This window comes from Barbus barbus (assembly GCF_936440315.1).
Source record: "Barbus barbus genome assembly, chromosome: 6".
In the NCBI taxonomy this organism is placed as follows: Eukaryota; Metazoa; Chordata; class Actinopteri; order Cypriniformes; family Cyprinidae; genus Barbus; species Barbus barbus.
The window spans coordinates 40,450,215-40,575,305 of NC_136734.1; the positions used below are offsets into that span (position 1 = coordinate 40,450,215).

Below are 125,091 nucleotides of genomic sequence, written 5' to 3' on the forward strand. Positions count from 1 at the left end.
TGCACTCTGTTACTTAACTACTTCTGCTTGAGTAAGGATCATTATGAAAATAATATTATCCACAGAAGAGGTGCAGATTTTGCAATTAAAATAAATGTATAAATAGACTGCAGCAACTGACATTTTGTCAGAATCTCCAGTAAATTACATGCTATTTTGTTTAGTTGTCTGTTCAGAATTGTGGGAGAATTGTGATCCCTATTTGAAACAAACAAAAAATCATGATTCTCAATCATTTAAGAAGTTAGAAATATAATAACTTTTTTTGTCTAATTGACAGGTTTTATTATTGATTATTATTGCTTATTTATTATTACCACTTGCTTTTAATTGGCTGAGAAATCAAATACACTGCTGGACAATAACCAATAATTTAATATTTTTCCAGAGTTTTCCTAATGAGTTTTATGATTTGTTTAGCCTAATATATAACTTTTTGTTTTTATTTTTGTTTTTTTTTTATCACAAAATAAGGCAGAAGTTATATTTTATTGCCTAGTACTGTATCTATTGCCAAGTGTAATAAATGCTATCGATTAGCACTGCATTATTCAGAATCAGATGCTTTTTTTATTGGCAGCGGCTATTTGCACTAAGTGTAAATAGCGATAGATTCTATTTACACTGTTAAAATAGCAAGATGTTCTGCTATTTATACTGCTTATTGCAAATAGTGGCAATGATCTGCACCTCAGTATTGTAGTACATTATAAAACAGTACGCAATAATAACGTACTGAGTGTAAATGATGCCACCTTATTGGGACAATAAAGCCCTCCCTACACCTACCCTAACCCTATCCGATACTTTATTTTCAACTTTTTGATTATTTCCTTCATTTTTATTGAAAATAAATGCCTTTCTGATGCGATATGAGATTTGAAAAGGGGAAAAAAATGTTTGGCAAAATGCGGGCGCGAACTCGGGTCGATCGCGTCAAAAAGCATGCGCCTTACCATCTACGCCACAGAAACTGATGTTGAAACTGAAACTGTTTTTATTCTTGACTAACTCAATCACACGTTAGTTGGCGGAGTTAGTGTAAATAGCCTTTGCCAACAAGATGGGCTATTTGCACTTAGTGTAAATAGACACTCCGTTTTTGATTACCTGTAGATGACTTGGAAAAACACACACAAACCATAATGTCGCAATCATGCGTTTACTGTCTTCACGTTTCTTTTTATTCAGTGAGGCCGTTTCAGGGATATCCGGCTTCGAGTATAAATGAAACATACACTGCATGAGTGTGTTTACGTCTCATTCCTGACCGCATAACTGTCTTTACTGGATGTTTTTAGAGAATATTTGCGCATATTCACATGCGATTGGATTAGTTACTCATATGCTGGACTGTCGTGATTTGGCTAATGCAGGACACTACTGAATGGTGCGCATCAGAGGGGATTTAGAAGTGGGTATACGGAATGCCGACTGATAAAGAAGTGGGTATACGCCGTATACCTGCGTATACCCTCCACTACACCACTGAGTCAATGTGATTGTCCCACTTCAGGTCCTGAGAGATGGTGGTTCCCAGGAATCTGAATGACTCCACTGCAGTCACAGTGCTGTTCATGATGGTGAGTGGGGGGAGAGCAGGGGGGTTCCTCCTGAAGTCCACTATCATCTCCACAGTTTTGAGCGTGTTCAGCTCCAGGTTGTTAAGACTGCACCAGACAGCCAGCTGCTCAACTTCCTGTCTGTAAGCAGACTCGTCGCCGTCCTTGATGAGGCCTATGACTGTAGTGTCGTCCGCAAACTTCAGAAGCTTGACAGAGGGGTCCTTTGATGTGCAGTCATTCGTGTAGAGAGAGAAGAGCAGTGGGGAGAGAACACAACCCTGAGGGGCGCCAGTGCTGATGGTGAGAGTCCTGGATGTGAATTTGCCCAGCCTCACTAGCTACTGCCTGTCTGTCAGGAAGCTGGTGATCCACTGACAGATGGAGGAGGGCACAGAGAGCTGTCTCAGTTTGTCTGAGAGAAGGTCAGGTATGATGGTATTGAAGGCCGAGCTGAAGTCCACAAATAAGATCCTTCCATAATTCCCAGGTTTGTCGAGGTGTTGCAGGATGTAATGCAGTCCCATATTGACAGCGTCATCCACAGACCTGTTTGCTCTGTAGGCAAACTGAAGAGGATCCAGCAAGGGTCTAGTGATGTCCTTCAGGTAGGCCAGGACCAGTCTCTCAAGTGACTTCATGACCACAGACGTGAGTGCGACAGGTCTGTAGTCATTAAGTCCAGTGATTTTGGGCTTTTTGGGGACGGGAATGATGGTGGAGCGTTTGAAGCAGCGGGGAACTTTACACAGCTCCAGAGATCTGTTGAAGATTTGTGTAAAGATGGGGGCCAATTGGTCGGCACAGACTTTTAGACAGGCAGGTGAAATACCGTCTGGTCCTGAAGCGTTCCTAGATTTCTGTTTTCTGAAGATCCGGTTAACATCCTCTACACAGACTTTAAACGCAGGTAGAATGGTGGGGGAGGGAGTAAAGGGGGTTGCAGGGGGGGGACGGTGAATGTGTGAAGTGCAGATCAGAGCGGGTGCTGGGTGTCAGTCTGGCCTTTTCAAATCGAGTCTGTACTGCCGAGAACCGCTGGCTGAAGCCCTCAACAGGCCAGCCTGGGAGATGGGAGGTCAAGAAAGCACACTTTGTCAACGTCTCTCATCTCGACCAGGTTGAGCCAGAGTTGTTCTTCCCGAGGGACCACGCCGTGACTTAAGTAGCCTGTAAGGCAAAGTCTCCACCTGGGGAATGTCCATGTACCCCCTCCTGCCCCGCCATCGAGGGTAGTGAGAATGGAGGAAGGAGACGAGCAGCTTCTGGCTGTGAAAGGGGCCGTCCACGACTTCATTTCCTTATGCACCTCTGGGAAGAAAGGAACCAGGGCAGAATGCGGTTTTGAGCCACGTTCCATGCTGTGAACCAATTGTCCAGCCGTGAGCGCTCAGAACTGGGTGGTGTATTCACCTCCAGCCCGATGCTCACTGGTGCCCGGGCAAGCATGGCTGTCAGCTCTGGGTCCGATTTGGCAGTGGTGACAACACCCGAGGGGGGCAGCACCGCCAAATCTTCATCCTCAGAGGATGATAGCCCATCCCCTGATGCTGTCATCGACACCTGATCCTCAGGATGAAATGCTGGGACCACCGAGAGACAGCCCAGCAAAATCACCCGGCAGCCACACAGGACAAGAGCTACCGAGAGGAGTGAGAGGTCCATGGGGACTGGCCTGGCAGAGAAGCTCTCCCTGTAACCCTCAGATCTCCCAGAGCACTAGTCGGCAGTCCTCTGCTGGTGGCAGCGAAACCAGGACAGGCAGTGACAGAGGAATCTGCTCCTTTCCCTTTAAAAAAGGAGAGAGGCGATCGCAGCGTTGCTGTGGTCATATGCTCACAGTAGAAGCATAAACCATCTACGAATGCAGCTTCAGCATGCTGAATGCCCAGACACTGAAGACAACGATCGTGGCCATCGACAGAGGATGAAAAATGCCCGCAACCAAGAGGACACGGATGGAATGCAATCTTTAAAAAGACGCGAACAGTCCGCTATTAGCACCGCACCGCCAACCAGAACAGCTCTCCGACACAGCAGATGAATGCCTTTGTGGAGTATATCAGCTTTCATTCAACCACTCGGCTCCGAAACAGAAATTTGACCCTGGACCACAAAAAACAGTCTTAAGTCGCTGGGGTATATTTGTAGCAATAGCCAAAAAAAACATTGTACGGGTCAAAATTATAAATTTTTCTTTAAGGCCAAAAATCATTAGGATATTAAGCAAAGATCATGTTCCATGAAGATATTTAGAGAATTTCCTACCGTAAATATATATAAAAAAAAATATTTTTGATTAGTAATATGGATTGCTAAGAACTTAATTTGGAAACTTTAAAGGCGATTTTCTCAGTATTTTGGCCCCTCAGATTCCAAATAGTTGTATCTCGGCCAAATATTGTCCTATCCTAAATTTATTCAGTTTTCAGATGATGTAGAAATCTCAATTTTGAAAGATTGACACTTATGATTGGTTTTGTGTGAATGAGTGGATGCACACTGTCACCTTATATACCCGTATGAATGGGGAGTGGCTCAGTATAAAAATTCCACTAGTCAATTTTCATTGGCATTTTCTCTTAAACTCAGAGATGAATGAACGAATGAATGAATGATGCATTTATATAGCGCTTTGTGTATTGCTGTACACCCAAAGCGCTTTACAATCATGTGGGGGGGTCTCTCCTCAACCACCACCAGTGTGCAGCATCCACTTGGATGATGCGACGGCAGCCACAGGACAACGGCGCCAGTGCGCTCACCACACACCAGCTACAGGTGCAGAGGAGAGAGAGTGATAGAGCCAATCAAGTGTATAGGGATTATTAGGAGGCCATGATAGACAAGGGCCAGTAGAGGGAATTTGGCCAGGACACCGGGGTTACACCCCTAGTCTTTACGAGAAGTGCCATGGGATTTTTAATGACCACAGAGAGTAAGGACCTCGGTTTAACGTCTCATCCGAAAGACGGTGCTTTTTGACAGTATAGTGTCCCCCCCCTGCTGGCCTCACTAACACCTCTTCCAACAGCAACCCAGTTTTCACCGGAGGTCTCCCATCCAGGTACTGACCAGGCTCAACCCTGCTTAGCTTCAGTGGGCAACCGGTCTTGGGCTGCAGGGTGATATGGCTGTGGCAATAAAATGCCACAGCCATATCAGATGACTGATATGGCTGTGACCCAGTCATCTGATATCAGATGACTGGGTCTCTTAAATAAACACAATGTCACAACGTAACTCGTAGTGACCGACAGAAAAGGAACAAGGGTTACGTATGTAACCGAGATGTTTCAGTTTTATATGGTAATAAGCATGGTACGTTTTCACAATGATGCCTTTAAACAATTTAAAATGTGTATGAAAATACAAGAATGCACTCCAAAAACTAATTTGGATTGAGTTTGCCTTTAATTTTACCAGAAACAATACAGTAAAATGACACCAAAATTAATACAGAAATAGTCAGCATTACTGTGAACAGGAATCAATTCAAAAGGATGAGCAAATCAATAAAGAAAATATTTTTATGAGTGTTTGAAAATGGGAAATGGTCCAAACTCTAGAATGCACTTTGATTTCTAGAAGTGAATTTGCTTTTAATTTTTTCCAAAACTGTAGAGTTAAATGACTTGAAAATGAATACAGTAATAGTCAGGGTCCCTTTGAAGAGGAATCAATTGAAAGAACGAGCAAACCTAAAAAGGAAATTATTTTTATGATTTTTTGAAAATGGGTAATGGTGCAACTGCTAGAATGTACTTCGATTTTTGGAGTGATTTTGCCATTAATGTTCTCCAAAACTGTATGGTAAAATTACTGGAAAATTAATACAGAAACAGTTATGATGAACAGGAATCAATTGAAAGAATGAGCAAACCTATAAAGGAAAGATTTTTTATGAGTGTTTGGAAATGGGAGATGATGTAAGTGTCAGCATGCCCTTTAAACTTGGGGTGAATTTGCCATTACATTTCTCCAAAACTATACAGTAAAATGAATACAATAATTGTCAGGGTCTCTCTGAATATATATCAATTGCAACAATGAGCTAACCTATAAAGGGACACTTTTTATGAGTGTTGGAAAATGGGATGCAGTGCAAGTCATTTTGTTGTTTTGGGTGATTTTGCTTTTAATTTTCTCCAAAACTATACAGTAAAATGACTTGAAAATGAACACAGTGATAGACAGGGTCACTGTGAATATATATCCATTGGCACAATGAGCTAACCTATAAAGGGACATTTTTTATGAGTGTTTGAATATACAGAAATAATCCAATTTCAACAATGGAGTTTGATGTTTGGGGTGAGTTAGCCTTTAGTTTTCTCCAAAACTGTACAGTAGAAAATGAATACAGCGGGTCACTCAGAATACATATCAATTGAAACAATGAGCTAACCTATAAAAGGATTTTTTTTATGAGTGTTTGAATACATGGAAATAAACTAAGTGCAAGAATGTTTGGGGTGATGTTGCCTGTAATTTTCTCTGAAACTATACAGTAAATTGGCTTGAAAATGAATACATATATATTGGTAGTCAGGATCAAATATTATGAGCTTTTTATGAGTGTTTGAAAATGAGACAAATACACACACACACACACACACATTAAAATAAAAAAAATAACATTTATTAACATTAATATGATAATTAATGTACAATAAAAACTATTTGCAAACATTACAATCAAAAGTGTAAAGGAAACGCCGGTGTGACAGCCTCTTTACATCGCTCTCAGCACCCGTACCGTAAGTGTACGATTAGACGCGCATATAAAAAGTGCGGCTGGCTTGACCGTGTTTTTCAACATGCGGCTGGCTTGACCGCAGTGACGTCAGCGATGCTCCTGAACAAGAGTGAACATAACTGGTCTATGAAAGAGCTATTTAAGAAATAATGAGAAACATAGTTATAACTTAAGCTTACCTCTTATGTGATTGACGTTCGACCCCTCCGCCAAAATGTCCTCTGATCAGCCGTTCACTTTCAAATGGTGTCTCTAAATTAAACCGCATAATTGAACCAATTCTCTTAAAATAAATAGGTAACCTTTTCATTAATTTTATTAGCTTATTTCGCTCAAATTAAGCCTCAAAATGGCACACATTTACTTAAATAAAAGAGGAAAATGTATCTCGTACTTACGGTGGCCGAGAGTGCTCAACGCGCTGCAACTTCAGAAAACACATGCAAATAGAAAAAAAACACCAGTAAATCAAGAAAACATCATTTTGACAGCACATGTGCTGCAAATCCTCACAACACATGCAAATTGAGAAACGCTGCAAATCCTCACAACACACACAGACAGCATGGTAACATTAGTTCAATGTTGAGTTTTGATCCAAACCATCATTTTGGTTGACATCAAAATTTCAATGTTTAAAGTGTGTTGGATCAGCATTGAAATTTTGATGAAAGGGAACAGCACACATGGGTGAAGACAGTGACAATTGAACTAACAGTGAGTCTTAGTTTATGAGCACAAGATCTTGCAGGCATGTATCTGTGCAAAACACTACTGGGTGTTTCCCAATCAGTGGGGCGTTTCAGTTCATGATGGGCACTTTCAATGGTGTTACCTCATTTGCTCTAATACACTGGGGGTTTGGTTTAGGGGTGGGCCCTCATGATTTTAGCAAGTCTTTTGAAAAATGGTTGAAAAACACCAATTGTAGTTTGAAAATTGGCACTAATTGGTATACGCCCATTTTGGTTTTGCATGTGGGCTTCTCAGTGGTTAATTGATGCTTCCTTATTGAGAGAAAACACAAGGTGCGTCCTATATGGAAGTCTTGACATGCATGACCTCTCTGAGTTTCAAACAATGGTGCATATAATTAATTTCTGTTTTTAGCATGCTTTTTACTTGCATTTTATTTATTGTTACTAAATCTACTAACATACATTAATTTTCAAAGTAAGTAAAAAGTGTTTAAATAAATTGCACAGATAGAATGGGGACATTGATACAATGTGGTGTTTTCATCCAAAACATGTTGAATCATCATTGATATTTTGATGAAAGGCAAGAGCCAAAATGGAAGTGGGTGATGCAAAATTATCTACAGCCTTGATTGATAAAATTCTACAATATTTAGCTGATCTCTAGGATCCCATGAGCATGAATATTAAAGTTGACATAGCCTATGTTTCTGTTACTCTGCAATTACTTCAAGGCATTCAGTAGGAGGGGTTAAGGCTGATGAGGATGGATAATTAAAGAAATAAGAAGCACACCCTTAATTATGCTGACATTGATCATACATTGAGTTGTAGTCCACAGCATAACTGCTTGTCACAAGATTGGATTGTATCCCATCTCCTGCTAGCAGATTTATTAGGTAAACATTCACATTCCTGAAAGAGTATCAAACGTAACAGTTCTAAAAGGTACAACTCAAAATCAAAGATGTTTTCATGTGATATTCAAAGAGATGAATTGTTTAGCATTACACAGCAAATGTCAGAGTGTTAAAATCCCAGAGTTTTGATGACCAGAGTATAATTTATACACTTTGGAGTAAACTAGGCTTAGAGTACACTTGTCAGGTTTCACCAGAAACTCTCTCAAGTGTTAGTGCATTGGTTCAGTGTTGATGTGGAGCTGTTGTAGTGTAAATAGTGGGATGATGAACTCTTTGAGAGTCAATCTGTTGCTGTCCCGTCCGCACATGAGTTTAGGTTTCGATACGTCATCAGATCGACTACGCATTGTCATTGGTTGAATCATGACGCAGCCTCGTGGACACCAGTTTCCAACTGACATTCGAAGACGTCGTCGACATTTTGATTCTGCGGGGCCGTAAGTTAGGTAAGAAATCACCAAGTGAATCATGCCGAATATTCCTGGTTGTCTTCTTGTTTTAATTCTCATAACTAAAACACTAAAAACGCTAATGTAGAAGTTAGAAGAGGTGTGACGTTTTGTAATTTAGTTTAACTAGCTAACTTACTATACCAATGGTAGCTAAAGTAATTGTGAATGTTAAATCTGGTAAAAATATTTTTAGTGGTAACGTTACCGTTGATCGTTGACCATTAAATGAAATTTAAAAATGAAAATGCAGCAATCATTTGTTAACGTTAGCTGCCGCTCCCAATCTCGCGCCTTGTGCAGGCTAAATTGACTAAGGTTAGCTAGCCTTGAAAGCTAACTTTACAGATTCCCGTCTGAAATGATTGAGTCTGACTTTATTTGCACTACATTTGGTATTGTGCATGTTCAATAAACCAATTGTATTTTTATGTTGTAGTAATATGTGAGGAAAACTACAGCAATGCTTTTCAAAGTGCAGTAAGTTACCAAGGAAAGAAGTACATCAAACTCAATGGAGCATCATATCCAGCATTTCTCAGGGAGGGTAAGTTAATGTTAATAGCATTCTTCTCTTCGTTCTCTTTATAATTGAAGTTAAGATCAGAGGTCGTGTTAACCGAATATTTTCCGTCATTGACTTTTTTTTTTTTTTTGCAGTGACGGAAAAATCTGAAGGCCGAATCAGGGTTCCTGATTCGAAACAGAGGTTGATGAAGAGGTCTTCAGCGACATCTTGGAGGAAAAAGCAGACATCCTGTGGACCATTGTTAATGTTCTTTCAGTTTCTGGTAAATGGTTGTACAATTACAATGTACATTGCAGGGTAACAATACCAATGTGTTAACATTGTAATTTATTTGCTATCACAAAACCAAAACAGTAGCTTCTCACCAATGCCCGATTTGTGCTTTCTCTGTTAAAGGACTACTTTGCTTATTTCCAACCTTATCTCTTATCTGTCAGTGTTCACATAAGGATGTGAAAAAATACTTTTGAGTTAAAATGGTTTAGCCGGTAAGACTGTTGAGCCGAGTACTTCTCAAAAAAACAGTCAGTCTTGCCATCTAGTAGTTAATGTATCATGGCCTAAACTGCTTAAAGTCTGGCCACATTAACTACCAAAACTCATGTAATTTATAGATGGCAAAGAAAACAGTTTCCTGGAAGCAGTCTCACCATGCCTTTTTTTAACCTTTCCTCACTTAAACCTGTGGAAACATTGACTGAAATATTTTTTTTTTAATTATTATCTTTTTGCCCTTTTCAGACTCGCCCATCCAGTCCCCGTGCACAGACACCTTGTCACTATCATCACCCTCATCAGACAGTGATGCTTCTCTGATGTCCCCAAAAAGACAGCGCATTGATGACGCCTTTGTGATGTCCCCAAAAAGTCTACATACTGATGACAGTTCTTCACAAGCCAAAGAGGTGGTTTTTTCAGAACATTTTTCTTTATGTTGTAAACATTACATTTACCTGTTACTGTTACCATAACATTTTTCCCTGTTGTCAAGCTTGTCAAAAGAATTCTGGAACAAAAGCCTGGAGGGGAGAAAATCCTTGCAAAATATGCAATGACAGGAGAGATGAAGGACCGAGCACGCCGTGATCTCGTCAGCATTGTTGTTGCTGAAATGTTTGAAAAGTATGGGTAAGTAAAATGCTTTATGGTGCATGATTTGGTAAAGTGTATTCATAGTATTCAATTGCTGATTTGGTTGTTGTAATCAAATAGGTGATTATCATTAAATGACAACCATGGCCAATGAGCTGTGGCCTTGCGCAGATCATAGGTTTTCCGGTGTGTTGGTTTTAATACACAACATTTATTCCACAGACGTGCTCCCCCTATGGATAAAAGAGCACAGTATGCATTGGGGATAGTAACACTGTTCCCCTCTCTAAAAGATCCCTACTCCAAAAAAGGCTATGTGAGTACATATTTAAAAGTAAGATTAATCTTAATAAACAAATAAATAATTATGTGGTGCATTTTAGAAGTCTAACACTTCTTTTCCAAAGATCTCTATTGATTCATGCTGAAACTATTTTTTTATACATTTCCATCTTTGTTGATACTGTCTTTAGGAACACTTTTTTGACATAGACAGCAATGAGGGCTACATTGCCTGGAAGATTAAAAACACACAGCGAGAACTCAGCAATGGCGGTACCAATGGGGGTAGGAGAAGGAGCTCTCACACTACAGGCAGCAGCGGACCAAACTTAGAGAGAGAAGTGACTAAAGCGCAGCAGTTGGAGGGAGACCAGTGTCGTGAGGCCATATCTCTACTGAAACACAGCACAGACAACGAACAGATCTTCATGAAAATGAGAGAAACCTTCCAGCACAGGCAAAAGTTGATCCATGATCCTGAGCAATGCAGCACAGTGCTTACTGTGTTCCCAAGGTTTCTTGACACAAAAGGCCTGGTAAGTTTTTTTGTTTTTTTTTTGTAAGCACATTTATATGTTTTTGCAATGTCAAGAACAGCTGTTCAAAGCTGATAATGGTCACCTACCACTATACCACCATCATCAAATACACATATGCTTGCTTCCTCCCCTTTAGGTGGCGCAAGACTTTGACCTGTTGTTTGGAGCTGAGACTTCATCAAAACTCCTTGAGAAATGGGATTTCCTGAAGGCCAAAGTAATAGAGCAAGCCAAGGACATCAGCAAGACACCCCTGCTTGACCATCTCATCCAGTCTGCAGAGGAGAACACTGATGAGGATGACGAGGTCCCAGGTAAATAATTTACATGAATCTGGTGTGTATCTTTCAAATGTCGACTTGCTTAATTTATTTACCATGACAAATAGTTGTGTAGACAAATAATATATTTTTTAGGGCTGCAACAACAAATCGATAATCAAAAACAAGTCCGTACATCAATCAAACGGCGGTCGGAATGGAAGCGCAATAACCCTTGACTGAAGCCCATGTAGATTAATTTACTACCGTTTTCATAGGCTTCAATTGGCACAGTGTTTGAAGGAGAGCATTGTGCAGAATAAAATTTCCTTGATAAATTGGCCTTTTAATCCAACCAATTGATTAATAATTGACAGGTTAATCGATTATCAAAAAAATTGTTAGTTGCATAACTAGTATTGTTATTGAAAGAGTTTTGAGTTTTAATATTAATGTAGTATCAAAGGTTTTGGTCAGGTGTACATCATGCTTAAAGCAGGTGCTTCTGCCTTCTCAGGTTGGGATAGTGACATGGCCTCACTGCTACTGCTGGTCTACCTACTGCCACCGGGTGGTGGTGATGGCGCAGTGGATAAGACACATGCCTTTGGTGTGAGAGACCCGGGTTCGAATCCACTGTGAGACACCAATGTGTCCCTGAGCAAGACACTTAACCCCTAGTTGCTCCAGAGGCGTGCGACCTCTGACATATATAGCAATTGTAAGTCGCTTTGGATAAAAGCGTCAGCTAAATGAATAAATGTAAATGTAAATGCCACCTCCTCCAAGTGGAAAGAAGGGAGCTGTAAAGATCAGTACCCGGGAAGCTGTGGACCATGTAGTCAAATTTCATAAGGTCAGTGTGTCCTAATCTCCAATGGCAATAGCCATTGTCAAAAGGCAATTGTGTAACCCCCCCAGATTATTGATCTGTTTCTTTTCAATGCCACCTCCACAGAATTTTAAGTCTGATCATTTATGTTTTGCCTCCTTGAAGTGCATAGCGAATAGAGAGTGGGGTTCACCTCTTTTGATTGCAGTCTTGTGCTCGTTCTATCAGAGTGTGACTTTAGGAAGTCACAGACAGGTTTCTATCAGAGTGTGACTTGTCCATCAAAATGTGATGTTCAGTGTAGATTAATTTCAGTTTATTGTTATTTTACAGTCATGTCGCAGCCTTCAGGAGCACTCTGGTCCAAACCAGAGGAGGCAGCCCTACATCCTGGCAGTTGGGACGACAAGAAAGCACATCCACGAGTTCTACATTGCATTGGATGGTGATCTCCTTCCCTGCAAGGGCAAGTCTTCCCTGTCAGCCTTTGATGAACTTTTCAAAGCACATTATGTTTTCGGCATCTCCTATGACCAGGCCTTAAATGGCATGTACACATTTGTGCAGACCACCATCTACAACATTGTAGGTCATTCTCACGAAACTCCCAGAGTCAAGGACCTAAGAGCTAAGCTCCTCAACTAAAGAGTTATGATGTTCAGATGCTTTGTTTGCAAGTCTAGTTTTGTTACCGTTCAAATGTTGATCCGTCATCTCAAAGTTTTCCATGCCTTTTATCCTGGTAAGAAGTTTCAGTTGATGTGTGACCAGACTGGATGCCACCAGAGATTTTGGACTTTTTCAGGCTTTAGTAAACATCTCCATAACAAACATAGCGCTAAAAGTCTAGATCAATTTGAGAACGAACCCGTCATAGTTGAGACCGAAGCCGTCATAGTTGATGTATCTGATGAACCCGTAGTTAATTTAGTTCCAGAGCAACCAGAGAATTCTCAAAGCTGTAATGAGACCAGGCAACATACCCAAGAAATGTGTGCATCCCTTATTGCAAATCTCCAAGGCTGTGGTGTGGCTACTAATGTCATAACGACTGTTGTTGAAAATATGGAGGAACTTGTAGAGCAATTGCATTCAAATGTTAAAGATGATGTTGTAAAATTACTCTCTAAAGATGAGGAGATCAGAACAAAGTTTGACGATTATTTTGACAACCTTGAAAATCCACTTAGCAAACTGAACACTGAGGCAAAAAGGAAAAAACATTTCAGTGAGAAATGGGGTATTGTAGAACCTGTTGAGGTAGCCCTAGGAGTGAGGTATGACGCTAGAAGGAATCGAACTACTGGCACATATGATCAAGTTCCCATAACAGACAAATTTCTTTATATTCCTCTATTGCAAACTTTGAAGTTCATATTCACCAACCAAGAGATCTGTGATCATTTTGTGCAGCCTTGTGAGAAAACTGGGTTTTACAAAGACTTCTGTGATGGTAACTATTTTAGAGATCACCCCCTCTTCTCTGAAAAACCAAACTCTCTCCAAATACAGATATTCTACGATGATTTTGAAATGGCAAATCCACTCGGATCCAAGCATGGTATCCATAAGGTTGGAAGTATATACTTTGTTTTACGAAACCTATCTCCAAAGATAAACTCCGCTCTTATGAATATTCATCTTTTAGCCCTTTTTCATACTGAGGATGTGAAGAAGTATGGATTTGATTTAATCTTACAGCCCCTCGTACGTGATCTGAAAGTCCTTGAGTGTACTGGAATTGAAGTTCCTTTCTCTGATGAACCAGTTTACGGAACAATTGCACAAGTAACTGGAGACAATTTGGGATTGCACACATTACTCGGGTATGTTGAATCATTCAGTGCAAACTATTTTTGTCGTTTTTGTCTAGTGGACAAACAGACCTCACAAACGGTTTTCAGGGATGATGATCCAAGAATAACATTGCGTAATAAAGCACTACATGATCAGCATTGCAATGACCTCATGGTAGATCCTACACTGCCATCCACATTTGGAGTTAAGCGACAATGTTTATTCAATGATCTACAGTACTTTCATGTTTCTGAAAATTATGCTGTAGACATTATGCATGACATATTGGAAGGAGTGGGGCAATTTGAGCTGAAGTTGCTGTTTGCTTACCTCTCAGACAACAAAATCATATCCAAGACAGATGTTTGTAACCGAATATACTCATACAATTATGGCTTTGTTGAACAAAAAAATCGTCCAACCAGAATAAACTTGGAGCAGACTGGAAACGGAATTGGTCTCAATGCCATTCAAACTTTTTGCTTAATCCGGAATATGCCCTTGATATTTGGAGATGTTTTACGAGAAGGAAATGCCCACTATAGACTCTTGTTGCTTCTGTTGCAAATTATGAACATTATATTTTCTCCAGTTGTTACTGATGGAATGACAGTATGTCTGAAGCATCTCATTGTTGACCATCACCAACTTTTCAAAGAGCTTTACCCACATCGCAGAATGATCCCTAAACATCACTTCATGATTCATTACCCCAGAGTAATTCGAAAAATAGGTCCAATTCTACATGTTTGGTCAATGAGATTTGAAGCCAAACATAGGTTTTTCAAGAACACAATCAAAAATTTCAAAAATATAACAAAGTCATTGGCCCAAAAACATCAGATGGCTATAGCATACCATTGGGAATCAATGCCATTTAAAAGTATTGACTGTGGGCCAGTAAAAACTGTTCAGCTCATTGACTTGCCACATGGTGAGATGATTGCAGAAGAACTGCAGGTTGACTTAGACTGTGAAGTTGATCTGACTTCTTGGATCACTTGTTTTGGAACTGAGTATCGTCCAGGCCTTTTAGTTTGCACGGACAAAGAGGACAATTTGCCTGTATTTAGTCAGATAAAAGGCATCATTGCATTTAATCGAGAATGTTTTCTTGTAACAGAGGACTTTCAGACACTTTGTTTTGCAGAGCATTTTCATTCCTTTCATGTGACACAGGGAAGTGATCATAATGTTTCCATGCTTAAAGTTGATAAATTCCACTTCTTTAAGCCGTTTGATCTGCAAACTACTTATGGTTTTGATAGAGATTATCAGTATGTTGTTCCTGTACATGTGTTTGTATGAGTTTGTGGTTTTTGAACATACATGAACTGTTAAATAAAACAGACATAAAAAGCACTGACTTGGAGTATTTTTCATTCACTGATGGTGCTAGGTTTACACTGCAGGTGTTGGAAACTATTGAAACATTGTAAATAAAAAAGTACCAGCTTTAGAGTACATTTGTACTCTTCAGGTGTTAAATAATGAGCTCTGCAAAGGTTCTAGGTTTACACTGCAGGTGTTCAAAAGCACTGAAACGGTGTCAAAAAGTGCTAGTTATAAGAGTTCATTTTAACTCTCCAGGTGTTCAAATGTAACTATTTTGAGAGTATATATTTTACACTTTTTACAGTGTTCACTGAACACCGAACTCTTGGACCTATATATACACTGAAACCAGTGTTCAGTGTACTCCTATAGAGTACATTGAACACTCTGATTTTTGCTGTGTGTGGTTTGGTGTTTGATAGAAAATATTGAGAAGATTTCACTAATAAAACCAAGAGATTACGGTGGCCGAGAGAGCTCAACGCGCTGCAACTTCAGAAAACACATGCAAATAGACAACACCAGCAAATCAAGAAAACATCATCATTTTGACAACACATGCGCTGCAAATGCTCACAACACATGCAAATTAAGAAACGCTGCAAATGCTCACAACACAACGCGGGGAAGTCGTGGCCTAATGGTTAGAGAGTCGGACTCGTAATCCAAAGGTTGTGGGGTTGAGTCTCGGGCCGGCAGGGATTGTAGGTGGGGGGAGTGAATGTCCAGCGCTCTCTCCACCCTCAATACCACGACTGAGGTGCCCTTGAGCAAGGCACCGAACCCCCAACTGCTCCCCGGGCGCTGCAGCATAAATGCCCACTGCTCCGGGTGTGTGTTCACGGTGTGTGTGTGTGTGTGTGCATTTGTTCACTACTCACTGCTGTGTGTGTGCACTTGGATGGGTTAAACGCAGAGCACCAATTTCGAGTATGGGTCACCATACTTGACAATACGTCACGACTTTACTTTACTTTACATGCAAATTAAGAAACGCTGCAAATCCTCACAAAAACGTGCTGCATGGACCACAATGGAAATGTTTCAAGGGGACCCAAAAAAAGTGACGGACCAGCTGGGATTTGCTTATTGTGCAGTGGCTATTGGTTGAGTTGTTGATGAACTGAAAGGTGAGTGTTTTTTTGTTGTTGTTGTTTAGTTTAACATCCTGATTGCATGATTTCTTTGTCTTTTGGATATCATTAGATTAATAATGACAAATTACACGATTAACGTTATTATGTAAGATGTCTAACTTATCCTCAACTAAATATAATTTCAAGGTTAATGAAAATAAATCTGCAATGCATTAATTGTTAAAACCTGGGGGCTGTTCCATAAACCAAGATTAGAGTATAAGCCAGGCTTTTAACAAAGGCTCTGGCAGGGGCATCACACACAAAAGAGCTTACTTCTACCAATATGTTTTGACCATTGTAAACAATACCACCCATAAGAACATCAGCTAAATCATCAATAAATGCCTTTAAGAACTCAAATATGCACTTGGGCTTTTTCATACCACAGTAAAGGCCAACGAGGAAGGGATGTTTAGTATAGTCACAGTTGACAATGGCAAGAATTGGCCAGAACTGAAGTGTACAGCTTTTGAAAAGTGGAAGGCCATCTAAATTGAACTGTACTTTAACTATTTTCAATTGTTCAGGCAGAATTAAGCTTTTCAAACACGACAATATCCCCTTTGCCGAGCCAAAATGATAATACTCCCCACCTTCCATCTTTGTGGTAGATACATGGGTTTGGGTCTTAAGAATTGTCCTGGCATCTGTGGGCAATTCTGGATGAAACATTCTCAAAATACTTAAGTGCACTGAGTGCAGCAAGTGAGACTGAGAAGGTTGAGGCCCAATATCGCAAACTCCTTAAAAGAAACTCACTCGTTGGAGCTTCTGACTCAGTATCAGAGTCAACGTCTGATAAGTTGACTGTGTCATTATTAACATTGTGTATATTGGTTGGATGCCACAGAACCTCATCAGACACCCCACCAGGGAACTCATCTGTGACTGAGTCATTACAATCTGAACCAGCTGAGTCTATAACAACTTTAGGGTTTTCAACATAATCTTTTACTGCTTCAACATTATTTTCTTCTGACACAGAATTCTGTGCACTGGTTTCATTGAATTATTGTAGTATTTCTGACTCTGTGGACTTAATCATTGATTTCAATTTACGCCTCTTTGACCACCGTGAAGTCATTATTGCTGCAAGTGGTGCAATGGTTCAATTTGATAAAATCTGGCTCACTATGTCAGACTGCCTCTTTTCTTTTGGATTCTCTAAAAAAGTAAAATAAGTTCTCATACATACATAAAGTCACATAAAAATATATTGAAAATATAACATTTACTTTTAACTATTTATGAATACAGACAGTTAGAACATGATTTTAGTATCACTGATTTAAAATAATCTAAAATCTATTACTGTTTCAATATATTTTACATTTAGTGCTATGAACATTTGCAAATGGAAGAGCTATAATACACAAGACTTCAGTATGTTGATAGTTTGTAAATTATATGGCACCTAATTTACCAATGACCTACTTATTGTAGCAAGTGAAATGTTTGTTCTGAATTTAGCTGGTGGGAACAGCTATAAAGCTGTTTCATTAAAGCTGCAGATTTAATTTCATTAATGAAATATTCCCATTATTTTTAATTATCACGTTATTTTTTTAATGAAAATTACAAGACCCATGATTCATGTTTTACAGTAAAACCACAGCAGGGAGTCCTGAACTCCTCTTTAATTCTACTCAAGAGGTGGAAATGGCCGAAGTTCACAGAACAGCATCCTTTAATGATGTGGGATATAAACTCATTCCTTCAACAGAATCTCTGCGTGGAGATCATCACCTGTCATTCAACACACACTGTGTATGGAAGCCCGTTTCCACCAATGAATAAAAAATAAAACAAGGTACTTTTTTTCTCAGAATTGGAGTTTATATTTCAGAACTCTGATTTTCTCGCACCATTAAACCACTCTCCGTGTAAGGTTTTGCAGTGCTTTGTTCAATTAGCTATATATGAACTATATATGAACTATATATGTTGTGTCAGAATATGATTTTTGAACAAACATAAAAATGACTCATTCTTCATTTCTGTGTTTTGTGCTCGTGTTGGACAGTACGCACACACACACACACACACACACACACACATTCTTCAGATAAGCCTTTATTTTGAAATCCACTCAAATCCAAGGCGAACAGAGAACAGAGAGAGAGATCAAAAGCGCAGCATGATCAGACAGCAGTAATGAACTAAAGTCTAGTAAAGTAAACTGCTTTGAAATGGCCTGCAATCATTCACTGACACACGAATTTAACAGACAAACAGCTTCATAAAATATTCTTAAGCTCCTTCTGCTGAGACATGGGATTCAGTAGCGTGAGGAAGCATTGTGCATGGCATCTACAGGACTGAAGCTGTACTATAGAGCAATGCATAATCCAGAAGAAAAACAAGTCAGTGTAGAGAAGAAGCTGGGGACGGCTCAGGACAGAAACTGGCTTTGCATAAAGCAGCAGAATCATCACAGAACCTCGTTCTCCTCATTACTCCACTCTCACAAGTTTGCTATGAATGGGAATTTACTGCAAGAGCTGTTTTGAATCACTTTTATTTTTTTCTCCGAGGTCAAAAGGTCTCGTGTGGGGTGAAAAGGTTTAGAGCAATGCTATCTTCGGGAAATACACTGTACTTCTTGTTTTTAATTATTTCCCCAACTAAACTAAGAGAAACTTTAAAGAACAATACAGGGACTTAACACAGTCTTATCCCAGGTGAAAAAAGTGCAGTAAAATACACTATTTCAGTACACTTAGTCCATTCCATAATGTACTTAAAGTGCTATTTTTGTACTTAATATAATAAAGATGATTCTTTAGAACGTCTTAAGTTGATTTTAAGATCATCTAAGTGTACTCAACTGTGCTATTTTGGGACACCATGAATATTGACTAAAATGTGCTTTTATCATACTATCTCTGTTAAAAAGAATTAATTAAAAAAGAGAGTGTAACCACTTGTAGTAGAATTGAAACTATCTTTCATACACATTTTTCATTTTTTTGTTATTATTATTATTTAATTATTTTACTAAAATAAAAGGGATCATATAAAAATGCATGTTATTGTTTATTTACTGACCTGAATAAGAAAAGATGTTTACACAGTCCACAAGAGAAAATAGTTGAATTTATAAAAATGACCTTGTTCAATAGTTTACATCCCCTTGATTCTGAATACTATGTTGTTACCTGAACGATCCAACGCTGTGTTTTTGTTTAGTGATAGTTGTTCATGAGTCCTTGTTTGTCCTGAACAGTTAAACTGTCTGCTGTTCTTCAGAAAAATCCTTCAACTCCCACAAATTCTTTGGTTTTCCAGGATTTTTGTGTATTTTAACCCTTTCCGACAATGATTTTGAGGACAACTCAATCTTTCCACACTGAGGGCAACTGAGGGACTCATATGCAGCTATTACAGAAGATTCAAACGCTCTCTGATGCTCCAGAAGAAAAAACATGCATTAATAGAAAACTTTTCAACAGAATGGAGATGTGCTCATTACTTATATTGCCTTAATATCATATTTTTTTCATTTAGTACTGCCCTTCAGAAGCTACAGAAGATACTTGAATGTTTCCAAGAAGACAAATTAAGTTAAATTTACCCTGATCTTCAAATTCAAGAAGTTTTCACCCCCCGGCTCTTAATGCATGGTTTTTCCTTCTGAAGCATCAGTGAGCGTTTGAACCTTCTGTAATGCTGAACCACACTGTGCTGGATAGAGTGGACAATCAACTACAAACAACTGAAACAAAAGACTACATTTTGAGCTTTAAACAACTGAGCTGCTGCGGCACTGAATCCTGTGAGCAAGTGCCCTTTCACACGAAACGCTTCAGATGTTTTCCTATTTCCCATTTTCAGGGTTAAAAGCATTTTTAATGTCTACAGATGCCTTCATTGATTTATTACAAATGTGTGTAGCCTCATGGCCATCATAAGTCCTGCTCATGGCCATCAGTAAGACAGTCATCTGAACTGTAGCTGCGTGTTTTAACCTGCTGGAACTGAACTGAATCATTAAACTAACATTAAAGCAACTCCTGCTGAATAATCTCACTGCGGTTTCCAGTAGAGCTGCTTAGTCTCTAAACTGAACTAGTTCCATCATTCAATAATGACACTATAGTCTGCATTCGAGCAGAATTAGGCTTTGAAGTTTGCTGATTATGTCACTTCTCTGTTCACAGGGGAAGAGAACAAGGAATAAGTAATAATTACTTTAACCCATCATTCCTGTATTTACCCTTTGATTTTTGTCAAGCTTAAGACTTCTGCTCTGCTATATAACCCAGATTGCTTCACTTTTTAAAAATTAGGTTACACAAGTTTTCTCCTAAACATGCACCTTTAACCCGCAGGAAAATGTTGTTTTAGTTTAGTTTAGTTATTCACACTTAATACCTTTTATTTACTCTTTGATTTTTTTGTCAATCTTCAAACTAGTGTGTGTTCAAACTGGAATGAAAGCAAATGTTTTGGCGGGGGCTTTGGAATTTCAACCGTAATTAAACTTTTTACAACATTTTACGAAATGTAAATATTTTGTCTCACACAGTGCGATGAAATGAGAAAGATGAGTGTCTGGACGTATGATTACTGAACCGTCCGTATCAGACCGAGAGGGCTGTTTCTGGGGATGCCACTCATTTACAATCTTAAGAGGTTTTACTCAAACTTTTAGAATCACACAGGGTATCTCTACAAGATGATGAAACAACAATATAACCTTTGTTTTAACAAATAAGTTTTGAGATCTTTCAAACCTAAAACCATGATGCTCTAAAGCAAGGATTAGAAGCGGTCAAATGATCCTCTGATGAACGCAAGGCGGTTACAGAGACTCTCTTCACGAGTTACAGCTAAATTAGACTAAAAATTAGTCGTCATAAGGTTGTTTGCAACAAAAGTAATTCCTACAAATGTCTCACATAATCTTTACAACATTAGACTTTCTTTCTCACTTTAAAAATTGTATTATTAACCGTAGCATTTTTTCACAGTATAACGTTTTATTAATATAAAAACAGCTGGTCTATGTAGGTTTATTTGACTAAGATTTGATCAAATAACTGATAACTGCAAATATTCCATAAGTCCATCTTATCACACCACAACCTGATGTGTCTGTCGCTTTGTGATGACAAATATCTTCCTGATACAGATGTGTTAAGATGTTAAGTATCTGTAAAAATAGTTTAAAAAGTCATCTTTTTTGCTTTCATGTAGGATTTGTGTCACGTTTTTGTGTAACAGAGTCCTGAAACAAATGAAAATAGAATATGTGAAAGGCTTTTCTCTTGAAGATATTTGTAATGACATAAAAGCTTTATTTTGATTAAAACAATTGAGTGTATGCATTTCTCTTGAATATGTAAACAGTAACCAGTGAGTGCATGAACCAATATAAATACATAACCTCATAGATTCAGCGTGATTCTATCATATTAATCAATAATACAAAAATTGAATTAATATAGACAATACTGACTTTCTCTTCAAAACACAAACTTAAGATTTTTTTTTTTTTTAAAACGTGTTGAACAACCGGTTTTGGGAAAATATTATTACTGCTTATAGTTTATGATGAAAGAAGAACGTGCAACCAAATCCTAGAGCTATTTCATGAAATAAGCTGTGAAAGGTGAGCAGGTGCACTGGAGCAGAGTGTTGTTGTCGTAACATGTATTTCTGCGCTGCGTCCTCGCTGATGTGAACCACAAGATTCCTTGCGTCATTTACAGAGGGACACATTTCTGTTGTACCTTACTCACTGAAACATAAGCACTTCCACATTTTTTAAAACTTGCTGCATCATGCTTACATTTTTTCCAGCATGTCAATATCAAGTCACCATCCCTCCCGATCTCCGAAGTCTCCTAACCTCAACACTTACCTGCATCTCTGCCATAAACGGTCAAATAAACCCGTTCTCAGTACTACTCTCTGTCCGAGTCCTACTGCCCTAACAGTACATCTGTGCAACTTATTTCTAATAGTTTTTTCAAATAATAATTCGGTTTCTTTTACTCTCTCTTTTCACCAAAGAATTCCCACAAAAACATGTCAGTGCTTCTTGAGCATATTAAAATCATTTCTGAAGGATCATGTGACACTGAAGTAATGGCTGGCTTCAGAAATCTAATTATATTAAATTTTTTATTTTAAATTGTAATAATATTCCACAGTTCTACTGTTTATTTTATTTTTGATCAAATAAATGCAGCCTTGATAAAAGAAAACAAACATCGTACCAACCACAAATCTTCTAAAAACAACGCAAATGTGTACGTTTTTGTGAATATATTTGGTTATATATCGGTGGCTCCTGAAGATCTTGTATTTAATCTTTCTGCAGATAAAGATGTTTATCGCATGTTTTGAAGAGTGTTTCACTGTTTTAGTCTTTATAGGCAAAACTGAACCAAAAAAAAAGTGTGTGTTCTAAAGAAAAAAGTCAGATTAAATAGCGCAAGATTTTCTTGTTTGGTTCAAATATCCCTTCAAATCATCAGCTTACTGGACTTAATATCCTGTGACCGTATGCAAGAGTTCTCCCAGAAACAATCCAGACTTTCCACTCCTTAAACCCTCTACTTGTTTTGACCAGCCTGGGAAAAATGCATCCCTCCCACGTTTGATAATAACCTCAAAAACTGTTTTCCAATCAACATTTTGAAATTTAATAATGAAGATGTAGATGAAATCATATTACTCAATGGGAAATGATCTAAAAACAAAGCTCAGGACACGCACAAAAGATTCAGAAAATGTTTGTTTACATCGAAATACTTTTTAATGTGCTCAGAACTCTCCACTTTCAACGGAACAAAATTACATTGCTGACTCAAATATGGTAAAGATTGAGTCCGATCCATAAATTATAACTGAAGTATATATAAACATAGAAAGTTAAGTCTTTTGCAGTATGGGTTCCTTCAGATTTTTGCAGCACATTTAAACAAAACCATCATCTACATTCAGCAGCGATGCATAGCAGTGAAGGTATGAAGCAATTAGGTAACATCTAACCAGCTTAATGAGAGCGGAAATTCTGGCTGAAATCTATTGAGAAATAGTGAATGCAGAATGAAAAGGATTAAAGCAATTCAATGCTTCCAGGTGGGACATGAAGGTCTGAGCGTGATAAGCATGATCATGTATCCTCCTCCTCTGGATAAACAAGTGTAACGTGAACGCGGTCTGTCATCGCTTCGTTCTCACGGTACACATACACAGGAGAGCTCTGACCTTTGACCTCTTCCTGACGCTCACCTGCAAGCTCACAGAGAGAGGTCACGCAGGGCTCGTGTTCCTGCAGAGCTGTGGGATAACACACAGCGCTTCTCTCGATCCGCACCGAGCGGCGCACCGGGGTAAAGAAACGGATTTCATGACCATCCACTTGTCCTGGTTCTGCTCCTCGCTGACTCCTCTTCCCTCTAAAACATCAGAGAACATTATCAGACATCACAGCAAAAACAACTGCCACTGATACATGTTCAGTTCAAATTCAGGTAATTTGCCACTGAGATGACTGGGGGAAAAAAAAATGTGACCTGAATGCACATTAATTATTAGTCCAAATTTTTTCGGACATGCAAAAAAAAATTGGACAAAAATTTGACTGTGTGCTAGGACCTTAAGACTTTTGAAAGAAGTCTCTTGCACAGTAAAAAAACAACAACCCCAAAACAAACAATAATTGTTAAATAATGTTACAATTGAAAAGAAATGTCTTCTTCAGAAATCATTCTAAATTGCTGATGGTGCTCAATTATCACCAGTTATTATTGGTGCTCGGTTATTAATGATCAATGCTGAAAACAGATTTTGTTGCTTAATATTTTTGTGGAAACATCTTGATGCACATCTTTTGTCCAGAACAGAGCAATTTTGTTTTTACTGTTCCAATACTTTTAGAGGGCACTGTGCAGTATATATTTGTATTCATATAATTTAGATTTTTTATATACATACACAATATATATATAAACAATATTTTTCTTAAATATATACATGCATGTGCGTATTTATATAAACACATTACACACACATGTATTATGTAAACAAAATAGGAGGCTGAAATTTAATACAATTTTCTTCAATGTTTAATGACCGTCAATCATGTTTATGTACAAAAGGGCCCCTTTTAGCTGTTATGCATGTGTGCACATGATCAGGACAGTACCACCACATGGAAAACCCCTGATTTGCGTATTTAAACATCTCAGAAAACCTGTAATACTAAAAATGTTTCGCAATTCTTAATGTAATCACTCAACAGGGATAGCAAATCCATTTTTACCCTCTACACCTGTGCTGTCTTGTCTTAAATGCAAGTTTGTGATCTTGTATAAATTTCTTAGAATGAGCATAAGAACATAGGTATTAGAAACTAAAAAAATCTGTTTTTTCAAGAGGCACTGGAGCGCATGAAGAGGTAAAATCCTACATTATGCTACTCGTTCCAAAGAACGTGTGTCTGCATGCACACGGGATCAAGGTGACTGAAGTTAAAAGTTGGATTGTGTAAGTGTTAGGGCTGTCAAAATGGCAGAAAAACTACATTCGAAATTTGTACTTAAATATTATCCATATTCAAATTACATTCAAATTTAAAAGGCATCATTTCAGTCAGGGGGGGGATAAAAACTTTTGTCTTCTCTCCTGAGGCCACAAGAGGAAAATATTACTAATGCACGGTCATTCAAACCAATAAAATAACAACTATCTGTGAAAAAAAAGTGCATGTTTAAAATAATGTTTATAAAGAATATATAATTAATTAAATTGCTTAATTAGAAACAAAACCGCATCATGCATGTATGTATAGTTTCTATTTAAAAACATGAGATGCAGAAAAACTGCCATAAAGTCTTGAGACGTGTTTTTAAAAGTTGAACTTGCATTCATTTTCTATGCTTTCTAAACATGCGGCTCTCTTGAGCGAGACGTGAGTGTAACGCTGATAGATGTTTCTATAGAAAATGTGATAAATGTGTGTTCTGTGTGAACGGCTTGGTCTCAGTTTTGACGTAAACATCATCTTCTCCGCATTGATGTTCAGCCCTAGTAAGTGTGCAGGTGTCATACCCCGGGGTCGCTGTGATTCTGTACTTGACGACTGACGAGTCTCCCCTCGCTCCAGATATGAGGGCTCTGATGGGTTTTGGGGTGCACATGATGCCATCGTCATCCTCTTCATCACACTCTCCAGTCTCTTCCGCTTCAGACTCTTTTGGCGTCAGAGACAAACCTGAATGATTTAAAACATTGTGAGATTTGCTTTTATTATTATTGTTAATAATAACTTGATTATTTTGTGTTTTTAAAAGACATCACTTATGCTCAGCAATGCTGCATTTAATAAAAAAAAAAAAAAGTAATATTAGGAAACAATTTTTTTAAACTACATTTTAAAATGAAATTTATTCCTGTGATGGAATTCTAATATTCTGATTTAATGCTCAATCTCCTTATCACTGTTTAAAACAGACAAGATATTTGTGAAAATTGACTTTTTTGTCCCAGGATTATTTGATGAATAGAAAGGTCCAAATTACAGCATTTGAAATATTTTGTAGCATTATATATACATATACAGTGGTGTGAAAAAGTGTTGGCCCCCTTCCTGATTTTAATTTTTTTTGCATATTTGTCTCACTTTAATGTTTCACAATGTCCACAGAGTACTTTCCCAAAAGTCTTGGGGATCATCAAGATATTTTCTGGCAAAACTGAGACGAGCCTTTGTGTTCTTTTTGCTCAGCAGCGGTTTTCGTCTTTGAACTCTGCCATGCAGGCCATTTTCAAGTCAAGTCAAGTCTGCTTTATTGTCAATTCTTCCACATGTACGGCACATACATACAGAGAATTGAAATTGTGTTACTCTCAGACCCTTGGTGCATACAGTTAACATTAAACACTGACAGTAGACGTTCAAATACAGATAAATACAGTTTAAACATATGTACATACAAACTATACAGATATACAATGAGGACATTTGTAGAAAAATAAAGAAAGAGATATATAAAGTGGCATAAGGCACATGACAGAATAGATAGAGTGCAAACCAGTTAAATAAAACAAAACTGTGCAGATATATGTGTAGTGCAAGAAGAGCTTATCAGTCTGTTAAAGTGACAAGAGAACAGTCTTTTTAATCAGACTATCCGAGGAGGTAGTTTGCAGTCAATGCTGCACAAGTGACAGGTGCTGGTCACAGTTTGTAAGTAGGTGGGGGTGGCTGGTCCTGGGGGTGTGGGGAGCCGTGGGGGGGGGGGGGGGGGGGGGGTCTCATAGTGTCAGAGTTCAGTGTTGTATGGGGTAAAAGAGGGGAGGGGGGGGCAAGGACGGGAGGGAGTTCAGCTTCCTGACAGCCTGATGTATGAAGCTGTCCTTCAGTCTGCTGGTCCTCACCTGGAGACTCCGCAGTCTCCTCCCTGATGGCAGCAGACTGAAGAAGCTGTGTGTCGGGTGGGTGGGATCGCCTGCAATGCGGAGGGCTTTGCGGGTGAGACGGGTGCTGTAAATGTCCTGGAGGGAGGGGAGAGAGACACCAATGATCTTCTCAGCTGCTCTCACTATGCGTTGAAGTGACATGCGGCAGGATGCGTTGCAAGCGCCATACCACACAGTGATGCAGCTGGTCAGGATGCTCTCGATGGTGCCTCTAGAAGGTGCACATGATGGGAGCCGGGGCTCTGGCTCTTCTGAGTTTGCGGAGGAAGTAGAGACGCTGCTGTGCTTTCTTGGCCAGTGCTACAGTGTTGTTAGTCCAGGAGAGGTCCTCTGTGATGTGCACACCCAGGAACTTGGTGCTGCTCACTCTCTCCACAGTCGCACCGTTGATGGTCAGAGGGGCATGCTGAGTGTGTACTGTCCTGAAGTCAGCAACAATCTCCTTCGTCTTCTTCACATTCAGAGAGAGATTGTTGTCACTGCACCACCCGGCCAGGCGGCTCACCTCGCTCCTGTAGTTTGTCTCATCTCTGTTGCTGATGAGACCCACCACAGTGGTGTCATCCGCAAACTTAATGAAAAGGTTGGAGTTGTGTGACGGTGTGCAGTCATGGGTCAGCAGCGTGAAGAGGAGGGGGCTCAGCACACATCCTTGGGGGGCCCCAGTGTTCAGTGTGATGGTGCTGGATGTGTTACTGCCGACCCGTACTGCTTGAGGTCTCCCGGTCAGGAAGTCCAACAGCCAGTTGCACAGAGAGGTATTGAGCCCCAGCTGGGCCAGTTTGTGAGTGAGCTGTTGAGGGATGATTGTGTTGAATGCTGAACTGAAGTCTATGAACAGCATCCAGACATATGAGTCTTTTTTCTCTAGATGTGTGAGGGCTGGGTGGAGGGCAGTGGCGATGGCATCATCGGTTGAGCGGTTGGACGTATATGCAAACCGGAAGGGGTCCAGGGAGGGGGGGGAGGACAGACTTGATGTGGTGCAAGACTAGCCGTTCAAAGCACTTCATGAGAATAGGAGTGAGTGCTATTGGACGGTAGTCATTGAAGCAGGATGGAGAGGACTTCTTCGGGACTGGAATGATGGTGGTAGCTTTGAAGCATGTGGGGACAACAGCCTGATTTAGTGAGATGTTGAAAATGTCTGTGAAGACCTCAGTGAGTTCCACTGCACAGTCTCTCAGTACACGCCCAGGAATGTTGTCAGGACCCGGAGCTTTGCGTGCATTGATCCTGCTGAGGGATCTCCTCACACTGTCCGGGGACAGCGCCATCACCTGGTCGCCGGGAGGAGGTGGAGTCTTCTGTGCAGTGGTGCTGTTTTGTGCCTCAAAGCGAGCAAAAAAGGCATTCAGCTCGTTCAACAGGGGGATGGTGCTGTCACAGGTCTGTGGTGGGGGCTTGTATTCCGTAATGGTCTGTATTCCCTGCCACAGGCTCCGATTGTCTCTGCTGTCGCTGAAACGATGGGCTATCCTCCTGGAGTACTGTCTCTTGGCCTCTCTGATGCCGCGGGATAGGTTGGCCCTAGCTGTCTTCAGACCCTCCTCATCTCCAGCTCTAAAGGCAGCGTTCCGAGCCTTCAGAAGTCTGTAGACCTCCCGTCATCCACGGCTTCTGGTTGGCCCTGACAGTGATAGACTTTGTGACCGTTACATCATCAATGCACGTGGTGATGTAGGCAGTGACAGTCTCTGAGTACTCTTGGAGGTCTGTAGTGTTGTTTGTTTTAGGTGGCAGCCTGTTTAAACATATTCCAGTCAGTGGTCTCAAAACCGTCTTGAAGTGCCTCTGACGACCCTTCCGGCCACACTTGTATCAGTTTGTGTATTGGTTTGATGACTTTGACGAGCGGTCTGTATGCAGGCATTAGCATGACAGTGATGTGGTCTGAGGCTCCGAGGTGGGGGAGGGGGAGGGCCTTGTAAGCTCCTCTCTGGGTGGTGTAATCAAAGTCCAGAGTATTTTTTCCCCTTGTTGGAAAGTCTGTGTTGATGTATTTTTGGGAACACACTCTTTAAGTCTGCATGGTTGAAATCCCCAACCAAGATAAGAAAAGCATCTGGGTGGGCTGTCTGCTGCTCACTGGTGTGCTGGTACAGATCATTTAGCGCCTCACTCCTGATGTTGTTGTTGGAGCTGGGAGGGATGTATACAGCAACGAGCAGTATAGCTGTATATTCCCTCGGTAGATAGAACGGCCGGCACTTAATAATCATAAACTCCACCAGGGGTGAGCAGTGTTTGCAGACCACAACAGCGTCGCGACACCATGCATCATTGATGTAAACACAAAGCCCGCCGCCGCGGATCTTACCTCCCTCGACGAGAGCTCTGTCAGCTCGATAGCATGTTAGCTGGTCGAGCTGTATGGCGCAGTGCGGTACGCTGTTGTTAAGCCATGTTTCCGTAAACACAAAAACACAACAGTCTCTTACAGTCCTCTGAGTGGAGCGGAGTAGTCGGATGTAGTCCAGTTTATTGTCCAAAGAGCGTACGTTTGCAAGTACGATGGTGGGGATAGCTGGCTTGTGTGGGTGGGCCGCTAGCCTAGCTCAGATACCTCCGCGCTTACCCCTCTTCTGCTTCCTCTCACGCCGCTGTGGGCGAGATGCAGTAGCAGGGGTCAGTGATGGAGTAGGCCTTTGGAGCAGTCCGAGGCATGTGGGTTTGGATTTTGTTCATTAAAAAAAACCTTCATTTAAAAACTGCATGTTGTGTTTACTTGTGTTATCTTTGATTAATATTTAAATTAGTTTGATGCTCTGAAACATTAAAGTGTGACAAACATGCAGAAAAAAATAAAAAATCAGGAAGGGGGCCAACACTTTCACACCACTGTATCTTTATTGTCACTTGATTAATGTAATGCATTCTTTAATAAATATATTTCATCCTCTAATACTTTTGAATGGCAGCACATCAAAACAAAATTAAGCAGTAAAAATACAAAACAATTTTGAGCAGTAAATCAGTATATTATTATGATTTCTGAAGATCATGTGACACTGAAGACTGGAGTAATGATGCTGAAAATACAGCTTTGATCATAGAAATAAATGACAGTTTAACACATATTCACATAGAAAACAGTTCTTTTTTATTGTAGTAATGTTTAATTAAACACTGTATTTTTTATCAAAAATATATAAAAAAAAAATATTTATTTTAAACTTTTGACCAGGAGTGTAATTTAAAACCACTGCCATACTAGTTTGTTAAAAGTCATTGCTAAAAAAAAATGTAGTGTATGCCATAAGGAAAATATTAAATACCTTTACCTTGAATCTGTCTCCTTTTAAGGATCTCAAAAACCACAGATCGTAGCTCATCCACTGGCTGTTAATAAACATATCGCAATGAGTGAAAACAAACTCGTTACTCAAAAACATTTGGATTTCTTTTTGCACACACACTAGAGCACATCATCTCTGTTACTGAAAGCTTTTGCCTAAGAGGAATTGGCTTGCATGTGATTAATCACGATTAATTGTTTAACAGCACTAATGAATATCAAAAATATTAAAATATTTTCAAAGTATATATTTTATGTGTGTGTATTTATATAAACATAATAAACATACACATACATTAGGTAAACAAAAAAATTAGTTTTGGATGCGATTCATTGTTTGACAGCACTTTGTAAAACAATAAAAACATAACATTTACTCTTAATTTATTATTTTTTCATCAAACATGGTAATATTTAATATAATTATTAATAATAATAATAAAAAACAAAGTCAAATAACATCTCTTCTGAGGCTTCTCAGATTTCCAGACTAAAGCGATGCAAGTAAGGAAATAACATCAAGGGAAGATAAAGAGAAGCTGACCTCTCTCACAACACGGATGGCCTCCTGAAACATGGGCAGCACCTCCAGGTTTCCCTCTCTTTCCATTAGTCTGGCCTGGCAGATCCAGTATTTAGCAAACTTCTGTGCCATTGGCACCCGAGACAGCACATCTCTGACCCGCTCCACCGGGAAACCCTGTCCACAGCATCAGATCAGTGACGAAAGCATCATCCAACATAAAACATTCAATTTGTGCTTTACAGCTCAAGAAAAGCTTAAAAGGATAGTTCACCCAAAAATTAACATTCTCATCATTTATTCAAACCTGTATGCATTTATGTTTTCTGCTGAACACAACAGAATTTGAAGATTTTTCGAAGAATGTGGGTAACCAGTTTTTGGTCCCCACTTTGTTTTCTCCATACCATGCACCATTTGGTTACCCAGATTCTATCATAACCCCAGAGTGGTGGAAAAGGCTTGTAAACATCATGGTCGATTAATGCCAGAAAATGGCAAACACCTGAGTTCGGCTCAACAAAAAACATTGCGATTAGGGATAAGGAAACAATCCAGACAAATGCTGAATGTTAGTTTGAGAACACTTTATCTGGAAGAATTACACCTTGCCTAAGAATGTAGAGAAGTGATTATTCCCATGGGAGGAGTAGATGTTGCATACACACATACGTGATTTATACTGAAATTGAGAACCAAGTAATTTCTAGTGCAGACCATGTTTATTGACTCAAAGGGCTTTAAAATTGGAAATATGTCAACATGCTCCAACCTTCTGCGGTCATGATCCCTAATCAATCCAATGAACAAATGTGACCCTGGAGCACAAAACCAGTCTTAAGTGTAAATTTTTCAAAATTGAGATTTATGCATCATCTGAAAGCTGAATAAATCATCTTTCCATTGATGTATGGTTTGTTATGATAGGACAATATTTGGCTGAGATACAACTATTAGAAAATCTGGAATCTGAGGGAGCAAAAAAATCTAAATATTGAGAAAATCTCCTTTAAAGTTGTTCAAATGAAGTTCTTAGCAATGCATATTACTAATCAGAAATGAAGTTTTGATATATTTATGGTAGGGAATTTACTAAATATCTTCATGGAACATGATCTTAATATCCTAATGATTTTTGTCATAAAAGAGAAATGTATAATTTTGATCCATACAATGTATTGTTGGCTATTGCTACAAATATACCTGTGTTACTCATGACTGCTTCTGTGCTGCAGGGTCAGATATGTGTTTTAATAAAGTAAATATATACTGAGATTAGGATTATTACTGCATTGAACGTGTTTTATGAATGCCTAATTATGCTCTAATAAGGTATTTATTTACAAAAACACACTGTATTACACCATTTAAAAATATATATTTTATCATTATTTTATGTGTATGTTACCATGTTTTAAAATTAATAACAAAAGTCATAAAGGTTAAATTATAAAGGCTGATGTTAATCATTGCTCTTCATTGACCAATTAAAGTTCTTAATTTGCTTTTGATTGCCTTCTCTATGGCCTTTTGTTTTTTAAAGTATTAACCAACATCTGTCTTCAATCGCCCCACTACTCAAAAGCACATTCACATATGACCACACACATACAAGAAAAACTCAAGTTATTCACTAACTTACACAATGTCTTGACCAGGGAAATGACTGATAATATGTGTCCAAAAGCAAAAAAGTGAGACATGTGGTCTGAAGATATTTGATTATTATCAGCTGTGTGCAGCGTGATTTCACTCCGGTTCAAGCAGAAACTCATCTTTCCATGGAAGAATCTGCTTTATTGCATTGTCTCTGGTTACGCGCATTCATTTAATTACGCATTTTAAAAAAATAACAAAACTCGTACAATAATAATAATTATACCTGCTGTAATAATTTAATGCAGTCATCCAGCGATCGCTCCACAGCAAAGACAATGTCATGAACCTCATCTTCATTCTCCATTGAAGTCCAGTATGGCTGAGGAAAAGCAGAAACCGTCTTCCTCCTCACCAGTCGGACCGGCATGGGGGGACGTTTATATGTGATGCCCCTCGACTCCCGCCACTCCTGGAGCTTACACCTGCACACACAGCACTTCAGCTACGCTTTGACCCATACACGAAAAATAAATGATACTTACACTATTGCCAAAAGTATTGGCACCCCCTTCTAATGAACATGTTTGACTACTTCAGTAATTTCTATGAGTACAAATCTTAATGTTTAAGCATATAATGAGATTCTAGGGAATTGTGTGCTTCTAATTTTATAGCAACAGTTTGGACAGAACCCTTTTCTATTCTAACATGACAGTGTCTCTGTGTATAAGACACGGTTCAAAAAGACATGATTGAAGAACTTGACTGGTCTGCAGAAACCTCTGGTGTGTCTTGAGCCAAAAACTCATCACCAAACACCAGTGACTTTTACATACGCTATATGGACAAAAGTATTGGGACACCAACTTCATTAGAACAGAAAAAGGCACTAACACAACTGATGGAGACAAAGATGGAAACATAATTCATGTATTTAAAAATTGTATTTCCATCCCTGTTGCCACAGTTTTGTTATTCCCCCTTTCCAGAGATAGAAATACAATTTTTAAATACATGAATTCTGTTTCCAAATTAAAAAAAAAAAAAAATCCTAATTGATTTATTTGCCACCTCAAAATACCTGAATCTGGTAAGATCTGGATATGGAAACAAAATCAGAGAAACACTGCTTTAAAGGGACGGTTCACCCAAAAATGATCATTAGCCCATGATTTACTCACCCTCAAGCCATCCTAGATGTATATAACTTTCTTCTTTCAGACAAATTCAATCAGTTATATTAAAAATGGACTGGCTCTTTAAAGTTTTATAATGGCAGTGAATGGTTGTTGAGATTTTGAAGCCCAATAAAGTGCATCCATCCATCATAAAAAGTGGGGTTAATAAAAGCCTTTTTATGATGGATGGAACTTTGAAAAGCCAGGACATTTTTAATATAACTCTGACTGTATTCGTCTGAAAGAAGAAAGTCATCTAGGATGTCTTCAGGGTGAATAAATCAATGAGTAAGTTTCATTTTTGGATGAACTATTCCTTTAAAGAACTTTTAAAACAAGATGTTTCCAAAGCCTCAAAATGTTAGCCCAGAGTCTCCTTAAGGCTCTTGAGGTTCACTCTCCTGCACAGCTCAGTTTCAACTCAAAACAAACACATCCGAACAAGCCAATCAAGGTCTTCGGGAATACTAGAGAGTTGTAGAGCTGGGAAACCCTGCTTCAGACAGCTGTATACTCACAGTCTCTCCTCCTGAGCTGCAGTGGGCTTCTTCACTCCATCCACCGGAGCGGTCCGGACTCCTTGAGTGCTGGGACAGAGTCTGGATTTCGGAGTCTCTAACTGAACCGCAGGTTTGGCCTGGCTGGAGATCTTAGCAGGCCGGTGAAGCTCTGGAGGTGCAGTGGTCTTCTGCGGCAGAACACAGCTCCTGGAGCTTCGACCGGACGGTTTGGTAGAAGCAGCGGTGTTAGTTAGTTTAACAGCAGCAGGCTGTTTCTTTTTGATGATTGCTTCTCTATTGGCAGGTTTAGAGAGAGCTGAAGAGACGCTCGCTCCTGTCGCTCTGATGGTGACAGAGCTATTTGATTTAGATTTAGTGGCATCAACGGAGAAAGTATCTTTTCTCCGGCTCACATCGGATCTGTTCGTCGATGGGTTTGGTTTGCAGCTGTGCACAGCACTCGGACTTCTGGGTTTTTGCATGGGTTTCACTTGGGTTTTAGAAACACTGTTTCTCTGTATTTTTGTCTCGGTTGTCTTCATTGGTCTTCGACTCGTCAGATTGGCAGCTGAGGTTGATTTAATGCTTGTTTCGGTTAATTTCTTCACCAAAGGCCTTGTTGGCTGAATGTCCGTCTTGGTGCGGCTCTGATCTGTGCTGATACTGCATCTAGACTGTGAAGTGTTACGGATGGAAACAAGACTTGATTTTCTTAATATTTGAGTCGTATTTGCAGCATGGGAAGCTGGCTGAGCTTTGGGTTGGACACTTTGAGTCCTCTTGAATGGCGCAGCTGTTTTCTCAGCATTGTGGGGTTTCCTTGGATTTTGAAGAGAAGCTGTTTTGTTGCTCTGTGTCCTCAGAACATGAAGACCCTCCCGGCAAGCGTTACGGGAATTACTGGACGGCTGTGTTTGGGCTTTGGTCAGTGAACTGATGCCAAGTCCTTTTTTTGAGGATGTGTTTTTATCAACCTCTGCCAATGTCTTCAGTCTCATCACTTCTTTTATATTTGTGCCATTGATGCCACAATTCTCCTTTCCATCAGCTTTCTGAGAGAAACAAAGAGACATCTGTTTAACAGACTTGCAGACTCTCATCACACATTTTAAGAAATGTATCTAACTTACAGTTTTGGAATTCTGGTTATCTTCAGCATGTTTCTTTGTAACAGGCTTCTCCTTGAGATATGGTCTTTGAGTAAAAAAACAAAATGAAACAGTCGATTCAGAACAAACACACTATGGCAGTTCTGAATGCGGAAAATATGTATTTTTTTATTTTAAATTAAACAATTGTTACAGACAGAAAGACCCTTCAAGACTGCCTACTTTGGATTAGGTGCTTTCAGTCTTCCTTTTGCTGCGAGGTATTCTGCCAGTTTCAGTTTGCGTAGCTCTGTAAATCAAAGAGAAAAACACAGATGTGTGTTTATGGAGTAATCCACTATTTTTGTAGAGGAGAGTCAAAATGACAAGCTTCACCTGAGATTTGGAGCCAAATTACAGGGGTGTAAAAATAACTTTAGAAAGACGGCAGCATCGTTATTTTATTTTTATGCACAGACTGGTATGTCTATTTGTTAAATCTGTTGACTTTAGTAATATTTGTTTCATTATATGATAACAGTGACAGTTCAAAAATGGCAAAAAGCACTTGTTGTGTTAAGTTTGCATGCCTGTAACTCCAGAAGTATTAAAGATATCTTAACATCCCTTTAGATTCTGTGTCTTAACAAACTTTCCTTCTGGTATGTTCATTTTAAAGGCCCTCGATGGGTCAGTTCCAGAGATATGGAGATATTAATGCGGCTGCATCAGGAATTGGTCAAAAACCCAATGTGGGTCACTTTGCATTCAGCTGATGCTTTTTTATTTTAAAGAGGAATATCTGAAGAACAAATAACATTGAAACTGGAAATGCATCTCATTTGTTTCTATCAGCTAAATTAAATCAAACAGCTGTCTGTAAATGCCATAAATGATCTAAAGTCTGCACGCCTGAAGCATTCAAGATATCGTCCTCTCCTTCTAGATTCTTATTCTTAATAATTTAATAGAATTTTCATTTTTAAGGCCCCATATAGTTTATTTGCATAGATATGGGAATTTCACAGCAGCTCTACATTTAAATTGTTGGGATATAATGAAACTAAGATTATTAAAGTCAACATATTTTACTAATAGATGTACCAGTCTAAAAATAAAATAATGCTGCTATCTTATTTTACATTTTCAGGTGAAACTGGTCATTTTAACCCCCTTTACTCAGTAAATATACATCCATGACATTTAATATTTTGGATTTCATCACCATATATGTTTATGTTATATCAAATATATATTTTTTATACATTAGCATAACAATGTAAAGGAACTACTGGACATTATTTGCGGATTTGTGATGTTTATGACACTATTGTAGGTTTATAAATCTGATGGAAACATGATCATATATCACCATAAACTACATATGATCCCTTTATGAAGCAAAAACATAACATAACGTTACAGACGCGCGATAAACTCATCATTGCAGTGTTTTGAACAACAACCCACTGGTTTCCAAATTATTGTTAAATTATTTTCCAAAACAAAATCGTAACGCAGTTTATTGACTGTAACGTTATAAAAATAACCCATAAACAGCTCTGTTACCTATCTTAGATAGCGTTACGTCTTCATCCGTCGCTGTTTCCATCGCTTTATCCGAGCACTCACATCAAATATTTAATCGAAATAAATAAAGCGATTGTTTATAACTTCGTACACGAGACTGTTAGCACACACTCTGTAGCTAATGCTAACCCAGCAACTGACGCTTGAATTTTGCGGGGACACGCCCATCTCAATTCCCATTGGTTGGTTCAAATCTTTGAACCTCGACTATTGGTTGGTCAGGTTTGATGTTTCATATGATTGGATAATTCGTAATTTCGGTATTTGGCTTGATGTATTAGAGGCGGTTATATTATTGCAAAACAAAACAAAACAATGGAATAAAGACAAAACAAAAGATATGCAGAATGCTAGTTCTATAAGACAATCTGTGACATTAACCATTTCAACTCCCTTATTTATTTATTTTATTTTTTTAAAGGTCAGATATTCATGTCAGTATTATGAAGATTACAATACAACAGAATTAAATAGACACATTATGAATTTAATGAAATGTTATTATTATTTTAATAACATTAGGGGAGAAATTAGCATTGTAATTTTGGGGTCTCATCATATATATTTTTTTAAATAATTGTATTATTTTCTAACTGATCTGTTAAGCAGATAAAGGAAGTGGCAGCAGAGAAGACACCGGAAGTGCATTTTATGCTGTGAGTGACAGCTAAATAATTAATTCGAATGATGCAGATATTCCTGTCATGATCTCCAGCGCTGCATCATATAATCTGGACTGGGCTTGCTTGTTTGTTTTTAATATAAAAAGTTCTGTTTTTGGTAAATGTACAGTAGAGGATTATATGAAGAAGTTCTACACTCTTCAGCAATAACACAAGTTTTGTGAATTTACTTGTAATGCATCACCCCCAACACTGCTGACCACAGACAAGTGGCTCTTAAAACTGATTGATGCCAATTAACAATAATCCCCTTCAGAATCATTTTATTACAACAAAGTATAAGAAGTATCAGTATAAACACCAGAGATGCAAACAGGAGAGGACGGTCGGCATGCTCCACACGCAATGCCTTTCTTTCACAGATATCTGCTTTACACGCTCATTTGGTTGCTTTAAAGTATTTAAAATATATATATTTTTATTACCTTATATTTCCAAAACGGTCATTTTTCACAAACACACACAAATTAACATCTTGTTGCAGCATTTTACAAAAATCAAGATTGAATATACAGGTACATCTCTAAAAATTTCTATTTAAAAAAAGGTCAATATTTTTTGTCACTCATGTCAGAAAGTGAAACCCATATATTATATAGATTCATTACACAGAGTGAAATACTTCAAGCCTTTATTTCTTGAAATTTTAATGATTATGGCTTACAGATAATTAAAACCCAAAACTCAGTGTCTCAGATAATTAGAATATTACATAAGATCAATAAAAAAGGATATTTTAAACAGAAACGTTAGGCTTCTGGAAAGTATGTTCATTCACTCAATACTTGGTAGAGGCTCCCTTTGCATGAATTACTGCCTCAATGCGGCGTGGCATGGAGGTGATCAGCCTGTGGCACTGCTCAGGTGGTATGGAAGCCCAGGTTGCTTTGATAGCGGCCTTCAGGTCATCTGCATTGTTGGGTCTGGTGTCTCTCATCTTCCTCTTGACAAGAGATTCTCTATGGGGTTCAGGTCAGACGAGTTTGCTGGCCAATCAAGCACAGTAACACCATGGTCACTGAACCAGCTTTTGGTACCTTTGGCAGTGTGGGCAGGTGCCAAGTCCTGCTGGAAAATGAAATCAGAATCTCCATAAAGCTTGTCAGCAGAAGGAAGCATGAAGTGCTCTAAAATCTCCTGGTAGATGGCTGCGTTGACTGTGGACTTCAGAAAACACAGTGGACCAACACCAGCAGAAGACATGCAGCCCAAATCATCTCTGACTGTGGAAACTTCACACTGGACTTCAAGCAACATGGATTCTGTGCCTCTCCACTCTTCCTCCAGACTCTGGGACCTTGATTTCCAAATGAAATGCAAAATTTACTTTCATCTGAAAAGAGGACTTTGGAGCACTGAGCAACAGTCCAGTTCTTTTTCTCCACAGCCCAGGTAAGATGCTTCTGATGTTGTCTCTGGTTCAGAAGTGGCTTGGTAGCTCTTTTCCTGAAGACGTCTGAGCGTGGAGACTCTTGATGCACTGACTCCAGCTTCAGTCCACTCCTTCTGAAGCTCTCACAAGTGTTTGAATCAGCTTTGCTTGACAGTATTCTCAAGCTTGCGGTCATCCCTGTTGCTTGTGCACCTTTTCCTACCCAAATTCTTCCTTCCAGTCAACTTTGCATTTAATATGCTTTGATACAGCACTCTGTGAACAGCACAGCTTTCAGTAATGACCCTCTGTGACTTACCCTCTTTGTGGAGGACGTCAATGATTGTCTTCTGGATCATTGCCAAGTCAGCAGTCTTCTCCATTATTGTGGTTTCAAAGAACAAGAGATACCCTGAATTTATACTGTAGGGATGGTCATTAATTGAAATTAAAATGTAAATATTCTAATATTTTGAGATACTGATTTTTGACTTTCATGAGCTGTAAGCTCTAATCAAAATTAAAACAAAAAAAACTTTTGAGATGTTTTACATTACATGTTATGAATCTAAAATATATGAAAGTTTCACTTTTTGAAATAAGTTACAATAAAAAATGAACTTTTTCATGATATTCAAATTTGAGATGTACCTACAGTATATGTGTCCCTGCAGCACAGAAGCAGTCATGAGTAACACAGGTATATCTGGAGCAATAGCCAACAATACATTGTATGGATCACAATTATACATTTCTCTTTTATGACAAAAATCATTAGGATATTAAGATCATGTTCCATGAAGATATTTAGTGAATTTCCTACCGTAAATATATCAAAACTTCATTTTTGATTAGTAATATGCATTGCTAAGAACTTCATTTGAACAACTTTAAAGGAGATTTTCTCAATATTTAGATTTTTTTGCTCCCTCAGATTCCAGATTTTCAGATAGTTGTGTATCAGACAAATATTGTCCTCTCATAACAAACCATACATCAATGGAAAGATCATTTACCCCCCCCCCCCCCTTCAGCGTTCCCACATCTCAGACCTCAAATACAGAAAATATTAGCCTTTTAGACATTGTTTTTGAAGTAAAGAATACACTATAGAAACCTTTACAAAACAACCAGGGGCCAGCTGCATAAACTTAGCCACGGTGTAAAGACTGTTTAACCAAACAGTTTCCAAGGAATAATCAGTCTTACTTTTCCAATACAAATAAGACCAATCTACCTTTTCATAACTGAATTCATGACCAGTTATAAATTACCTGGAAATGTTTATTTCATAATAAAAATTCTGCCCATTTGCACAAAAAGAAACATTCAATTTAGATTTATCTGTGAAGCAACTTTCACAATGAATGTAACTGCAAAGAAACGATGTTGAAATTATAGTCATGCAAGTGCAATGCCGTCAGCAGACCTGGATCTAATGTCAACCCAGTTAAAAAGTAAAGTAAAGTCGTGACGTATTGTCAAGTATGGTGACCCATACTCGAAATTGGTGCTCTGCGTTTAACCCATCCAAGTGCACACACACAGCAGTGAGTAGTGAACAAATGCACACACACACACACACACACACCGTGAACACACACCCGGAGCAGTGGGCATTTATGCTGCAGCGCCCGGGGAGCAGTTGGGGGTTCGGTGTCTTGCTCAAGGGCACCTCAGTCGTGGTATTGAGGGTGGAGAGAGCGCTGGACATTCACTCCCCCCACCTACAATCCCTGCCGGCCCGAGACTCAAACCCACAACCTTTGGATTACAAGTCCGACTCTCTAACCATTAGGCCACGACTTCCCCTTTTAGAGTGGAAGTCTATGAGTTGAGTTGAGTAGGCACTCCCCAGTTTAGAGTGCTCTGGATTTTCTTTAGAATAGCAAACCACTCTCTTTCACCATTTTTAGTCCATCTGCAAACATGCTCGTTCTGATATTGCAAAACCCATCACAGACAATGAACACAATATGGAACATATTACACTGATTAAATAAATAATTTAATAGTCAAACTCAGAAAGGAGACTTCTCCCAAAGCACAAAATAACCTGGAAAAATACAGTACAAAAAGAATGCAAGTTGTTACACCTAAAAAAAACTCTGCGGTTCCCATTAAAGAAAAAAAAGTTTAAATTCACAATGTATATTTTTATGATTCATTTCAGAAGGACAGGACATAATTAGGTGAACAGTTTGAACAAACGGAGTGTCTCCAGCTGTCAGAACTAGAAATACACGGTGCAGTTCTTGCTCCTCTTTTCATCGAGATGCTACAGAATAAACCGTTCATTTGACAAAGCAATGTGTCTACTAGACACTTTTCACTTGGATTGTTCTTATCAGTTTCAAACATATTTGGTATGAAAGCAAAAGATGTGCACAGAGGAAAAAAAGGAAAAGAAACCAAACAAGTCACTTCCTGAATTTTCCTAGTTTTAGGCCTCTACGATTTGTAGTCTGTACCATGTCCACCATGCTTAGAAAACACGCAGTCACAAAAAGAAATCAAATCATTTAAACATACCACCTCAATTTTACGCTAAATAAATAAATTCAATTCTTTTGGTTAGATTACCTCTGGTCCATCGGGAGCGAGGGATACAGTTCAAGAGCTGGAATCACAAATATTCTGTGCAGAAAAGTGACTCTGTTAACAGTTGTACTACAACGACAAGCGCTTGTTCTCTTTGGAGTAAAAAAGTCAATGCATTCATTTCAAAAGGACACAAACACAAAATCACAACAGTGCCACAGAATTATCTGATGGAGAAACGACAAGCGGATGCCATGTCCATCTTAGGTGCATTTGACGACAGCATGCTTCGCTTTTTTTGATCGCTTGGGTTCACGTAAATCAACGGGAATCACTGAACATGCAGTGTGTGTGAAGCTCAGCGGGTCTCTGTCTCCCTGAGATGTGCTTGGGCAAATCCGACTCGTACACACACACACACACACACACACACACACACACACACGTGCATGCATTTCTCTTACACACACACCCACACGTGCTTGGCTCTCTCTCTCACACACACACACGTACTTGCATGTCTCTCTCTCTCTCTCTCTCTCTCTCTCTCACACACACACACACACGTGCATGCATGTCTCTCTCTCTCTCTCTTACACACACCCACACGTGCTTGCCTCTCTCTTTCACACACGTACTTGCATGCTTCTCACACACGTGCATGCATGTCTCTCTCTCTCTCTCTTACACACACACACACACGTGCATGCATGTCTCTCTCTCACACATACACACACCCACACGTGCTTGCCTCTCTCTTTCACACACGTACTTGCATGCTTCTCACACACGTGCATGCATGTCTCTCTCTCTCTCTCTCTCTCACACACACACACACGTGCATGCATGTCTCTATCATAAACTCATTCTAAACTTCACACACACACTTTGGTACAATGATGAATTAACTATGGACTGACATAAAATAAAAAGGCATCTGCAGCTTCCCTCGTTAACTCTTCAGATAAACCTCAGAAAAAAGACTAAATAAACATCTTCATCTCTAGAACGGTCTCTATTCGCAGTCTATAAAGCGCCCTGGACAGTCCGTCTGACATAGGGGTCCAGATATGCTTTGGCGTTTTTGTTTTTTCGTCTTGCACAATGCGTTACACAACATCTTAATCTACTGCTGTCCATACACCCACACTATTATACTGTTGGCAATAAAAGGGCTCTGATTAAATGTTCTGGGAAAAGTGCTCTATGTCCAGCAGGATTGTGGGATACTGGTGAATCTCGAGTGTGCACCGTCGTTATGTGTGCGGTGTTTGGCTGTTCTGTTCGATGAGGAGCGAGGTCGTCTCGTCCGCCAGCGGGACCATGTTTTCTGAAGACGGATGCAGAGCAGATGTTGTGTTGTTGTCCACGAGGCAGTGTCCACTGTCCGGAGACTGCGGGGAACTGTCCAGCCGAGACGCCACCAGACCGTTCTGATACTGAGAGCGTGTGATCTGAGGAAGAGAGACGGAAACAGCAGTCGTGTGAGACTCCATAGTTTTAGATGGATGAAGGAATAAACCTTAAATGTGACCCTGGAGCACAAAACCAGTCATAAGGGTCAATTTTTCAAAATTTAGATTAATACATCATCTGAAATCTGAATAAATAATCTTTCCATTGATGTATGGTTTGTTATGATGGGACAATATTTGTCTGAGATACAACTATTTGAAAATCTGGAATCTGAGGGAGCAAAAAAATCTAAATATTGAGAAAATCATCTTTAAAGTTGTTCAAATGAAGTTCTTATCAATGCATATTACTAATCAAAAATGAAGTTTTGATATATTTACGGTAGGAAATTTACAAAATATCTTCATGGAACATGATCTTAATATCCTAATGATTTTTGGTATTAAAAAAAATTATATAAATAATTTTGACCCAATAATGCCAAAAATCACTGCAGAGCATCCATTGCTGAGACACTGATGCAGTGACTCATTTCTACAAACCTGATGAAGAAACAAACTCTTCCTAATCTGGGATGGCCTGAGAGTAAGCAAGCAAATTTCAATTTATGGGTGAAATAATCCATTATTGTAACATGCGAAATGTTTACAAGACTTAGTGCCCTACAAATAATGCTTCAATGCATCAACAGACAACAACACAGACTAAAGCATCTCAGTTCATTAAAACAAAAATCAATTAAAAACAAGAAATCAACCTGCTGTAGCTCATTCACATTGACACTCACACTAAATGCATCAAGCAGAGAAGTGCTAATTAATTCAGCTTCACCGTTTCTGCCCTCTAAATCCCAAAATTAATTTTCGTCCTAATATTTTGGGAGCATATCTTCACCTTCACGAACTGCAGGTCGGCCAGAGCTCGGACGTTGAAGTCAGGTGTGTACTGCGGCGGAGCGGCGCTGCTGAGCTGTGTGTTGCTGCCGCTGATGGACTGAGGCTCTGGGTGATCCGTGTTGCTCAGAGACACCGAGCGGTTCAGTCCGCCGATGTGAGACGGAGAGCGGAACTCTGAAACACAGTGTTATGGGAGAGTACATGATCATACAGTGCTTTCAGGAGCTAAACACAGGCCGGTCATACTTCCAGCAAAGATGCATTATTACTGAGAGGTCATGTGACACTGGAGTAATGATGCTGAGAATACAGCCCAGCCATCAGAGGAATACATTACATTACATTATTTTAAAATATATTCAAAATGGTTATTTTAAATCTACAATCTTTCACAAAATTACTGTTTTACTGCATTTTTGATCAAATAAATACCTTGGTGCGCATAAAACCATTAAAAATCTTACGAACCAAAACTTTTGAATGGTACTGTAGAAATGAGTAAAACTGAAATAAAAACAAATAAAACTGAATTTGAGAAAATTAAATGCATTTCATAGGGCCTTTTTAAAAAATTCCTGTTAAACTGTGTAACTTTCAATTAATTAGAGATGCTTTTTGATAAATAAAATTTAATCTAACCATTAAAACAGAGTCTAGAAAAAAATTTAGTTTGGGAAATAAATAAAACTAATATAGAACTCTGCAATATGATGAGTTTAAAATAAAATGAAATAATGTAGCCAACATGCCGTGGCAGGTAAGTTCATTCTAAAATAAAAATTCTGTCGCAAAATATTCATATGGTTTTACTACAATCGTTTTTTTTTATTTCCCTGCATTATGAAAGGGATTTTACAGCCGGAGGCTTACTGTCGAGGTCTGTAGAATTGTTTAAAGTTAATAAGGGAAACAGAGATGTGGTAAATGAAGTCAATCCACAATATCACACTGAATCATGTCCTTGTGCCTCAGTGTTGTTCATTTCCAGTAAAGAATCAGAAAAACATTCTCATGTAATGACACAGTGTGTTCTCATCTGCTGACAGCTTTTCATTAAACTGCTGAAACTATTGGAATGTACGTATTCATCTCATTTTGCTGGAAAGTTTTCATTCTTTGGATCTGCCAATTTCTTGTTTTCAGCTCATTGCTGCACAAAAGGATGACTCATCTTTAACTAAATGTTACTCGGCTGTTATTAGCACCGAGGCTGCAAAGAAAAGGGGCACTGCATACTTCTTAGATGATGGTTTATTAATGAGGAGGTGGTGTTCTAAGGTTGAAGAGGATTTGGATTGGAACGTTATATAATCAAGTGGTAGTTCCAAGTAAGTATCGTACTCATGTATTGTGTTTCGCTGGACATTTGGGGGTAACAAAAACTTATCGTATTCTCCAGCATTGTTTTGGCCTGGGTTGAAACGAGATGTTGCTAAATTTTGTTGCACGTATCATACTTGTCAAATTGCATTAATCCCACGCGCTCCACAGTCTCCTATTCCGGTTATGGGAGAAGCGTTTGAAGAAGTACTAGTTGACTGCGTCAGTCCTTTACCGAAAACAAAAGCATGTAACCTATAATGTGCAGAGTGACTCGATTTCCTGAAACGGTTCCATTGCGCAATAATCAAGGCTCCTGTTATTTTGAACATGTTGATTGTTCTTTTCCATCTTTGGACTTCCCCCAAAGTTATGCAAACAGATCAAGGCTCAAATTGTTTGTCGCGAGTTTTCAATCAAACTTTGGAGTCGATAGCACATCGAGTTTCTAGTTCATATCACCCGGAAAGCCAAGGTGCAATCGAGAGGTTTCACCAAACCTTAAAGGCCAAGCTTCGAAAATATTGTATGGAAACGAATAAAGACTGGGATGAGGGAATCCCTTTAGTATTGTTTGCCGTACATGAGAGCGTGCAAGAATCACTCGGGTTTAGTCCAGCCGAGATGGTCTTCGGACATACTGTCCGGGGCCCATTAAAGGTTTTGAAAGATAAAATGATGGTAATACAGAGAATAGAATGAATGTGTTAGACTATGTTAGTCGTTTTAGAGAAAAACGTCATGGTGCTTGTGACCTTGCTCGTAACTTTCTGAAAGATGCTCAGTCTCAGATGAAGGATCGATATGACCGGCAAGCAGTTGCACGATCTTTTCAGTCTGGGGATAAGGTGTTGGTATTATTACCTAATCCAGGTTCGGCATTGACAGCTCGATTTACAGGTCCATACAATGTGGTCAGGAAACTTAGTGATACGGATTACGTTGTATGTACTCTTGAAAGAAGGCGCAAAACCCGCGTTTGTCACGTGAACATGCTTAAAGCGTATCATGATCGTGAAAAAGATGACAAAGAAGCGATCGATAATGCAGCGGTTTTAGTTACGTCTGAAGTTTTGTCTGTTGGAAAAGATGTCGCAAAAGCAGATGAAGATGGTCTGTTGTTACGGAATACTCCTCAGCAATGTAGTAAATTGGATAACTAACAAAGTTGACTTCCCATCTTTCTCACTTGCCTGATGAGAAAATGCATGAGGTAATAGAACTCATCACTTCTTTTCCATCTTTGTTTTTGGATGTTCCGTCCCAGACTAGTGTTACACAACATGATATTGATGTTCAAGACGCGAAACCGATAAAGCAACATGCTTATCGAATGAATGCCGTCAAACGATCTGCTATGAAGAAAGAAACTGACTATTTGATCGAAAATGGTTTAAATGGAGTTCTCCTTGTCTTTTGGTTAATAAACCTGATGGTTCTTTTTGTTTCTGTACGGATTTCCGTAAAGTAAATGCCGTCACCGTGCCCGACTGTTATCCACTCCCTAGAATGGAAGATTGTGTTGACAGTATTGGTTCTGCTAGATTTGTTAATAAACTCGATTTGCTCAAAGGATACTGGCAGGTACCGTTAACAGTGTGCATCTGACATTTCTGCGTTCGTAACTCCGGATTGTTTTTTACAATATAATGTTATGGCATTCGGGTTGCGAAACGCACCGGCTACATTTCAGCGATTAACTCAAATGGTTTTAGCTGGTGTACCCAATTGTAATGCGTACTTGGATGATTTAGTGATTTCTTTTCCAATGACTGGGAAGAACATCTCTCTTTGTTGCGCACTGTGTTCAAACGTTTGGAACGTGCTTCCTTAACCCTTAACCTGGAAAAGTGTGTGTTTGGCCAGGCCACGGTCACCTATTTGGGAAAACAAGTAGGACATGGACAGGTAAAGCCGGTGGAAGTGAAAGTCACGGCCATTACACGGCCCTGTACCTGTTACTCGGCGAGAGCAAAGACGATTCCCAGGTATGGTTGGCTACTATAGGAGTTTTTGTAAGAATTTTCCCACTGTAATAACCCCTCTTACTAATCTACTTAGCCCTAAGCAAACCTTTGCGTGGACTTAAGAGTGCCAACTGGCATTTGAAAATGTTAAGGCTTCGATGTGTAATAGTCTAGTTCTCGCGGGCCCACAATTTGAGCGTGCTTTCAAGTTGGAGGTCGATGCGAGCGCAGTTGGTGCTGGGGCAGTCCTTCTCCAGGAGGGCGCTGATGGGGTGGATCATCCAGTGTGTTTTTTCTCGTAAGTTTAATAAACATCAAGTAAACTATTCTACGATCGAAAAGGGAACCTTAGCTTTGCTATTAGCACTACAGTTCTTTGAAGTTTATTTGGGTTCTTCTAACTTGCCTACAATTGTATACACCGATCATAACCCCCTTGTGTTTTTGTCTCGCATGTATAATGTAAATTAACGACTTATGCGTTGGGCTTTGTTTGTGCAGAGTTACAACTTGGAAATTCATCATAAAAAGGGGATTGATAATGTCCTTGCTGATGCTCTTTCTAGAGTTTAGATAAGGCCCTTTTTCACACAGAGATTCCGGAAAATACACGGGTAATGTGTTCCGGCAATTGCTCCCGGGTCGTTAGATTTGCTGCATTCACACACAACCCGTAAAAGTCCCGGAATGACACGTGACGTCATCATGTGACGTATATAATGCGCCGCGCACCATTTCACTAAATTGGCAAACGGAAAAAACCTAAACTGGCGAACGAAAAAAAAGAGAAAAAAAACTAAACTGGCGAACGATTTCAGCTTCAGCGCGGATAGTGAGGGGCTTCGATCGCTGCTTCATTCCAGTTTACACATTTTCCGTTGTGTGAATGTTGATCTGCCTTCAAAACACCCGGTAAAAGAGTCGCATGATAACGCGCGCCATCAGCCTTTACGGCTTTTATCCGGCTTTTGTTCACACAGCGCTCGTTCCGGGACTGAACCCGGCAATGTTACTAGGTCCCCAACCCGGGAGTGATCCCGGAATCAATCCCAGATCGTGGTTGCGTTCACACAGAAGGCACTCTGGCAATTTTCTGGGACCAACATGCAGTGTGAAAGGGGCTATATTGTAGGTGAATTGTTGGTTGGGTATTTTGTTTTCAGTTTTTTTTTTTTGTTTCCAAACAATATGTTTGTTCTTAAATGTGGGGGTGTTACGTCCCTATATGTGATGCTGAATTGTTGTTTGAGTATTTTTCTGTTTTTGTATTCTTTTTTTTTCTGGGTTTTCCTTTTTGCCGCCCTCTCGTTTTTTCTTTCTCTTTCTTCTATTTTCACTTTCGCAGGTGGCGCGCAGATTGGTCGTCTCGCCTGTCAATCATTCGGGACGAGTTGATTGGGTGTGATGACATGAGGGGGGGAGTGTTCTTCAGTCGCGCTCGCTGATTGATGTCCAGCAGTGCTATAAAAGGGAAACGCCGGTGTATTAGAGAGGCCAGTCTTTGTGAACTTGTGTTGTGGTTTTTCTTTGTTAATTTGTGTTCTTTTGTTTTGGCTTCGTTTGTATGGTTTAGTTCATAATGTGCTTTGATGGCCATGTAAGACATCTTATCCAATTGCTGTCCTGAAGCCTTTGTCCTTTCATGCTTAAAAGCCTTAGAAAGCTTTTCAAAGTTTTGTTACAACTTACAATTTTTGTTACAATTTAATCTTCGTATTACAACAATAAAAAACATTTTATTTATAAAAAGCTTTAGCAGCAACACTAATATTAGCAGTAAGCAAAATAAAATGTAGAATGTCTAATGTTTTCAAATGGAGAAAATAAATAAAGGACACGAGACTAATGATGAGCATATAGACAACAGAGAGAGAATTCAATTCAGCGCTTTTATTTCCAACATGCACTGATTCATGGCTGTCTTTATAGGGACAGGGCTTGACAGAGTATCTTATTTATCATATTTCCTAGAGCCAAGTTGGATAAACTACATATCAGGCATTTATGTAACGCATCTAATTTGTGCATTAATGACTGTAATATTAAATATTTTATTAACTACAGCAAATCAAGTACCTGCACGCCATTGTTGTTGTCTCGTTTCCCCTCAGACGCGCTGCAATTGCGATCCTGCGCGCAATTCTCAAAACACCCACAAGATGGTGTTTGTCGGTGAATCCGATATTACAAAACCGATGTCTGATTATGGAAAAATGCTAAAATATCGGGAAAATATCGGTAAATCGATATATCGGTCAATCTCTAGTTTTTGTTTGGTTAGGTAGTGTAGTTGAGTTATGACGTCTTGGACATTGAAGATTGTTTTCTTTTCACATTTTTCTTTTCTTAGTTTAGAATTAGATTAAAATGGGTTAGTAAGATTTCTTTTGGTTCTGTTGTTTTCTTTATTTTGGCACGGTCCAGGCTCCCTTCATTCTCCCCAGTTCTCCAACAGGCCGAGGTTGCCGGTGTGTCTAGTTTTTCTTTTATTTTATACCTAAATTATTTTACAGTCTTTAATAATAAAATAAGTTTACTTTATTTACTCTCTCTGGTGTTGGTTACGATCACTCACACACAGACTGTATGCTGACATTGCTCCAAACTGGTCTAATGCTCCCCTTCTTAGTCCCTAGATGCTTAACAATCAAAGAAGTGTCGTAACATAAGGACAACAAAAAGCTATCAAGTAAAAGTGTAACATCTGCAAGGCATTGATGGTCACCAGATAGAGAGAAGTCCACGCCAACTCACTTATCTCTACGAGATTCACATGCTAGCCGAGAGGTCCAGAGAAAAGAGCTAAAGGTGCAGCTCACACCAAAATGAACACAGATCCCATAAAATATAAGATATGATTCATATTGACCACTTTTATGGCTTAACAGCTAGGGATGCACCGATTATAAAATTTGTTGGTACGATTATTGTCTGAGGAATAATCACGGTTTTATTCATTTGACAAAATTATTGATGAATAAAATCACATGGATACTCTTTAGATAATAAAGTGTTATTTATTGGTGCCTTTTGAAACAGAAATAACACAGTAGGCCTAACCAATAATACAGCACAAAATAATAATAATAAAGACAATCAAAAGTCCATGTCTTCCATTGGTGACCTCTGCTCTGTAAACATCCATGACAGTATTTCCCTTTTGAAAATAACGAATGAAAAAAAGATCACAAAAGTATTTAGTGTTTTCAATTTGCACACTCTTTACCTACATTTCTTTTGGACCTGAGGCAGAAAACTAGAAACATGGTGAAAAAATAAATCATTCACACATGCACCGATCACTTCCTCCTTCCCTCTCAAACAATCAAATAATTAATTAGGAGAATTTAAAAAAAAAAGTGATCTTACACTATTTCATCTGTCTATTCATCATTTATTCATTCACCAACTAATTCATCAGTCAGAATGCTGAGCTAAGCCGTAGCTTCGTGTCAGTATTGCCTTCACGTCGTGCATTAAAATAGTTTAAAGCTGTGTATTCGCGCTTTAGTATCAGTTTTATGGCAATATTTAAATGACACTCTGGTCATTCTTGGTGTACCTAAAATGCGCCCACACTATCAACTTCAGTCATTTCTCTGGTGGAAATAAAGGATTGCTGTTTGGATCCTCTGCCATAGTTAATCTAGTGTGTGTAGCCTCCGTGTCTCTGATAAGCACGGCATTTTAAGCTGGTGCGCCGCTAGTTTAACTTTGTTTTTCAAACAGTGCCACAGAATTATCTGATGGAGAAACGACAAGCGGATGTCATGTCCATCTTAGGTGCATTTGATGACAGCATGCTTCGCTTTTTTTGATCGCTTGGGTTCACGTAAATCAACAGTGTGTGTGAAGCTCAGCGGGTCTCCCTGAGATGTGCTTGGGCAAATCCGACTCGTACACACACACGCACACACGTACATGCATGCATATCTCTCTCTCACGCACACACACATACGTGTATGCCTCTCTCTCACACACACGTACTTGCATGCCTCTCACACACACACACACACACGCACGCATGTCTCTCTCTCACACACACACGCATGTCTCTGACACACACGTACTTGCATGCCTCTCACACACACACACACAAACACATGTACATGCCTGCATATCTCTCTCTCACGCACACACATACGTGTATGCCTCTCACACACACACACACACGCCTCTCACACACACACACACGTCTCTCTCTCACACATACACACACACATGCATGTCTCTGACACACACACACGCATGCATATCTCTCTCTCACGCACACACATACGTGTATGCCTCTCACACACACACACACACGCCTCTCACACACACACACACGTCTCTCTCTCACACACACACACACACATGCCTCTCTCACACACACACACACGCATGCATGTCTCTGACACACACACACGCATGCATGTCTCTCTCTCACACACACACACGTGCGCGCGCATGTATGTCTCTTTGATAAACTCATTCTAAACTTCACACACACTTTGTTACGATGATGAATTAACTATGGACTAACAAAATAAAAAGGCATCTGCAGCTTCCCTCGTTAAAACTTCAGATAAACCTCAAAAAAAGAGAGAAAAATGATAAAAACATCTCTAAAACGGTCTCTATTCGCAGTCTAAAAAGCGCCCTGGACAGTCCGTCTGACACAGGGGCCTTTTTCAGTCCAGATGTGCTTTGGCGTTTTTGTTTTTTCGTCTTGCACAATGCGTTACACAACATCTTAATCTACTGCGGTCCATATACCCACATTATGTTGGCGCTAAAAGGGCTCTGATTAAATGTTCTGGGAAAAGTGCTCTGATAAGTGTGGTGGCTTCTGCCAGTGCTATGAGGAATCATTCTCAGAGTCTTGGGGTTTTGATGCCAGAATTTAGATTTTATTATCTGAGACAATAAAACCGAGAGACCCTGCAGTGAATCTCCCGAATCTGTTCGTTCCCTCTTAAATACAGTTTTTGCCCCGTGTTCTATACATTTCCTATACAGTTATTGCTTAACAGTCTCCATCTGTTTCCTAGAGCAGACAATAGGCCCCAATTTATGTTACGTTAAAGGAAGAGACCCAGGATGTGCAGCTTTACCTTACACCATACGTCTGCACATTCCATTCTTCTGCAGGCCTCAACACATACAGGCAGATACAATTTTATAATAGTCAAGTCAAGTCAAGTCACCTTTATTTATATAGCTCTTTTTACAATGCAAATTGTGTCAAAGCACTGCACAATATCAAAAAAAGGGATTAATAAAACTCTTCGACATAAGCACGGCATTTTAAGCTGGTGCACCGCTAGTTTAACTTTGTTTTCATTTTGCGCAGTTGGAACAGTTCCGTTCTGTGCAACAGAAACACTCGGTGTAGCGGAGCCTTTACGATTAATTTTACAGTGATGTTTTAAAGTATGGCTAATCGAGAAACCGGTTAATCGCTGCATCCCTATTCACAGCCCGTTATCATTCTACTCATTACTCTTTTTTTTTTTTTTTTTACAGTGGCCAAGATATCCCTTTGTGATTCATAGATGTAAAAAAAAAAAAAAAAAAAAAAAAAAAAAAATACCAGAAAACCGTTTTTGAAAAAAAAAAAAAAAAAAAAATTATAAATAATTTTTATAAAATTTATTAATTAATTAGAGATGCCTTTGATTGTTGAAATTAACCATTGAAATGGAAACCAGAAAATTAATGGAAAACAGAATATGGTGAAAATAAAACTGAATTTGAGAAAATATTTAATTGGGACTTTTTTTTTTTTAAATAAATTGTTGAACTGTGCAAATTTCATGATTTCAGTTAATTAGACATGCTTTTTGATTAATAACATTTAATTTAATGATTAAAACAGTCAAGAAAATTTCCAACAAACTGAATCAAGAAAAATTTGATTTTGGAAAAATAAATAAATGCTGGATTTGGGAAAAAATAAAACAGATTTCGTAGGGCCCTGAGAACAAAATTTTTAGAAGGCATTGCTGAACACACTGACAAATATTCTGTGATTTTATAAAACTGTAGAGACAACGTAATAACATCAGCACTACAGTTTAAACGTTTGTGGTCAGTAAGAAATTTAGAAATGTGTAAGGTTTATATTCATCATATAATTCTCTATTCAAAGAATCCTGAAAAAAAAAAAAAAATGTTTCACAAAAATATTAAGTACAACTGTTTTCAACATTGATAATCAGAAATGTTTCTCGAGCATCAAATCAGCATATTAGAATGATTTCCCAAACATTTGAACAGCAGTGTTGATATGAAGCCACGTTTCTGTGATGGAAGTGTGTTTAGAGGCGTGTTTGACAGTATGAGGTCAGAGGTCAGCAGAAGAGCTGGATATCACACAGATGAAGACTGATATCGCCATCTACTGGCACTTTCTCAGCACCAGAACTGCCGTGCATATTTTTCATGAATTACATCGTCTTCTGAAGCCATACCATAACTTTATGTGAGAAAAAGACTTGAATTGAATCCATTATTTGCTGAAAATGCACAAACCGGGTGGGGGCACTGGTCTGCTCATTTCAAACAATCGGAAATACTCATCATTGTGAATCATTTCGACCAATTTCATTACTTAATACAGATGTTAAAATGCTGAGTAAAATTTTAGCAAGGAGGTTGGAGGCACTTGTACCTAAGATAATACACAGAGACCAAAATGGATTCATTAAGGGCAGGCAAGGGTTTCACAATGTTAGAACCTTGCTTAATGTTTTATATCTTATAAAGGGAACTAGTGATGCAGCCATTCGGTCCTTAGATGCTGAAAAAGCTTTCGACAGGGTGGAGTGGCCGTATCTATCTGAGGTCCTTAAAAGATTTGGGTTTGGAGAGGTTTTCTGTAAATGGATTAAGATACTTTATACACATCCTATGGCTGAAGTGCTCACTAATAATATAGTTTCCAAAGCCTTCAGCATTCAAAGGGGCACTCGTCAAGGGTGATCTCATAGTAACATACAAGGCATCAGATCAGACACAGTAGATATGTGCATTTCGTTGTACGCAGACGATGTAATTCTGTACTTGACCAATCTGGCTCACTCCATTCCTTCTCTAATACAGCTTCTTTCACTCTTTGGTAACTTTTCTGGTTATAAAATTAACCAATCTAAATCATGTTTCCTTTTATTGAATAGTGGTGATAGTCAAATACAAGCTGTAACACCATTTAATGTGGAAGATTCCTTTATTTAGGAATTAAAATAACGGCTAATATAGATTAAATATCTTCAGTTAATTACCAACCTCTTTTGAACACTATCTCTAAATTTATTGAAAGATGGAGAAATCTACCTATATCTCTAATTGGACGTGTAAATACAATAAAAATGAGTGTGCTCCCTAAAATATTGTATCCATTTCAAAATATTCCTCTCTGCCCTCCATCTTCCTTTTTTACAACACTCCAGAGATTATTCACTGATTTCATCTGGAATAATAAAAGAGCTCGTGTTCAGTTATCATTATTATACTTGCCTTATAACAGGGGTGGTCTCTAATTTCCAAATCTACAGGTACTATTGGGCAGCACAGTTACCATCTACTTTATTTTATTTCTCTTCTGAATCTTCTACATCTTGGTTGGACATTGAATCTTTCTTTATAAAGTCAAAACTACCTCTTAATCTTTACCTTTATTCAGCAGATATTAAATCTCTCAGAAAAGACAAAGATACCGTATCTTTTAACCCTCTCCTCATTAATACAATTAACATCTGGTGTGATATATATAAATATTTAGGTCATTATAATACTTTATCATGTTTTACCCCAATATGGGGAAACAAGTGTTTCAAACCAGCCAGATCTGACCCAGGATTTAAGATGTGGTTTGATAGAGGGCTGCAAAAAATTGAGGATTTCTATAAAGGAAATGATCTAATGTCCTTTGCAGAAATTGTAGCGGAATTTGATATTCCCAAAAAGCATTTCTTTAAATTCCTTCAATTTAGGAGCTATATTTGTTCTTATCAAGGGGCAAAGCTTACAAAACCTAATAAGACCCCTCTTGAAGACCTCTTATCAAAACCTGCCCAATCTAAAGGTTTAATATCTATGTTTTATAAAATGTTAGAATCTTACTCCAAAGAATCATCAGAATCTAAATTGGCTTCCTGGAGAGAGGATTTAAATCTAAATATTCCCTTGGATGTATGGGAATAAATATGCATGAAAGCTCAACTACATACATTTAATAGTGATCTCAAATTAATACAGTATAACTGGATTATGAGAACATATATTACTCCAGCTAGATTAAATACAATTAACCATAATATTCCAGACACATGCATCAAATGCTCAGTTGGTAAAAGGCACACTTTTGCATTGCATGTGGAACTGCCCGAAGGTGCAGGAGTTTTGGAAAGAGGTGGCTATATTTATTTTCCAGATGATATCTATAAATCCTACCCATGAAACCTGAAATTTTTATTTTGGGAATTATTCCTGAAAATATTGTTCACCATAGCAGTTCTCGTAAACTTGTTGATTTTAGTATACTTCAAGCAAAGCGTCTGTCTGATAGCTCTGTACTGGAAGAAAGTGGAAAGGCCGTCTATTGTACAGTGGATCAATAACATGTCTTTCTGTTTAGCAATGGAAAAGATAACATGTGTTAAAAGGTAAACTTTCCTCTTTTGAGAAAATTTGGGCATCCTTTATACCTTTTATATCAAATTCGGACTTTGGCAATGTACTGAATGAGACCGGAGAAGACAAGATAACTTGACATGTGACATCTCCAGATGTCAAACTTCTCCTCTCCAGCCATCCTACAACATGTCCTCTCGGCCCGATCCCCTCACATCTTCTCCAAACAATCTCTCCCACACTCTTACCGGCACTCACACACATTATCAACACATCTCTCCTCACAGGCATCTTCCCCACAGCATTCAAGCAGGCTCGGGTAACCCCACTGATCAAAAAACCTACATTAAACACTTCTCTTTTAGATAACTACAGACCTGTCTCTCTCCTTCCATTCGTAGCGAAAACACTCGAACGAGTTGTCTTCAACCAGCTCTCGCGGTTTCTCTCACAGTACAACAAACTGGATGCTAAACAGTCAGGTTTCAGGAGTGGCCATTCAACAGAGACTGCGCTACTCTCAGTCACTGAAGCCCTGCGAACTGCAAAGGCTGATTCCAAATCGTCAGTCCTCATTCTGCTGGATCTCTCTGCTGCTTTTGACACTGTCAATCATCAGATTCTCCGGTCTACCCTCTCATCACTGGGCATCACTGGGATTCCACTTCGCTGGTTTGAATCCTATCTCACCGGTAGATCCTTCAGGGTGGCCTGGGGAGGGGAGGTATCCAAACCACATCAACTGGTCACTGGAGTTCCTCAGGGATCGGTTCTTGGACCCCTCCTCTTCTCCACATACACTACATCGCTGGGTCCCATCATACATGCACATGGCTTCTCCTATCACTGCTATGCCGATGACACACAGCTCTATCTCTCTTTTCACCCAGATGACCCAACGGTAGCTACACGGATCTCAGACTGCCTGGCGGACATCTCGGCGTGGATGAAAGAACATCACCTATAGCTCAACCTGGCAAAGACGGAACTTCTTGTCTTCCCTGCCACTCCGACTCTACGGCATGACTTCACGATTCAGTTAGGCTCATCAATGATTACCCCATCAACTTCGGTCAGAAATCTTGGTGTAATCTTTGATGACCAGCTGACCTTCAAAGAGCACATTGAAAAAGACTGCTCGATCCTGCAGGTTTGCACTACACAACATCAGAAAGATCAGGCCCTTTCTGACAGAGCATGCTGCACAACTTCTTGTCCAGGCCCTTGTCGTTTCCAGGCTGGACTACTGCAATGCTCTTCTGGCTGGTCTGCCATCAAACACAATCAAACCTCTACAAATGATTCAGAATGCAGCGGCACGACTGATCTTCAACGAGCCCAAAAGAGCGCATGTAACACCTCTCTTCATCTCCTTGCACTGGCTACCAGTGGCAGCTCGCATCAAGTTCAAGACATTGATGCTTGCGTACAGAACTACCACAGGCTCAGCACCCTCCTACTTCCACTCACTATTACGAACCTACATCCCCTCCAGAAGTCTGAGATCTGCTAGTGAGCGACGCCTTGTGGTACCATCACAGAGAGGCTCAAAATCACTCTCGTTCACCATTCCTGGCTGGTGGAATAATCTTCCCACCCCTATCCGGAACGCCGGATCCCTGGCAATCTTCAAGCAACAACTGAAAACTCATCTCTTTCGGCAGTACTTGACTTCATCCTAAACTAAAAAAAAAAAAAAAAAAAACCTTAATCTTTCCCTCTGTCTTTCTCTCCCTCCCTTGCTAGCTTGTACTTATTTGAACAATGACTGAGACTTGGTGTTACGAGCACGTCCAATGTCTGATTGCCTCTTCAAGATTAATCGCTTCTTGTATTCCCCAATTGTAAGTCGCTTTGGATAAAAGCGTCTGCCAAATGACTAAATGTAAATGTTCTTTCAGACAAATACAGTCAGAGTAATATTAAAACAATGTACTGGCTCTTCTAAGCTTTATAATGGCAGTGAATAGGTGTAGAGATTTTATTAACCCCTCGGAGCCGTGTGGAGCACTTTTTATGATGGATGGATGCACTTTTTTGGGCTTCAAAATCTCAACACCCATTCACTGCCATAACAAAGCTTGGAAGAGCCAGTCCATTTTTAATATAACTCTGATTGAATTTGTCTGAAAGAAGAGTCGTATACATCTAGGATGGCTTGAGGGTGAGTAAATCATGGAATAATTTTCATTTTTGGGTGAACTGTCCCTTTAAATAGCACTTGAGGGTTATTTCTGTGAAAATTATGGCTGTTAATCAGTCCAACCCGTCCCAGCGAGCAGTTAGAGAGCCCCGACATGCCGGCAGTTACCTGGGAATCGATAGAAGAGAGAGCATCGCTTAAGAGACAGGTGATGAGGACGAGAGACACTCACTGAGAGTGAGAGAGAGAGACAGAGAGAGATGGATGGGAAGTGTAAGATGGTATCGAAGATGAGGGAAGCACAAGACAGAAGACAGACAGACACTACTGTTCAGAAGTTTAGAGTCAGTGGTCTATTCTTTTTACTTGTTTTCTTTTATTTATTATTAAATATAACAATTTGACCCTGTACAACTAGCTCTCTCTATTCTAGTTCTATTGGATCTAATTTTTATCTATTATTAAAAAAAACTACATGCACTGCATTAGACTAACCAAGACTCGTCACAGCACTCGCATCTCACTGTAAAAAAAATTAAAAGTTGAGAAAACTCAAAAACCTCCTGAAGCTGGTTGTCTTAATCTTTTAAGTTTTTTCAACTTTTGATTTTTTACAGTATACTGTCCTTATTTGTTTGCTTTGGATATAAGCTTCTGCTAAATGATTAAATGTAAATGTATCAAAATAAATAAATTAGATTTTAAACATATTAAAATAGAAAACAGGTTTTTGAAATTATAATAAATTTTTTTGACTATAAAATGCAGCCTTGGTGAGCAGAAGAGATAATATGAATATGAAAATAATAAATCTTATCAACTTCAAATCTTTGAACGGTAGTGTACATACATGAGCACAGATAGACCACGGATAATGGAGCCAAAACTCATTCTGATGATGCTCCAAACTGTGACTCTCCTCGTTCTGTGGATTGTTAGGCAAACATTCACGCTGCTCTTGAACAAGTCTGTTTGTGTGAGGATTCACCAGAGAACAGAGTCAATAAAGCCTGGAAATCTTCCTCTCCATCACAGCTCTCAGATCTCACACACTGCTGCTCTAAAGTTTGGGATCAGTAAGATGTTTTGTTTCTTATGCTCGTTAAGGCTGTATCTATTTAATCACAAATACAGAAAAAAATACAGTTTTCTATTTTAATATACTTTAAAATATCATTTGTTTTCGGTGAAGCAAAGCTGAATTTATCAGTATCATTACTCCAGTCTTCATTCAAGTCAAGTCACCATTATTTATATAGTGCTTTTACAATGCAAATGGTGTCAAAGCAGCTTTACAGTATTTAACAGGGGAATATTGTCCCATGATTCTTCAGAAATCATTCTAATATGCTGATTTATTATCAATGTCGGAAAGAGTTGTGCTGCCTAATAATTTTTAGAACCTGTGATACTTTTTATTTCAGGATTCCTTAATGAATAAAAAGTTAAAAAGAACAGTGTTTATTTAAAATAAAAATGTTGTTACAATATGCACTACTATTCAAAAGTTTGGCATCAGAAAATGTTAATTTCTTTTTTTTTTTAATTGATACTTTTATACAGCAAGGATGTGTTAAATGGATAAAAAGTGATAGTAAATACTTACATTGTTAGGAAATAATTATATTTTGAATAAACACTGTTCTTTAACTTTGTATTGATCAAAGAACCACAGGTTCCAAAAAATATTAAGCAGAACAACGGTTTCCTTAACTACTATTTATTTATTATTATAAATCAGCATATGAGAATGATTTCTGAAGGATCATGTGACACTAATGACTTGAGTAATGATGCTGAAAATACAGCTGCGCATCACAGAAATAAATTACATTTGAAAATATATTAAAATAAGAAACCAATATTAGAAATTGCAATAAGGAGTCTCATGTCGTGCTCATGAACCCAGTCGCACTTGAGTAGAGCTCCATACATTTGGCCCTTTTTGCAGGTTTTTTCATTTTATTTTAAGTTTTATTCATTAATAATACTTTCACTGATGGCATACAGTCATAAACAGCAGGAGTTGTCTCCGACGGCTTCTCCGATTAAGAAGAAATCCAAGCCACCGACCGCGAGCGATATGATGGACAAGATGGCGAACACTGTTACACACTTTGAGGACATTCTAAGAGCCGAGTTGACGGCGATACGGAACGAGTTCGCTTCTCACATGTCAGTTGTTCAGTTGCTATGCTCTAAACAGGATCTTCTTACAGGGGAGATGAGAGAACAAAAGAAAGTTGTCGCAGATCACGATAGGCGAGTAGCTGCGCTCGAGCAACAGGTTGTGGACTTACAGGATCTCAATAGGAGCAGCAATCTTCGTCTGATTGGATTGCCTGAAGGTTCCGAAAAGGACGACCCTATGAGCTTTTTGAAAAGATTGCTACTGACGTGGCTCCCGTCTCTGGCGGGCAAAGAGATTGAAGTGGAGCGAGCGCATCGCGCGTACACAAGGCTCTCCTCAGATCGCGCTAAACCACGGGTTTTCAGCTTTAAACTGCTGCGGTACACGGACAGGGAGCTCATTCTGCGGGCCGCCAGACTTCATGCCCCGGTGGAAACATCCGATGGAGCAACGCTGTATTTCTTTCCAGATTTTTCTCCAATCACCGCAAAAAGAAGTGCATTTGCGCCAATTAGGAAGGAGATGAGAGACGCTCGAGTTGTTTTTTCTCTGTTTTGTTGTTTTAACATTAAAGAATAAAAGTTATGTCACCTGTCTGTCGATTCTGTCATAGTGTTTTATATTTATACCATCATTTACTCACTCAAAATTAGCATTAAACCTGAATAAGTTTCTTTTTTTCTGCTTAAAATAAATGCTATTTTGGAGAATGCAGAAAACCAAACAGTTGATGTCCACAGTGGCTTCCATAGTATTTTCTAGTACCAGCAACTGTTTGGTTACCCACGTTCTTCAAAATATCTTCTTTTGTGTTCAGCACTAGAAAGAAATTAATAGAGGTTTGGGAAACATGTGAGTGAGATAATGACAGAAATTAGGGTGAACTATCCCTTTAATGACAGTCGGCTGCATGTTTAGTTCTGTCCCTTTAAGACCTTTAAGGTGTCCTAATATTGGTGCGGAGGACTTTAAATATTACTATTTTAGACAAAGGTTGTGATACAGACGGTAGAATAACACAAAAACAATAGTGGAGAATAGGAATATTGTATTTCTTTCAGTTTATGCCCCTTGTATTCCTGACTTTTGTCAACCTATCTCTTGAACTTTTTGGATTTTGAAATTGTATTGGGTGCAGATACGAATTCTGTAATGTCGCACATCCTAGATAGATCTGGACCAAAGGAATCACACACTCAAGTTTTTGTTTTTATTTTTCTGAATATGAATGTCATCTTAAATTCAATAAAGTTAACAAAAAAAAAAAAGAAATTGCAATAAGATTTCACAATGTTACGTTTTTTTCTTTCTGTATTTGATCAAATAAATACAGCCTTGATGAGCACAAGAGACTATAACACCAGCTGCAACTGGCAGTGTAAAAAAAAAAAAGGAAAACTTGAACATGTGAAAGTGTGAATGAGATATGAGAGCTACAGCAGAGCAGATTTTTTGAGGAATTGTGGTCCGTTCCTCACACAAAGCTGTCATATTGCTTCAGGACACTTGCAATATTGCAAGAGCAGAATAAAATACTTTTGATGTTTTTTTCTGGAGATTACATTTACTTTTATTCTCTTTTATACAAAGAGCAGCATCACATCTCTCCTACAATCTCCTTCTGTACGCCGGTAAAAAGTCATACGGGTTTGAGGGTGAGAAAATGACGACAATTTTCATTTATGGATAAACGATCCCTTTAAATGCACAGAGGACACCACTAGAGGGTGATGAGCGACTGCTTTATCAGAGCCCAACAGGGAGAGATGGGTGGCCTGGAAAAGTCCCAATATCCCACGTGAGATAATTATGAGTGATTAGTGCCTTGTGTTTTCCCATCCCTGTAATAATGTGTTGTTTAGTATAACGCACACACACAGACTCACAAACAAGACCACCTACTGCTCATCCCTAAGGAGAGTGTAGGATTTGATCTCCTGATATATGAACACACAGCTGTGAAGGGGACTATATGTAGTAGTATATATGCATGTTGTATAGCGTTTGTGATGTTTGTTGTATTGTGTGTGTTTGTCTCACCTAGTGTTGGAGCGCTGAGAGCCATGACTCCGTAGAAAGAGAACGGCCCTGTCTCAAACATCATATTCTCGTTCCCAGCCTCCACCTCCACACGACCCTGTGAGGAGAAGCAGCATGATTCAAACAACCACAAATAAAATAGAAAATGTTGTGTTACATTATACACTGCTAGTCAATGGTTTGGCGTCAGTAGATTGTTTCTTTTTTTTTTTTTTTTTTTTAAAGAAATTAACACTTTTTCAGCAAGGACGTGTTAAATGGATAAAAAGTGATAGTAAAGACTTCTATTTTGAATAAACACTGTTCTTTTTTAACTATTTATCAAAGAATCCTGAAAAAAAGTATCACAGGTTGCAAAATATATTTGGCAGCACAACTGTTGATAAATCAGTATATTATTATGATTTCTGAAGATCATGTGACACTGAAGACTGGAGGAATGATGCTGAAAATACAGCTCTGATCTCAGGAATAAAATACAGTTTAAAGTGTATAAATATAGGAAAACGAATATTAGAAATTCAAACAAGCACAGCCACAAAACAAACAAACAAACAAGAATTAAAAAGTAATAAAAAAAGTTTGGGATTGGTAGTTTTATTTATTGATTTAAGTCTCTTAAGCTCAAAATAGCTGTTTTCTATTTGAATTTTTTTTTTTATTAAAATGAATAAAACTGAAACATATATTTTTAAATGTGTTCCTGTGATGGAAAAGATGAATACCATAGAAAAGCTTGCAAATCATTCTATTCTAATATGCCAATTTGCTGTATATCCACTAAACACTCACTCACTCGCAGTTGCTGCTGCTTAGGCTGGCCCAACCAGTTATTAGGTTTAGGGGCAAGCACTTTTTCACACAGGGCCATGCGGGTTTGGATTTTGTTTTCCCTTCATAATAAAAAACTTCATTCAAAAACTGCATGTTGTGTTTACTTGTGTTATCTTTGATTCATATTTAAATTTGTTTGATGATCTGAAACATTAAAGTGTGACAAACATGCAGAAAAATAAAAAAAATCAGGAAGGGGGTCAACACTTTCACACCACTGTGTGTGTGTTTATTTATTTTTATATATATATATATATATATAAACACTTAGAAATAACAAGGATGAATAAGAAATAATTGTCAGATTTAGTCAAGTGTGGACAATTTTGTCTTGTACACACAGTGAGTCTGCAGATGGGCTGTATAAATAATGGAGGTGTTGAGAAGAGATAATGTTTGTTTATGTGAGTGCATGAGTGTGTGTGTGTGTGTGTGTGTGTGTGTGTGTGCGCGCAGTAGGCCAGGTGAAGTTGCATCACTCAGTAACCTCTTTTCATCGTCAGAAATGTCAATCATTCACAAACACAGTGAAATGAGTGTTTAACAGCTCTTTATTGCAGTAACTAACAGCAGTGCTCATGTGCAGTGAACACAAGCAAACAACTTCAAGTCTTTGTGTACAGAAGAGACAATGACAGCTTCTCTGTCTGCGCTGCTATAATTCTCTCCTCACAAAGCCCAGTTAAAAACAGTGATGTGCAAAACTACACACTAATATTTACAAAATCAATTAGACAATCATTTGTCTGAATGATCAGCGTGTAATTACGCTGGTCACTCCACCAGATGCGTTTCTTTTGGGATACATGGGCGATAAGATTAACATAAATAGGCCAAATAACTATGAGCTTTTGTTGCATAAATTTATGACCACAGCACTCACAAAAAAAAAAAAGTTTCTTATCTTTATATGAGCAGCAAATGATTTGATGAAACTACTTTCTTATTTTGGGTTGCCTTAACTAAGTTTTTTGTTATATAATTTTCAAAAAGCTAAATAAATTAGTACGAATATAAACATTTGAATATAAATATACAGAAATGTTAGTCTTGTTTTTATTTTTTAGATTGAAAATTAAAAACGCAATGAAAACTCCATCCAGTCTTTGAATTTCTTCATTTGTCTATCACCTTTTGCTTCAAAAGATGCAACCAGACAATCTACATGCACTGTTTTTCTCCCAGACTCTTAATATGCACCGCAGAGCAGCAGCAGAAGAAGAGGAGGAGCTGTGGATGTTCCGCACAAAGCCTGGCGCCTCATAAAGCAGCATTAATCTTTGATGAAGGTCACTCGGCCGCGCTCTGCTGGAGGCTGTCTTTAACCGGTGCCAGGAAAGAAAGGTCTCCATGTTGGAAAGTCTACTTGCAAGCTCACTCAATGTATTAAATAATAATCATAATACGGCATATCCTGCTTCCACAAACACATCATTGAGCCGCTTTGAATAATAAATAAGAAAAGGCACACAAACAGATGCGTGACACATTTAACAGCCTCAAACTGCTGCTAGTGTGCACTTCATAAACGATTAATGAATGTGCTTCTTCTCACTGTGAATAATCTACACCGCTGACTTCAGACATCTGAACCAGAGCGCTTGAACTCGACAAGTTCGATCCATGACAGTTCAAGGAACAAAGATCAGTGTCGAGATTAGGGGTCGGCCGATATGTGTTTTCAGGGCTGATGCTGATACAGATTATTACACACCAAGTAGACCGATAACCGATATTTTGAACCAATATATATGTCTGGTGTAAAAATAAAAATTAATGTCAAAATTAAGAATAACAAGGGCTCTGACAAAAACTGCCTTCCCTGGTGTTGGTTGCACTTCTTACTCTTGTCTTCCTCCCTGCATCTATCTTCAATAAGGGTAATATATAAAGAGAGAGTTAAAAGTGGGGCCGCTGTATGCTTCACGATTAAGCCTATGAATACTGTACTAAAGCTAAACAGCTTGGGGAAATGTAAGTATTTGGCTTCAATAATTTACATGTAAGAAATGTATGTGTAATAGAATAACCTCTCATAATTCTTCATTAATTATTTTCTAATGACTAAAATCATAACCTACAAGAGGTGACTATTCAGTTCATCATCTAATGCACATCAATTGATTAACTTGCACAATGTATATAATAAGAGTAAATAATTTAATTGTCTTCATAGCTCCATTAAAATAGTTGTGGTTTTCTTCGCAACTTCTACAATGAAACTATAACACTAATAGCCTGTTGTAGGCACACTTGGTTCCTATTGAAATGCCACAATTTCTGTCATCCTAATCTTGGCCTATGTGACAGTATCTTAGTCTTGGCCTATGTGACAGTATCTTAATCTTGGCCTATGTGACAGTATCTTAGTCTTGGCCTATGTGACAGTATCTTAGTCTTGGCCTATGTGACAGTATCTTAGTCTTGGCCTATGTGACAGTATCTTAGTCTTGGCCTATGTGAGAGTAATTTCCATTAGTTGTAATGTACAGTGCAGTGCGAATGAACTGAAGGCATAAAACATTCATTTAATTTATCTTTTAATCAAATGAGAAACTATTTTTTGGCAAATGGGTTTACTATTAAAATGAAAACATGTAAGAAATAGCGTATTGTGTGATTGTTCTTTTAAACAAAAGTTGTAATAATTGTAGTAGCATTAGTAGATAAACCAAACTTTTATTTTGATGGGTTGCCATGAGAACCTCTTAAGTTTCTGTAACCTATGTATGATATGATGATCGCTTTACTCAAACGAAACAGTCAAATGCTCATGAAGTGACTCTCAGAGCAGTTCTGGAGATGTTCATGTATTTACGTCCTCATTTAGTGAGACGGCAAACATCGCGAGCGTCGCACACTTCAGAGTGTGTGTGTGTGTGTGTGTGGTGTAATCAAAACCACGCGTCTGTGCCATTCACATATACAGAGACATGCAGAATTCATATTTAATTGTCATTTTAAAGACATTGTCTTTTTGCAGCTTAATGTTTACAGATACTAGTCCATAGCGCGACTCGATTTAAGTGTACTGACTTACTTTTGATTAATTCATCCAAACTTTGACAAATTAGTGACTCCGTGTTATTCAATATGACTGGATTCTGTCCGCGTTTATCCCATCGCGGAAACCATAAATAGATAACATTGAGGTGTTTTGTAACTTCATTGTAGTGAATTGTGATTTATTGCAATTTGAGCAACGTCTGCTGCTGCCTTTGAGAGACAACTGAAGCAGCACCAGTTAGCAATCATAAAAATGCTTAATATTGGCGCCAGTAATCGGCTGACCCCTAGTCGAAATACAAACTACACCAGTTTAAGACGTGTACCATATATTTCTCTGCAGGTCTTAAAAAGCCTTAAACACCCTTGTCAGAAGTTAAAGCCCTACAAAGGTGTTAAAACTGAAGGAAAGAACGCCAAGGCAAGTCATGGCATTAAGTACAACACTGTTAATGCTAATTTCATTTGAATAGTAACAACTATACAGTTGTTTAAGTGAGAGAAAATCTGTAACAGTCTAGATTGGGGGAATTGCAATGTTTAACAATTTATTTTATTATGTAAACTGAAATTTGCATAGACTTTTGTTTGTATGTGTTGTCAATTATAGTTCTTAGAAAATTGCGATCGGTGCATCTCTACTAAATTCTTTAATCTGTCTGAAAAAGGTCACCTAAAAATGAAACTTCATTTACTCACACTCATGTTGTTTTTTATTCACGCACAAACACAAAGATATTTGGTAAGCAAACGGTTGCCAGACTAGCAGCAACTGTTTGGTTCCCAACATTCTTAAAAATATCTTCATTTGCGTTCAACAGAAGAAGTGACTCCGGGCTGGAACAGGATTCTCATGGCTTTAAGCATCAGTGCGGAGGAATGAATGTGTGGGGTCTGTAATCACTGAACGGTTTAACCATCACCAGCTGAACGCTCTAATGATTGTTTAGAGGCCAATAATACCAACAACAAACCCAAGACAGTGAATGAAGTGATGGATGATGGGAGCTGTGGGAACTCAACGTTTGCTCGATAGGAAATCACCTGGATCTCTGCCTCCCAAAATCTGAGATGAGCTTTATCCAGGTGAAAACAACTCAACACAGAGGCGAATCTTAAACAAATAACCAAGCTAATGGACGGGGAAGCGTGTGCAGACATATATTTCCTAGTTAAACCTGCTACTTTACTGCAGTTGTGCAACGGTTACAAGGCATTTTGGCTCAATTTCTGTATACGAAACAGTCCATCACGCAGATCATGACAACAGTACTGACGTCTACAATGCCTTTCATTCAAAAAACACACAGAAACAGACTTTACTACAGATTCTGTGCCTTATGAATGCTTCCTGATGTCAGTTTTATTGGCAAATTTATCAAAATGTTTTGTGAATCTTCACCTTTTCTGCTGCAGCTATGATTTACAATAATTGCTTTCTGCTGGAATGTATTTTCATATATATATATATATATATATATATATATATATATATATATATATATATATATATATATATATATATATATATATATATATATATATATATATATATATATATATATATATGTATTTCTGTGATCAAAGCTAAAGTTTTAGCATCAGCATTTTATGCGGGGAGGGGAAAGAAATTATAGAAACTAATACTTTTATTTATCAAGAATGCTTTAAATTGATCAAGAGATGATAAAGACACTTATAATGTTACAAAAGATTTCTATTTCAGATAAATGCTGTTCTTCTGAACTTTCTATTCATCAAAGAAACCTGAAAAAATTATACTCTGCTGTTTTCAACATTAATAATAATAAATGTTTCTTGAGCAGCAAATCAGTATATTTGCTCTCGTACATACACGCTCACGCTGTCCTCTTAAACTGCTTAAAACACCTCGTCTGTCTAACTGGCTTCAAAAGCCACGACTCAGCTGAGGATCAGTTACCTGCAGGATGAGGATGAAGTAGTCCACGGCTTTGCCGCGCAGGTACAGGTAGTGATGTGCTGATTTCTTGTCGTTCTCGCTGAATTTGATCTCCTGGATCACGTCAGGGTGTTTAAGGATACGCAGAAGGACTTTCTCTGAGATCTGAGAAGGACTGAACAGATTCACCTCTGCAGAGACAGAAACAGACGCGAGACGCTCAAATCAAAGCCTTTGAAACTCACATTGTGCTTCTTTTTGACAAACCAGAAGCACTTTACAATAAGATTAAATATGCTTTCTTAATGTGTTACATTAGTCAATGATAATAGTTTGTTTGTTTGAACACAATGCCAGCATTCAAGGCTATTTGCATGGCGAAAAACAGGCTAAAACATTACAAAAAAAACACAAGGTGTTTAAATGTCTGATTTTTTTATCTAAGACAGTTATTTTTTAACATTAGAAGTCTTACATTTAACTTGAGTTAATGTATTTTAAACAAACATGAATTAACAAATAGCATTATTGACAATAGCATGTTTATAAATTAAATAATAACTGGGTTTAATAAATAAACGCTTAGTGTAAAGTGGTGACAGTGTCAAAATATTGAGAAATACTGGAGCAAATAAGAGGATTAAAGTATGCCAGTAGAGCCATCTCTGATGATTCAGTGCTTACATCACATACAATCACAATGCATCATGTCTAATAACTAATACAGTACTAATATTGCATATTAAATAGTTTGCATGCTTTCAATGGGTTGAAACAGGTAAACACAAGTGATACGCACACTACCAGTCAAGTCTTTGAACAGTACGTTTTTTCGTTTTTTTTTAAAGAACTGTCTTCTGCTCACCAAGCCTGCATTTATTTGATCCAGAATACAGCAGCAAAATTGTGAAATAGTTTAAAACAGCTGTTTTCTATGTGAATATGTGTTAAACTGTAATGTATTTCTGTGATGTGCAGCTGTATTTTCAGCATCATTACTGCAGTCTTCAGTATCACATGATCTTCAGAAATCATAATAATATACTGATTTACTGCTCAACAAACATTTCTCATTATTATCAATAATTAATCAATTTTTTTCAGGAATCTTTGATGAATAGAAAGATCCAAAGATCAGCATTTATCTGAAACAAAAATCTTTTGTAACATTATAAGCTATATCATTCAAAAGCTTAGTCAGATCAGATTTTTTTTGTGGGGGGGGGGATTGTAGAAATCAATACTTTTATTTAGCAAGGATGCTTTAAATTTATAAAAAGTGATAAAGAAATGTATAATGTTATAATGAAATAGAAGATTTGTATTTCAGATAAATGCTGTTCTTCTGAACTTGCTATTCAAAGAAACCTGAAAAAAAATTATACTCCGCTGTTACATAATTATAATAATAATAAATAAATGTTTTTTGAGCAGCAAATCAGAATATTATAATGATTTCTGAAGGATCATCAAGACTGGAGTAATGAAGCTGAAAATTCAGCGCTGCGTCACAGAAATTAATTATATTTTAAAATATATTCAAACAAAAAGCAGTTATTTTAAATAGTAAAAATATTTCACAATTTGACTGTTTTTGCTGTATTTATGAATGCAAATAAATGCAGGCTTGGTGAGCAGAAGAGTGTTTAAAAAAAAAAATACATTAAACATCTTACAGTCCAAAAACCTTTGATTTGTAGTGTAGGCTCTTGGGCTTGTTAAATAGAATTTGCATTGATGACTTTGTTGAAATGACACAAGCGAGCCTGACTGATTGCTCACCTGTGGCGAGGAAGCGGTGAGCGGCGAGCAGCAGCTGAGGAGAGATCTTGACTTTAGACTCGCTCTCATGTTTGAAGGCAGAGAAGTCTCGCGTGTTCTTATTGTGTGCCACTTTATTCCTGGTGCGGTTATCAGCTGCAGAAAAATGCACAAAAGACACAATGACACGTGCTTTTCTCCAGAAACGCTGAGCGCACGTCTCTGATTTCATAAAGCGGCGTGTTTACGTCTATGATGCAGCACAGTGAGAGGAAGTCAGAAGTGAGCGTTCTGGAGAAATGTTTGCTGTGTGAATTCATTTGAAAAGACGAGAGAAAACACTCCACTCACTGTAGCGGTCCGACTCGTCCAGGATTTCTGATTTGATGATCTCCTCGATGACGTCTTCCAGCGTGACCAATCCCAGCACCTCATAGAACGGATCTCCCTCCCCCTCGCTATTCACCTTCTGGACAATGGCCAGGTGTGATTTACCTGCAGGAGAAAACCAGTGATCACATCAGTTCAGCCGAAATCAACCCCATCAATGATAACGGAACAACAAATAAATAAATACTGTACTTGCGACTTTGCTCTTTTAAAACAGCTGTTTATAATAATAATGACGATGCAGTCAAGTAACACTCCTTAAAAACCTTTAGTATTAAAGGAGAGAATGTATTCATGAATAGGAAACCAGCAATAACAGTTTGGTAGACCTTTGCATAAAGATAATATTCTAAATACTGCATTCATTATTTAATATAATGATTAATTATATATTATTTTAATATTATTAGGGCTGGGTTTTGACAAATTTCACGATTTGACTCATTCACAAGCTTGCGATTCGATATGGATTATTTGGGATATATCTCAGGTACAGTACATGCCAAATTTTCTCAAAGAAATAATCTCTCAACTAATGCTGTAAAATATATATGAAAGTCAGTTGGTACATTACTATAATACTGAAGGTTAAAATTGACTGATTTGTTAAAATTACACTTACGTTTTTTAAAATAATTACAATTACATAATATTTGTACTTCAATTAGTTTTTTTGAAATATAAACAATGTTGGCTGTCATAAAAACTTGATGGATTTATTCAAACAAATTAAACATTGAAGAACAGTTAAATGTATAATTAATATGTTATATGGTGCATATATTTAGCCAAATGCCCCTCTCTACAGTTAGTTTTTCTGTCAGACTAATGAGTTTATGGTTCCGGATGTGTTTTTCTGAGGCAAATGTGACGTTGCGTGACCTTGTTTACAAGCTGTTATATTGACGTCTTTGCGCGGCTGAAACACTGAGCGATTACACAAGGCAGGATACGGATTGTAAAGTTGTATTCTTTCTTTTAACTTCCCTTCAGATGTTTAATCGTGTTTATTTTGTGCTATAACTAGTATTAAAGCGGAGATGATCAGTCCACTGAGGCGCTACAGCGATCTGTCACTCCACATTAAACTGCACCAAAACAGCATTTATTGGTTGAATACTGCAATACAATGGACAGAATTTGAAATCTGATGCCAAAGCACAATGCTTACTGCGGTTTATTGGATGGGAAGTGCCCTTCAATGTTCTGTCCATTAACTGAAAACAGGCTAGACGAATAGATTGGGATTTAAGAATTGATATCGTTCTGTAAAATCGATTAATATTGAGAAACTGATATTTTTTTACCCAGCCCTAAATATTATTATTAACAAATGACATCAACATGTTTTTTATTATTATTATTATTGTACAGTCAAATAACACTAATCAAAACTCTTTATTGTTAAACAGAATCAAGCAATAATGCTTTGGTAGACCTTTGCATTAAGACAATATTATTTAATTGTATTTTTCACAATTTAATATAATAATTATAATATAAATTACATCATTAACAGTAATTTTATAAACAATATCAACATTTTTATATTTAATACTACACATTCCAATATTTCTCATTTTATGCTTAAAAGTAAGCTATTCCTAATTTGATTTGCCCCAAAAGTCTAAACTATGGTTAGTTTTGCAATTTCATAAGTTAACAAAAATACAATTACCCAAATCACTTGCTAAAGCGTAATTGGAGTTTGCATTTATTATACATTTTAAATTTTAAACCCGAGATTGAAAGGACTCGCAGTGAGTTCAAAGCTAATGTTTGCTAACCATGACAGAGAAATGAAGCAACTAACAGTGAGAGAGAAAGGTACAGCGATGAAATAAGTGTTTACAACCAAGGTATTTACTACAGTAAAGCAGAAAATGTGCTTACATTTAGTGTTTGTTTCTGCTCAGTTTAGTGATGGTAAAGACAGCAGTACTGTGGTGCTTACTGTATCTTGTTTCTTTATTAATAGCGTCAAGGACAAACAGAAAGAGTTAACAGGGTTTACAGGGAGCTGTATTGTGGCTACGCAGCACTGGAAACCTAAAGCGCTTGCTCATCAGAACAGAAAGCCTCCATCCAGAGGTTACGAGCAGACATAACATCAGGAGCCAAAACAGTCCACTGCAAAACATAATTCAGCATCTTCAGTTACAAATATTTCAAAATGCTTGTCTTGTCCAAAACCACCACAGCCGTTTGATTGCAATGGTTTAGACTGTCGGACAATCACAAGATTTCACTGCAAAGTGGCTTGATACTAACATTCACGTGACATGCTATTTCTGTGGTGTTTTACGATACAATACCTTAAAAAAAATAAAAAAAGAAAAAAAAATTATATATATATTTTTTTAAAGAAAATCACTGAGGATACATTAAATTGATCAAACTTGACAGTAAAGAAATGTATAATGACTTTCCAAAAGACTTCAATCTCAAATAAATGCTGTACTTCTGAACTTTCTATTCTTCCTGAAAAATACACTTTTTACACTGAAAATTCAGCTTTACCATTAAAACATTTCAAATGTTAAATTAAACTACATTAAATGTTAAAATATATTAAAATAGAAACAGTCATTTTAAATTCCAATTATATTTTACAATGCTGTTTTAGAAGTATTTTTGGATCAAATAAACGCAAAAAAAACAAAACAAAAAAATAAAAAGCCTTGGTGAGCAAGTAAAATAAGCAAAAACTTAAGTTCTTAGTGCCAGTATGTATAGTATGTACTGTATGTTATTTTAAATTGTAATTATTCACAAAAGTACTGTTTTTGACAATTTTTTTTTAAATAGTCAACAAAAAAAACAAAAATCTTGTTTCAAAAACAAAAACATACTGATCCCAAACTTCTGAACACCAACGTACTTTAAGAATATGATAAAGCTATAGCATGTCCAAAAACATAGCAGAATGGACCTTCTGTTACAATAATGTTTACATCATACTTCAAGGTCAAAGACAGCCAAGGTGCATATTCAACAAAAATGTACCAACATGGTACTGCATTTAAACAAAACCTGGTAATACCATGGTAATACTGGTTAAGCGGACAGAGAATGAAGAGTTAAAAATTAGGGATGGTCACGATTCTCGAATATTCGATTAGTCGGTTTATTCACAGAATATCGAATAGGCTGTGTGATTATATTTGTCTAAATATTCGGCATGGTTTCGGTGCTGAGGTGGTGGTGACGCGGTGGTGACGCGTAAGCAGAGGTAAACGCCAATAACGCAATATCCCTGACTGGGTTAGAAGTGTGCTGAATCCCTACTGGGAAAGCTAAAGGGACATATGTTTGGCGCATGCTAGCGACAGCCTGTTACATTACAGTACATGCAGTTTCACTTCCCAGCAACAGAGGATGATGGTGAATGATTTGCATGAGCACCGCTGACAAACAGCTAATCTTGTCAAATGTGTGGTAAGTACTGCCGCTCCACAGTATAAATGTGATCGCGAATCTCCAAAGTGAAAGTAAAACGGTTGCGTGCGCATTCAAAAGCGCTTTCAATGCCCCGCATATTAATAGCGGCTCACTGATGCCTGCAGTTGATATACAGTATAATTAACCAACCATATAATTGTGAGAAAGTATTGGAATATATTTTTTGAGCAGTTTCATACCTTATGAGCAGTTGATTTATGCTAATGAATGGACTGCTATGTTAACACGTGCTGTCATTCTGTTACGTTTATTATATTAATATGTTTCAGCATGTTACAATCAATATGTGACTTGAGTTAAGATAGCCTCTCTTTAAATAAATTAAACCGTTTGTTATCATACAGATTAAAAGTGTGAATGGTCTCTCTCTCTCTGTTTATGGATGTAACACTAGCCTAATAACGTGATGTGTGTGCATGCATACAGGGAATGGGCGCTAGTTTCGAATAATCAAATAATTCCCAGTGAGTCACGCTGAAGATTCTGTGTCCAGAGCGAGTCTCTGCTTAAGAGCGAACAGATCAGTTCAGGAGCACAGATCCTCACAGCAGCGTCTCAGCGGGTCTGCATTGTGCTGCAGAGGAACAAATGAGCCAAAAATCACAACGACAACACGAGAAACTGTACTGAGGGATGTTTTGAAAATCTTAGAGGTTTAATGTACAACTACAACCATAAACACTATCTACCACCAAAACAACAACACAACCATAAGAGAAAATACTATCTTTTTTTTTTTTAACTATTGCCTCTGGTACAAATCAACTGAAAACAGCTTAAAGGAATAGTTCAGCCAAAAATGAAAATGTGCTCACCCTCAGGCCATTAAAGATTAGGATGAGTTTGACTTTTCTTCAGGTTTGGAGAAATGTGTCATTCCATCTCACTCTGCAGTGAATGGGTGCCGTCAGAATGAGAGTCCAAACAGCTGATAAAACCCTCCTGTGAGGGGTGAAAGTGCATCTGCTGTCGTCTCTCACATCAAAATCCATATTAGTTTAGAGCTGTTTTGTCTTGTAAACAGTGCTTGATCTGTGCAGATTTCTCTCCTGATTCAGACCAGAACTCTTTTTCACTGGAGGAAGCGTTATTATGGACTCGTATTTTAGTTAAAAACGTCTTAATGCTGGATTTGTTTCAGCTCCAGATGTTAACTGATGGACTGGAGTGGTGTGGATTATTGTGATGTTTTTATCAGCTGTTTGGACTCTCATTCTGACGGCACCCATTCACTGCAGAGCATCCATTGCTGAGACACTGATGCAGAGACACATTTCTCAGAATCTGATGAAGAAACAAACGCGGCTACATCTGGGATGAGTAAATTAAGCAATTTTTCATGTTTGGGTGAACTATTTCTATAAATGTACTGCACTTTATGGATCTATTATACTTGCAACAGATAGGCCAAGAATCCGAATGCAAATCAAAGTTTAACATTAAGCTTCAACCATAGTAAACTATTTTAAAGTCAAGGTTTAGCATGTTTTTTTTTTTTACTTGAGACTCAACTTATCAATCAACCTACAAGGGGAAGAATTCTCTCAGAATATTAAGACACTGTTTAAATAAAAGATTTCATACTGACTGGTGCATGTCTGTCACACACAAGTTTATCAAAGTCAGACAAAGGCACACTGAAATCTTATTTAATTTCTTATAAAATAAGAACTATGCATATCCCCTGTACTTTCTGCATTTCACAAGGCAGTAGTGTCTTGCTGAGTCATCAATCCCTGCGGCGAGAACAATGCTCATCTGTGTGTGCATCACTGAACGGCTCACTGTACTCGATCCACACACCGTTCTCTCACAGCACTGCCTTTACGCTCTGAATAGATTCATACAGCAACACTGGACACACCTCAGTCTTCACTTTTAGAAGAATTAAAAATATCAAATCAAACTGATCAAAATTTTGCATTAAATTGGTCAAAAGTGACAGTAAAGACAGTTAAAAAGATTTCTATTTCCAATAAATGCAGTTTCTTTCTATTCATCTGTGAATCCTGAAAAATAAAGCGCATCACTGTTTCAACAAAAATATTGTGTTTCAACATTGATAATAATCAGAAATGTTTGTTGAGCAGTAAATCAGTATATTATTATGATTTCTGAAGATCATGTGACACTGAAGACTGCCGTAATGATACTTTGCCATCAAAGGAATAAATTGCATTTAAAATAATTATTTGTTGTATATTGTAATGTTTCCCGATATTCCTTTTTTTTTACTATATTTTTTTTTCAAACATATGCAGTTTTGGAAATCATAAGAGACCGCTTTCGAAAATATTATTTGAAAAAAAATAAATAATGAGATATATATATATTTATTAGGGCTGCCGCGATTCGTCGCGACTAGTCGATTATTAAAAATCGTCGACTTCATTTTGCTGCGTCGACTAACCGGCAAAACTCCAGAAGTAGCGCATTTTACGGACGAGAACCCATAAAACACATTATTAGACTATTTTCCAAGGCTGCATGATATATTAAACCCATTTAAAAATCAGAATTAAGCATAATTGTGAATTCACAAACGCTATGATTTAATTAAATAATGATATGCGATGCAGTTCACACAGCATATGGTCTTTAATTATGTCCATGCGTGTAGATAAGCTCGTGCGTCTCACAGCGGCTCCTCAGAAACTGTTATTATTTACATGTGGAGCGACTCAAACTCATCTCTGCATGCTGTTCTGAGTTTGGGTTTATTATAACCTTCATCTGGGAACACAACGTGCGCCATTTCATCAGATTTGTGAGGTAAATCATTTATAAATCTATACAAACACAGGATAATCGTGATTTCAAAATAAAAGCTCAACCCCTCACTCTGATTTACACGGTTTGATCTCCACATATTCATATAATTACAGCAGCTATAGCATTTCTGTCCTAAAGAGATGGACAAATATTAAAGATTAAGAGTACGTTTGAATTAAATGGTGCTTGGTCAATATTAAACAGTAATGTGTAATAATAATCATCATGCCGTCGGCGCTCCTGCAGGCATTTGTTGTGATGCGTAATCTATATTAGCTCTGTTGTTTATAATACATTATGTATTTTAACAGTTTTGTTCAATAAAACGATATGATTTCTTGCTTTTGATACTTTATTTGAACTAATTATTATTGCATCGTTGCTTTTATATATGTACTTTAAGTCATTTTAAAATCTATTGTTCACTTAAATCCATTTTTATTACCACAAAATAATAAATAAATATATAATTATAGGGCATTATGTAATCTGTTTTATTTCCAAGTTCAGTTTTATTAATCAAAAAGCCTGTCTAATTAATTGAGTTTTACAGTTGTATCTGTACCAAATTCTGTTTTCCATTATTTCTCGCTTCTATTTTAATTGTTCCATTCAATTTTAATAATAAAAAGCATCTCCAATTAATTGATTTTATATATTTAAAAAAAAAGTATTTTTTTCAGAAATACTGCACATTTACATTTTTCACCTAAATAAATTCTGCTAAATAATATTTTTGATAAATACTTCTTTAAAAAGTGTTTTTGATGATAATGTTATTATTATTAGACTAGAACGTGTGGATATGATGTCATTCTCACACTATAATACTGAACTGATTTCAGTGATTTGGACTGAGATGGAGCTTCTTGCACCCTGTGCTGCACTTCACTTTTGCTTTAAAAAAGGATTTCATTTGGTTTAATAAAATATTTTTAAGTAAAATAGTTTTTTTGCGGGAAATTAGTCGTTTAGATTAATCGATTAATCAAAAAAAATTAGTCGTTAGGTTAATCGAAATAAAAACAGTCGTTAGTGTGTGTGTATATATATATATATATATATATATATATATATATATATATATATATATATATATGTGTATGTATGTATGTATGTAGAGTTTGGTTCCAAAACGCGATAAACGCCATCCTTAAATAAAATTTAAAAAAATTTAGTTTCCACCAAAATCAGTATTGTATCTGGTCTGTATTGAAAAGTCTATTTTAAATTTTATGCTAAATGCAATATTTGTCGTGTTATTCTGTCATGTTTTCTTTTTTCCAAACTGCGACAAACGCCAGTCTCCTTTCTCTGCAGAATGCAATATATCCACTCAACCAATCACAGCGCACCATTCCACGCACTGTAAACAGTACCGCTTTGAATACAACCGGCATCCTAGATCTGCTTTGTGATCAACAAACAAACAAAAATATGATTATGAAATAAATGTTTTTCTCTAACACACATTGGCCACAATTAACGGCACCCTTTTATTCAGTACTTTTTAAAACCTCCATTTGTCAGTTTAACAGCTGATTTTCTCCTATAATGCCTGATGATGTTAAAGAACACCTGACAAGAGATCAGAGACCATTCCTTCATCCAGAATCACTCCAGATCCTTCAGACTTTTTATCCCCGTGTTCACCAAACCCATCTTGAGTGTTTGCTGCTAAAAAGCTCATTTTTTAGTTTCATCTGACCATAGAAGCCAGTCCCATTTGAAGTTCCAGTCGTGTCTGATAACTGAATATGCTGGAGATTGTTTTTGGATGAGCTAGGAGAATTTTTCTTGAATCCTTCCCAAACAACATGTGGTGATGTAGGGGCTGTTTGACCATTTTTTTAAGGTTTTCTGACCCCGAGACTCAACTATTTTCTGCAATTCTCCAGCTGTGGTCCCTGAAGAGTCTTTAGCCACTCAAACTCTCCTTCTCGCCGTGCATTAGGGTGATATAGACACACGTCCTCTTCCAGGCAGTTTCATAACATTTTCTGTTGATTGGAAATTCTTAATTATTGCCCTGATGGTGGAAATGGGGATTTTCACTGCTATAGATCTTTTCTTAAAGCCACTTCACTAATTTGTGAAGCTCAATTATCTTTTGCTGCACATCAGAAATATATTCTTTGTTTTTTCTCATTGTAATGGATGATTAAGGGAATTTGGGCTTTGTTTTCCCTCCTATTTATATTTCTGTGAAACAGGAAGCCATGGCTGGATAATTTCATGTTCATAATCACCCTGGAGTGCTCAAAATTGTGAATATGAATGGGAGTATACTTCAGAGATATTTTACTCAGAATTTCTAGGGGTACCAATAATTGTGTCCAACATGTATTTGAGAAAAAACATTTAATGATATTTCCACCTATTTTATATTCTTATTCTCCAATGAAAGCTTATATTTTTATAATTTTTTTAAATAAAACATCAAAAGGATTAACAATGCACATTTATTTTCACAGCCTTCTTTGATCATATTTACCAAGGGTACCAACAATTCTGACCACGTGTGTATATACATACATACTAGGAATGTGCGATATGACGATTTTTGATCATGGGCGATAAATGTCTCCATCTGCTTTTGAAGAAATATAGTATCGTGCTACAGCACACATTCTTTCAGTTGCAGTTCTGGCGCCACCGTCTCTATATGCTGTACAACGCCACATACACTCAGCGGTGGAGTTACTCTCACGGGACACTGCACTTATTCACAATCACAAAAGTACATTATTTGCATGTGTTTTAAAGCCTTGCTGGTTAAACTTTTCATTCACGCGCTGGTCTAATGTGCACTTTTTCTGAGCCCGTACACCTGAAGCGCGTGAACTAAAGCCTGTCTAACAGCACCTGATTAATCAACCAAGTTATCTTTTGAGCCAATACTGTCAAAACACACAAGGTTTACACAGTGCTCGCGTGACCGAGTCAACGCATCTGCTCTAGTGAGCTCGTGCTGCGCGGCAGTTTGACTTTGATCCGTGTGCCGCGATTCAAACGAGTCGCGCTGTTTCCTCTCCGCTGTTTCGTTCCGCTTTTGGAGCATAAACATTATATCGAACATTAATCGAACTCTTCATATTGTTTTATCAAGGAAAATTATATCGCGATAATTATCGTTATCGAATGATCTCCCAGCCCTAAGCACATCCCTGTTCCCATTCAGCTCACATCATGTTTTATTACAAATTCTTACATTTAAGGAAAATGTTTAAAGAATAATTGTAAAAATATATTTTTTTGAAGATACAAAATCAATCACAAAAAACGAACACTAGAATCAAGCAACAAGGCATTCAGTTTGATCAGTTATATATTCATAGTGAAGTGTCATCTAAGCACACATCAACATCTAGACTACTTTCAGCTAAATACAATTCAAAAATCAAATAAAACATTTAATTCATGAGGATGAAAACAGAAACTAGCCTCTTATTAAATGGATGTAATCTTATCTAAAGTGTCTTAAGACTGGTTTTTGCCCCAATTTTCCACAGATTTACAGTCTGGAGAAGTTGATGCTAGTTGCCAAAGATGCCAAAAACAGAGCCAGTCTGCAGATCTGAGTCGACAGAATCCATAGAAAATCAACTTAAACAACTTAGACTTTAAATATTAACTGATGGTTGTCACTTTGTTTATGAAGTATTTACACAGACGTTCAATGTAGAAGATATTAAAGAGAGCACACTGAGATTAATTAGAGCAGCAACAATTTATAATACATTTCATGTAATATTTATTAAAATGACAAGATTTTGCTAAATAAATAATCTAGTTCATTTATTAAGTTTATACATATTTTAATATGAACAACTATTATTAACAATATCTATGAATTGATCCTTTTTCTTATTGATGTCACACTGATGCTGTAGTGCACCCTTTAAGCTCACCTTAAAATATGAAATCTTTCAAAATTACAGCACTGTAAAACCACAGACCAGCAATAAAAAAAATAAAAAAAAAAGTCGTGACGTATTGTCAAGTATGGTGACCCATACTCGAAATTGGTGCTCTGCGTTTAACCCATCCAAGTGCACACACACAGCAGTGAGTAGTGAACAAATCCACACACACACACACACACACACACAGTGAACACACACCCGGAGCAGTGGGCAGCATTTATGCTGCGGCGCCCGGGGAGCAATTGGGGGTTCGGTGTCTTGCTCAAGGGCACCTCAGTCGTGGTATTGAGGGTGGAGAGAGCGCTGGACATTCACTCCCCCCACCTACAATTCCTGCCGGCCGGGGGCTCGAACTCGCAACCTTTCGATTACTAGTCCGACTCTCTAACCATTAGGCCACGACTTCCCCAAAATAATATAAATATAAACTGTTCATTTATAATATTATGGATGTAAAAGTACGTGCCAGTAATGCCTGTGCAGTAATATGTTAGCGTAGCACACAATCTTATCCAGCTAGTCAGCTAACTGTGTTGATAAAACTATCTTTGGATCTCATGTAATTATTTCCCACATCCAAGCTCCAGGTTATAATATGCAAAGGTCTGAATATTAATCTCTTAATTTTACAGTAAGTAGTGAAACCTACCCAAAATAAAGGCTTAAACATCTAAAACAAGCACATTTAAGGAGCTCCTCTTCTGGTGAAAGTTATCAGACAGAGTGAACACAAGGAGACTCATATCTCAGCGTGTGATGATCTGACTGACTTCACATTATAGGAGATATATAGTAACAAACACATCAATGAGTTAAGATATCAAGTAGGATAATCAATTACTTTCTCTTTTTATAATCTGATCTCAAAAATGAAAGTGTGCTTAATAGGTATGTTTACCCTATATAATTCCCATTTGGTGGACTTCTGTGTCCAAAATTGTGCAAAAACATCGTGGGACAAGGTTTTCACGCTGCAGCTGTCATTCTAAGACCGTGAGCAACTCCGTTTGTTTGTCCAAGGGAGCAACAGTAACTAAGGGGGGCGGGGCTTACCGATAAGTTAATGTGTGTCATCTTATATAGCAGACATTGGACAAACTTGGTTTGAAGTTCGATAATTTCTCAGAATCTGGTTAATGAGTCACTTGAAGTTACTTTCTCAAAATACAGCAGCATTTTTAAAGAAAAAAAAAAAAAAGTTTATAAACAACTTTGGCTATTGAAATAACTTGACAAAAGAATGGACTTCACATATCAGTAACTCCTGGATCAGAACACCGGCGTTCACTTGGGCACGTTCCTGCTCGTCTAATGGATAAAGGTGATTTAAACCTGTCGGGTCACTTCTGATTGAGTCCGTCACTCCTTTAATGATATATGCAATGCTTAACTATTATTCAGAAGTAATTACGACATTCATAGAGACATTCTCCAGGGGATTTCTATGAGACAAATCATTTATCTCCAATATAACTGCACAGTCTAAATGTTGGCACACTGAAGACAAATAAATGCATTTAGGAAGTAAAGTCAGTGTTGTGTCTCTTTCTGAAGAAGCAGGACATTACTGATCTCATCACACTGACTCTTTCTGAGTCGCATGTAATTACAGACACCAGAGCTGCTTTATTCAGCGGATCATGAGCAAAAGAAGCTCCGGCACACGCCGTCTCGATTGCATATGAGGTTTCACTGACGGTCAGTTTCACTGTAGCAGCACTGTGGATCTGATTGTTAAACATGCATGTTTACATTTGTTTTTACATTTTAAAAAGTATAAAGAGTTCTCATTACTGTAACTTTTATCCTCATTACGACAACTGTTATCATTTCTGGAACACATACAATACCTTTAAGTCAACATGAACTGCCACCTACACTAGTGTCGCTTATTAGAGCGGAGACCAAATGAGGAGTTTGATAAAATCATGTATAAATAATAGCCGTTTGGCTGCTGATGACATCACATTAAGTGATGTCATCTGAAAAAGAAAGGGATTTGAAAGAGCAAATAAATAAGGTTGATCCTGATTTGATGATGATATCTTGTTTTACACAACACTTTCACCAGTTACACAGCCCTGCATCTTCAAAATGGGTCATTTCACTTGAAAAGGAGTGAAAAATAAGTTCAAACTTCGTTTAATGTCGAAGAACTTTACAGAAACACAAGTTTGTAAATGAGCTTTTTTCTGTGGCTGTCTGGATGCAGTGAAACACCTGGATCATGTTTGCATTTTCTTCAGACAAATGGCCATAATTCTAACCTTGAAATCAGGATTAGGCATAAATAATGTCTTTTGAATCATTCATATGTGTTATAATCAGCTAGGAACTGAAGAAACAGTTGAGGAAGACAGGAAGCATGTCTTTGTGGTCGTTTGTGTGTGTGTGAGAGTGAGTGTGTGTGTGAGTGTGAGTGTGAGTGTGAGTGTGAGTGTGAGTGTGTGTGTGTGTGTGATTAAAGGATAATACAACATTTCTTCACCTTACAAATGGTTCAGAACATTACTCATGATCGAGTAAATCAGGCACTATAAGCATTGGATTTCATTCAGAAAATATCATGCAGGACGATGATATCTATTTGATGATACATCTTTAGATCAACCATTAAATATAATGTTTTAAAAAAAAAATCTACAAAAATGATTCAATAATTAGCTAGAATCAATTGATTTTAAATGTCTTTTTAAAATAAAAATAGATATTTAAAAAATGTAGTTAATTGGTCTGTTTTCTAGAATATTCCATATAGATCCAAGGCTCGAAATGGCAACCATTTTGGTCGAATCTACACATTTTAAGCTCGAGAGCTTGGTTAAACACAGAGAGCGTGCCAAACACAAGAAATGCAGGGACAAGTGTGTGACAAAACGTTCAGGATCATCAGGTTCAATCATTAAGGCCTTTAGTCGTCAGGATGCTCACGTCGGGGTCTGGGATCATATTGTAATTGCTGTTTTAACGATGTGTGATTTGACATTGTCAAGTATATTGCAAAAACCAAACAAAACACCTACAGAGATTGCACACATACATGACGTGATGAAGTCTAGTAGATTAGACTAGTGCGCGCACGCATTTAGAGTCCGTTTTCTTCACTGCATGATTCAGTCCGTTAAAATGCCAAGATATGGGGGCTTTAAATCATTTCATATAGTTAATATCACACAAAGAGTGCTGTTTTTTCCTCCAAAAATCAGCATGATTAGAAATGAGATATTGATTGTATACAACAGTTCAATAAACAAGAAGTTAATATTGAGAAACTTACATTTTAAACCATATTTGACAACAAAAATAATTCCAAACACAGCCACAGCACTGTTTTGCATCTCTCAGCAACATGACGGTGTTTCGTTCCTGAAAGAATCAACTGTTTAAACGATTCGGTTCAGTCGCAGTGACTCACTTATTAACGCTGACTTGCTGCCACCTACTGGCGGTTTTAATTTTACATTTAAACTATCTTTTTTTCTTTTATATATAATTTCAAATATCAGTATTCAAAGTTTTGTTTACAGTATTAAAATGATATATGCATGTGTAACTGCAGGTTAAATGCATTCATGTCCTGCATTAAGCAGTGTGATGAAATTTTGTGTGATGAAAAGATGAATTTTGTTGATACTGATTTAATTTGCTTGATAACAGCCCAAATGTCTTATTGTTGAAATTTACTGATTAACTGTAAGAATTTGACTCAAGTGATGATGCACACTTTTAGAAAAAATAGCTTAATTGTAAAAATGTCCATAAAAAAATCAATTTAAACTTATTGGAAAAGATTCATTTCCATGACTGCTGTGAACTTACCACCACACAGAATATGGAGAATATCAAAGTTAGCTGTCCACGGTAGTCCTTAAGATCAGCACAATAACACACTCAGCAAAATATCGTCTAATTATCCTTATCGATAAAATCCTAGAAAATACAGAGATATAATTTGTCAATATCACACACCCCTAGCTGCCAACTGTTCCACGCATTTGGCAGAGATAAATGTAAAATTCAACACTGCATACGCCACCCTAACCCTCGCCAAAGAGGAGCTCTCTCTCGGTGTTTAACCAAACTCAGATTAACTTAGGTGGTTTACGAAAGAAATCTGTCAATGTTCTTTTCATTTTCTCTCTTCTTCAGCCCTTTGCATTTGCTACCAAGTAAAAAAGTTAATTTTGAGCCCTGAGAACACAAGCATATGCTCGGTCAGCACTCCTAACCGTGACAGGAAGTAAAAGACAGGAAGAGAGAAATATCTGTGACAGAGAAACACAGTGTGTGATCCTAATAGAATACAGAGAGGCTTATGACATGACAATAGCATCAGAGCTCGCCAAATCCACTCAGCACAACCAAACAGACCCAAACCACAACATCAAGCCCAGCACTGACAGAAAAAAGGCTTTTCCTTTCTCTGACTGGTTTTTTGATCACCTTATTCTGCAATGCTGAAATATGCTATATTCTGTGAACGTGCAGGACTCCTTCATTAGCTGTAAATAACCAGACGAATAACCAAACGAAGTAAACACTCAAAATCAGTATGTTTGTGATTCTGATAATTAACTGAAATAATACCAATATGTGACCCTGGAGCACAAAACCAGTTGTAAGGGTACATTTTTTATTTATACAGCATCTGAAAGCTGAATAAATGATATTTCCATAGATGTATGGTTTGTTATGATCGGACAATATTTGTCTGAGATACAACTATTAGAAAATCTGGAATCTGAGGGAGCAAAAAAATCTAAATATTGAGAAAATCTCCTTTAAAGTTGTTCAAATGAAGTTCTTAGCAATGCATATTACTAATCAAAAATGAAGTTTTGATATATTTACGGTAGGAAATTCACTAAATATCTTCATGGAACATGATCTTTACTTAATATCCTAATGATTTTTGGCATAAAGAAAAAACTGATAATTTTGACCCATACAATGTATTGTTGGCTATTGCTACAAATATACCTGCTCCAGGGTCACACAAAGCAGCTTATTACACAGTTCACTGGAATACTTGATTTTGATTGGTCGCTTGTGACATTCCGAGGTGTTATTCCCCAACAACAATGCTCAATATTTTGTGTCTAATTATTTACTAATGTGGCAAGCAGCAGTTGTCATGGTAGAATAAAGCCTGAATTCTGTGATAACTGGCTGGATGCCCATTATTCCTTACATAACAGACTGTTTTCAGATGAACGGTGAAATAACTGGAAGCAAACCACAGTTTCAAATAGCCGCATCTGCTCGTGTTAAAAATAAGGTGGCTATTGCACCAAAAATCTACTGGGGTCAATTAGCAGAAAGCACTCCAGAGCTAGACTGACAAAATGATCGGCTGACTCGTGCACACCATATCAAATACCGTATCCCACAATGCAACGCACTTGACATGACCCTTCTCTCCTTTCCAGTTTGACAACTCAAAATGAATCCACATCAACTGCAATATTCAACATCTTTTCATCCATTGAAAGCATCTTTGCTAAATAAAAGTATTAATTTCTATAATGTATTTCTCAAAAAAAATAAAAATTATACTGACTCCAAGCTTTTGAATGATATAGTAGTGTATAATGTTACAAAAGTTTTTTATTTCAGATAAATGCTGATCTTTGGATCTTTCTATCCAAATATACTCAACTCTTTAAAATACTGATCATAATAACAACCGTTTTAAATATAGATAATTCTTGAGCATTAAATCAGTATATTATTATGATTTCTGAAGATCATGTGACACTGAAGACTGCAGTAATGATGCTGAAAATACAGCTGCAGATCACAGAAATACATTACAGTTTAATATATATTCAAATAGAAAGCAGTTATTTAAAATAGTACAAATATTTCACAATATTACTGCTTTTGCTGTAGTTTTTGTTAGCTAATGCGTTAACTACTATTATCAGACCTTATTGTAAAGTGTTACAAGTATTATTAATTATTAAATGTAAAGAATAAAAAATATTTAGAGATGATAACTGGACATCAGTCTGACAAATGTAGCATACTACTATTAGAAATGCTTAGAGTCACATACTGAATGCAGTTTGGCTTGCTATTAAAATTAGCAGTCAATATAACTGTGCAATACACTGAATTCTGAATATGCAGAGAGGTGATGGAGACCTCCAAAAATCAATTCAATAAAACATCCCACACATAAATGACACGCAACTCAAACAAATGTGTGGAAATTCATGATTTCTTTACACTTCACCAACTAACAAACATGTTCTCTCACCCGAAGGGAACTGGTGAAGCCTGATTTAATGATTCACAGTCACAGGGTTATTAAATCACTGTTGAATGTACAGCCAGTACAGCCACTATTGACTAGCAAATAATGCATTTCCATTGCCTTTCTGCATGTCATGACACCAAAAGAATCACAAGTCTGTGGTACCTTTCAGATAATAAAGCCATAATCTCAGAGATAGATTCAATGCACCACAGAAGCAAGTTAACTGTAATACCAAACATGTTATCTAGCTTCACATAAAGAATTGATCATGTTATCAGAGCCAAGTCCTCTGGTACTGTCATGTACCCTGACATGAGCAAAACATACTGCATGACGATCACTACTAGGGATGCACCGAAATTAAAATTCCTATCCGAAGCCGAACGAAATGAAACACTGAGCCGAAGGCCGAATACAGAACAGTTTTTCACCTTTTTTAGGCCCATTGTGACTTTTTCACCATTGCAGAAATTAAATAGCCAAAAAGTGCTTTTTACTGTTTTGTCCTGCTTTTCAAAAAAAAAAAAAAAAAAATCAATTAATTACAAAACTTACTTAACACCGAACATTTTTTAACGTTCTAGCAGACACTATACAAACAAAGCTAAATTTAGGGTTAGGAGTAATACGTTTTTTTTTGTCCATTTTTGAGACCCCCTTCTTGAACCAGTCATGTCTCTTCAAGAATACAGTAAGAAATACTGTACAAATATATGCAGCCTTGAAGAGACTTCTTAAAACATTAGAATATATTACAGATCCCAATTTGAACACTATGTGTGAATGTTATAATAAATGCATAAAGCTGTTGTAGGGTAATTATTATCATTATTATTGTATTTTATTTTACAGAACAACAGTAAAATTACAATATAATTTTAACATAACACTGATGAATGATGGAGTTGTTGCTTTTTCTTAGATTTTATTTTGGCAGAAACCCGCAGGAAGATCTCATTTTGTTAACAACGGCATGCAGATATTTAAATGATTCTCATTACGAATGTTTGTCGCACGTATCACTTTGTCACATGTCTTTAAAAATAATTCTAGAAATGTTACTGAGCAAATGACGAGTAACAGTGTTTTAGTGCAGATTTTTCTAGAGACTTTGAACCCTGGCGCCGCGAGCTCATGCAGCGCTGTTTGAATAGAATCCGTGCGAGTATTAGAAAACATTCTAGTTTATTGATTAATCGTTTGACTAATGGTAACCAGCATCAACCATCCCTTCCTCTTCTCATCAGAGACATGAGATGCAGCACTAAGCAGTCTCTCGCTGTCGGTGTTTTGGGCTCGTAATGATTTTTGCGTCTTTCTCGGACAGTTTTAAATACTTTCACACCGCAGACGTGTTTGCTGCATTAGTGCGCGCCTCCATTTGATCGCGTCACATCACATTCGGTGCATCCCTAATCGTTACCTTTAGCAAACAAGTAGTGCTGCATCAGTTTATTCAAAATCAATATGGCAGGAAGGTCTGCACAATAAATCCCAAAAATGAGGATTATAATAGACTACAGAGCAAGCAGTCGATCACACTTCATATAAATGTGATGTATATGATGTTTAAAGGGATGCCAAATATAGAAGATTGTACACTCTTCTCCATCATCTTTGCAACAGAACAGTTCAAGTCCTGAGTCAAAGCCTGCTGTCAGTACACTTGTGCAAGCACTGATAAGATAACCAGTTCTGCCCATTATTAGAGTCATGGCTTTGTGTTGACAACAAACACGTGTGATTAGCCAAACAGCAGCTCAGTATTTATACTTATTATACAAGGCTTTAGGAGCGAATGACAAATATCTGCTTGTACATATACTCCCACAGAGCCATGGTTTGGTAAGATGCTTATTACATGGCTGGCTGTATCAGCGGCATCATAATTACTGATCACACGTGGAGTTACTGAATTAAAGACTTACTGGGAAATTATTACCATCAGGCCAACATGAAATTTAAATTTTACATCTGTAATGGGACATTTTCTAGGCAAAACATGATATTAAATAAAAAAGGGGCGGGACTTGTTTTTAAACAAATAGAACTGATTTGATCATGAAAAGATCTTTAAATCAGAGTTATTGCAGTAAAACAGTTTTGTTAACTGTAATAAAATAAAGAATATTAGATTATTATATTGGAAAAAATAAATGGCAAAAAAATTAATGGAAAACAGAAAATAAAATTACATCTAATTAACAACATTAACACAAAATTAGGCAACACTTTACAATAAGGTTCATTAGTTAACATTAGTTAACGAACTAAGAATGAACAATACTTCTACAGCATTTATTAATCTTAGTTAAATGTTAATTTGAGCATTTACTGGTGCATTATTAAATTCACAAGTTGTGTTTGTTAACATTAATTAATGCACTGAACTAACACAAATCAATAATGAACGGCTGTGTTTTTATTAACTAACATTAACAAAGATTAATAAAGAGTGTAAGAAATGTTCATTCATCTTAATACATTAATGTTAACTTACTGTAAAGTGTTTATAGGATCTACACTACCAGTCAAACGCTGTTGAACAGTAAGATTGTTAATGTTTTTAAAGAAGTCTCTTCTGCTCACCAAGCCTGCTTTTATTTGATCCAAAGTACAGCAAAAGAGTAATATTCTGAAATATTTGTACTATTTAAAATAACTTTACTCCAGTCTTCAGTGTCATGTGATCCTTCAGAAATCTTCTAATATGCTGATTTGCTGCTCAAGAAACATTATTATTATTATTTTTAATAAATATTTAAAACAGCTGCACATTTTTTTCAGGATTGTTTGATGAATAGAAAGATCAGAATTGATCTGAAATGAAAAGCTTTTGTAGCATTATACACCACTATACCATTCAAAAGCTTGGAGTCAGTATAATTTTATAATGTATTTGGGAAATAAATTATATAAATTAATACTTTTATTTAGCAAAGATGCTTTAAATTGATAAAAGTGATGATAAATACATTTATAATGTAACAAAATATTTATATTTCAGATAAATGTTGTTCTTTTGAACTTACTATTCAAAGAAACCTGAAAAAAATTCCATTCAACTGTTTTTTTTTTTTTTTACAGTAAATCAGTATATTATTATGATTTCTGAAGATCATGTGACACTGAAGACTGGAGTAATGATGCTGAAAATACAGCTGCAGATCACAGAAATACATTACAGTTTAACACATATTCACAGAGAAAACAGATATTTTAAATAGTAAAAATATTTCAACATTTTACTGCTTTTGCTGTGTTTTGAATCAAATAAATGCAGGCTTGGTGAGCAGAAGAGAATTCTTTATAAAAATAAATATAAAGAACTGGTGTAATTAATACTAAAATAGCAGGTTTTGGAGGGGTGGAAAAAAATGTCAGACAATCATTATTTTATGCCAAAAATTATTAGGATATTAAGTAAATCTTCATGGAACATAATCTATTAAATTTCCTAATTATCAAAACTTCATTTTTGATTAGTAATATGCATTGCTAAGAACTTAATTTGAACAACTTTAAAGGATATTTTCCTCAATATTTAGATTTTTTTGCTCCCTCAGATTCCAGATTTTCAAATAGTTGTGTCTCAGCCAAATATTGTCCTATCATAACAAACCATACATCAATGGAAAGATTATTTATTCAGCTTCAGATGATGCATGCATCTCAATTTCACTATTTGACGCTCATGACTGGTTTTGTGGTCCAGGGTCACGGCGGAGAGAAGAACCCTCTCATCACTCACCTTTCTTAAACTCCTCCAGCATGGAGTCCAGCTTGGTGTCGTGAAACACGAAGTGCACCGGATGCTTGTAGAACTTGGTGATGGTCTTCAGCGTCGTGCAGTCATCCGGATCCACGAAGGCGAGGTCTTTGACGAAGAGGATATCCACGATGTTGCTCTGCTCGTCCTCGTAGACGGGAATCCGCGTGTACCCGCTCTCCATGATCTCAGACATGGTGTTAAAATCCAGCACGGTGTCGCTGTTGATCATGAAGCAGTCGCCTAACGGAGTCATGATGTTCTCCACCGTCTTGGTCCTCAGCTCCAGCGCGCCTTGGATCATGTTCATCTCCTCCTTCACCAAGTCGTTATACGGCGCGGTCACCTTCAGCATCTCCAGCAGCTTCTCTCGGTTGTACACGGTACCGATCTCTTGACCCAGAACGCAGTCCAGGAGTTTGCTGACGGGGAAAGAAAGCGGGAAAGTCACAAGCATGAAGAACTTAGTGAGGAGAATGGTGTTCGCGCCAACCGCCAGCCCGTGGCGGGAACAGAGCGCCTGAGGGACGATCTCGCCGAAGATGACGATGCCGATAGTCGACGCTATAACGGCGGCCAAACCGGATCCGATGAGGTCGTCGAGAAGGATAGTCAGTGTAGTGTTTACCAGCACGTTCCCCAACAGAAGCGAGCACAGCAAGTAGTTTCCTTTCCGCCGGATCGGTTCTATTTTGCTCGCGTACTTCTTTTCTTTCTCTGTGCCGCTGCTTTGGACGATCCGCAGCTCCATGGGATCCAGCGCCATTAGCCCCAGATTTAACCCGCTGAACATCCCTGACAGAGCCAGAAGGCAGGATATTAAGATCACCTGGAACCAGACAGGCATAAGGGGCTTTTTCTCCTCCACCACACGCACCTTTCCGTCGTTTTCTCCGAGGAGGACCCACTTCCCATCGGGGCTGCGCCTGACGCACAGCGCGTAATCCCGGTGCGTCTCGCTCTTCCGAAGCGGTTTGATCCTGAAGCCCAGGACTCCAGAAGTGCCCTGGCTGTGGACGGTCATGCTAGTCCTGATGGAGATGTCTTTGGTGAAGTCAGCACAAGTGCTGTTGGTCTCCTCGCTCTGCTCCACGAACTTGATCCGCTCCCAGGTGTCGTTGCTGATCTGCAGTCCGTAGAAGCGGAGCTGGATGTCGCTCTCCTCGGTTACCTGGATCATCCCGTCGTCGGTGGTCGAGGCGGGCTTGTCGCTGCTCTCCAGTCGCATGCCGAGGATCCGGCTGTCGCTGCCTGAGGACTGCGCTCGGCTCGAACCGAATCTAATCCAAAAGATCAGTAATAAAGTTAGCGTGCTGCCTTTCCCACTCCATTCTGTCGCCATGTTTGTTCCGCTTCTGCGTAATGAGAGCTGACGTCACCTACTAGCTCGACGAGGACCCGCCCCGGCATTAACATAGCGCCGGCGGATGTCCAATCAGAGCGCGGATCGTCATCTAATGAGGACGAAACGAGCTTTTTTTTGCTTTTTATTGAACACTCAGGTAAGGAACAAAATATACACACACATGAACCTTCAGTCATAGAGAAATATGTATGTGTGAATACACACACAATAGACAAAAACAAAAAACACAAACAACATTTATTCTTCACACATCAAAAAATAAAACGAGACATTTACATTCTTTTTTTAAGCAATTTAAAGACGAGTGTTTTAAAGAAAGAGAGATGGCTTTCATGTGTGTGAACACACAGACACACACACACACACAGACACACACACACACACTCTCTCACACACACACACACACACACACACACACACACACAGACACACACACTCACACACACACAGACACACTCTCTCACACACACACACACACACACACAGACACACACACACACACACACAGACACACACACACACACACACTCTCTCACACACACACACACACACACACACACACAGACACACACACACACTCTCTCACACACACACACACACACAGACACACACACACACTCTCTCACACACACACACACACACACACACAGACACAGACACACACACTCACACACACACACACACACACAGACACACTCTCTCACACACACACACACACACACACACAGACACACACACTCACACACACACACACACACACACACTCTCTCACACACACACACACACACACACACACAGACACACACACACACACACACACAGACACACACACACACACACTCTCTCACACACACACACACACACACAGACACACACACACACACACAGACACACACACACACACACACACACACACAGACACACACACACACACACACTCTCTCACACACACACACACACACACACACAGACACACACACACACACACACACACACACACACACACAGACAGTAGACAACGAATCAAAAACATGCTTCAAACATGTAAAGGGGTTGCAAGGAGGAAAAGACTAATTTATGGTTGATTAGCTTTGAAGTAAAGAAAGGATGATAAAATACATTAATTCTGAAAACAACTTAAAGAGGATTGAGTGTTATTCCACTTGATTGTATGTATATGTGTGGCGGTCCTGCTCTGAAACTTGAGGTTGAACCTGCATCACTCACCCGCTGGACTCTGATGATATTTACCTGGAGTAATAATAAGAATGTTTCACATCAATGACACCTTTTTCCAAAGACCATAAACCAAAATCTACTTCAAAACGGCATCTTTTTTGTAAAATGTCATCAGCTGGATTGATGTTAATAATTCTAAACTGAATGTCCTTCTTCTGGGTACAGTTGGCCAGTTGAGATCATTACTTCATTTTTGAATGTGTATTGAAATTGGACAATAATTTACATTTTAGCACATTTCCCATTACTTTGTTGATACACTTTTTGTCTAATGTTCACTTTGGCTATCATTAACTCAATTTAACAAGTATGTTTGAATAGTGTTGATTATTTTAAAGCGAGAGGGAGGGTTTCACACACTGCTGAATTCTCTAAGACAGGGGCGTCAGGAGTTTCATTAAACGCATGCATCTGATCCAGCAGGAGTTTAACGGGGAACATTATATAGCAGATCTTTCCATGGATGAGTTATATTGAGAGTGGACCATGCAGCTTCATCCATCAAATCAACAACATATAAAACGTGTTTTATTTCATATAGCACTCTTACACTGTCTTGCTATTTATTGCAATGGCTCTGTTTTACCACAAGGTGGAACCATGTGATTTGAAGTAGTGGGTGAATATCCTTCTCCAGTGCGAAATTTAATAGTTTAATTGGCAATTTGTAAATCTCAAAATCACATTTCATCAAAAAAAAAAAACTAAGCCTCTGACTTTCTTGAATACAACCATATTGAATTAATTGTTAAAGTATTACACTCTAAACTGAACAGGAATGGTTTCTTCATTGAGGCAACAGTTCAGTTTTTAAATTTAAGCATAGGCCTGAAATAAAAAGGTGAATTAACGTTCTTAATTATAGATTTACCTTTTAAAAATATTACCATGTCATCAGCAAAACTGACTAATTCGATACTCACAATCAAAAATGTGTCCCCTACTGTTTTCGAAGGACATCCTGGGATGTTTAATGACCACAGAGAGTCAGGACCTCGGGTTAATGTTATTGCTCTCCCATAATCTGATGATAACTGTTGTTTTGGGGTTTAGGTAGCAAGTTATGATTGTGTGTGATGAGCTCCCTTTCTGAAAGCATTCTAAAAATGCTTTATATAATAATTTCAGAATATCCTACCAAAAATTGTAGTTAACCCATCAATAGTGATTTACCATTTTTCATTTGTTTTAGTTCCACATCAATTCCCTGTAAAGTCAAGCCATCATCAGCAGAGTGCTTTTTCAAAACTGAACAAATACGATGAACTTTATTCTCCTTTTTCAATCCACCGGGCTCTGGAGCGAATCTAAGCTCCATCTGCTTTTCCTGAGTACAATACATTATTATTATTAGATTACATTAGATTCCTCAACAGTCTTCTGGCCACTGCCTGCATCATCTTCCTGTAGTTGTTATGTAAAAATAATATCATTTCATTTGTTTGTAATAATTGTGGCTGACTAATAATAACCTAGTTAACTATCATATGATGTTATTACACTGAGCGCACAAACAACATGCTTGAAATATTAAATAAATGCCTATGAATTGCATCAGACACAATCGTGCCTAACTATGATTTTTTTCACGTAATAAAAATTCTTGAGTAATATAATAGTAAAGATATAAATATAATTGAAGATAAGGATTGTTGCAACATAATATGTTCTGTAAAAGTCACTTAATATTCATTTTACACAATAATAGTAATGAGGTACAGTATATAATGATACAATAATACACTTTTAATAAATTAATTGTATTGTAACACATTCCCATGAATTTATAATATATTATATTGGAAGCAAAAAAAAAAAAAACATACCTAATATAATGCAAGATCTTACACTTGATAAGCATAATAATATTAATAATGCATCATTGCATAATAACATACGTAAAATAACATAAAATAAATAATACATTAAAATAAGATATACCGAATATAATGTAAATTCTTTCATTAGATGACCTGTTAATATGAACTTACTACTACTAATAAAATCATCATCATCATACCAAAAAATGACACGAATAATAATACAAACATATTGCAAAGTTATCATAATAAGTGAAATATTTGGAGATTTAACACTTCTGTAGAGTAAGCTAAGCTTTAAGAATAAGAAATGCTTGCCTTCACAACCTGTAGCTTCAGTTATATACCAGCATATGAATCATGTGATTTAAAAGACATTAATTGTCATTATAACGCATTTTTGCAGGAATTGTGATCAAGCTAAAAATCTACTACCAGTTAAAAGTCCTCCGGATGTGACGTCACGCACTGCCGCGACGGCTTAAAGTGCTCTCTGTTGTTCTTGCACTAAAAATAACTCTGTAGTACTTCTTAAGATAAGTTCGTAAGATCATCTAAGTGCACTCAACTGTGCTATTTTAGGACACCATGAATATGAACTAAAATGTGCTTTTAACATACTCTGTAAAAAGAAAAGTATTTAGTTAGCACTTGTAGTATAATATCATTTTATTATATACTCATCATACATATAAATGAATATCTATTGCCAGTGTATGGCCCACATATTTTTTATAGATTAAATAATTAATTTCAAACGTATTGTAATTTTATATGATATACCAAAGACTATAGAATACCTTAGAGACTTTGGATATATTTAACTATTTATTGTGTCTTTAAATAGTACAATCAACTACACTACTCCTATGGCATTAATAGCACTTTTTCCACCTTAGAAATATAGCACTTCAAGTCCTTTAAGCTGAAAGTATACTTACTGTCAAATAGTGAAGTTTGGTACACATCTAAACATATGAATGAATAATCAGTGCATTTATAACAGAATAAGCACAGTTACTATAGGGTTAACTCAAGTAATACATGTCTACTGTATTCTTCATGAAATCCAAATAGAACATAGTGATAATAAAAAAACATTCAGATTTTATGTAAAGTGATCGTAGCACACTTTAAGCAATGCATTTATAAAACACTTCTGGTACTTTATCTGACCACACTTAAAATCTGTTAGTGCTAATTAGTGTATTTAAGTAGCACAGTTGGGAAAATGTCCTTATAACTATTACATTACTAATATATTTGAAATAAAATCAATTTAATTTAGACTTAGGATAACTATATAAAAGTATACTAGCATTGAATTCATTTTTAAATCATTCAAAGCACACTGTTAAGAAATACACTAATAAAAGTATATATTTGTGGTAGTATACTTTATTTCAAAGTACTTCAAATTAATTTAAATATCAGTGGTATTTAGTATACTTTTGCAATCACACTGAAGTAGAAATATACTTTTAATTAGTGTATAACTTTTGCTGTTTTATTTAGCACAAAAAAAGAAGAATGTGCTATAAATGTGCTTGTATTGAAGTATATTTTAGTGCATTCAAGTACTTTATTTTTTACCTGAGGCCAGTTGTTCAAAAGTTGAGTCTGGATCAGAATGATCTGGGTTTGTTTTGCTCTCCAGAATCAGGAAATCCATCTTACTTTTGTGCCGGTTTTTCAAAGCAAAATTGGATTGGATCTTTTTTGGACCAGTTTTAAAGGTTTGTTATAGTTTTGTTCCTGAATCCACCCTTCTGCTGGGATCAGAATAATCCCTTTTTTTGATCAAAAGTATCTTAATAAAACATTTTGAATGACACAAACTGAGGATTTAATCCAAATCAAAACCAAAATTGGATTTTGTGATCTAATCCAAATTCAGAATCCTTTTTTGTTTCTTTTGAATAACCCGTTTTCAAGATTTGATCCGACGGCCAGAATCCGATCAGATTACTTTTGAACAACTGGCCCCTGCGGATCTGCGTTAATTAGACAAACTGTGAATCAAAGCTCCACAACTTTTAGTGTTCAAATGTTCACTGTATTAAAATCACATCAAGACTTCACACAAAATAGAGACATTTAGAAAAATACAAAACCAAACTACAAGGAGTAAACAGAGACGAGCTGTAGAACCACAAAACACCCTGAACATCAGCTCCATTATCACTCAGAGAGTCACAAATACAGACGAATCCAGAGCAGAAACCAATCAAAGCTCCAGTGACGGAACAAAGCAAACGTCCAGAACGCCAGCTCAGTGATTCAATCCCTAACCCAGCTCACAAACACTCAACACACTCCATGAACTTATGAACATATTATTGCTGATTCTGTTCAAAACATACAGCTTTTTAAGGTTTTTGTTTCATTCCGTTTGATTATTTTGAGAATGTTACTTTTGATTGTTCTCAGAATGTTCTGAAACAAGTAGAAACATTAAAAAGCGTCATGAATGTCCAACGAAAGTGTTTCAGGAAAACGCTCCATGAAAGCTGTATAAAGCATGTTTTTGAATGAATGTTTTGAGAACTGTATTACAGGCCGGCTGAATATGAACGATGTTACTGAAGAACTTTGAACAGAATGTTAGGTGGAGCTGTGAGACTGCAGCTCAGAATGAATGAGCGTGATCGTCTGCTGGTGTGGAACTGATTTAAGAGCCTGGAGCTCACGCTGGGCTCTGATGCTGGATTTGGCTGAAATGCTTGAAGGCACATCCCAGCGTCAGACTCCAGGAGCATCACTGAGATCCCTGTGTGTTACTGAGCCACGGTTTGAAGGAGAAAGTGTGCACTATGCAGACAGCAACACAAAACAGAAAACACCAATGTCTGTGAACGGGGCACACAGACAGCGAAAGCTAAATAGACCGAAATCAACCAAAACAGTCCACGTCACATCCGGCTCCAATTAGTAGTGTAAAGGAATTACCGCTTGCATTATTGTCAGACACCAGTTTTGTGAAGAAAATTAAACGGATTTAGTTGGACTTAGAAATAAACATCAATATTTAAAACTGTTTATTTATACTGATGCCCTGCTCAAATGACTCCCAGAGGAATAATCAGACTGATTTACATTTATTTTTAATATTAATATTATTAATATTATTTGACTTATTCTTGCAATATTTATTATGATTAACCTCATGTTTTTGCATACAGCAATGCTGTTCAATCATTGCACTCAATCACACAGGATATGACTTGTATACAATGATCAATCTATTTGTTATAATCGTCTATGGGCTGGAAATATTCGTTTATTTGAACAACTTTAATTTGATGTAATTATTGAGGATTGCATCATAAAGTGAGTGCATGAAAAATTGTTTAATAATAAGCTTCCATCAAACTTCTTTGATCTGGTCTTTAGTCATAATTGAATTATTTTAAACTTTGGCTAATTGAAATGCTCTTTAAGGTGATTTGCTGTTTGTATTGATTTCTGTAATAAAATAAGGTGGTCAGACTCGTACACATACAGCATGGCTTGCGCACTCCATTTTAAGACATTGATGAAATATATATCGTAATATCATAAAACCATCTTCCTTGGTTTCACAATACTGAATTAATGACTGAGTTTGGTGTCTTTAGAAGACGTATCTGTCTTTTTTTGCTCTGGGCACAGCCATTGATACAGGCTGCAGCCAACGTTTTATTACGCTACTATTTGAAACTTTCTCTTTTTGAACGTGGAAGTGTGATAAAGGCTTATAGTATATGAAAGCACAACTCAAATAGAAATCATATCATGATGCCGCTCTGTGTTTGTGACTGAACACAATCACACCGTGCCAGAAAACTCTGGAAAATGTTGTGTGAGTGAAGTGAGCTTCCGTGGCGTTCACAGACAGCTGCCATTCATTTATTCTACAAGAGACTGACAGACTAGAGTTTATTACTGATGTGACTGGACATGATTTGAGCGTCATCTGATTGGCTGCTGGACTCTGTTCCCTTACTTTTTCCACAGAGACTCTTTATTCACCATTAAAAACATATATAAATATAGATTTCATAGCCATAAGTCAATTACAGAAATAATAAATCTGTGCCAGACAAGAACTGAAGTCTGCTGAAGAGTGATCACAGTCGCCTGGAGGTCTGAAGATGTCGTCGTCGCCGCTAGTGTGTGTGTGTGTGTGTGTGTGTGTGTGTGTTACTGAACGCTGCACGTCTCTGCACTGTGCTGACTGCCCGCTTCTTCATGGCTTTGGTCCTGAGGGTTTGTGTCCTGCTCTTCTGGAGGAAATAAACTCTGTCTGAAGCCCATCAGCAGATCTCGGCCGTCACTGGCCGGAAGGTTCCCTAGATAGTACAGAGGCGCCAGCTCCACCAACCTGCGACACACACACACGCTTGTTTTATCTTAGTGAGGACATTGCATAGACTTCCATTGATTTTCTATCCATTTAATGATTTTTTTCTATCTCCTAAACCTACCCCATCACAGAAACATGTGGAGAACACTAGATCTTTTGGCTGATTTATAAGCCTTTCTAACTCGTGAGAACCAGTCAAATGTCTCTCTAGTGGGTTGTCATGATCTTTCACAATATATAACATTTCATAGATCATCACATTTCATCACATGACTCCATGTAAATATCAACATATCAATAAGCTATTCATAATTTTCTCTACCTCATATTGCTGCTATTTAAATACCCTGTACAACTTGTTTGCACTTTCCTCTTTATTACTATTTAAGTCAACAACATACTGACCTGTACATTTATATTTATATTTTTTTATCTTTTATTTTATTTTTTTCTTAATATTTGTATTCTATATAATTGCACTGTCCTTGTAGCGGACCTGACTTACATTTCACTGCTGGTTATACTCTGTATAATTGTACATATCTAGATAAACCAGTAAACTCACTCACACACACACATTACACTCCACACACACCTCATAATTACACTCCACACAGACACACACACGCACACACACTACACTCCACACACACACAAACATACCCATGTCATTATACAAATTTGTGTCCTCATAAACCACACACACACACACACACACACACAGACACATTATAGCATGCATGATTAAAGAAAATAAGGTAAATAAAAATAAAAATCATTTTAAAAAACCTAAATAAATAATCAGATTTTTTTTTAAAAATGGATCAATATAAGCTTTCTGGACAAAAAAAAAAAAATTATTTAAGGCATTTGGGTCATTTTTTGACCTGCGAGGGAAAGATTTGTTAGAAACGCGAGGGAAGGATGAAGGTTATGTCTGATGTTTGAGCAGGGTTTGACTGGAGGGTCACTCACATCTGCGGGTGGATCTCAGACACGATGCAGATGCAGTTGTCGTGACAGATGGTGAAGTCGTGGTAAAGCACCCAGCTGGGAGGGTTTGGCTGCGGTCGGCGGCAGTTATATGAAGAGAACGGGTGGAGGTGAGCCACGTGACGGTGTGTGAGCAGAAGATAGTTCCCTGAGCCATCAACATCATGAGCAACCTGAGGATCACACACAGAACAAGAAGAGACACACACCAACAAATAACTTATCGAGTGCTTTTAACAATATAGATTGTGTCAAAGCAGCTTTATAGTATTAAATAGGAACATAGTGTGTCGATAATGCAAAAGGACAATAATAAACACTCAAATGTCAGTTCATTGTGATTTCAGTGTATATCAAAACTTCATTTTTGATTAGTAATATGCATTGCTAAGAACTTAATTTGAACAACTTTAAAGGAGATTTTCTCAATATTTAGATTTTTTTGCTCCCTCAGATTCCAGATTTTCTAATAGTTGTATCTCAGACAAATATTGTCCTATCATAACAAACCATACATCAATGGAAAGATTATTTATTCAGCTTCAGAATAAAATGCTGGCAAAATGAGTTGGAATGAGCTTTTTATTTCCACATTCTTCATTAAAATACCTTCAAAATGACGTATGACTTGTTGGAATCGGACAAAAAATGCGGTTTGAAGGCGTTAGAGTCAGCAGAGTTGATTTAGAGAAAAATCAAGTTTAACACTCCAAAGAAAAACAATCACCAAGCAACGTTGCATATTTTCCTACAAGTTCTTTTCTTAATAATAATTACTCTATTATTAATCACAATATAGTTATTTTTTATTTTATCTTTATTATTAAAAATACAAACAAAGATGGAAATATGCAGTAGTTTAGTCGAGAGTGATTCCGTCTTTTCTTTTAAGGTTTGATTAATATTGAGACAGATCTATATTAAGACCTATTGTAATGCATAGATCTAATATAATAATGATACATCAGATTTTTCCCTAACCATTCTTGTAAGGCATAACAGATTATGCCTGTGTGAATCTCGCCAAGACATATTTCAGAATAATGTACTTTACCGGGAGATCTTGGAAAGGCACGTTATACTGTATGCACACGCTCTGCAAATGTCAATTTGCAATTACTATATGGATTAATTACTATATGTTTAATTACTTTATGGAGCATTGGGATTGCTAGAAGAGGCCTGAACTCGTTTTTGTGAAAACCTCAAACCTCTTTTGCCTGTAGCTCAAAATCAGGCCGTGCACATTCAACTCATTTTGCCAGCACGGGTCACATTTGTTAATTATTGTTGTTAATCACTGAAGAGTTGCCACAGATACAAAAATAATTTCCGATCTAAACTATACTATATTTCCAGTATCATTTCCAATCAACTGTTGCAGACCGCTTTACACAAAAACAAAACTGCTCATGCCTTGATTAACATCTCATGCACTGAATTGTACAGAAATGTCAAATAGGGCTGCATGATTAATCAAAATAAAACAGAAACTGTGATATGGTTTAGTGTGATTATCAAATGGCAAAGGCTGTGATTTAATTGAATATTATAATTTAACCCTCCTTAACGAAACACGCCAACATATTCTCAAAACTGTGATGAGAAGCGCTTCTAAACCAGCTGTTGTCAACAAAAGAGACGCTTTAAGGCTCCTGCAGATTTCAAGAGAAATGATTGGATGTTTTAATGTTTACAAATTAAATTAAGGCAGCCATAAACATTAGTATTGTAATATTAAATATGTACTGTAGCAAGGGCGTAGGCTTGCTTTGGAGATTGGTGGGGACATAATACCTGTGAATTGTACCTGTGAGCGCTGTGCTTCTCGTCCGGTGTGCGACTATACATGTATTAAATATTAATAACAATAATTGCCAAATCGTGCAACCCTACAAAAATGAACAGCACATCTGGAGCTTTTTTATTTTTATTTAAAATTTCATTTTAAATTGAAACTGCAATTATTATTTTAATTTTTTTATTTTTTTAAGAGAAAAAATGCAGTTCAATTTTTTTATTCTCCAAAGCATGCAGCCCTAATGTCAAAACATTTCAGTATAATCCAGATATCAACTACATTTAGCTGTATGTAAAACACTAAAATGAACCTGCCATAGTAAAGCTTTGTAAACAAATCCCTGTAGTTAATGTTAGCTAGTTAACATGCAAATTCAATACATTATGGAATTTTGACAGTAATAATAATAATAGAGAAATGTAATTGGGTTTACGTTGATTTACTTTACTATGGTTTTCACTGTAATGCAAATTCAATACATCATGGAATTTTAATAAGATTTAAGGTTTAAGATTTTTTTTTTTTAATTGTTAGAATTATTTTTGTTCTTTTTTCTTTGTTACCCGATCAGCGCTTTCATTTAAGAAAGACACTAATGATAGTGCACCTTATTTATTTATTTTGTTCTTTCTTTCAGTTTCAGCTGATGTAGAAACAAAACAATTTGCAAGGAGGGAGTGAAATTACAATATTGACAGTGTTATAAATAAAAGTGCTTGCTCAGTTCAGTACTGTTGTTATCATTGTGTAAAACAACAAATAAATATCGGTTCTGCATATCAGTTATCGGTCACATAAACATGCAAATTATCGGTATCGGTTATAAAAAAAAATCAATATAAGCCGATCTCTAGTTAAGCCGTACCAGTGACAAGCCAATCAGAACACAGCATTCTGGAGCACCGTGGTTTAGTTTATAGTGTGCGTTTACCTTCAGGAAGAAGCCCGATATCAGAGCTCTCTTTATATTGGTGCTGTTGTCCTGGCAACCGAAGGCGGGAGGAGAGACGGGCAGCTCGATTCGCTGCATTACCTCCAGTAGCTCCGCCCTGATCACCACAGCCAATCGTAAGGCAGAGGCGTTGAGGAAGTTTGTCCTGCACCAGACCTCGTCTTCGTTATCTGAGGACACACACTCAGTCAGTATTCCTACATGATACAGTATTCCTATATCAGACGCATCAGTATCCGTCTGATGCAGTCACTCACGCTGAAGATACGCGTTGTAGACGTTGATGAGGGTCATGTGATCTCCGTCCGGATGCAGCAGGGGTCGTCTGTGGGTCGCAGCCGCCTCCTCTTTATTAGCCGGAGGTGTAACGAAGCACGGCGGAGCTGCAAGGCAAACACACACTTACTCAAGACGTCTGTGTGTGTGTGTGCGTGTGTGTGTGTGTGTGTGTGTGTGTGTGTGTGTGTAAACAGTGTTGGGAAGGTTGCTTTTACAGATTACAAGTTACTCAATCTAAAATGTAGTAAGTAGTGTAACTATTTCAATAACTGTATTAAAGTAGTGTAGTGGATTATATTTGATTACTTTTCTATATCTCTAACGAATGTTTTCAGCTGTTAATCATGTTGAAGCATGTAAAGCAGGTTAACCTTACAGTAGAACTCAACACTGATTTCTGTCAGACTTTCAAAATCCTTCATCACTTGAACTAAGACTATAATAATCTAATTTTAAAGCACAGCCACCACAGAATCAAACTTTAGCAGCTCTTTTCACTTTGAGATCATTCAGGTTAAACACAGATTTAAAATCATAACAAGATATAGTTTAATAGCTATGAAACTGTTTATGAAATCAAATCTATGACAGCAAACACTGGCATCTAACAATGCTTTGGCAAAAACAGTTAATCTTAAAAAATAAAGCATATACATAAACCCAAATAGGAAATAAAACAGTTATTGAATAAGCATGTGTCCTAAAAACATTGGTGTCTCATATTTTAAAGCAGTCAATGTAATTTATGAAAGAAGTCAATAAAAATCTCTGTGTGTGAAAAATTGAGATGTAACCCTTTTGTAATTGTTAACATTTTCTTAAGTAATTTAATTACACATTTTACCTCAGTAACTGTAACAGACTAGTTAAATTTATTGGTTACACTTTATTTTAAGGTGTCCTTGTTACAGTGTAATTATACATTTAAGTACTCAGTAATATTAATTAACTACATGTACTTACTATATGGTTAGGATTAGTGGATGCATGTAATTATGCATGATTTATTGTAATTATAATAGTAAGTACATGTAACGTGTAACAAGGACACCTTAAAATAAAGTGTAACCCATTTTTTTGTAATTAAATTACGTAATTCGGTTACATGTAACTAGTTACTCCCCAACACCGTGTGTAAATGAGTGTGATCACAGGCATGAGAGCAGTCAGTACCGGTCAGCATGGCAGCGATGGTCAGCAGCTCGTTAACACAGTCGAACTCGCAGGACGCGATCAGAGCTTTGGCTAACGGCGGCTCTAGAGGAAGTTCAGACATGATGATTCCCACCTCTGAGAGATTCCCATCGTCATCCAGAGCCGCCAGATAATCCAGATCCTCCAGAGCCTGCATCAGCGCCGCCGGAGCTGCACACACACACACACACACACACACACACACACACACACACACACACACACACACACACACACACACACACACACGAGTTTCTCTAATCTGACCAGCTGGTTCAGGGCAGTTCACAGAAATCATGGTGCAACAGGGTTGCTGGGAAACATCAGGTCTGATGTAATAAAAGCCTCCATTGTAAGAGCTCTAGATTTACCAGTTCACCTAAAGCCAAACACACACATATGGAGCCATTTTAGTCTCAATAATAATTCACGCTAAAGACACAATGCACACAGCCGAAACCAAATTCTAATGCATGAAACCTCATTCATGTGCACGAAAATATATATATATATATTCACAAAAAACTATTTACATGCACAAAAAATATATATATTTTCATAAATTACGTTTCACAAACGCAAAACACATTTCACAGATGTACAACTGTGCACAAAAAGTTTTGAATGTTCAAAATTTACAAGTTCATGGACTGAATATGCAAATCGTCATTCGTGTGTGAATCGCCTTGGATTTGTTTCCTGGCAGCGAACTCCTCCCACTTGGGTCACTCATACAAATCTGATTGGCTAAAGCGTACGAGTGACCCGCGTGGGAGGAGGTCCATAATGAACTTTTTGTGCACATTTGTACATGCATGTGAATTAGGTTTCATGCATGTGAATTTGGTTACGCATGTGTGCATCGTATCTTTTGTGTGAATTATTATTGAGACTAAAACAGCTCCATACACACACACAAGAATGAAGATCATCCCTACACACACACACTCACACAAACTCTCACACACACACACTCACACAAACTCACACACACACACACACACACACACACACACACCTCCTGTCTGTCAATGAGTTTGTGCAAACACTACACAACGGATGAGCAGATTACAAGATCCTAAAACTAAACTATTCAAATAATTTATGTTACTTGAAATAAAGTTTAAATAAACAAACAAAAAACTATTAATGAAAATTTGAAATGTTGTCTTGGCAATAAAAAAAAAGTTTAAGCACTAAAATTACTCAAATTAAAATAAAAAATAAATGACAGGTAAATATAAATATTCAAAAGAAAACGTGACCAAAAAAGATAAAATAATGTAATAAAATGCCTAACATTTAAGCTTAATATTAAGTTTAAAATGAAAATGAAAACTGAAAATATAGAAATGAAGCTAATTCAAAATGTTAATACACCGCTTTCCGAATGAAACTACAGTCCTGGAAAAAACTCTCAAACACAGCAACAGGACCAACTAAAACTAAAGCTGTTAACTAGCACTAAATCTATTAAAAATCATTTTAATAAAATAAAACACTATAGGGTCATTCTGTATCAACGCAACCAGAGGTCCTCAGCTCAAATTTGGGATTTTATTAATATTCTTTCAGGTGAAACAAATACATAAATGAAGAAGAAAGCCAGCATATTAAATGTCACAGATGTATATTTACGGAGTAATCCACTATTCTGTAGAGCGGGGTCAAAATGACAAGCTTTACCTGAGATTCAGAGCCAGATTAAAAGAGGGGTAAAAATGACTTCAGTAAGATGGCAGCATCGTTATGTTATTTTTACACAGAGATTGGTAGCTCTATTAGTAAAATCTGTTGACTTTAGCAATCTGTGTTGCATTATGTGCCAATGGTGACCGTTTAACACTAGTCAACACTACTTTTTTCTCCAAAGTTTGCATGTCTGTAACTCAAGAAGTATTAAAGATATCTTAATGCCCTTTTAGATATTGGGTCTTAACAAACTTTCCTTTTGGCCTCGTCATTTCTAAGGTCCTGTGTGGTTCAGTTCCAGAGATATGAGCATCTCAATGCAGCTCCTTGTGTAAATTGTTCAAATGAACACATTTTCAGTGTCCAAAACCAAATGTTGGTCACTATGCATTAGACTTATTGTATTTAAAGAGGAATGTCTGAAGAACAAATAATAAACTAGAAATGTATCTTGTTAGCCTCTATTAAAACAGAAATGCACTGAAACGGAGAAGTTGAGGCACATTAGCTCTCAGTCATCTATTCTTAAGATTCTGTATTTGAATACATTTAATATTTTGGCTTTCATCACGTTTGTCTTTCTTCAGAAAAAGTATTGACAAAATCAAAAATTGAAGCTAGGCAAGTTTCTGAAATGTGGTTGATTTGACACAGAATGACCGAATATAAATATTATATGAAAACTTAAAAAAAAAAAAAAAGTTGCATTGGCTTCTAATGAAATAAAATGTTAAAATACTAAAATGACTAAAACGTAAAGTAAAATGCAAATATAAAAATAAAAGCTAATTTTATCAGAACGGTCACCAAAAGCGAGGAGCTTCAGTCTTGAAGCGTGTGTTTGTCTGAACTGACCCGGCCGGTCCAGGAACTTGCACTGGCCCATGTCTGCGATGTCCAGCCTCTTGAGGAGCAGCACCAGATGACTGAGGTTTGCTTCTGTGACCGCCGGACAGCGAGACACGGGCATCTCGTCATGCATCTGCTGAGAGTAGAGCCGGAAACACACGCCTGCGGCACACACACACGCACGCACACACACACACACACACACACACACACACACACATTACTACTAATGAATGAACAGACCGTTTCATTCACTTATTGAGATGTTAATAAATTATTAACATTTTGTATTGGATTTTATTTTTATATTTTCTGGTTTCATGTTCATGTGAGTTAATGTTAGATTTTGTCATTTTCAAAAACATATATACAGTTTTTAAATGTTATTTCAGTTTGAATTATTTTTGTACATCAAGATAATTAAAAAGAAAATGAGAAATGATGCCTTGGAAACTAGCTGAAATAAAATAAGCTTAAGATTTTATATTTTATTTCAGTTAACATTTACTTTATTCCAAATAAAGATTTTTTTTATGGTTCTAGTTTTAGTTAACTTTAGTTAACCCTAACCTTGAACTGATCGCATGTAAACATTGAATGCAAGGCAAGTCACTTCAGATAAATGCATGAACATAAAACAAATTTACTCAGCCAGATGTATAAATTCAAACCACTTTCCCCGAATGCTCATGCCCATCTTTTTTTGCATGCAATGATCGTGAACAGCACTTGTGAATGACACAGCATCATAGTTCTAGTTTCACATAACAGCACATATGGACTGCTTTTATGCTGCTTTCACTGAGTCTGATCACATTCAGAATTTCAATTGAATTGAATCTGAACTGTCCATGATTCAGTTGTACGCTGGTGTTTTACGCACCGGGCTGTGTGCTGTTGACCCTGCGGGCGCGTGTGTCGGCCTGCTGTTTGCTGATGGGCTGCTGAAGCTGTGAATCCGCTCGGATCTGAGGGTTGTAGATCTGTGGAGGAACAGAAGGATGAAGACCGAGCCTCATACGACAGAACCGACACACACTCTGAGCTCTGACTCACGGTCTTCAGCTGGACGCCGCTGTCGATGACGTATCGGATGTTCCTGAGCGAGAACGAAGCCTCTCCTAAGACATCGGTGAGGATGACCCTGCGTCTCTGGGCTGGAGACTCCTGAGCGTCCAGCGGCTCGTTCTGTTGTTTGTCCTCGGGGCTCTCTGTATCGTAAAGCTGCTGCGATGATCCTGCGATGCCGGCGTGAAGCTCGATCACACGCAGAGACAGCAGATGAGCGCTGAGAGACACACACTCCTTCTCCAGAGCCGTGCGACACTCCTGGATCTCCTGACACACACAAACACACAATAGAAGTACTAATAAACAGCCAATATGTCTAAAAAACTATAAAAACTTAACTATTAATCTATAATCCTAAACTTATTTTAGATGTTGTTATTGTTAATTAAAAACACAACTATTAAACATTGTTGATGTTGCATGAATTGAAAATTAAATGTTTGATGACTTCAAAATGTTCAAATGTTGCTACTAATGAAATAAAACAAGTACTAAAATTACTAAAACTAAAATTAAAATCAGCTAAACAAACATATATTACAAAAATAACAAAATAACCTAAAAGTAAAATAAGAACAAAACAATAAAAGCTAATTCAAAATATTAAACACCATATTGGTAAATACAGTGCCTCATAAATAAAGCTACAGTCCTGGAATAAACACAGCAACAGGAGAAATTATTCATTACAGGATTTTCTGTATACTTAAATATAAATAAAAATATATATTTACATAAATAATATTTAAGTACATAGGTACAGTTTATTTATCAGATATAAGGATCTGAAAGCAAACATTAGTCCTCTGTAATTGTTTGATTTTGTGAATAATGCAGCATGCAAAAGGACATTTTGCATTAAGATGTAAATTCCAGTTTTCAGCAGTAAATCCAAACTCAACGAGTTGTTTAAAGTGAACAGGACAGGTGTATTTTACTGTCATGATCTCTGAAATCACTCTTTCTGATGGTGTTTCTCCAGCAGAATGAGGTCAGTTTGCTCAAGGGACTGAATGAGGGAGTGATGCTGTTGACAAAAGGAGAGTCTGTGTGTGTGTGTGTGTGTGTGTGTCTGTGTCTGTGTGTGTGTGTGTGTGTGTGTGTGTGTGTGTGTGTGTCTGTGTGTGTGTGTGTGTGTGTCTGTGATTATAATGAAGAGATCAGTGCAGGGATCAGTGCATTATTTACATACGAGAAAGAAAAGAGCAGGATGAGCCAAGGAGAAACTTAAAGACGCATAAAAAAAGTTATGTATATGATATGCGACTCAAAGAAGAAATATCTCCTGTATTAAGGCTGTGATTCATGATTCGATTAGATTCTGATAAGGTACAATACATATAAATTTATTTTCAAGGAAAAAATCCCTAGAATAATGCTGAACTATACATAAACACCGTCAGTCGGTGCATTACTATATTAAAGTGATTTATAAGCAGACATTTTTTTATAATAACTGTTTTAAAATAACTTTTAAAATAATTTTGTTTGTACTCCAGCTTGTTGAAATATAAATAAACAGTATTTTAACTTGTTTTCATGACAGGTTCAGTAAAAATATCATGAATATGTAATATACTGCAAGTATTTATCAAAATGCTCCTCTATAGAGTTACTGTTTCTAGCTGACTCTCTAGTTTATGGTCACTGAATGTCTTTTCTGGGGTAAATGTGATGTTAGGTGACATTATTGATCACAAGCTGATTTATCTTTCTGCTGTTGAATCGCTGATTGATCAATTATTTAATTCATGATTGATTTCAGGAAGTTCTTTCAGGTTTATTTGCTGCTGTAACTAGTAGTAAAGAGGAAGAGATGATCGGTTCATTACAGCCATCTCTCAGAGTCACAAAACAGCATTTACTGTTTGAATTTGGAAAATTGACAATTTAAAGCGGAGACTGTTTCACATCAAAAGTAACAGCAAAGTTTACTGCGATTTATTGGACGGGAGGCATAATGTTTCATTACGTTTTGTTTACACATCAACTGAAAACAACATAGATTAAGTCTTGGGATTTAAGAATCAATATCAAAACGAGAATCAATTAAAACAGAGAAACTGATAGACAAACATTTACTGAATGAGAAGATAACAGCAGAAGATTTCTTGGTCATACTTGGTCCAATGCTCACTACTAAAAAAAACATTAACTATGACTTTTGCCTCTATAAACTCCTCATTTGCTGCTTATTAATATCCTAACGATTTTTGGCATAAAATAAAAATCGGTACTACATAAATTGTATTGTTGGCTATTGCTACAAATATACCCTTGCGACTTATGACTACTTTTCCAAGGTCACATATGAGATTTTGCATGGAACGTAAAAGATGATGTTTAGCAAAATACCAGGAAAGAGAAGGTAGATTTATAAAGTCAAGCTCCAAAAAAGACTAAAAAGAAGTTGTGTATGCGATCAAAAAAAAAAACAAACAAAAAAAAATTGGTGACACTTTAGTATAGAGACCAATTCACACTATTAACTAGTTGCTTATTACCATACCTATTATTAACATTTATTAGTACTTATAAAGCACATATTCTGCATGACCATATTCTACATCCCTAATCCTACCCAATTCCTAAACTTAACAACTACCTTACCTTAACTATTACGTAAAGATCACATTCCATGAAGATATTTTAATATGCATTGCTAAGAACTTCATTTGAACAACTTTAAAGGAGATTTTCTCAATATTTAGATTTTTTTGCTCCCTCGGATTCCAGATTTTCTAATAGTTGTATCTCAGACAAATATTGTCATATCCTAATGACATATCCTCAATTTCATAAAATGTATTCTTATGACTGGTTTTGTGATCCAGGGTCACATATTACTTTGAGTAACCTGAGGGTGAGTACGTTCATTGTTGAAGCGTGTGAATGATCCCCAGCAGATAAAGGATCAGATCTTCTTACTGACTCAAACCGCTTCAGCGGCGGCGTGACTCATAGAGACTCATACCTGCACACTGGGGAGGAACACCAGTATGTCTCCTTCCTCTCCCCTGCGGTGTAGATCCAGGATCATGTGACAGGAAGCCGTGGCCAGGTCGCGTCCTGTGGACGGCTCTCGGTACAGTATTTCAGCGGTGTAGTTTAGTGAGGGAACGCTGAGGTGAGGAACGCTCTCTCCCAGGAAGCTGGCGAAGGTGTGTGCAACAGCAGGCTCGGTGAGCAGTACCACCCTGAGCTCGGAGCGCTGGCGGCACACGTCACGCAGCAGCCCCAGCAGTGCATCCGTGGCCACCGTGCGCTCCTGAGCCTCGTCGATGACCAGAACCCCGTACTGCCGCAGCAGAGGGTCCGACATCATCTCCTCCAGCAGGAGAGAGTCTGTGACAAACCTGCAGAGAGCAAACGTTACTACAGCGTTAAAGTGGCACAGAGCAGTGGCGGAGAGCAGCGAGCGACATACTCGTACCGCAGTATGGTGTCCGGCGTGCAACCGTCCTCGTGAGGGACCCTGTAGCCCACCTCCAGCCCCAGACTCAAGTCCATCTCATCGGCCACTCTGAGCGCCAGACCGCAGGCCGCCGCCACATACGGCTGACAGCAGCACACCAGACCCTGAGAGAACTCGTGAGACAGAGCGAACTCCACACACCACTGAGGAACCTGCACTCGAGTCACAACAGAGCAGAGAGACACTTCAGAGAGCGGGAAAGAGCAGAGGAGAGGAGAATAGAATAGAATAGAATAGAATAGAATAGAACAGGACAAGACAAGACAAGACCAGACAAGCAGAATAGAATAGAATAAAATGTAGAAGAATAGAACAGAAAAGAATAGAATAGAATGGTATGTAGCAGAATAGAATAGAACAGAATAGGATAGGAAATAAATGTGGCAGAATAGAATAGAATAGAATGTAGCAGAATAAAACATAACAGAACAGAATATAATGTAGCAGAATAGAACAGAACAGAATAGAGAAAAGCAGAATAGAATAGAATAAAATAGGACAAAGCAGAATAGAACATAATAGGACAAAGCAGAACAGAATAGAAGGATAGGACAAAGCAGAATCGAATAGGACAAATTAAAATAGAGAACAGAACAGGACTAAGCAGAATAGAATAGAACAGAATAGGATAGGATAAATTTGAATAGAATAGAACAAAGTAGAATAGAATAGAATGTAGATGCAGATAAATTAAGACTACATGACTCAAGAGTGCAAGAAGTGAGTGATTAATGAGGAAGAATAAAATAGAATATAATACAACACAATGGAATGGAATGGAACAGAATAGAATAGACCAGAGGACAATAGAATAGAATAGAATAGAATAGAATAGAATAGAATAACACAACAGAACTGAACTGAATACAATAGAACAGAACGGAATTAACTAGAATAAACTAAAAAAGGATTGGAATTAAATAACAGAAAAGAATATAATAGAATAGAACAGAACAGAAAAGTAGAACAGAACAGAAAGAAAAAGAATTGAAAGACATTCAACAATCCAGAATACAATACAACATAACAGAATACAATAGCATATAATGGAATAGAATTAAATAGAATAGAACTGAATAGAATGGAATAAAATGGAATAGTACAAATTATATAAAAAAGTGCACAGAAAAGAATGTAATATAATAGAACAGGATTAAATTGAATAGAATGGAATGAGACAAGACAGAACCGAATGGAACAGCTTTGAACAGAATAGAATAGAACTCAATTGCTCCTTTGCAGGAATTGAACATGCATCCTTCTGGTTTCGAGCCCTGATCCTAAAGGAATGTTTTGGGTGTAATACTGTACATGTTAAGCTCTTCTGACAGCATCTGTGGCATACTGTCCATCACCACATTAGATCATCTGAGTCATGCTGACAGTAAACAATCACTGGATTCCTGCGGGTCAACCGTACTGGAGGGTTCATTAGCAGAAACATGCTTATGCCTATATTTGTGTTAAATAGCTTAATTCTAAAAAAAGCTTAAAGTTTATCTTTCTGAAAGAAGTCTCTTCTGCTCACCAAGGCTGCATTTAACCACAAACACAGTAAAAACTGAAATATTGTGAATTATTATTACAATTTTAAAACAAACAAGAAGATACCTAGCCGCACACTGAATCCACTACATTTTTATTTTATTTTATAAATTGCATAATTAAAATTTAAAATAACTGTTTTCTATTGTAATTCTACATAATGTATTTCTGCAATGCAAATGTGAATTTTTAGCAGCCATTAATCATGTCTTTAGTGTCACATTTAGTATTTATTACATAGTAGCTGTGTTATAAAAGCAATAAAACAGTCACTGCTCTGTGTGTTGTGCCTGACAGCAACCTTTAGCCGTGACTACAGGCTTCAAGAGCTTTATAGAAAAAATTGTGTCACTTTCTTTGCTTTTACAGACTGAGGGACGAGTTATTTTTCAGTGGTGATCAACAGCACGAGACAGATGCCGTCCACAGAGCTGGTCTTTTCATTGACTAATTGTTGGTTCATTAACAGTTACCCTAGATAGGTGTATCTTTATCAATAGTGTAATTTGCGAATGATAACTTAGCGCTGAAGTAAAACACTGCAGCTATCATACTTAGAGGTCGTTGCAAATGCATGTTGAACTTCAAGGGATAGTTCACCCAAAATTTAATATTCTGTCATCATTTATTCACCCTCATGTAGTTCCAAACCTGTTTGAGTTTCTTTCTTCTGTTGAACACAAGAAAATATATTTTGAAGAATGTCAGCAACCAAACATTTTCTGGTCTCCATTTCACTTCCATAGTATTTTTTTTCCCCTATACTATGGAAGTCAATGACTACCGGCAACTGTTTGTTTGCCAGCATTTTTCAAAATATCTTCTTTTGTGTTCAACAGAAGAAAGAAACTCAAGTTGGTGGTAGGCTAAATGATGAGTAAATTGCTTTCATGTTACACTTCTGAGAAACTGGACACGAACAGAACTATCAACAGATCAGAAGTGTGAAGCAGCCAGTGTTTGTGATGTACATAAGGACCTGCGTGCTCTTCCCCGTTCCTCCATCTGCACTCAGGACGATCATGCTGTGTGACTCCATGTGCTCCAGCAGACTGAGCTTCAGACTCCACACGGGCAGCTGCTTCCGCTCCTCCAGAAATTTGTAGTAGCGCGAGGAATACGGCAGCCCATCGTAGGGGTTCACCTCCAGATCGGCCAGATCCTCGTCTTCTCTCTCACCGTCCTCCTCCAGGTCTCCGGATAGAAGAGATGATATGGAGAGATTGTCCAGGCCTGAGAGCGCAGGAGAAGGTTTGGGGACGGCTGTGGAGGACATGTTGAATGCGGACGGGCCGCTGACGGAGCCCTGAGGAACACCGCAAATGAAAACTACCTGCGCAGAAGAAATCATTCAGCCAAATATTTAGGATTTGAAGGGACTAAAATATAATCATATTAAAAAAATATAACCTATTAAACAGTTAATTCATTATAATAATAATAATAACAATGTACAACTATTCATTAATGACATACAGCTGGGTAACAGCCTTGTTCAAACTAAATAAGCTCTTTATATCCAACATTATTTGAGACTAACTTTTTTCCTCACAATTGAGTTTTTTTTCTTCTCACAATTCAGTTTATATCACACAATTATATCAGAGATTTGTCACAATTCAGTCTTTTCTCGCAATTCTGACTTTCTATCTAACAAATCTATGTTTTGAGTTTATATGTTGCAATTCTGAGTTTATCTCTCACAATTCAGTTTATCTCTCACAATTCAGTTTATCTCTCACAATTCAGTTTATCTCTCACAATTCAGAGTTTTTTCCATGCAATTTCAAGTTTAGGCCTATATCTTCCATGCCATTTGTGTAAGACTAAGGAACAGCTGAACTGCTCTTTTCTAGCGATTGAAGCCAGTGAAGAACAGCAGCTGAAGCTCTCAGTTATTCTACACGTCAGGAATCCAGCACATGTCTTCCAGCAAATGCACTGCAACACACCGCCTTCACTGCATTGTAAAGGACACTACAATGCACAACACTATCCCATTGCCCTCAGAGTGTTGCATAAATGAGTCACTATCACATTGTTCACACTATCGTAACCGCCACTAACTCAATATGCAAGCGTCTCCTGGGTCAAGTTAGCCAGACGGTGTCTGATAACACACAGTAGAATGATAATATAAATTAAATTAAGTTAACCTACTACAACACAAGATACAGGAGAACATAGGTAACGAAAGGGACTCGTCAGCATTACCAGTGATGTTTAAACAAGGCACTGATGCATTTGGTTACTCTAACACGTGTGTTTGGGAGGGACTGATCAGATGACACACCGCAAACAAAACACCTGCAACACTGCTTCAAGTGAAGGAGAGATTCAGGAGGCTCCTGACCGTCCATCACACAAACACAACAGTTTCTCATATTTTGAATTCATTTTTATGTTTTCTCTTTTCATTTTAATTGTAGTTTAATTTTTAGTATTTTTGGTGGAGTTTTAATTTTACATTTTTATTAGTTTTTTAATATATATCTCTATAGTTTTTATTCATTTTTTAAAAGTTATTATTATTTTATTATTAGTTATTTTAGTGTATCAAGTTACACTAAAAGAAAATGAGAAATGCTGCTTTAGTAACTCGCTGAAATAAAGTTTAAAAATAATACATTTACATTTAGCAGACGCTTTTATCCAAAGCGACTTACATTAAACTCAAGTTACAGTTTTTACATTTTATCAGCTCTTGCTTTCCCTGGGAATCGAACCCATGCCCTTGGTGTTGCTAGCACCATGCTCTACTATTTGAGCAACAGGAAAGCCTATAAACAGGTCTAATAAATAAGTTTGGTTTGTTTTTATATTCACTTATTTAATATTTATTTTATTTCGAGTGACCAAAACATTTTTTATGAATGCATTGTTAACCCTGACATGCATCTATGGAGCAGCTGTGCTCTCAGTCTCTATTGTGCCAAGATATGACTGATGTGTTCATAAAATCAGGAATATTTAGTAAATAAGTGCATGTGTAGCAGGCTAGGAGAATAAGAGTGCAGTGTGTGTCAGTGATACTGAGGTCAGATTAAAGCTCAACAACAACAAAATATCACAAACAACAGAGCAAAGCATGCTAACTAATCCCAAACATATCAGTACTTTATAATATTTACACAAACATCAACACACTCTGAACATGACCTTATTTGTATTTATTCAATAAGAATGGCAGAATGTATGTTTTTGATTCGTAAACAACCAAAATAATCACTGTGATATAACCCTAGGATTAATCTATGGAATGTTTTATAATAGTACAGTGTGATTATTTTAATGAAATGATGTAATGTTTTGTGTTCGGACGCGTTTCCTTTAAATCTGCATAATGAGCGAGTATCAGCTGACTGTCAGAGATCAGACAACAACACGCAGAATAAACACGAGAACAAGGACAGAAACACGAGAACGACAGGAAAACGACATTTACCTGAAACACATTTTCGCCACAAACCAGCTGATGTAAATGAGAGAGAGTTAATGTACATCCAGCGACTCTCGCGATGACACGAAATATAACCCTTCACAGAATAATGAGTCTGAAAGCGAACTGCTTTAAAATCGATCTGAAGCCGTTTTAGTGCGATATTCTGAGCTCATTCGTGACTGTTGACGGTATTTCATCGCCAGAGAGCGAAACTCCGCCGCCATGATGAACCTCACCTCACGGCCGCGTCTCAAATCCCGCTCCGCTCCCTACATAGACAGCACTACATCACTCACGTGCGTTCCATGTTGTGCACTAGGCAGGGCACTCCAGAGGAGTGGAGCCACAGCCTCGCGCGCAGAGCAGGTGGAGCTGAAACCTGAAGCAGGTAATAAAGAAGAGAAGGGTGGAGACCGACAAACACTCAATAAATGAATCAATGTCAAATAAAACACAACATACGAACAATGTATGATTATGAATTAAGAGCAATAAGTAGTGTGACTATTTCAATTAGGCTACTTTATTAAAGTAATGTAACTGATTGCATTTGATTACTTTATATTAATTTAATTTTAAAGCACAGCCACCACAGAATCAGACTTTAGCATCTCTTTTTTTCTGAGATAATTTTGAGGTCAAATACATATTTAAATCATAAGATATAGTTTAATAGTTATGATACTGTTTTTTGTTTGTTTGTTTGTTTCCAAATAGCTATGACAGGAAACACTGGCATCTAGCAATTCCTTGGAAAAAAATGTTAATCTTAAAAATGAAGCAAATAAGATATAAAACAGTTGTCAAATAAGCATGTGTGCTATAACCCATGAAACTGTGTCTCATATTTTAGAGCAGTCAGTGCAATTTGGGAAAGAAATCAATCAAATCTGTATGTTTGTGAAAATATCCAAATGTAACCCTATTTGTAATTGTTAATATTTTCATTACTAACTGTAATTTAACGACACATTTTTTTTCTCAGTAACTGTGACTGATTACAGTTACATTTATTTTGTAATTAAATTGCGTAATTCTGTTACATGTAACTAGTTAGTCCCCAACACTGATTAAGAGTCATAAAGAAACACAGCTTTTCATAAAGCGTCACCAGTCCAGACCTGATCAAAAATATTGATTATTTCTAAAACGATTATCCCTGGTTCACTCCTGGTTGCGTCAGAATTTGATGTGTTGGACTCTAAGGGTCAGACTTCCAACAAGTCTGAGGAATATACTCAACTCTATCCTCAATTTTCTTATTTTGTTTAGTAAATTGTCATAAACATCCAAATATTATTAATTTATCATATTTTATTATTATTATTTTAAAAACTATATTTTAATATATATATATATATTTTTTTTTATTAATTTATTTTCCCTATGTTTCTGCTTTTCGTGTATGCGTTCCTCTTGTTTGCACGTGAAACTTTCTGTTGTTGCTCTTTAATGTTCTCCTAAAGATGTTTGTGTGAGATAATTTGTGTTTTATTTAATTTTAAAAATGTAGATATTGCTGTTAGCTACTGTAATTACACCATGTGTCTAATCAGTCCATCAGTGTTGACACTGTGCTTTTCCTGCAGATCCAGAGAGATCAGTCCTGCATTTACAGCTGATTGCAACATAAAGAACATAAAAACGGATGAGTGCAAAAGGAAAATTAGTTGTGCATGAGAAAAAGTATACAATTTTATGACTACAACAGATTTATTTTTTGCTATGCAACGATTAATTCATCCATTAATTCTGATTATAAAATTTTGCTGCAAGAATTGACTTAAAAGAAAACACACATTGGTGCCAAAATGACCCTGAAACAACAGTCAGTCAGTTATTTATTAATACATCTAAATAGTGTTAAGTACTTTTGTATTAAAACGGTTTGTTCTTATTTTAAAGAAATATGTTCAGCTGCTATATTTCCTCCATTCAAATGAACCAATAATTATGTAACTGGTTCAGTGTGGTAAAAGCAGCATGTGACTTTCAATCAGCGGCTGCCTATGTTGACCCGGGGTAATAATTCTATAATTAGATTAAATCAAAGGGATATGTGACCTATTAAAGGCTAATCAGAGATGAATGAATAAAAAGCAGGAAGGACGTGTTCATTGAGACAATTCTGTTATTAACGTGTGACTCGACAGGCTAATCACTTCAGCATTCATTATTCCCTCGAGTCCAGCGGCTCATTAGTCTGCCACGAGTTACATCTAAACACATCAGAACATGTTACGTATTCAAGAACATGGCAGTTGATTTATTTTCTAATTTAGTACTTATTGTCATTCGTCTGATATAATAGACACATTGCAGAACATATAACAGAATATGGATGTCAGAGGTTTAATATGCAGAAGTCTCAACCATCATCAGTCACCTTGATGACATGGTTGTTTAGATGCTTGGTGACACAGTCAAGGGTGTTTTGCATGAATAGCAGTGGGCCCTGGACCGAGCCCTGGGGGACACCTGTGTCCGATATGAGACAGTATGAGCTTCGATGGTGGAATCTAATAACTGTTGACCAATTAGTCAACAAGTCAAAGATACAAAGCATATGTGTCTTGAAAAGGAGTGGTTTCATTCAACTAGAAAACATAGCAAGACTAATAGTTTGGGGGTTAAACTGATCAACATACTTCAACATTACACTTAATATAATTGGAACTCAGCAATGACTATTGTTTTTGCACTCTGTTTTTAGGTTAAAAGTTATTTATTGGCATCATTGGTTCCGTGATGAAAATCCATGGAAACTTTCCATTGGACAAAGGTTCTTTAGACTTCTTTAGATTATTAAAATGTTCTCCACAATAAGAAAACATGGTTATTTAAGAGTTGTTCACTGAAAGGTTGTTTGGGAACCCAAATGGTTCTTTTATGGCATCACTGTGAAAACCCTAGTTTCAGAAACTTTATTTTTTAGGAGTGAAATCTCAGGAAGCTCTACAATGAATAGTCCTGTGCTAATTCACCTGTCTGATGTTATGCCACATCACGGGCCGTTAATGACGCACATCCCTGTTACTGGACAATGTAGTGACCAGTTCACTGACTTAATCAGGTCACATCATTATCATTTAGATGGCTAAGACTCCTTGATTGTAGCTAACAGGTAATAACGTGATAAGATCACGCAGCAAATAGGTATAAAAAGAGTCTCCTCACAGCATACAAATGAACATCGCTGCTTAAAAGCTGAATCGCTTCATTATAGCTCTCAATTTCAGCCTCGGTAAAGTAAGTACAGCATCTTTATTAAAAGTAGTGTATTATTTGGAGTCTGTTGTGTTATTTTCGTGTCTCTGGCACAGATATGTCCGGAGGTCTGCTCTCAGTGGTCGGTCTGCTGTGTCTGCTGTCCATTTGCTCGGCCTGTTACATCTCTAACTGCCCCATCGGAGGCAAACGAGCCGTACAGGATTGGCCATCTCGACAGGTGCGTTTATACACTTCCTGACCTTAAATTGAACAACTGAGCTTTAATTTCCTTGTTCTCTGTAGTGCATGTCATGTGGTCCTGGCGATCGTGGCCGGTGTTTTGGTCCCAGTATCTGCTGTGGTGAAGGCATCGGCTGCTTGATTGGCTCTCCAGAAACACTCCGCTGTCTGGAGGAAGATTTTCTTCCTTCTCCATGTGAAGCGTCTGGAAAAGCGTGCGGTTATGAGGGACGCTGCGCTGCTCCCGGGGTCTGCTGTGACTCAGGTCAGCTTTACCCATTTCATATCTTATATAAAAGTAATTTTACTTGATGACTGTACTAAAGTATTATTTTGAGGGATTTGTATTTTGCTCAAGTGCAATTTAAACTTGATTACTATATGTGACCCTGGAGCACAAAACCAGTCATAAGGGTCCATGAGATTTATACATCATTCCTAAACTGAGGAGCATAAGCTCATATGTAACCCTGGACCATAAAACCAGTCATTAGGGTAAATATTTTTAAATTGAGATTTATACGTCTGAAAGCTGAATAAATAATCTTTCCATTGATGTATGGTTTGTTATGATGGACAATATTTGGCTGAGATACAACTATTAGAAAATCTGGAATCTGAGGGTGCAAAAAAAAACAAAATATTGAGAAAATCTCCTTTAAAGTTGTTCAAATGAAGTTCATATTACTAATCAAAAATTAAGTTTTGATATATTTACGGTAGGAAACTTACAAAATATCTTTCTTAAGAGGTTCTGTGGTCCAGGGTCAAATATTATATTTGATATTATATTTGACTACTTTTCTGAGGAAAAAAACAGTACTTTTTACCTCTTACAACTTTGTTTAAATTTTTTAACTAATATTTGCAGATTTGTTTTTCAGTCTTAAGTACAAATATCAAATACAAATATATGAAATATGGTAAATGAAAGTTCAAATATGCATGCTTTATGTGTGAGAAACGATGTTTGTTTCTGCATGTCAAGCATGCACTTTCATCATGGAAATTTCTATGATAATCAAATTTGAAGAAGCATATTAAACACTAAAAGGTGATTAAAAAGAAAACCTCTGGTGAAAATAAAATGAGTTTTTGCACGTTATCTTAATAATTCATGGGAAATTATTCAATGATTTACCTGGTAAGTTTGCAAAAATAAATCTGTTGAGAAAATGAATGTGATTTTCACTTCTATGTGTATTCACCTAACTGTAACTGATGGTTTGTACGTAACTCAGAGGGCTGCAGTATGGATCAGTCGTGTGTGGATGGAGACGCCGATGGTCCAGCCGCCGCTTCATCTGCCAGCAGCCAAGATCTTCTGCTAAAGCTGCTGCACCTGTCAAACCACGCCCACCCCTACAGACTCCACCAATGAAACACTCACAGAAGAGTGACATCATCTCAGGAGGAGCCGCCCACCAACAACAATGACTCATCACCTACTTTTTGTAAACCAAGTTTGTATAGCCGCTAGATATTTGTATGGCTAATACATAGAAGCAGGTATTAGTAGTGCTGTATTGATGATAGCTTGACTGTACCTTTGTGCAGCTATTAAACTCTGAGAGAAATCCTCTGTTTAAGTGCTTTTCATTACAGAGACAAATCTATTCTGTACATTTTCTGCATTTTATCTCATCTGCTTCATTGCTGTGTCCAACTACAAACTACTTGAGACCTTTACTCATGTATTTTCTCCATTTGGACAAACTCGCTTGATGCCCATCATTGCAATGTGCCCACAAGGCTTCAAACTCAAACCTGAGATTTTGAATGCACACACACACACACACACACTATGCACAGGTTTTAGGCCGGTATGCAGATCGTTTGCTTTGACCTGAAGGATCTTGTTTGTACGGTCAAAGAAGAGGAGAATCTTATGAACCATCAAAGCAATGAACTTGAAATCTATTTCACCACCATCAAATCCAACTGATGGTTGAAACAGTATATGTGCCATATACTCTGTTCAGTTTATCCCCTAGAATCTTTTGCAAAACTTCCTCTTTCCTGAGATCATGCTGGTTTTCTCTGTTCATCATGTAATTCATCATGGACTAACTCCTCTCCCATGGTGTCAAAAGCATGCAATGAACCTCTAAAAGGAAGCATGTTTGAATCAAAAAACTATGCAGAATTTCTGTCTAGCTGTCCCATATTAACTGGAGTTGAGGTCCAAAAACTGAGTTTGATTGGGGGTTTGGGGGCATATGGTAAACTACACGTAAATGATAACAGAATGATAATAGAATTTTAATAATTAGGTGAACTTTCCCTTTAAATTTCGAGCACAGACCAGCCATAGGCATGATATACAAAGCTGGCAACACTTGAGTTTGTTGTCAAAAACAGGACATATGCAAATATTTTTATTTTAATAAGCTAAATGACTGTCCTAACCACAACCTGTAAACACACATCGGAGACAAATGTTTTACGATATTCTGGTGAAGATCTGCGGATAATTAAATTTACTGCAAGGTAACTGTACTTAAAGCCTTATGTATAATACATTAGAAAGGGTTATTAACGGGTATAATGCATTATAATTATTCATAATGTGAATTGTAATACATTATATCTTGTCATAAATAATTATAACCAAATTTAAAATGCATATTGTAACAATGGATATATATATATATATATATATATATATATATGTATACACACACACACACACACACACACTTACATATATATGAATTGATATTTTATGATTTATTAATTGTGGTTACAATTATTCATGAGATTGTATAATGCATTATAACGAGCATTACAATGCCTTATACATAAAGGTGTGTAACTGAAAAGTGTAACCAGGTTGATTGAATGAATTCATAATATGCACACATTCATTCTCAATCTTCCTTAATATGCTGAAAACAGCTGCGTTACTGTAGGTCCTTATTACTTTATGACATTATTCCATTATTACACAAATCCCCTTTTGCCCTCTCGTGGCACCGGGCCTGATTAGAAAGAACACCACACCATCATCTGCAGCCCAGGTCTTCTAGAGTTCTTGGCAGGTCTGTGATCACTGTATGTGCATGTGTTTGACAGCGCTAATCAGTGACAGCACTCACAGTTGGGCTGTTGAAAACTACTCAAAGATGGTGGAAAATGGCAATAAAAAAATTGTACACAGATGTGGAAACAACAAACTGGATATGCACAAAATGAGCTAAATGTTGACTCCCTGCTGTCAGGTGAAGCAACGCAAGGCCATCATAGTGCACATGTGTCGACAGCAAGAGTTTATGGCTTGAACACTTGGGCAGGAGATCATAACCAACATAATCACCTTAATAACCAAAGTCCAAGTGCTCACTTATGCTATAAAACCTTCTCAAGCTAAACAATCTTTCATCACACACACACACACGTCTGGTCAGCTATCCTTGTAGGGAGTCTCCATAGGTGTCATGGTGTTTATACTGTACAAACTGTATTTTCTTTCGCCCTACACCAACCCAACCCCTTACAGGAAACTTTCTGCATTTTTACTTTCTCAAAAAAAAAAATCATCATTCTGTATAATTTATAAGCTTTTATACCCATGGGTACCTCAATATCCCCACTGTGACACAAGTCCCCATGAGTCTGTGTTCGGGGTTCAGACACACTCTGTCAGTTTAAATCTAGATTAAAGACACATCTCTTTAACCTGGCTTACAGATATCACACTAATATGCTTCATTAATGTCCATTAAAGGATTGTTAGGCTGCATTAATTAGGTCAACCGGAACTGGGAACAGTCCTCATAACACACGATGTACTCGTTACATCGTAAGAAGAATGGCATCTAAGCTAATATTAGTCTGTTTCTTTCTTATTCCGAGGTCACCGTAGCCACCCAGATCCAGACTGTATCCAGATCAGATGGTGGATCAGCACCTAGAGATGACCTCTACAGCCCTGAACCTCAGCGGAAATCAGGACACCTAAATGAGCCCCAGAGACTGATCCCCAATGAAGACCCTGTCTCCTAGATGGCCATCGGGAGAAGACCACAGGAACCAGATGAGCCCTTACAATCTGACTCTGCTGCAGTTGGAATTTAACTGCTGGTTCGTTTGGTCAGAGGAGAAAAAGCCCCCGACTGACTTGGTTTTTGTGGTTTATGGGGACTCTCCATAGGTGTAATGGTTTTTATACTGAACAAACTGTGTGTGCTATTGCCCTACACCAACCCTACACCTAAACTTAGCCCTCACAGGAGACTTTGTGCATTTATAGATTTTCAAAAAAACACCATTTAGTATGTTTTTTAAGCCTTTTGAATTACGGGGACATAGACAGTGTCCTCATAAACCACCTTCATATTGTAATACCTCTGTCATACCCATGTCATTATACAAATTTGTGTCCTCATAAACCACATAAACATGCGCACACACACATACACACACACACACACACACACGCGCGCGCGCACACACACACACACACACACACGCACACACACGCACACACACACACACACGCACACCTCTGGCAGCTGCACTTGTAGAAAAACAAGCATTTCTAAGAAGAGATTCACAGTGAGATGATTTTGAGCCAAATGGATTTTAAAAGCAAATTCCAATAGACAATAAAATAAATATTTGAAGAGTTCAGATGCAAAAGCCTCTCAGTGCCATTTGAAATTTTCTTCTAAAATTAGCATTTTTCTCAGGCTCCTAAGTGTAGGTTCAGTAATTTCACTTTAATGCCAAAAATAGGTTCTTTTCATTGCCATTAAAGTGAAATAACTGAACATAAACACAGGAGCCTGAGAAAAATGCTCATTTTAGAAGAAAATTTCAAACAGCAATTAGAGGCTTTTGCATCTGAACTCTTCATTTTTACATTCAATAATTAAGTTCCACGATTATTGTAGGAATAAAATGAACAGTGCCACAAAGTTGTCACCATTTTAAAGACAAAATATCATTCAGCCCTTATGATTCTACAGAAACGAGGAGTTTGGTTTGGGGAATCCATCCAAAAATTACAAAATATTCATTTGTCGACACAACACAACCGAAGAGTTATTTAATGAGATGTGTATTATAAATGAATTTAGATGTCAGTTTTTTGTCCGTGTAGCAGGTGTGGTGCGTTTCAATACAGAGAACAACTCATTCACAAAATGTGCCGCTAAACGCAGCGATAATGTGGAGTTCAGCTGTGCAAAGCTGATGCTTTCAATTCATGCGTTTCTACAGAAGACTCGATCGGTGCAGGATTTATTATATTCTTAATCAGCGTTGGGCAGTAACTAGATACTATATTTCAGTAATAATTAGTTACTATCCATGAAACAGCTGGGTACTTAGTGACTTTTGATGCCTCAAACCCTACTGATTTATAGTCCAACAATCCAATAATTCCTACATTTATTTTCATAATTTTCACAACTTTACCTCTGATCCCAATATAAATTGTATAAAATCTTTTTAGAGAATGAAACATTTTCTGATGAACTTATGATTTATTTTGATAAAATACATCATGGAATATAATCGTATATGGGTAACAGAGAAATTATAGTTACAATTAGCTTCAAGCTGCACATGACAATTAATGAGATTAATACAACACTTAACATAAATGTTACTATTAATCACCACTGAGTGTTTATAATAACTTCAGACTGCGATCCAGTGTGGATTTTGGTGAAATAATGAGGCAGAAATATAGATTTTAGAAGAATTTTATGGGGAACTTGAGTGGGGTGTGAAAGAAAAGTAATGTAACTAGTAGTGTAACTAATTACTGCTGCCAGAAATTAACATGTAAAATAATACTACTACTTTGGGAGTAACTAGTAATGAGTAATATTATTGAGTAATCTTTTGAGCAACTAGCCCAACACTGTTCTTAATATCCTGGAATAGCGCCAGCAAAGCTGTAAATGTTGCATGTTCTCACTTCCTTTAATAA

The 125,091-nt window shown here is 37.4% G+C and overlaps 6 protein-coding genes across 10 annotated transcripts in view; 2 read left to right on the forward strand and 4 right to left on the reverse strand.

The window, feature by feature from the left end:
• Window positions 1-11,798: 11,798 nt before the first annotated feature.
• Window positions 11,799-15,064, forward strand: LOC306871858 (uncharacterized protein). The gene is made up of 2 exons (XM_079420057.1): window positions 11,799-11,949; window positions 12,259-15,064. The coding sequence occupies exons 1-2, from the start codon at window positions 11,866-11,868 to the stop codon at window positions 12,568-12,570; spliced, it is 396 nt and encodes a 131-aa protein (XP_079276183.1). The 5' UTR covers window positions 11,799-11,865; the 3' UTR covers window positions 12,571-15,064.
• Window positions 15,065-22,829: 7,765 nt separating this feature from the next.
• ckap2l (cytoskeleton associated protein 2-like) lies at window positions 22,830-36,571 on the reverse strand. Of its 2 annotated transcripts, none has more exons than XM_079418245.1 (9): window positions 36,389-36,571; window positions 35,063-35,129; window positions 34,862-34,925; window positions 33,750-34,783; window positions 32,337-32,535; window positions 30,476-30,631; window positions 29,918-29,975; window positions 25,263-25,425; window positions 22,830-23,608 (listed from the first exon to the last, which is right to left on the reverse strand). In XM_079418245.1, exons 1-9 carry the CDS (start codon window positions 36,429-36,431, stop codon window positions 23,323-23,325), a joined length of 2,070 nt encoding a protein of 689 aa, XP_079274371.1. In that variant the 5' UTR covers window positions 36,432-36,571; the 3' UTR covers window positions 22,830-23,322. The 2 variants fall into 2 exon arrangements, with proteins under 2 accessions (XP_079274371.1, XP_079274370.1); XM_079418244.1 differs by having other exon boundaries at window positions 22,947-23,608; window positions 29,912-29,975.
• Window positions 36,572-40,450: 3,879 nt separating this feature from the next.
• LOC306871570 (metal transporter CNNM4-like) lies at window positions 40,451-90,992 on the reverse strand. Of its 3 annotated transcripts, XM_079419619.1 has the most exons (8): window positions 89,620-90,988; window positions 69,408-69,551; window positions 69,078-69,212; window positions 67,317-67,486; window positions 61,535-61,631; window positions 43,316-43,491; window positions 41,659-42,459; window positions 40,451-41,583 (listed from the first exon to the last, which is right to left on the reverse strand). In XM_079419619.1, exons 1-7 carry the CDS (start codon window positions 90,977-90,979, stop codon window positions 42,262-42,264), a joined length of 2,280 nt encoding a protein of 759 aa, XP_079275745.1. In that variant the 5' UTR covers window positions 90,980-90,988; the 3' UTR covers window positions 40,451-41,583; window positions 41,659-42,261. The 3 variants fall into 3 exon arrangements, with proteins under 3 accessions (XP_079275745.1, XP_079275747.1, XP_079275746.1); XM_079419621.1 differs by lacking the exons at window positions 40,451-41,583; window positions 41,659-42,459; window positions 43,316-43,491 and adding an exon at window positions 47,887-48,065 and having other exon boundaries at window positions 89,620-90,990; XM_079419620.1 differs by lacking the exons at window positions 40,451-41,583; window positions 41,659-42,459; window positions 43,316-43,491 and adding an exon at window positions 49,605-49,761 and having other exon boundaries at window positions 89,620-90,992.
• Window positions 90,993-97,700: 6,708 nt separating this feature from the next.
• On the reverse strand, window positions 97,701-116,014 carry LOC306871795 (ATP-dependent RNA helicase DQX1-like). Its single transcript, XM_079419962.1, has 12 exons — window positions 115,704-116,014; window positions 113,238-113,591; window positions 110,672-110,865; window positions 110,213-110,594; window positions 107,224-107,505; window positions 107,051-107,150; window positions 106,174-106,329; window positions 103,606-103,797; window positions 102,411-102,536; window positions 102,133-102,323; window positions 99,383-99,573; window positions 97,701-98,425 (listed from the first exon to the last, which is right to left on the reverse strand). The coding sequence occupies exons 2-12, from the start codon at window positions 113,532-113,534 to the stop codon at window positions 98,245-98,247; spliced, it is 2,292 nt and encodes a 763-aa protein (XP_079276088.1). The 5' UTR covers window positions 113,535-113,591; window positions 115,704-116,014; the 3' UTR covers window positions 97,701-98,244.
• On the forward strand, window positions 115,599-120,736 carry LOC306871796 (isotocin-neurophysin IT 1-like). The gene is made up of 4 exons (XM_079419963.1): window positions 115,599-116,088; window positions 119,024-119,148; window positions 119,214-119,415; window positions 120,392-120,736. The coding sequence occupies exons 1-4, from the start codon at window positions 115,923-115,925 to the stop codon at window positions 120,529-120,531; spliced, it is 633 nt and encodes a 210-aa protein (XP_079276089.1). The 5' UTR covers window positions 115,599-115,922; the 3' UTR covers window positions 120,532-120,736.
• Window positions 120,737-124,623: 3,887 nt separating this feature from the next.
• Window positions 124,624-125,091, reverse strand: part of thnsl2 (threonine synthase-like 2) — a 10,416-nt gene continuing 9,948 nt past the window's right edge. The window contains exon 9 of one of the 2 annotated variants that reach the window (XM_079418230.1): window positions 124,624-125,091. This exon is cut by the window's right edge and continues 605 nt beyond it. The gene's annotated coding sequence lies outside the window, so the exon portion shown is untranslated. The other variant, XM_079418231.1, reaches the window with a different exon arrangement.

Excerpts from the sequence above, each read along its gene's own strand:
- LOC306871858 (XM_079420057.1), top strand. The coding sequence starts at position 11,866 with ATGCCACCTCCTCCAAGTGGAAAGAAGGGAGCTGTAAAGATCAGTACC. Across the intron at positions 11,950-12,258 it reads ATGTAGTCAAATTTCATAAG|TCATGTCGCAGCCTTCAGGA; the intron begins GTCAGTGTGTCC and ends GTTATTTTACAG.
- LOC306871796 (XM_079419963.1), top strand. The coding sequence starts at position 115,923 with ATGATGAACCTCACCTCACGGCCGCGTCTCAAATCCCGCTCCGCTCCC. Across the intron at positions 119,149-119,213 it reads AGGATTGGCCATCTCGACAG|TGCATGTCATGTGGTCCTGG; the intron begins GTGCGTTTATAC and ends TGTTCTCTGTAG. Across the intron at positions 119,416-120,391 it reads CGGGGTCTGCTGTGACTCAG|AGGGCTGCAGTATGGATCAG; the intron begins GTCAGCTTTACC and ends TACGTAACTCAG.
- ckap2l (XM_079418244.1), bottom strand. The coding sequence starts at position 36,431 with ATGGAAACAGCGACGGATGAAGACGTAACGCTATCTAAGATAG. Across the intron at positions 34,926-35,062 it reads CTGAAAGCACCTAATCCAAA|ACCATATCTCAAGGAGAAGC; the intron begins GTAGGCAGTCTT and ends TTTTACTCAAAG. Across the intron at positions 34,784-34,861 it reads ATAACCAGAATTCCAAAACT|AAAGCTGATGGAAAGGAGAA; the intron begins GTAAGTTAGATA and ends TGTTTCTCTCAG.
- LOC306871570 (XM_079419619.1), bottom strand. The coding sequence starts at position 90,979 with ATGGCGACAGAATGGAGTGGGAAAGGCAGCACGCTAACTTTATTACTG. Across the intron at positions 67,487-69,077 it reads TCACCGCTTCCTCGCCACAG|AGGTGAATCTGTTCAGTCCT; the intron begins GTGAGCAATCAG and ends CTGTCTCTGCAG. Across the intron at positions 42,460-43,315 it reads CCGACCTGCAGTTCGTGAAG|ATCACACGCTCTCAGTATCA; the intron begins GTGAAGATATGC and ends TCTCTTCCTCAG.
- LOC306871795 (XM_079419962.1), bottom strand. The coding sequence starts at position 113,534 with ATGTCCTCCACAGCCGTCCCCAAACCTTCTCCTGCGCTCTCAGGCCTG. Across the intron at positions 99,574-102,132 it reads TATCGGGCTTCTTCCTGAAG|GTTGCTCATGATGTTGATGG; the intron begins GTAAACGCACAC and ends TGTGATCCTCAG. Across the intron at positions 98,426-99,382 it reads TCTGAGATCCACCCGCAGAT|GTTGGTGGAGCTGGCGCCTC; the intron begins GTGAGTGACCCT and ends TGTGTGTCGCAG.